The sequence below is a fragment of the Thunnus thynnus genome, chromosome 3 (genome assembly GCF_963924715.1).
Source record: "Thunnus thynnus chromosome 3, fThuThy2.1, whole genome shotgun sequence".
NCBI classification, from domain to species: Eukaryota; Metazoa; Chordata; class Actinopteri; order Scombriformes; family Scombridae; genus Thunnus; species Thunnus thynnus.
The window spans coordinates 30,066,388-30,206,816 of record NC_089519.1 but is presented as its reverse complement, the minus strand read 5'-3'; the positions used below and the strand labels follow the sequence as shown (position 1 = coordinate 30,206,816).

Here is a 140,429-nt window from a genome sequence, read left to right as displayed (position 1 = left end):
AAATAAATTGTCTGAAACACCAAAATTTATGTACATTTCAGAGGAAAGGCAACAAGGAAAGACAAGAGAGGAGAAGCAAGGAAAAGGCAAGGGAATAAATACAATCCGTGGAGTGAGGACGGAATAAAAGGTGCAGTTTTAGAATATGAAGAACTAGTAGAAGCAGGGCAAGTACCCCAGCCACGACTGTTGGCTCATGCATGGAACGACCCAAAAAGTATACTGCAGACGAGGGTGAAGGGTGTAGTTTAAGGATATCAACATGTCTCAGGGAGAAACTCTGTTTTGATGAGGGAAAAGGAAGAGGAACTGGTGACGCTGATTAAGACACTTGCCAAGCAAGGTTTCCCACTGAGGAGGCAAGAAATACAGGCCCCAGTATATCAGTATGCAGAAAAAAAAACATCTGACTGTATTTTCCAAGTTAACTAAGAAGGCTGGGCAGTACTGGTTCAACCATTTCCTAAAAAGGCATCCAGATTTAAGTATGAAAAAAACCAGAAGCCCTTCCTGCTGCCTGGGCAGCTGGGTTAAATCAAACTGTGGTTGAAAAGTGGTTTGACGGCTACGGGAAAGCTTAACAGAACTAGGATTTAAAGATCTTCCATCACATTTGTGGAACTGTGATGAAACAAATCTTCAGGACCACTTTATGTCCCCAAGAGTTGTGACAGAAGTAGGGAGTGTCTGCTATGAGGTCACAGCTGGGGAAACCAGGGGAAACCAGTACAGTTCTTGCCAGCTTCAGTGCAGTAGACTACATGCCTTTGCTTGTCATTTTTGAAGCCGAGAGCTTGAAAGCGGAATGGCTCTACCAGGCACCACCAAACACTCTTGTTAAGGGTTCAGATGGTGGATTAACAGCGAACTGACCCTGGACTGGAGAAGGCTATTTGTGAAAAACCTGTCAAAACAAGACCCAAGGGTACATTTTCTTCTTCTGGATGGACACAATGCCCATGTCTACAACATCAACATTCTAAATTTAACGAAAGAGAACAATGTGCATGTCATGTTATTCAGCACACACAGCACATTGTCAACAGCCTGCAGACAAGTCCCTCTTTAAAAGTTTAAAAACAGCTGGAATGAAGAGGGGAGGAGATTTACTTGGGAAACAGGAGGTTGGAAGTTGAGAAAGACAGAATTCTTCAACCTGTTTTCCTGAGCATGGAAAAATGGCTTCTACTGTGGAGATTGCCCAAAATGAGTTTAGAGGAACTGGGATGTACTCGGTTAATAAAGACACTGTAAATGCTGACGTTTATGAACCAAGTAAAACCACTGAGAAAGTTCAGCAGCCAGCAAAACCAGAGCCTTGGGGACTGCCACCACAGTATGGTGTACAAGTGGCGTCATGGATTGGTGCAAAGGTGGAAGTGAGAAATTTCCAAGACACTGTTCCTCAAAACAGAGAACTCGGCACAGAAAATGGCATTGGAGAGAAAGTAACTTTTTCCTCTTATAGCCATACCAACATCTAATAGAGGGGCAACAAGAAAGACAAGTATAAAACTGGATCTGACTCACCTTCCAGTCTCCTTACAAAACCATGGCTTTACCTACTAAGGTATCCCAATTAGAGAAACAATTTCACATCTAGTTAAAGATGACTTCCATTCAAAAATCCTAACAGTTGGTCTGTTTTAGATGCTGGTCTCCATGTTTCTGTTATAGAAATGAATATACTTCCACAAATCAATTTCATATTTTCTACGCTCCCTCTCTCTCTTCCCCCACACATTTTTTTAAGGATCTTGACTCTATGTGTAGGAATTTTATTTGGAATGGGAAATGTCCCAGGATCAGCTTTTCCACTCTTTCTTGTCCCAAAACATCTGGTGGTTGGACACTTCTTCAGTTACATCATGGCACTCTTTATGCTTGAATCTTTTCCAATCAGGATTTGACTTTCTCTGCCATCAAACAAAAAATGCACAGAATCATGTATTGGTCCTATCATGTCTAACACACTATCCATTCGGCACTGTATAGGAAAACATTTATCTATTGAATGTAAATACCATGAATTATCACCCATTTGCCATATAATAATGCACTCTTGTCTGGGTTTACACCTTTCATTTTTCGACAGCAGTCATTCATGTGTTAGGCAATGTTTTTAAGAAAGTGTCCCATTTTAACAATACTCACCCTAACATTAGTTATAACTTCTTTTAGTATGTGGTTGTGGGCTCTCTAAAGAGGTTATACCTCATTTAACGAGAAGTGAGACTGGCGTGACAGAGGATTGTGCTCCAGGAAGCTGGTTAATCTACTTTTGTGGAGTTTCAGTCAGTACAATTAGACCTGTTGCAAACCCTGTCACCACTGCTAGGTCACTCCAGGTCACTTTAATTAAATTACTTATATAACTAAGAAATTATCGTCATCTACAACTGACAAGTTTTGACTAAAATGTGATATAATTGTTAAAATATGTACTTGTAATAATTGTAGGTCTTACTGTCCCTGCTGGTTTTCCATCTTTTTTTGACTGATATGAAACAGAAAAGGTATTAAAGCTGGAGTGTGAAACTTTTGTCTCCCCCTTCTGGCAGTGAGAGTAATTACAAAAACAGTCGACACACGCTAACGTCACAGGCTCCACTGTTGCCTACTCCATTGCGACTGTTGCGACTGTAAAGCAGTGGATAAATTGTTTTGAGCGTCACACAACCCCCACGAAATGACTCATTTTACTATCAGAATTTGATCCATTTGGTCCAATTACATTTGGTAAGTATAAAAGAGCCGCACGATTAAATTATTTTATCCCCCATTCAAGTTAGCAGAAGGCCAACCAGACATTAGCCGTCTCGGCTGGTGGGAGTCTGCATTCATGCATTCATGCATTCATAAAAACAATGATAAACTGAGGATTACAGAGAGAGGCCAGAATGTCACGGATGTTCATTTGTATGCAAAACTTGCGCACTGCAGGTTTAAGTTACAATCTATGTGGTATTAAAAAGTCATTTGGTGAGTTAAGTAGAGTGTACTCAGCACATTGATATGTGAGGGAGATATTAGATTTGTAAGGCTGATACTGATAGCACTACTGAAAATGTAATAATAATGTATCGTCTGACAGATATAGTGAGTATGTGACAATATGCCTGAGTATAGATATTTTAATGCTGAAAAATAAACCTAGTTATTGCAGATATATGTAGCAGTAAATACATAACTTAATTTCAGTAAACATAACTGAAATTTGAATTATTTTAAGGTGCAGTGTGTAGAATTTAGTTGCATCTAGCAGAACGGACTTGGCAGAAATGGAATATAATAATAAGTATGTTTTCATCAGTGTATAATCACCTGAAAATAAGAATTGTTATGCTTTCATTACCTTAGAATGAGGCCTTTATATAGGGAACAGGTCCTCTACGGAGCCCGCCATGTTTCTACAGTAGGCCACACGTTTGGAAGGGAGGGGGAGGGGGTAATTCAACTGGTTCCAGTGTGCGACCTCACTGCTAGATGCCACTAAATTCTACACACTGGTCCTTTAAGTACTATCAATAAAGAAAAACACATAAATATTGTGCTGTACTGTATATATATGATAAGTGGACTGTGAAAACGTCATGGATATCGATGGAAGAATGTTGTCAATAAACCAAGCGAAAAAAACTTGGAGGTTAGAAAATTATGGTCAAATAAACCAAAAATATTCTTCCAATGAAACATTTATTGCTGCAGTTTCCTGTTTGAGAATTTCTGTTCACACATTAGACAGTGATATGAAACTTACTGAAGCTCTGGAGGCTGCTGCCATGCTGCCAAATGTTTCTATACTCTGACTTCCATATAATACAGAGTGCAACGTTATGACGGATTAATTAAGATTCAACAATCAGATGATCACAGGTAGAATCAGATGTAGGAGTAAAATGTAAATATTTGAAAAGCTGATTGTACTGTATGACTGCACTTGAGAAAAGGAAATAAAATAAGTTCAAAAAAAAAAAGTAGGAGTAAGAGGGATAATAATAGGAAACAAAAAGGAAATAGAAGCCATTTTTGTTGAGTTTGTTGAGTGTTTTCATGAGACAATAAGATACACGCTCTATAAGTGGACCACTGTGCAGGATGTACTTTTACAACAGAGCAACAGAGGATGTTGTGGTTGAGACCAGTTCAAACCAGCCACCCGTCGGAAAGAAGCAGCAAACAGACTGAGACTTCTGCGTTACTGTCTAGAGAACCAAAGCAACTTTAGACATCAACGCTTTGCTTATTAAGATGAGCTCCAAGTATTAGACGCATCATCAGCAGTATCACACATCTGAAACCTTGGCACGTACACTGCTAATAATACTGTACACACACTGTTATTTAAACTGTATCCTAAACTATGTCTCCTGTGGCCTTGAACAGTCTGATAATGCACTTAGTACACTGATAAACCTGCTGTTGTGAGGATCTGTTCTGTTCAACAATTCTTTGTTTTTATACAGCCAGCAGAGAGCTTTTCCTCATTTTTGACTTTCAAATGAATTCCTCTGTGGTTTTGCATAGTATTTGTTAAAATGAAATCCAGGGGGCGTGACAGAAACCTACTGCATTTGCAAACCCCCGCTTAGAGTGGAGGTCAGAGAAACTAAATGTGGGAAAACAGCCAAGCATGACAATGAATTTATCAGGTGAGAGGATGAGAAAATATAAAGATAAGACATGCTGGTGATGCCCAGCACTCTCTTCTTCCTTCTCCAGACAAGAATGGCAAAAATACACTGCAAAAAGAACAGTAAAGGCTGAACATTTGTGACGAACAATAGCAGCAACCTGGAAGTGAGATTCAGAAATGTGACAGGGAAAACAGGATCCGGGAGCATTAGTGGGTTTTTAAATGAAGAAGTGTGCCATGAAACAGACAAAATGACAAGACATGTAAGAGAATAGCAGGAAAGGAATGAGAAACATTAGTTACTACTGCATGTGGCAGATACTAGAGAGCTGTCTCACCGAAGCTGTATGTGTTTGTTCATGCAGCAGTCATGTGATCCTCTCGTAGAAGCAGAGAAGCATGGCTCTTTGCATTCTCGGTGTCCAAACTGCTCAGGTCCAGTTTGTTTTGTGACTTCTACTATTATAGGAGTAACGTAATTTCTTTTGTTGGCACTCGATGTGTTCTGTGAGACTTTTTTTCTCTACATTTTACAGGAAAATGTACTTTTAAATGTACTTTTTACTCCACTGCATTCACAAGGCAGCTGCAGTTACTTTACAAGCGGCAGTCAAACCTTTTTTGCAAATAAACAAGTACATCATTTCTGTTTGCAAAGACCAAACGTGTTGTTTTTAACCGATGGCAGACAGCAATGCACTTCCCGTGCCTAGTCTTCGGGAAATGAAAAGAAGTTTGCAAAGACCTTGGCACACAGGGAAAATCAAAACTCTTCGGCCCAAATGGAAATTAGACAGCATGTTCATGAGAATCCACTACTTCTTCATGTTGTTTCACACTTTAATATGACATGGTTGGCGTTGCTTCCCCTTATCACTAGTTTCATATATCTACTGATTGTGTCCAGTTCTCAAGGATTTCATTGGACAAATGACATGTGTTTTTCTGCACAGATGACAAATAAAGTTGAACTTGAACTTCAACCAAAAAAAAATTATCCAGTAGTATCATTATCCAGTGATTCACAAGACAAAAAGCAAAGATTAGAGAAAAATCTGTGGCAGAAAAGTGTTTTTCATCTGCCTACCTACTCTAATGATTCTGACCCCTCAGATTTATCTTGTAGCCTTTATCTTGTGCTTTACAGGACAACATTTTTAACGCAAGACACTTGCGTGTGTGATGTTTGAGATGCGCTTGAGATGTTTTTGTTTCTTTGAAAGCAACGTTCTCTTTTTCCAAGAAAAGACACATTTATACGTTCACACCAGGAAGCCGCAGCCGCAGTCTGATCTGTTGACTTGTTGAGCAGCTCCAGCAGAGTTGATGGTTAAGAGGCTTGCTCAAGGGCATCTGAGCCACAGTAATGGGGGGAGAGGTGGGTGCTGCTCCGTTACTTTCTCACCCTCCCGGCCGGTTCAGATATCGAACCAGCAAGCGATCACAAGCTTGCTTCTAAAGGCATTATGCCACCTCTGCCCTCACAGTATGATGAACTCATGAAGCAGTGTTGAACCTTTAGCTGTGAGCTGTAAAGCAGTTCAATCAAAGAACGATCTTCCTCTCACGAATTGTTTAATTTGACTGTTCAGATCTTGGGACCTAAGTTGAGACCCCTTGAGGAGGTCCTGATTCCCAGGTTTGAAACCTCAGATTTACAATCTACATCATTTGAATGTTTCTTTGTTGTTTTCATGTGAATAAATGAATAATTCAATTCAGAACTTGTGCTTTTGATAAAATGTTTTACTGCTAATACCTTCGTTCCTTTGTTTAAACCTCACCATTCACTGATTTATTTATGTTTTTGGTCTCGACCAACTTCTGAGGGAAATATCAGGTTCCTCAGCAGATAAACGCTCCACTGTGTTCATCAGATAGTTGCTAACGTCATCTGTTTGCCATTCGGTGCTGGACAGGTAGCATACAGTGTGTTTTAGTCTTAGCTTTTTTACTGAATGATGCTGATGGGACAGTAAAAAACAGTAAATACAAAACAATCAGTGGAAAGATGTTAAAACGGTCAATAAACCTAAGGGGAACTACAGAGTTGGGTGATAATTTTCTGTGGGTTAATGAGTGTTTTTTCCCTGCAGTACTCATATTTTCCAGATCAGTCTTGTCACTTGTACTGAAGTAAATAATTTGATAACATTTCCATCTCTGCTACTATTGATCATTAACAGATAAAGTCAAGTTTATATTGAGACATTTTCTCTCTACAACAGCAAACCAAAGCAGAACCTTCAGCGACACGTGTTTGTCGTTTGCACCCCTGCTCTGACAGGCACAACCACATCAAGTGTCTACTTAGAGTTACATTTCCTGGGAACTGTGATGTCATCTTTAAAGAGGGAAATGTGTGTGCACTTGTGTGCGTGTGGGTGTGGCGGGGATTTACAAATGCACAGTGCCACATACTAGAAGCTTACACCGTACACATATGGCCTTCTCTCTGCACTCAGATTGAGTAAGAACCACTGCAGTCTTCCTGTTAACGACATTAAAAGAAGTGGGGGGTGGAAATTGGTGATGAAGGCAATCACCGGGACATCAAGGCCCTCCCAAAATCGATGCCAGATGACAATAAGCAACTCCATATGTGAAATACTCACACACAAACACATACAGTTACAATTCAAACACATTGCACAAGACTGCACACACTCGCTGACACATTTCTGCTGCTCACACGCAACTTGCTCTCATATTCTGGATCTCGCTGTTTTATGGTGCACATGGTGGCCCGTGGGAGGTGATCTGGCTGTCATTCAGTTGTTGACTGGGCCTTCCCATCTCTCTGCCTCTGTTGTTTCACCACACTGGTCAAAAAAATGATCACGCCCTCCTCAATAAATCACTCTGAAGCACCTCTGCTTTTCCTCCATTGTTGTCTTGGGATCCACACAACCTTTCCTTTTCCTCCTTCCTCTTCCAAAATAGAACTTTCCTTTGTCTGTTTTGGCTTTTTTAGTAACAAAACACTTCTGAAATAACCTGCTCTTGCTTTGATATTTTATTATTACCTTATGAACTCCTTGGTTGCAACAGCTGTTCACACTAGTTATAACATAAGTGTTTAGTGAGCGGAGATTACTAGATTACATCACTAGATTGAACCCGGTTGCACCACACAAATTTATGTAGAAATGAGTTAATACTAAAATATTTACACCTACTAACTTCCAGATGAAAGTGTTGCGTAAATTGGCTGAATGAGCCAACTGCTAACGTTAACCCATTGAAAATGAATAGAGGAGGTCAAATGGAATGTGACACTTTTGACCTAACAAGACATTATACTTAACAGAAAAAAACCCCAAATACCTCAAAGTACAAAACATTACGTGACACTTAAAGACCAAATAAGGTCAGTTACATTAGCATTATCCGATATTTCCCTCTCACAGTCAACTGCATGAATACTACTAATTCTAAAACACATAGTATATTTCCTCAGGTACGCAGATATCTGTATACCTGGGGAAATATACTATGTGTATAAGAAACGTTATGAGGTGAATGTTTTTTGCTGAGCACAGTTTAACATACATAAATGGTCAGTGTAGATAATAAACACATTGATTGATTAAAGTAAAATTGATAAGGCTTTTAGGAGCCAGCTGCTGTTACTATGAGCAATCATGACACATTCAGCTGAAAGTGACTTTCAGGGAAATGCGTCATGGTTGTCATCTCAACGGCAGCTGTTGAAAACACAAATAGAACATGTAGGTGTCCTAAATTATCGTATGTTCAACACAGTATATATTCATCTCGTCCTTTTTGTATTACGTCATGTAAATTTCCTCACTTATTCTTCTGAAATCAATCTTTTTAAATAGTTTGCTCGACATGAAATGCTGGATCTCGTTGCAGTATCCACACGGACGGTCACTGTCACTAGATAGACTGAAAACACCTGTTAACAATCAAAACGTTAAATTAAAATATTAAATTAGAACAGAATCATAGTTGACTTCACATTGATGACATTGGAAAGTGACATTGTTAGAGCTCTGGACCTGGTCCCGCGATTAAAACCAGGAGGAAGGCGTTTTAAAGATAGGAACCTTTTGGTGACGCAGGTGTCCATCACGTAGAAATGCTGTTGTAGGCAACCGAGAAAGTCAGGGAAGGTCTCATTTTTTTAAGTTTACAATCCGTTTCTTCACAATTCTTACTTATTGCACCTTTAATGTTTACTTAGTTGGTTGCTTCTTAGTGGACCGCGCTACAGATGTTTTCTAGCAACAGATATACACATTATTAAAGTGTTTAATGGATAAGACATTTCTTAAGTTTTAATGGTACAAAGTTAAGTTTGAAACTAGTTAGAAGTTACTAATAATTTACAAAAGACTTTACACACAAACTTAGTGATGGATTTACAAACAGCTGGTACAACCCAGTCCCAGTTACATATATAGCACATTATATCTACTGAGCAGTTACTCTTGACCAAGAACATAGGACCTCTCACAAGGTCGAGAAAGATAAATTGAAGGCTTTTGAGTTTGTTAACATCATAGGGAGATGAAAGAAAGAGTTATAGGTATTGAAAGCTCATTCTTTAGCTTTGAAACAGCTGTTGACGAAACAATACTACAAGGTCCGTTTATTAGCTGTTCAGGAGCTTTCGGTTGTATTAAGATTCATATGAAACAATCTGAGAAGAAAAAAATCTTGCAGCTGTTGGAAAACACTAACATAGAGTGCAAATGTACTTAATCATGATTTTTAATGATGGTAAAACACGACAAGTAGCACATGTTTTGTGCTGAGTGAAGTTCTTAATACTGCTGTTGAGACCATGTTAATCCACTCACAAACTCACACCAGTCTTTGCTAATAATTTCACACAGTGTTTGTAGTCTTAACATGTTCAACTCAAAAACATAAACCCAGCTGTATTTCACTTTGCAAGCTGGTTCTAGTTTTACGACAGATGATTCAAATCAATTCCATAGAAGAAGGAAACCGCATGAAGCAATGTGTGACCTACAATCAGGGAAATATGAGATTCTAATGAATGGAGAGTATTCAACCCTTGACTTCTGCTTTTCAAATCGCCCTCTCACAGAGTTGCTTGAAATGTTATCATGTCGTCATGGTGTAGATTTTGTGATAATACTGACTCATCAAAGGTTGGACTTTCCAGATACAGGTGCATTTATAGCATTTATACTTATAGCAACTGAAACTCACTCCATTTAACTAATAATCTGACATCTAAAACTAAACTGCACCAGTGATGATTTAGTTGTGTCCTATTAAAAAGGGGTGAATACTTACGCAAACATGTATTTTATATTTGATACATCATCTTTTTTTGTCTTTTTCTGTTGATCTGTCAAAAACGCCACATTAAATCTACTTTTTTTTTCAATGTTTTAAAACTATAAAACACAAATTTATGTGTACATTTATTATTAAGAAACTGTTTAACCATGAGTACTTTAGTTCAAAGTTGTAACTTTGATCGTTTGATCACCAGAACCTGTCTGTGAAGATTCTTAGTCATCCAGGTCATAGTTATCCGAGGAGGGTTGAATCAAGGGCAAGTGGACTCGGTTGAAGATACTTGAAGACATTTCTTCAGTTCAGTTCTTCTTCAGTTCAGGACTGAAGAAACCCCTTGGATGAAAGATGAAACGTCTTCAAGTATCTTCAACCAAGTCCAGTTGCCCTCATTCAACCCTCCTTGGATCCCAGGAACTCATCCTGGTCCCAGATGTTGTCACCTTTTCCATGTTGCAATCATCTCCGAGTGGATTTCCCCCTTAGTGGGACATTATTAATCATTATTGCCATAATTTAATGCCTGTTGCTGCCAAAGGATATAATTTATGGTGTAATAATAACAAATTTACAACCTTAAATTTAATTTCTAACTGATTTGGCCTGTTGTTAACCCTGGTCTGGTAGGCTCTAGCATGAAGGATGTGTTTGGTCATGTAAAGTCTCATGTAAACAGGTGTGGAAGGCATGGAGGGCAATCAGCATCCTCGCTGCCGTGGCGATGGCGCACTCAGCCTCCAGGCAGCTGTCTGTGACGCTGAGAGGAAATAAGAGAATGGAGAGACTCGTTATGGATAAACTGGAAACTATGACCGCTGGAACACACACGTCGGCTACACACTGGCAACACGCAACGCCACCTAATAAGGAAAACAGATCGTACATGTTGAGCAAACACGCCTGTCACGTCTCTCTCATGCTAACATCCACACACACACTCCGTTCATGTAAACAGGAAAGAGTATCCACTTTTTCCTCGCTCTGTCTTTTCACTCCTGCTCCATCTCTGTCTGTCGTGCAATCTTCCTGTTATTTCCATCTTATCTTCTCCCTTCTTTCTACCCTCATTTTCATTATGATACAGTAGTTTGCTCTTCTGATAAACCTCTGGACTTCCATAAATGTTATTGTAGCAATCTCATGTGCAAACAGCTCATCTTAAGCTACGCGTTCATCCACCGTGTAGGCTGCGGTGTTTTATTCCACTCTTAAACAATGGAAGAAAAGCAACATACTGGCTTCATTTTGTCCCTGCCATGTGTCCCTGTATCATAGTCTGATGTAAAAACAGCCTCTCTGGATTCTGCCCTCTCACTGGCGTGGTGAACCGGGTCGCTTGTGGGCCTCGTGCCCTCCACTTCTGAATAAAAGATGAGCCTGACAGCCCATTGTTGCTGGAGAGTGGTGGTGTTTCTGTGGTTGTCAGTGTCATTATTGTGCTATACTGGTGGCAGCTTGGGTTGTGATTTTGATCAAGATGAGGACAAGGTCAGTAGGCCTGATGAGCAAAAAAGATCTCAGAGTGAAAAAGGTTTCTTAGTTTTTCTGCGCTGTATAGAGTTATTATCATCTGAAGGATTGTGTATTGCCTCTAGAGTAGGTAACGTAACAATATCTATATTATGTGGCTGTAATTCTGTCCCAATTCATGTATTTGGTCACCATTTATATAGTTCCTCACAAAGTAACAGCATTTACTTTCAGCCTAAAAGCTACAGCTTCTCTCCTGGGCTGTTTTAACAAAATGCAACAGTAAAACTAACGTAGTGTCAAATATTGTGCCTCTTTTTGTGATTTTCTGTGTTTCTGTTATTGCTTCTCTTCTTATTTTTATCCTTCCAACTGTACATATTTCCTTTAGTCTGTCCATCAGTCCTTCTTTACCCTCGACAAAACCCCAAACCTGCATATATGAAGTTTCCATGAATTAGAGTAGGCTAAACTGGACTCCTGTTTGCTAGAACTAAACCTTTATTTTAGATACATATTGTACCACTAATTAATGCTCCTTTTAAATTGAGTAAAGATTTGAATGCTGGGCTTGTAATTGAGTTTTTTTCTCTCCCACCAGGCTGTTGCTAGTTTTACTCAAGTGAAGGATTTAAGTGCTTCTTTCTAGGGCCGTAGAAACCATAGAGGAAACTGACGCCATATCCTCTGTATTTTAGGAGATTTTGCAATCAGTCATAGTGTGTTTACATGCACATTTGTATCCCAGTTTTATCCTGGTTGTGACCATATTCCAGGATATGGAATTTACAATTTCCCTGTTTACATGGTTGTAACAGTATCCTGGTTTCCGCCTGCAGGTGTGTTTTTATCTCTTAACGTCTCAGCCACTTATCTCTGCACCCAGCTGAGTTTCCTCAACAACTGAGAATGAACACAGTTTAGTTTCTGGCTGTCTGGACTTCTCCATCTGATCACCAGCAATGCGACCACACATTTCACAATCTACGTTACCTAGGTCAGACTTTCCCTTTCAGTGTGTCAATCATCATTACATCATTTATCTTCATATTTCTTTGTATTGCTGAGTTTATGATGCACCCATGACATGGTAGAAAATGTTCAGGAACCTGGACATGGGTTTACAAACAACAGTATCCTGGTTTCTGGTACCCCAGCTAGCATACCCTGGTTTCTGAAACCAGGATATGCTGGCTGGTTGGATACTTCAAAGACCTGATACCGCCAGGATATAATCAGTGACTACATCAACTTTTATTTTGAAATTTGGGGCTTGGCTCCAATATATCATCTGACTGGGTTGTATACGACCTTATATAACCATAATATAATCATGTCTTTTTCATTTTATTGTTTTATTTCATGACCTCAATATTTCTAAAATCCTGGCTATGGCTTTTGTTTTTCCCCACGCTGATGACGGAGACAACTGACAATTTATTTTATTTATAACTGCACAGAAATAACATCATAAAAGTCTTGCAGTAACGCCTTAATAAGTCAATACAGGATTTTTATGATGTCAGTTGAAATTTATAAATGGGCAAATACTTCCTTATGAAACTATAGCTGTAAGCTAACTCTGGTGCAACACATCAAATGGTAACATTAATGTTTAAAGGGTGGGTTCGCAATTTTTCAAGAACAACAGTCAGGAGCTCATATGAACAGTGAAAGAGGTTGTAATCATTCCTCCTGCTAATACTGACCATTAAAAGATCCCTTTCAAACACACTTACAATGTAAGTGATGGGGGCACCAATATCAGAATCATGATGTGTTTATTAGCCAACTATGCAAGTATACAAAGTATTTGTCTTGGCGCTTGCTATAGTGAAAAGTAGCGGCGCACACAGCTCCAAATCTTGAGCAAAGTATTGGGTGCATGGTTGTAGCAAGGAAATAAGAAGCCTCACGCTGCTTCCTGTCTGTCAGGACGTTAATGATCCATAGACAGAATGAACAGCAAGAATTATTACAGCAAGAAAAACCTGATTCAGTGTTCATTTGGGTACCTGACTATTGTTTTAAGACAGATGTGGAAAATTCTGAGCCTGTCCTTTAATATTGTAAATGGCCTCTTAAAAATAGCATTAAATAAATAAATAAATAATAATGTCTTACCCACCACAGTATACAGGCAAATAACCTTAACCTCCGGCTAACCTTGAGCATCAATAGTTCACTTTCTCTTACAATCAAAAATCACACCAACTAGCCCTTGACTGTCAATCACTCTCGGTTCAGTCTGTCATTGGTTGTTCCGCCTCGCAGTCAGCCAACAGGGGGGCAGTTGGGGGGCGGATACAGAGATCTCAGGTTGGCAGAGGCAACATACCGCCAGAGCTTTCACCCGCTCCTTTGTGAGAGAGAGGCAGCAGCAGCAGCAGCAGCAACAGTGTGCCGCACCCTTCTGCTCCTCCTGGGACTCACAGCGCGGATCACTGCGCACAGGTAACCACAGCTCAAACTCCCGGAAGCGACGGAAAAGTCAACACAGGTGGTGGAGACTTCTGCTATCAACCAAGTTTGTGGGACGAATTAAGAAAAAAAAAAAAGAAAAAGAAAAGCTGGAATGGAGCATCGCTAGAGAGAGAGGAAAAAACATTTTTACTTTTATCTCTGTCGCGTTTTTTCAACTCCCGCTCAGAGCGCGTTGAAAGGTGACCTCAGGTGCGGCCGCGCACTATTTCTCAACTCGACGATTTACTTGATAAACGAGTTCAGGAAACAATAAAAGGTAAGTACAGTTTTTTTTTCTCTCATGTGTTTTAGTTCTTTTTTTGTGTTAAGCCAGTGAGTTTGAAATGTGTGCAGTTGGGATAAAGACAGAGTGGCGGTGGGGTTTTTTGTGTGTTTTTTTTTTTTTGTTCCTCTGCCGGGAGGTGCTAGGGCATCTGCACTGTGTCAGAGTGTCGTGGAGGTAGTCTGGAGTTCATTATAGCCTGAACATCCTCAACACTGTCAGTTGGACCATGCCCTTTCTGAGAAATGTGTAATGCAACCATGCAACTTTTGTCCTGCCTTCTAAGGAGGGTTTTCTTTCAACCATGCAAGATAAAATATACACATTTAATTTCTTGTATCTTCGTTTTGAAGATTACTGTAGAAACGACCCTACATTAGGCAGCACTAAGACGGTATAACAAAGATCATGCATGAGTCCAGTTTTTGAGCAAAACAGGCAGATAACATGATAAGCTGTTATGGTTCTCATTTTACAGTACAGCTGTTGGCAGCTTTAGTAGAACCTGCACAGTACAGCAGCAGCCCTGCAATAAATCCTGTCTTTGTGAAGGTTGTACTGTGCTGTTGGTGTGTTTACTTAACTCTGTCTGGTTTCTGAGGCTGTAAATAGTACTAATGTGGTATTGGATTGCGGTAAATTAAAAGGTGTTGGGGTGCGACGGAGCATTTTTCATTATCGATCAATTTGCCAATTATTCTACTGATTAATAGTTTTGTCTATAAAATGTCTTGTAGTGTAATGTAATGTCTTAGAGCTCAAGGTTGTGTCTACAAATGTCTTGTTTTGTCTCAACAGTTCAAAATCCAAATATATTCAGTTTACTATCATGTATGACACATAAAAGTTTCAAATTCTCACATTTTAGAAGCTTCAACCAGCAAATATTCAGCATTTATCCTTAAAAAAAATCAACTCTAAAACAATCATTCAGTTATTAAAGTAGTTGCTGATTTATCTTTTTTTGATTGGCTAATTAGTAGATTCATTTATTTGAACTTTTAAACATCATTAAATCATGAACCATAGCCAATCACATCCAGAGCCCAAGGTGACCTCTTCAAATTGCTTTTTTTTGTCGGACCAATAGTTTAAAACATGAAGGTATTCAGCAATAGCAGCAAATCTTCACATGTGAGAGGCTGGGACCAGTAAATGTTGAGTTCAACAATTGTGTATATATTATTATATGTTTTATATAATCCAAAATGTGGCAGCAGCACCCATTCACAAACCACCAGTTTCCACATCTTGGCACACGTGTCTGGCAAGGTTGCAGGAAGTAGAGGGTGGCACCAGAAGTAGGGGTTCCCCCACTTATCCCTCCTCCCACATTCTTTTCAAGTGGTAAAACACTCTATCCTCGCAAATGCCCCTATTTTGCATCATTTACGGTAAAAAGATGTGTCAGTCATTCCTAAGACATGACGTAAAATAAAGCAGACAAACATAAAATGAGAATAATATTTAGATCCAATCAAAGAGGACGTTGTCACACATATCTGATGCATACAGTGTACATTGCAACCAATACAAATGCTGTGTGTTGTATTGTTCAAGTCCGTTTATGGTTTATACAGCACATGTCATGTGACGGGGGTAGACTCAATTTGCTTCAAGATAAAAAGCAAAAAAAATAGGTAAAGATCATACATGGCAGAAACATATAAGAAGGTATTACAATAAAAAAGGGAATGAGATAAGAAGGTATTATTATTATTATTATAAAGGGAATAATACTGATTCTAGAATAAAAGTTTTACCTGTTAACCCCGTGCTTTAAACCTAACAAAAAGCTTTCTAAACATATGTTTTTAGTCTGCTTTTAAAAGAAGACACAGTTGTAGCAGACCTTGGTTCATTTGGTAGAGAAAGTTGGATCATAATGACTCAAAGCATCATACAACTGATTCATAATTTATTCTAGATGTAGTGAGATGACCTTTGTTTGATGATCTCAGGGATCTGCCCGGTGACTCAGCTAAGAGCGAAACCATTAGTAGACTTAGAAATACTTCTTCTTGTTTTTAAATCAATTCTCTGTTTTACTGTGAGCCAGTGAAGAGAAGTTAAAACGAGAGTGATGCGTTCAGACCTTCTGGTTTTAGTTAATACCCTGGCTGCATCGTTCTGAACGAGCCTATTTATTTATTTAACACCTGCTTTGTCAGTCAGGCAAAAAGTGCATGACGGTAATCTAGCGGACTGGAAATAAACCAGCCTTTCAGAGTCTGACAGACTGTGACAGGAAGCATCTAACTTCAGATATACTTCAGAGGTGATAAAAGGCAGGAGGTATCTGATACGTGCTCCTGGAAGTTGAGATCAGCATCCAAATTCACAGCCAAGCTTTTTGACGCGCTCATAAGGTTTTACTAACAGGGGAGATAACAAAGAGTGAATCTGGTGCCTCAAAGCTTTTAGACCTACTAAAACAATCTCTGTTTTTGTGCAAAGCGTTTCCTTTTCGAGTGAAGGTGCTCCTGAAGTTTATCTAGGCTGTCGTAGGCTATGAGTGACATTTTCACAACAGCACGGCAGCTTACATCACAAACACAGCGTTAACATTCCTAACGCCTGCTTGCTGTTACTCAGCCGCAGAAGTGTGTGACTGTCCTGTAGACTCATAGTTTTGGGTAATTGAACAAAATAGCTTGTATCCCACAAGCATGAGTTAGCTGCTTTGTATTATTATCATATTATATTAATTATACCACCACCCAGTGGTGCAAGCAAGCTATAGTTACTCCGCAAGAGTTTAGTGAGAGTCTCTGATCTATCTACCGCAACACACACACACACACATATATATATATATATATATATATATATATATATATATATATATTTCTACACACACACTTTTTGGCTCCCACACTTCTGAAATGAATCGGGCGCGCCTGGTGTCTGCTGAGATTTGTAATCTTGTTGACTTCTTCTTTGATGAGATGGTATCTGGTTCTGGGATGTCTGCTTGTGTTTAAACATTGAAAGCTTCTTTGGTTAAATGAACAACTTTTTTTTGTTGTTGTTGTAAAAAACACGTTTATATTCCTCAAAGTAAGATAGAAAAGGAATTATTTTAGTATCGTACTGAGAAATTTTGAAATGATGATCTGAAATCAGCGACTACTACAGCGTCAAAAAGTACCATTCAACTTAATTTTTGCTGACATGGTATCAATAATAACAGAACATTATAAGCGTCTTAAATCGGGCTGTAAGTCACAATTATTTTTGGTATTGATTTGTCTGTATATTTTGTTTTTGAATTTTTTGGTCCATAGTTGCCCAAAACTCGAAGATATTTAATTTTAGATGATATAAAACATATAAAAAGCAGCAAATCGTCTTATTTAAGAAGCTTGAACTGGTGAATGTTTGGGATAATTGACTTCACCAATCCTCAATTTTAAAAAATTGTTGATTAAATCTTACTTAATCGTGTAATTGTTTCGGCACTATTCACAAACATCGCTTTGCCTGTACTGGACGCTGGTGGATGATCTGAGACAGTTAATAACATGTTTCATGTTTTAAACAGTTGGCTGTGCTGTTGATTTATAGCTCATAACGTCAACAGTTGATAAGTTCTGTCAAAAGAGATAGAAAACGTCATTCGGGGGTGAGGGGAAGTATTGATGACATAAAACTGAAACCGTCTTATCAAGTTAACATCAGGTCTGGGCAGCAAACACTGATGGTGTCAATATAAACAGCACTTCAAAAACAGTCTGCTGCAGGGATTTGTTTCTCAGAGATCAGAGATAACTTTTATTTATTTATTTATTTAAATACATAATCCTAAAACACAGACTGCAGCTTCAGAGCTCTTGTAGAATGATATTTAGCCCTTTTTTAATTCATTTCTTCCAGCGTCTCTAAAGGCTTTGATAGGGAGAAATTAATTTAAAATAGTCACTAATTACAGAAATTCAGATGCATAGTAACAAATCATGATTGTGTTATTCATCAAAATGTATTCTTACAGTTTAAGAAAAGATTCCACAGGAAATGTGTAGTTTCCTCTGTAGTTTTTGTGCAATAGGCTGGTGTATCAACCATATTGGTTTTCTTGTGTTATATGGGAGGGAAAGTGCCCATGCAAGTGTCTGTGTGATTAAATGGCTAAAGGTAATCATTATGCAGACGACACCAGGTCAGTCCCAACGTTTACATGTGTGTACTTCACGGCTGGATGGACACGCTTCAAATCAGGCAGTTAATGTGAACAAACACATCCAGAGAGAGAGTGCTCCCGAGGAGGTGAGCAGAATTTCCATTTTTACCTGGATTTAGGCTGTTCAAACAGTACCGAGTGTCTGTCACACACTGCAGCTGCCTCTGTTGCAGTGTGTGTGTGTGTCCGTGTCTGTGTGTGTGTGTGTGTGTGTGTGTGTGTGTGTGTGTGGTGTAAATCTTTCCTATTGCAAAGAAGTGCTGTCTCAAGTTGATGTGCCAAGGCTCTTCCTTCAGTGAGAGAGAGAGAGAGAGAGAGAGAGAGAGAGAGGGGAGGAGGGAGAAGAGACTCGGGTGTGGCTGCTCTGGTAATGACTGGTTTGCCTTCAAACTGGTGTTTACTGATTCAGCCCAGTCACACACAAACACAGATATATCATACATGAACACACAGTCATGCAAATGCCAGTCCCACAGAGACACACAGAGTGGAAGAGTCAGTTAGGAATACTTAGTATCCAGCATCAAAGAAGGCAAAACACACTCATACACATTAAGAGCAAGTTTAGGGATTTGTCCAAAGCTTTAATGAGCTATGCTGGAAATGATGTAATTGGTTAACTCTGATACTGACTTTTCACGTATCTTTTTAAAATCTAAATCTTGTTTTATTGGGAATTCATTATTAGCTCTGCATCATTAAACAAAAACACTAAAAGCCCTTTATAACTGCGGCCCATTTACCAGTCAATGAACCATCCTGAGTAGGTTTAAAGGAATAGTTTGACATTTTGGGTAACGTTAGCTTAGCACAAAGACTGGGAACAGAGAAATAGCTAAACTGGCTTTGTCAAGCAGTAACAAAAAAAAAGGTACCTCCATGGTAAATGGTATCAAAAAAATCTTGTTTGATCCACACAAAAATGGAAGTGTAAAAATGTCAGTGCTCTGCTTTTGCAGGGGTTATGTGCCAGACTCCTTGAAATTAAGTGCTCAAAGCCAAAGTCATTTTTACACTTTGTGTGTATGTGTGTATGTGTGTGTGTGTGTGTGTGTGTGTGTGTGTGTGTGTGTGTTTGTGTTTAATGCATTAAAAAAAAGACAAAACATGTTAATTGGTGAGCTTTAGAGGTGCTGAAAGGCAGATTTTGTTACTTTTGGACAGAGCCAGGCTAGCTGTTTTAAGTCTTTATGCTAAGCTAGCTGGCTGCTGGCTGTGTAGCTTCATCTCATATATGAGAGTGGTATCAATCTTCTCACTTTCCTCTAGAAAGTGATAAGCATATTTCCCATCTTTTTGACCCTATTTAAGTCATGAATAACTTAATATTTAAGAACCAAAACTTTTAGCTTAATGTTTTCAGTGAGACATTTATTAAGTCCTTGGCTAAGACCTACATTAATTAGCCTAAGATAGGTGGATTTTTTATATTTGGACAGAGCCACACTGGCTGTTTCCAGCCTTTATGCTAAGCTAAGGTAACCAGCTGCTGGCTTCAGCTATATTTACTGTGCAAAAAAAACTTATTTCCCAAAATCTTGAAATATCCTGTTAAGCACCATTTTGTCTGGAAACCTTATGATTGTAAGTCCAATATTTCCTCTCCTCTGAGTTCTGTTTTGCTCTCCACTAACACTTGAGAAAAATGTCCACTCAGCCGCTGAATGCTCCACTTTGTGCACTAGCTTTGTCGCTTTGCCTGTGTCCTCTCTGGTGCTGAGCAGGCAGTGTACATTTGGTTTACAGTTGTTTTTTAGCTGAAACCAGCTAACCGCTGCTGCTGAAAACAGGTGTGATGAGAGCAGGTCTTCTATAGCATTTAAGCTGTCAATTTTATTGTGGTAATTCCACATCCTGTTTTGCAGCTGTGTTAACCACAATGTCATTGTCTGGTTTCATCTGTTTCAATCCCGTTCTCCATTGTATCTTTTCACTTTTTGAGCAGCAGTGAACTCATAAAAAATGGCTTCAGTCTTGATCTTTTATATGCACTGAAGTAAGGCAGTTAGGAGTTAGCTGCACTGAGAAAGAGCTTTGTTGTTCTGTGACCTTTAGCACAAACGTTACACAGATTCAAATTCACTTGACTGCTTTGCTTGTCTGTTTGCTACTACACTGCAGAAGACGATCAAAGACTGTGCAGAGTTTCCTATACATTGATTTATTTGCGGCGGCCGCCACGTATTGATTTTCTATTTTTGGAGCTCCCTTCCACTCTGACTGTCTTTCTCTCTCACACAAACATATGACAATGGACCTGTGTGTGAATAGCATGATATTACACACTCTGGTACAATAGGTTGCGGCATGCACCTTTTTTAATGTTGGTTCATAGTCCAACAGTAAAACTGAAGAGGAGGAGAAGGGGTTTATATGTGCTTTTCATTAATCTAACATGTCTCCTCGCTTCCGTCACTCGCGTCTGTTCCTCATGTCTTAGCTCTCAATATGTAGAAATTATAAGTAACAGATTTTAAACTCTAAAGTCTAAACTCAGTTAACAATTTAAACTGTCACTTAATCATTTCTACATAGTGATAGCTGGAAGGAAAACACTGTTTTATTATTTGATTATAGATCTATAGTGGCGTCTGTCTGTCAAAGAATAAGACACGAATAGATAATTTAAATCTGTTAATTACTGAAAGAACAGAACTGACAAAAAAGGAGCAATAAAAACAGCTGTAGCCTGCAGAATATGTTTAAATAAAGTATTGCTTATTTAGTTTGTGGAAGTCTGACGTCCTTTTCAGGTTCAGGATGATTTTATAGGAGACATATTATATGATATTATATCTTCCTGAAGGAGCTGAGACGTACTTGAAATGGAAAAGAGAAAAGAAAAGAATGTGTTTTTTTTGTGATGGATTCATGATGATTCAGTAATTCTTTTTACTACCTTTTAGCCTCCAGACACACCCTGAAACACAAATATTGTACAGTCAACACTTGATTGAGGAAGCACACACTGTTCAACCACAACACACACAAAAGAGAGAGATAAATATCTTTTTCAAAGTTTCTCAATACTAACTGATCCTTACTTTCATGAATATACATGTTTATCATATTGCAAACAAACAGTTTTAACAGAAATAAATTGTTATGTGGACTTGATAAAATCTCTATTTATATCAGGAGCTGTCAGTTGATCCTGACTTTGTCATTGCACGTTTTTCAGGTGGGAAAAAAAGCTCTGGCGTTAACGAATCTGTCATCAAACCTGTTATCTCTCCTCACTCTGTCATTAGAAAAGACCAGTTGAAAACATACAGCAGGCACATAGCAGGCTTCTCATGTTTAATTACGGCAGATTAGATCAGATTTAGCTAATTAACATTAATTCTGTTGAAAAGTTTGGCTGCTTTCTGGTTAATTTGCCATTTTAGGGAGGTATTTTGTGTTAGACTATTTTTTGACTGGTGTTGATGAAGTCCCTGTCGATGTGTTTCACCTTATCTTAACCTGCACCCAACCTAGTCTCAACCTCGACCATTTATCTCTGCTGCACCTAATCACAACCAAGACCTAAGCCTTAACTCCAACTGTGGAGGAGGCGCTACATAAAACACAGTCCTAACAGGAGGAAAACACTATTCGAGGGAGGAACGGACTTCGTCACAAGACCTGGTCTAGTAACTTCCTGGTTGCCTGGCAACTGCTCAGAGCTGTTTTAACACTTTGGCTTTTGTACAAATTAAACAAAAGAGATATAGCTATTGATTAGCTCGCTTTAGAGGAGCTGGGAGGCAGATTTTGCTCAGGAGAGAGACAGGTTAGCTTTTTCCCAGTTTCCAAGATAAACCCACTGCTGGCTCTAGCTAAATATTTACTGTACAAAGGTGAGAGTGGTTTCTTCTCATCTAACTCAAGAAAGCAAATATGCATATTTCCCAAAATGTCAATCTATTCGTTTTAAGCAAAAAAAATCCCAATGAGTCCTATGAGATTTTAGATTTGTGAAAGAGAGTACTGGTACCAGACCAGTACTCACTGTAACTGATGTACTGGTAGAGAAAAGGTATGATTGTGTTTCCCTTTAGTGTGTTGAGATTTGCAGCATGAAGAACTGCAAAGCTGAGGCATAATACTCATGAAAGACAGAAGAAACGTTAGACTTTTTATTTGTGTTCTTAAGCTGTCATTTAAATTCATTTAACCGGAGAAACAGAGATATAAAGATAATTGGAAAAGTGACATAAACTTTAAAGCAGTAAAAAAAAAGAGTTCACAGGTTTTTCCTGATGTAGGAAATAGAGCGACTGTGTGTGCGTGCGGCAGTGGTCTGAAAGATTTAATGTCAGAGGTCGACTGTAGTGGTTGTGCTTGATTGACAGCTTGTGTTTCCGATAGAGACAGGCGTTGAAAAGAAATAGAGAGAAAAAAAGAAAAGGTTTCACTTCCTGGCTGAACAATGTCCGCAAGTTGCCATCTATGTAGTATTCAGACGGTTTCACAAACGCACATTACTGCGTAACACTCCGCCGTACTTCTGTTCAACTTTCCTCGATCGTCTCACATTGTTGCCTGAATCATATCCTTTCTTTTGAGGTGAGTCTCCTCCATCATTTCATTCTCAAGCCTCTAAAGTTCTCACTCTCCCACATTTTTCTGTTTTTGATTTGGCATCGCTCTCCACACACCCTTGGTAGGAGAGTGGGTCACAGAGGCTCCCTCCCTGTGTGTGTGTGTGTGTGTGTGTGTGTGTGTGTGTGTGTGGCGCATGTTTGGATTGAGATTGGGTTACATAGCTGGATTGTGTAATTGTGAGGTGTGTCTCCGCTGTAGGGAGCTGCTCTGCTCTTTCCATTGTTGAGAGAGTTGAACTTGGAGTCGACAGTACAGTGCGCGTCGCCGTGCCGTGCTGGCTTTCACAGGAAAAAGGAGAATGTGTGAGGGCAGCGTTGTTTGACTCAAAACGCGCCATGCAGCATGTACAAGTTTACTGTAAATAGAGGAATCAAGCTCGTTGTTTCCGCGTCTTGAAATGAAAGTTGCTCTGAGTTGCGGTTTGGTCGTGATTATATCTTCACTGTCATAACGCCTCACATGTTCCTGTTTTGACTTGTATGTTTAGGTTAAAGTTGATCATTGGGTTTAGTAGTAGTAGTAGATTGTAGTAATGGCTGCTGTTGCTGCTAACCAAGATTTTCTGGTTTAAGATGGAAATTCTTTAACATGTCAGTTTTGTAAGTTAAATACATTATGTTTCTCTGTTTTGCATACATATTTTTTCAAAAACAACAACAAAAAACTGTAAAAACATCTTCAGCAGGCTGCATTTACTTATATTATTATGTAGTCTTCAGACCATTGAGGTGCGACTGAGTTCACTCAGTTCAGTGTTAAAACAGATGACACATCTTTTCTCAGCAACAACTTACTTTACTGACAATGAAAGAAGTCAGCAGAATGTTTTTCCATTATTGATTAATCTACATATGTTTTCCATATGAATCATTTGGTCAATTAAACACAAAACAGTGAAAAAGTCACAATTTCCCGGATGATCTGATTCAAATGTCTAGTTTTGTCTGACCAAAGATATTCAATTATGATGTAAGATGAGACAAAGCAGCAAGTTCTCCCACTTGAGAAGGAATCATTAAATGTTTGGCATTTTTCTTTGAGAAATAACTTTTGACAATCAATTGAACATCAAAATGTTTAAAGATTAATTTTCTGTCGGCATATTAATCAAATAATTATCAGTTCTAATCAACTTTCAGCAGAATTATGTTGTGATTTAGCAAATTTTACTTATTTTACTTATTTCACATATGAAAAGTAATTTGTTCCTGAAGGCTGGGAAACCGCTCATTGCTTTGATCATTGATTTAGAAAAGAAAAAAAAATTGCATGCATTTTGCTAATCAATATATATCGATCGACATTACCTCTCAGATGGTTTGGTGTTCACTAGTGTCTTTTGTTTTTACTGATGGGACAATAATAGATGAAAGTGACGGCATTTTGCTAGAAACTGAAGTTAGTTGCTCGACATGACATTCATCTGCAGATATTTTGATAATTGATTAATCGTTTGAGTAATTTTGCAAGTCAAAAGGCCAAACATTCTTTGTTTCCAGCCTCTCACATGTGAGGATTTGCTGCTTTTCTTTAGTTATGTGATTAGTAAACTGGATATCTTTGGGTTTTAACTGTTGGGTGGAAAAAAACAAGCAATTTAAAAACGTCACCTTGTGTTCCTGGATATTGTGTTGGGAATTTTTCATATTTATTAATTCATATTCAGAATTTAAAAAATATTTTGCAAATTAATCGATAATAGAAATAATTGTATGTTGCAGCTTGAGACAAATACCGGTCTACTGGTGAACCTTTGCACGCTCACTAAAAGGCTCATGTCTGATACACGTTCGTACTGATTAGTTAATAAGTTTGGTTGTTAAAGATTGTGGACTGTGGTGGCTTAATTGGTTGGTTGAGTGAAATTAATGTCAATTAGTCGATCAGCAGACAATCTGCAATAATGTTTTCTAAATAATCAATTAATTGTTACAGTCATTTATCATGTAAAAATGCCAAACAGTCACTGGTTCTTACTGAAAAAAAAAAGATCAATGTGTAAATCTGTACTGTTGGTTTATAAACTGTTCCTTCAGATTCATAATCTGTGCCCTCAAATTACTAATTAAATTCCAATTTTGAATAGTTCCATATATGAACTGGGCATATATGTGATATATAAGAGGAACACATACGTGTAACAGATGTATATTACATAATTAAAAAATACACACTGTATATGAAAGCATATAAGTAGTAATTTACTGTAAAAATAATCTACTGGTTAATGAATTAAAATTTTAGTCACTGCCATAATTGTTGTAGTTTTAATCAGCTTAAACATATACGATTCACACAATAATGTTCTGAAAATTGCAATTTGCATACATTTATGTCGGTAATATCATAAATTGGATTTAGAGCTGCAAAGATTAGTTGATTAATCGATTGACAGAATATTAGTCCCCAACTATTTTGATACTCAATGAATCATTTTGAGTCTTTTTTTTTTTAAGAGAAAATGTCTAAATTCTCTGATTCCAGCTTCTCAAATGTGAATATTTTCTGGTTATTTAGTCTTTTATGGGTCGTGGACTATAGTTTGGGACAAAAAGACATTTGAGGACGTCACTTTTGATTTTGGTAAACTGTGATTGACATTTTTCACCATTTTCTGACATTTTATAGGCCAAACGGCTAATTGATTAATCGAGAAAATAATGGACAGATTAATCAATAATGAAAATAATTTAGTTGTTTGTTGTTTGTTTTAAACATAACGTTCAACAGGGTATTTTAGAAGGGACAAAACGCCTCAGCACATTGATTCATCATGAATAGTTGTTGTTTGTCGTCTTAAAGTAATAATTAATTTCTCCACAGATAGACGTGAATCCAAAGTCCCACACCGCCTCACAGTAAAGGCCTGAAACTTCTAACTGGATCCTTCCAGTCCTCATCTGTGCAGCTGATGGCATGCCGATCTCCAACCCACCGGAGAGGGCGAGTCTGAATGGCACCCTAGTCCTTCCCGTCATCTTCCTGTCTGAAAGGCCGCTCTCCGCTCCAACTTCACCAACTCTTCTCTGATCCCACATCCACCAGACATCTCAACATGGGTGTACAGACTTACAACCCAGACGCATGCTACGACAACCGGACTGTCAAATTTTTCTATGAGGCGAGTGGCAAGAACATCAGCGACCACTGGCGTCGGCGTGACTATGTGATCGTCACTCTGGGCATGACGGTCTGCTTCATTGTCATCTTTTCCAACCTTTTGGTCATAGGGGCCATTTTAAAAAACAGACGCTTTCACTTTCCCATCTATTACCTGTTGGGTAACCTGGCCTTGGCAGACCTCTTCTCAGGTACCAAGTTTATTAATACTTTTGTCATTTTACTTCATGTGCTTCTAGGTTATTATTGTAGCTACTAGTACTACAAATTATATAAATATACTATCTAGGTTAAAGGGCAAAATCTCACCTCTAACAGATGAACGATACAGGAAATGTCTTCTGACTGCACTGTGAATCTTTATAGTCGTTTCTTTTTAGTCAACTTCCTGTCTTTAGGAACAGGGGCTGTTTACAAGGTTAATAATAAAGGTGAGTAAAGGATAGGTTCACAGTTTTTCAAGTCCGTCCTTAAACAATAGTCAAGTGACCTAATTAACACTGATATATGTTTTTCTTGCTATAATCATTCTTCCTGTTCATACCGGCTATTAAGAGATCCTCTCACACAAGCCTCCTTTTGTGCAAAAATGTATTTAAAAACACATGTCCCTGATTAATTTCAATGGGATCACTGTGTAGAGGGCATGCCAGGCGTTGGCCAATCAAATACCTGCATGCTGACATTTCTCAAAGATTACTTCATAGTATGAATGGAATAATTCTACTGGTTGCCTTGCGATCATTGCAACAGAGAATGCAATTATTGTCTTTTTATTATTGTAAAATGCGGTTTTTATGCTATAGTATTGTAAACTATTGTCTAGTAGTCTAGTGTCTGATGAGCCTTTTAAACTCATTGGTTTATTATTCAACCTGGACTTCCTTGTTTCACTAGTACTAGTTCACTAGTGTTTTTTTTTTTTTTTTTGTGCTATTGTTAGTCTGAAAAACTGACACCTATAGCAGTAATCGGAAACAGTAGGCGGTTTACTGTAGTCAACACTGCCAATGTGTGAACCTGCAAAGAAAAGAAAAGTGGTTGTGTGATTTGAGACTTTTCATAAGCTGCCTTTGCCATAAAGGGGTCAGGACCTGCTTCTCTCAAAATAAGGGAAATACATCTATAATGCTGAGGGTTTAATATGTCAGATTTTTGTGCTGGTTTTTAATAAATATTTTCATAAGTACATACCAAATACCAAAGTGAAATTAGTGACTAAAAGTGACACTAAAAGCACCACAGATTATTTACCTACTCTTCCAGCTGAGCTTGTACTGATCCCATAGACATTCAGGAGCTGTGCTAAAAATGGCAAATCTCCCAATTCATCATATTCACAATGCATTGCATGCAAAGACTTGAAACAGACATGTCTTGATAGGTAGGACAGCAATCTCTAAAACTCAAACTACTCCTTGAAGGCAGCACAATACATAATATGCATAACGCATCCTGTAGCTTGTTTCTTTGTTTCTAATGTTTCTTTGTAATGAAACCCCAACTTTCCTCTTCCCAGGTGTCTCCTACCTCCACTTGATGTTTCATACTGGTCCCTGGACCATTAAACTGTCCATTAAACAGTGGTTTGTGCGACAGGGGCTGATAGACACCAGCCTGACAGCCTCTGTCCTCAACCTCCTGGCGGTGGCTGTGGAGCGTCACCAAACCATCTTCAACATGCAGCTCCATAGTAAGATGAGCACCCGGCGTGTTTTCATCATCATGCTGTTTATCTGGGTGGTGGCAATAATCATGGGCCTGGTTCCCACCATGGGCTGGCACTGCCTGTGCGACCTGGAAAACTGCTCCACCATGGCGCCGATGTACAGCCGCAGCTACCTGGTGTTCTGGGCCGTCCTCAACCTGTTGACCTTCTCCATCATGTTGGCCGTCTACACCAGGATCTTCCTCTACGTGAGGCACAAGAGTAAGCAGATGTCGCAGCACACCACCCAGATGAGACACAGAGAGACGGTGTTCAACCTGATGAAGACTGTCTCCATGATCCTGGGTGAGGCAGCACACTCACTACTGCAATAAACCAAACATTTACCCAAAAACTGACATTACAGATCTCTTACCAAGGTCATCTTGGTACTGAAAATGAATTCCTTCAGACTAGATGTCATTTGTAGCCAACCGCTTCATTGCACTTGAAAGTACAAACAGCCCATCACTGTCAGTCAGTGTGTGCTTTTGTCCTTTTTGTGTGGGTTCATTCATAACGCATAAAGACAATTTGTTGCTCCGCCTAGCAGTTTTAAGTACTATAATTAGCCATAAGTGTAGAGAAAACAACTAAAATATCAAAGAAATTGCAGCTGGTGAAGCAAGTGCAGAGGAGGAACAGCTGGTACAGAAAAAAAAGACCAAACCAACAATGAACTGATCTACTTACGAGTATTGTGTGTGTGTGTGTGTGTGTATCTTAAGTCTGAAACATCTTATTATTTTGTGCCATAGATCTCCGTTGTTGCCCAAAAACTATTGACGTAGTTCCGTTTACAGAGCTTCGCTAGCTTGTTGTGCTACATATCACAACCTCTTGACTTTGTACTGAAGTTCTTTGAGAAATTTACAATGTAGTACAAAGTCAAGAGGTTGTGATATGCAGCGCAACAAGCTAGCGAAGCTCTGTAATCAGACCAGCATCCCAGTGCATGCACAGTGGCGTCCACACTTTACACAGAACTACTCTCTGGAGATTGAAAATGCGATCACTGTTATTAGTCTTTGGAGCCATTTCTAAATAAACTAACAAGCCTGTACTCTTTGTGGTGAAGGAACATGTCACCAAGTGCAACGATGTGGCTCATTTATGTGTTTTTAATAGTTTCTGGACAACAACGGAGCTCTGCGGCACAGAGCAATAAGTTATATCAGGCTTTGGCTTTAGATGCGCACACAATACTAGGAAGTAGAATCATTTCATTGTTGGTTTGGCTCTGTACATGAGGTTTGTTGACAATAAGAAAAATATAGAAAATCACCAGCCTTATCCATTAAAATGAGAGTGGTATTTGTTTCAAACTCCAAAACTCAGCTAAAGAAGCAGATTTGAAAAGTGGTTTTCAGTTATATTGTTGCTCAGCGTACAAGAGATACAGGCAGTTCTCAGGGAAATTCTCGCCTAAATCTCCACAGAGTCACTCAGATCTCTCAAATCTATGCACCCTCATAAGCTGTTATGCAGGCTCTTCTCTTAGCTTGTCTGTACATGTTAAACTAGACGCTACTCCCCCCCCCTCACCCACACCCACACACACACACATCCCCCTCACTCCTCTCCTCCTCCTGCTGATTCCTCTTGTTTTCTGTTGAACTGGCCGCACACTCTCTCTCTCTCTCTCCTCTGCTCTGTTGCCCATCCTCCCCTGCCTCTGCTCTCTCGCATTTTGAACTTTGGATTAAATTCCTCAAGTTTTAAAAACGTTACACGTCTTTCTCCCGTCGCTCAGCAGCCAGTATTCAGCACCTCTGGCATGTGAGGAGGTTCGAGGAAAACCCTGAGCATGCCCTGACAAGGACCTGCATACTTCAGTTACTGTGACAGAAAACAGTCTTCTCTCATGCCCATATGACACACACATGTGTACATGCATGGGTGTGTATTCTTGTACTTTATACTGTGTTTATGAGTTCTTGACCTTGAGAGAGAAGACATTCTGGTTTATACTCATGTCTTCACATAGCTATGTGAGGATTAAGACATGTAGTGTAAACACGTGTGACAGTTAAGGTTATGGTCAGGAGCTAGGGAATGCAATTCATATTGTGTGTGTGTGTGTGTGTGTTACCATGTCATTTTCACATTTACATCTGTAGCTTGTATGTGTGCATATATTAGTGCTGAACGTGCTGTGAATGTGTGTACAAAATGAATTCCTGAGCTGCCTAATCGAGTATTATGATAATGAAATCTGATAATACAGACTAAACCCAGTGCACATACTGACATGTTATGTATCTGTCTGTGTGTGTGTGTGTGTGTGTGTGTGTGTGTGTGTGCGCGCGCATGCATGCGTGCGCATTGTCTAGAGAGGAATTTACAGTACATTCCCTTTATCCCTTAGCTACCCCCTACTTCTTCACATTCTTCACCACTGCCTGTCTGCTCATTTTCTTTCCTCTAGTTCCTCCTTCTTTATCTGCCACTTTCCACACCTTTTTTATATTTTTTATTCTCAACGTTATAGCAAATCTGACCTTATGTACCCTTGATCTCCCTCTCCCTCCCCGCCACCACTCTCTCGATTCCTCCCTCTACAGGCTGTTTTGTGATCTGCTGGACGCCCGGCCTGGTCGTGCTGCTGCTCGACGGTCTGGGCTGCGACAAGTGTAAAGTGCTGCGCTACGAGAAGTACTGCCTGGTGCTGGCCGAGTGCAACTCCCTCGTCAACCCCATCATCTACTCTTTCAGGGACAAAGACATGAGGAGGACCTTCAAAGAGATCCTGTGCTTCCTGTGCCGGCGGGGCGGCGACCCCGAAGGCATCTCTGGAGTTCATTTTAACACCCTGGACCACGAGGTACTGTCCGAGAGCAACGGAGCCCATGACAGCAATCACAAACAAAACAACCACTCATACTAAGGACCGTTAGCAGTACAACCCTGAAACCACACTGACTGTAGACTGATTAAATGGTTTGAAAGCTACGCAGTGACAAACTGACAACTTGGACGACTTAACAGCTTAATGTTACATTTGAATGTGGCTCATTATTTTCAGTTTTACTTATAAAATATAAAAAGTAAAAACATCCAGTTGCAAATTAGATTTAAAAAAAATACCATTTGCAATAAAACCGCTCTGTAACCAGGTCTTTTTTTAAATGAATTTTTCCATATGTAAAGGGAATTTGGTTCATAATCAGAAGCTCTGTTTTCTCTCTGATTTCCTCTTTGGTCTCTATTTTACTTTTTATTTCTATTTTTTAGATTTAAAGTCAACGATGTCTTGCAGAAGGAACTCATCTAAACTCATCTGCTTGTTTTTTTTTTTTGTGTGTGAAAATCCTTAAAAAAAAACGAAAATGATGAGCCTCACAAATGAAAAAAAGGTCCGCACATGTTCGTTATTACCGTGATCTGTCACAAGCAAAACCACCCTTGACATAACAGATTCATCATTAGATACAAATGTGGTGATTCATTATTTGAAAGTTGCCAGTTTGTTTGTGTGGTTTGTGTTCTAATTGCCCGCTTTAACCAAATGTAAACAAAACACGCTTCAGCTTTTTCCGGCCCTCTGTCGGTGCATTAACTCTCAAGTTCAGCAGTATCACTGTGTTTACTGGAGAATATTTAACTGTTAATTAATGTCGCACTTCGTCAGCCTGCAGTCGATACTTGATATTTGACAGCGCTGCGCGGAGGATGTGGCACTCTGTGCTGCCTAGAAAGCGCTCAGTAGGATTTCTGTAAGCGCTGCCCGTTGCAAAAAGCCGCATCCTCTCCTCACACATGTGGCTACAGCGAATGCATCGCATCTGCATCTTCCTCTCTCACACTACTAACCACTTAGACTGTATACGTGCCATTTTAACACAACAGTTGTGTACGTGTGCAACTTTCATATGAAAATTAAAAAAAAAACATTTGAATTTATTTACATCCAGTAAATACAAGAAGCGTTCACACACCGAAAACAAGCCAGAATGATCTTTTTTAACTCTGTAGTTTCAGTGAAGGAGAGAAAACTGCACAGATGTTTAGGTCATGTCTATTTCAGCGCATAATAGTCATTTAACTCCAGCGTTTAGTCTTTTTTTTTTAACCTGTCACCATTAATGAGTGTCATCAATTCATAACCAGCAGGTGTGTCAGACGGCTACCTCTGGATAGATAGATGTCTCACTGATAGGGCCGCTTACCGTTACAACATTAAATCTTGTTACTATTGAAGCTGAACGACTATAACACTATTTACTCTCCTGTCCTGAAAAACTAAACAGAAACAGTTTGGGTGTGCAAACTCTTTTTTTGCTTGCTGAACTTTAACTGTAGTTACACACACCCAAACACTCTGTTTTTGGTTAAGCATGATGTTTTTTTTTTCCCCCTCTTACTTCATATGTGTGGAATTATATTTGTGTCTCTGTCCTGAGCACAGAAACATATTTTTTTTTTGCCCCCACATAAGTTTTTATTTTGTGGAAAAATGATTTAATTAGAGCAAACAAAAAAATCATTTCTGTTTTGGATCAATTTGTTACATACATCCACAATAGTAGTTTCAACCTGACAGTGTTATAATACACCACAGTTTCAGCCAGAAGTTGTAGCGGGTAATTTCTAATCGGCTGTTTTGTCTCCGGTCCAGTGGTTAGTATGAGTATCTGTCTTGCCTGATAATGTTACACAAAGAAGAATTTGTGTGTTCAAAAAAAAAAAAAAAAAATCTCAAACACACTGTTGCATGCTCAGAATCGTGACACAAATATAAGTCCGTACATATGAACATTCATCCAGCCAGGATGTCAAACTTTCCATCCGGCAGACTTTTAGAAAGACATACAGGAATGACCTCGTTTAAACTCTTAAAAACCTCGTAAACCGAGACCTGAACCGTCACGCTGCCTCGTACTATAAACCAGTTTCTTATTTAGAATTACCCAAATGCCTGGAAATAGCGTCGACTTATCCAATAATTATTTAGTTTCTACTAAGCACAACGTTTGTATGTTCTTCGTGCTGTTTGCGCTAATGTGTGTGTGTGTGTGTGTGTGTGTGTGTGTGTGTGTGTGTGTAGAGTCTTAAACCAGTCCAGATGTGTGCTGGTGGTTAGAGTGGGTCATGCTCCCTGCCATGTTTCCTCTGACGTGTTACTCTGGCATGTGTGTATGTTGGAGGCATGCACTCTGTCATTCTCGCACACGCAGCCTAGGTACTCTGTTATTGCTGCTAGCAGGAAGTGCAGTCTTGAGTGTGTACTTTTGTGTGATGTGGTGTGCGTGTGTGTGCACATGCATATGTGAATGTGTATACTGAGCGACTTTTAGATTAGTTAGTAGGCCAGAGGCGAGGGAAGGCAGACATGAGGTAGTGAGGACATATTTGCATTTTTCCCTCACCTTGTGATTTGATAGTAAAATATCCACTGACTCCCACAATTTAAAGTTAAACATTTATGGATAATAGCAAATCATTACTTATAACTACTTTTAACGGGAATGGCAATACAAGGAGCTATTAAAGGGATAACAGCATATTCAGATTATATTCTTTGTCTTCAGATTCTTCATATTATAAGCTTACTGTTGTTATTGTTTTGACAGTGCAAAAACATTATTATATTACTCTGGGTTTATTTTTGTACAAACATTGTTACAACTAAAATAAATAAATGCATAAATCTGCCAACATCTGTGATTTGTTTGGTCATGTCTGTCTGCTTTGTCTGCTTCGCTCGCTGTGATAACTGGTGAAATTTACATTTCTGAAAAACACTGTCAGCGGGATAAACATGATTTTCAGTCTCTCAACTCATTTCACTCCTTTTGATAGTTTGGATATGACTAACCCGTTTTCTCCTTCCTTTCACCTTCTCCTGCCTGAACCTAATCCCCCCTCCCCCCCCTCCCCCATTCCCTCCACCCCCACCCTCCTGATTCTTTACCTCACTTCAACTCTCCCCACATCTTCTCCTCTGTCTCTCCACCTCTGTCTGTAGAACGATAAGTCTCGTATCGCCGACCCCGTAGAGAGGAGCAACGGGACGCTTCTCACCCGAGCAGGCTCGAAAGACATCCTGCCCTCTTCAGAAAAGTGGAATTAACTCAAACAACGATAAACTTTAAACAGTCACTCAATGATGTGCATAAACACACTTCACTCTGCAGTCTGTTGATGTGTGTATGCACCGGTAAACATGCCTTAAGACCCTTTTTTTCCCCTCAGAGAAGGTGGAAATATTTATTCCTTTTAAAATGTTGGATTTTACCTTTTTCTGCAAGCAGACAAGATTCGGCCTGTTGTGTCTCTTAAAGGGATATTTCACATCTTTAGGGAACATGACGGTGGACTTTTCTTCTAAATGGTTAATTTGCGCTCCATCATTGACCTTCAGCAGACGTAAGGAGCCAAACCCCCCATTGCTGGACCAGTTACACAACACTGAGGACATTGGAGGGCGAATTTCCTGTTTATACATAAACGATCTGCCAGTTTCACCCAAACAGACAGAGGTGGAAGAGGCAGCGCTAATGGCTGCTGAACAACTGGAACATGCCGACAACTCATGGAAAAAATGACAATGAAAATGTGCGGACAGTCGCGCAGCAGAATAACAGGCCCTGCCTCGAATGTTTTTTTTTTTTTTTGTAAAATCCTCATGATGGCTTAATGTATGGAATCACTGTAAATGTGATGTGTCCAAGCTAATCTGCACCTAAGACATGAGTTGCACTCAAAGGCCACTAGAGCTCGATACCACTCTGTACTGTATAAAGGGTTATAAGTTGCAACTAATAAACCTGTTAACGCTTTAATAAATCATTTACATTTTTTATTAGCAATATGTTGGTTGCCAGGTTGTGAAAAATGTAATTTAACCTGCTTTGTGTTTTTTTTAATTAGCTCTTTAATTGCTGTAGGAATAATTTGACCACTTACAGAGCTTACATTACTTATTATTCACTGCTGCTGCTTTTTGCTACTCATATGGTCCAACCACCTGTTTTAAGCTCTATTCAGTGATGGTTTTGGCCTCCTGCTTGTGCCATGTAGGTACCTTTTTTGGTTCTAAGTTGTGTTCAATGTTTGGACCCCAATATATCTGCTTGTAGTTCTATTTTTACCCTTTTGTACAACTTACTTTTAATGACTTTTATCATTAGAAGTAAGATTTGTTGGATTATTTGATTTTAAAGTTATTACCAAATTAATAAGCTGCAGACCTAATGGATTATTGAACTGAAAGACACCTTTAATAGAGATTCCCAACATTTGCAACTGCAAATTTAATTGCTTACTGTTAAACTCATGACCTTTTTTATAGGCTCACAGTAAGAGCTGAATGAAAAGACAAAGCACATTGTGCCAGAGGAGGATAAACTCCAACCAAATACATTTGTTACAACCTGACAACTCAAAAGTTGTTCTCATTAATGGCTCGTTACGAATCTAAAAGCTTAAGTAAACAATTTATTAGCATTTATAAAGCCGTAGGTAGAATTTACACACCTAAAGTATTTATTCTCCATTTGTTCGTTGACAACTCTGGTTGGATTGTTACACAAATTTTAAATGTAGGATATTTACAGTTTTTATCCTAATATTTCATAATAATCATAAGTGTATGACACAGGTGTCGGTTAACTCTCTGCCCCATTAAAAACTGAGAGGGACACAAATCTCCAGTCCTGCATGACTCACATTTCCGTCATTGTACTTTTTCTCATGAAACCAAAGAGAATATACTGACGAATAGCTTTATGATCAAGATCCTGTTTGCGTCAGCAGTGTCGGTTAAAAACCCCCCGCTGTGCTTAAAGCTCATTTTTATTTTTAACAGATTTAAGCAGTTTGCTGTGAGCTCCTCCTTAATATTTAATGATTTTTTTTTTTTTTTTTTTTTTTTGCTCACACTGCCTGATGTAAATTGTCTCTATGAAGGAATGAACAAACAATACTCCTTTGTGAATAGTTTGTGATGTAAAGCTTTATTTATTATCACATTGTGACAGTAGATATAATGTACAGTATTTAGTGCAATTAAGTCATAAAGGGAAATAATTTTTCATTAAGTTAATATCCAGAAATTACATTTTTTTTTTTTTTTTTTTAAATGCTACCTTTTTGTTAAGCATGACTGAGCGTACAGGACAAGTGTGAGTTAAAGCCGGAGGATAAATATAGTGCAGCTGATTGGTGTTTTTGTATTTTGTTGAGTAAAACTGACACTGAGATTTTAATAGGAAAGAAAATGTAACTTTCAGTTTCCTGTGTCTTGTTTTCAGCCATGATAATCTGCTCTCAGTAACTGACAATGGCGTCATTAAAAACTTTGAAAACATGTATCTCTCTGACTCAAATGGCCTGTCTGTTGTTCTCTGACATGTTTTCTGCCAAATTCAAGGTTCTTTCTCTCTAAATTGTCCATTTTGACTTGGATCCTGTTGGAGAATCATGAGCGAATGGATCTCATTTCTTTTTTAGACACTTTTGCTCCATTTGTCTCGTCCTCCTTTGTGTGCTACACCTTCACAGAGAGGGACAACCTCTTATTGATCCCTTTCTTATGATCTTGAGAAAGTTTCCTCTTTATCTGCCCTCCTATTTTTCCCAGCCCTCCTCCATCCTTCTTCTTTCCCAGTGAAACACTCCGAACTGACCCCTTCCTTGTGTTACCCAGAGAGAATCTCCTCAGTGATATTGGTTCTTTCTTGTCTGCTGTCAGTGAGAGTTTCCTCTTCTTCTTTCTCCTCATGCTATCCAGGCTCAGTCTATCCAGTGACAGAATATTCTTCTTCTTGCGTTTATTAGGTAGCGCCCCCCTCAGTTGACTCCAGGTTTTGTTCAGAGGTGACTTCTTCTTCTTTTGCCAAAAAAAGGTGCTTTTTGAGGAGGATCCACCCATAGCGAGTTGCCCTGCAGGAGGAAGGGAGGTGTTATTTAGCCAAGCACAGATTGTTCTGGAGGCTAGTTTGATCTGTCGCAACAGAGTTATGTACGGAAGCAAGGAGAGGCCAAATAAAAGAAAAATATTTTGTTGCACAATAAGTCAGTAGAGGTTAAATTTCACAATTAGATATTCAGCTGCTTATAAAATATAAATTATTATGGCTTTTCTTTGCTTCCACACAAAGGCCAAATACTAGATTCTGTTGTAAATTAATATGTAAACATTTCTATAAAATAAAAATAAAAAGATGTCACTCACACTGCTGCTAGGAAAGGTGTTCTCAGCTATTTAATCTGGAAAATATTTCCACACAAAACTACATTGTAATCATGCAAAACTAGCAAGTTGATGTACATACATTAGTTAGATGCCAGTAGCTGGTCAGCATTGGGACTGAACATACTCTTGTTCATAATAAATATGACATTCCATATAAATAGAGGCAATAAAATGTGCTATACAAGAGGTGATGAAAGAAAAAATTGGAGACTCTATAAATCATTTCAACACAAGTACTGCAGATGTAGTTTCAGTCATACTTCTTAATCCAGTATTAAACTCTGCATGCTCTGAATCATGAGGTAAAATCCACATGTGCTCTTGTTTATGCAAACACACAAAAACCTACACAAACATACATGTACATACACACCTTGCGTCTTCTCAGCAGTCAATCAGAGCAGAAGTTTTCATCGCTGGTTCGTGTTCTCCATGCTGAAGTTTAAACAGAGTCTAAAAATAAGTCTGTTCTGACCATCATGGAAAGTAAATGATGGAGCAGATCAAACAGCACCTTTGTTACACCTACACTTATTCTGAGAGATTGATCATCTACAAGAGTCACTTATTCCTCGTTACCACTGTGATCTCGTCACATGCAATCAGCCAGTAAAACAGGAAAAGAACAAACTTGGAAAAACTGGTTTTGTTACATTCTTACTGGTGGAAGCTGCTTTCTGCTGTTTCAAACACACCAAAAATGTTTGACCCTAAAATGTCCCTCCATATGATTATTTCATGTATATGTATAATTTATTTCAAAGACTTCCCTTGTTGACTTGATATAAGCTGTTATTATGTGTGCTCAATGTTTTTAATGTAGCAAATTTAATAGCTTTTTTTCATAGCAGACATTTTGACTTGTCATTGTAGGAAAAGCACAGGTGTTATTATATATATATATATTATTAATGATGGCTCCAGTTTATTCACAAAGACCCTGAAACTTAAGCAGCTAAATGGAAGTTAACTAACATTCATTTTTATTATTTACACCTGTGCTTTTTCTTGCAGAGACATGTCAAAATGTCTTACATGAAAAGTGTCTGTCTTTAAAGTCTCATAGCTGGACATTGGACCTACTAGAAAAGTCTGAAAGTTGTTTGACACGTACTGAAGTATCGTTTGTGAAAACCAAATAAGGGAATATTATATATAATAGCACAATCAGAGTCAGCTTTTGAATGGGAAGGCAAATTTTTGATTTTTTTGATTTTGGGCTTCCTTCACTTGTCTGAAAATCAGCCAAACTGTTGGTACTGGTACGTTGTTGAGTGCTGATAAAACAGTGGATATTTTACTGAACACTATCACAAGTCTCACAGAGTTAAAATAGATACATTCATACAAATGGTCAATTAATAGCTTCTGTGTCACTAGTCTTGCATATGTTTTGGACTGTGCAAGGAAACCAAAGCAGAAATTATCTGTTTTCTACTGTTTCTGTGTGTTTTGTTTTGGGGTTTTTTTTTGCACTTTGACAGATTTGTCTGTACTGCAACTTCTTTCACAGCAACTGGGCACGATATCAATGGCAGGATTTCACTGACAGTTCAGTTTAACAGACAATAAGAGCCTGACTGAGTATAGACCTCATTGAGCTAAAAGGTATAACTCATTCACTCTTCTCTTCATCTTCTGTTTAAGTGCTGTTGACTCAGAAAGGCACCGAAATCACTTTATCAACACATAAACCACCCTCAGACTGTACATATGCTCAGCTAAGTGTTACTGCTAGATATTATCTTTCTTAATAATCCTACATAATCTTTAGAAAAGATAAAATGTTTCTCGGAACTCAGATAACTTCTCCCACAGTGAAGTTCTGTGTGAGGTCTGTTTTAAAGGAAACCATAAACTTCTGGGTAATGAAAAACACCGTGCAGCTATAGAGGGTTTGCTATTTTGATGTGATAAGGTCAGACTAATAATAGTTTTCCTGTTTCAGTGGTTTTTGTGACCTACATACACAGAACATGCAGACACAAAGACTGTGACAACTGTGCTTATGTGTATAGATGTTATTTCTTCACTTAACTAAAACCCTTCACTTATAGCAAAGCATCAATACAACCAATGGTTGAACATTATTTTAACACAGATTTGATATCTTATGGGCGAATATGAATATTAATTATGTCAGGGACACCTTCAAGATGTTTATCAGCACAGCAAGTAAAATACAAACTTTTATTTTGAAATATAGTAAATCATTAGAGGTGGTGTAGGATATATTGTCTTAAAGCAATTCTGCTCTAAGGTCAGTTTTCATTTACACAAATTACAAGTTTGCCTCAAGGCGGCTTTACAATCTGTACAACATCCTCTATCCTTTGACCCTCGACCCTGTTGACTGCTGTCAAACATATTTAAATTGCTTTACTGATCGATTTTATTACGAATTTAATGTTTTAATGTTGATGTAAGTGTAATATTTACTGCAGACTACAGTGAATATGCTTCAAGCAGCTGTATTATGAGGGGAAACTGAACAAAGATACAATAACAAAAAAAGTCTACAGCTAATCTTGTAGATGTTGAGATATTTCACAGGATAAGTCCATCCATGCACCTGCTCTGAGAGAGAAATCCATATGTAGGTTCATGTTTGCTGAGGTCAGGCCTCATGACTATAAATTTACTGAATACCACCAGAGACACTACGGGGATTTGATCAATCCACTCCTGCTAGGAACACTTTGATTTGGGCTCTGTTATCTCTAAAATGTTTACAGTATGTAGAGATAATTTACTCTGCTGTGATTGTTTGTACATTCAGATCAGTTAGTTCACTTCTTCTTCACTATGCAATGCAAACAAAACCTTCCATTGTGTCCGCTGACCGGTTCACCAGGTCAGTCGATGAGGTTGAAGTGGATGCCTTGCTCAAGAGCACCTCCATGTGGAAGAAGGAGACACTGCTGCTGGTTTATTACCCAGTTAGAAACTCTAATATGCGATCACAGACAAGAAATAAACAAATGTAGAAACACCGACATTACTGCTGCTGCTTTAGCTTGTGTGGAAAATATGAAGGATATGAAAAGCATATTTTCTATGACATCCCCACTGGCCGACATGTGACGTGTACGGGGGCGTGGAGCCGAGCTGATGACATAAGTGAGGTATTTATCCTTTATAATTGATTTTAGATTTTGTTAATAATAAAGCTACATGTGTCCAAAGTCTTCTTTCTTGATTAACTTTTTTTTTGCTACCCTGTTATCATTCATTTGTGTCAGTCTGCATCACAAGATCCTCCTCCATCCTTCCTCCTCCTCCTCCTCCTTCTCCTCCATCATCCTTCCTCATCACATTTTCCCAGTGCTGCTGCTGCTGCTGGTGGTGCTGCTGCTGCTGCCTGCCTGCGTGTCCTCCGTGCGGCACAGCGCAGCCATGGTGGACTCTCCCAGCGCGATGAAGAAGACCTTCTCGGTGCCGGAGATTAAACCGCTGGACCAGTACGACTTCAACCGGGCAAAGATCTGCGCCAGCGTCCGGTGGCTGCTGTCGAAATCGTACGGCTCTGCAGGTTAGACCCGCGCTGCCGTTCACATCACCGAGGCGCCGCTTGGGTGGGGCGCTTAATAATTCATCCATCCCGCTATATATGGAGCTCAGAGTTAGATTGGCGTTTGTCGTTTTATTTGGTGTTGAAGCATCCTTCTGCTCAGCATCCATCCTCCAAATAAAAAATAAAAAAACCGCTGCTCTGATGCTTGTTGACCTGCTTTCACCTCCGAGGCTGTGCAGCTTTAATCCCGCAGAGTGTATGTAGGTTACCATGTTGAACAGGATTTTCAGCCAATTACCGATATGAATATGAGGCTTGTCAGACGGAATCTCCTTATTACTGCGTGATGCTTGAAGGAACTGGAGGCTGTCATCGCTGCAGTGCAACAAAGCCTTTTGTCAGTGCCGGGTTACATCAGGCCTTATGGAGGGTTTTTTTTTTACTAATTAACCTGGAGGAAATAAATTGGTGTATAGCCTATAATTTAACAAAAATGCAAAAAGATATCTATATATAGCTTATGTGTGGGCCGGCTGTAAATGGGTCAGGACCGCATAATATTTGTGTCAGTGTTACGCACGCACGTTGTATAGCGCGTGGCAGTATAGCCGGTGAAGGTGACACAGTAGCTTTTATCAGACAATGGGGTGTTTTTGGTGGTAAATGCTGCAGAAGCTTCAATTTCATGAAGCGTCTTAGAGATTATTTCTCAAAAACGTGGCATGTCAGAACTGCAAAAGCATCTCTCTACATGTAAATAGATTTTTTTTTTTTTTTTTTGCATGTCCAGTGTAAGTGTTGTGATACAGATGTGGACACGAGAGCAGAAACATCTGCACCAGTCTAACGTGATCTCGCTGAAGCTGATTTGATGTTAAAGATTTGTTGACACAGTGTCAGAGAGATGCTGGTTCAGCTCCGCTTTGGATGACATCATCTTGTAGTCCATGTTGTAGTTTACCCTGATTATTATGTTAATTACTGATTCATCTGTTATGTTGTTGATTGATTGTTGAATCTTTAAAATGTCACAAAATAATAAATGGACCTTCATCACGTTTCCAGAGCAAAAGGTTAAATCTTCAGTTTGCTTTGACAAACCAACACTCCACCTAAAGCTATATTGGATTAACATTATAAATCCAATATATCTTTGAGAATGTCTGCCTTTTTTTGCCTTTGATAAATGACAAACAACAGATCAATAATCAGAATGATTGTCGATACATTTTCTGTCGACTGACTGATCTTTTCAGCCTGATGTAGGTTCAGGCTCTGCTGACTAACACAATAATGTCAGACTGTAGACGATTACTGCAATAGTAAAGTCTCATATTTATTCTTTATGCAATAATCCATGCTTTTTTTGCTGCAGTAATAGCTTTAGACATGGATTTTCAGATTACATTTGTTGTCCGTCCTACCAGTCAGTGTGACAGGAGGTGAGATGAGCTGAAACCCTCTCAGCGGGGAGGCCTCATTGTTGTCTGTCAACTGGAAAATGCCCACCGGGTGCCTCATAGACTTTTAATGGAAGCCCAGAATAAAATAGCACTAATAAAGGCACACATGGGGCTCACCACACGCTGCTGATTCAGCTGAAATTTATTCTACCAGACACAAAGGATGGTTGCTACACAAAATACTTACAGTATGGAACACATGTCTTTCTTGTTTTCTTGTGTTTTTGTTGTGTTAGATTAGATCACTTTTAAACCCAGAGAGAATAAATGAAACCTTTGTCCCATTGAGATCAATGATGGTATGATTTTGCAAGTATAACGCTCAGTAACCTGCCTTATATACCTTTATTTCAGAGCTGCAACTAAAGATTATTTTCATTATCGATTAATCTGGTGATTATTTTCTCAATTGATCATTTTATCTATAAAATATCAGAAAATAGTGAAAAAGGTCTCATCATAATGTCTTATAGCTCATGGTGGTGACTATAAATATCTTATTTTATCCGACCACAGTCTAAAATTAGAATATGTTCAGTTTATTATCATCTATGACACATAAAAGCTTCAAATCCTCACATTTAAGAAGCTGCAACCAGCGAATACGTGGCATTTTTTCTTTTAAAAAAAGACTAAAACAATCCTTCAATTATCAAAATAGTTGCCAATTAATTTTCTGTTGATCTACTAATCATTGCAGATGTACTTCATTTAATCACAAGTGACCTTACTGGGATTAAAAATGTCCTGGCCAAGATATCGTAGAAGCACACATATAACATATAACATATAACATAGACAGACTTCTAATGAATTGTATTAAGTATGAAAAGAATAAACAAGGGTCACAAAACAATGTAAGACTAATAACGTATGAATATATGAATATATGTCGATTAAAATTCTTAAAAACAAACAAAAAATGGATGAATAAAACCTAAAACAGATAACACTGATTATCTTGTAGAGCTGCAACAATTAGTCTATTATTCAATTGGTCCATTGACAGAAAATTTATCACCAACTATTTTGATAATTCGAATAATAATTTCAGTCACTTTTTAAGCAAAAATGCAAAAAAAATTGCTGGTTGCAGCTTCTCCTATGTGAAGGTTTGATGCCTTTCAGTGTCATACAGTTATTTAGTTGTAGCCTGCCTCTCTGGAGATAAAATTTCATCAGATTGTGTAGTGTTTAGTCAGTCTCTTACTTAAAGGGTTGTTTCACCCAAATTACAAAAACACGTATTGCAGCTGTCAGTAGAGAGTAGTTCTAGTAACAAGGGACTGTTTCTGTAGAGATGTGTAGCTGTTGAATCTTTTAAAATGTCATTTTTCAATGCTTTGAACACCACAAATTCCAATTCATGTCCATTGTGGATTGGATAGATATCTCAAAATGTAGGCAAATAAAACCATAACTATCTGCAAGGCTAGATGCCACGAAGGCTAAAAGAGAAAATACATTTTTTTGTCATTTGGATGAACTGACCCTTTAAATTTCCAAGCTGCGTCAAAAAACAGCTTCGTGTGTCAACGTTTGTTTGTATGTGTTAGGAAAAAAATATCAAACACCATCTTGTCATAACACTGTTGTGCAGTTTTAGTGCAGCAGCCCCGTTTCTGTTTCTTCCAGATTAGATTAGTATTATTCTAAATGGGTTAGCCGGGCCCTACTCTGCAGTCCAGTCTCATTGCTTCTGCTGTGATCGGGACAGAATGGCCGCTTGCCATTTCCACCGTTCCCATAGTGACGGCAGTCCTATTTCCTCTCCCGGTGCTGCAGAGTGTGAAAGGCGAGGGTTTAACCCCAAATACGGTGGATCACTCCAGTGTATGTCACACTGCAGTGGAGTGTGTGGTGACACAGATAGATTTTATAGTCACATTCATTGTAAACTGTGGAAATGGCAATCGGCCCTTCTCTTTCTTCTTCTCTTCTCTTCTCTTCTCTTCTCTTCTCTTCTCTTCTCTTCTCTTCTCTTCTCTTCTTCAGGATGGGAAGAAGGAGTTACAGTTACATAAGAAAGCCATACAACAGTAGGTAACAGGGTCATAGTTAGATGTGTATGGACATATAAGAGGTAAAGGAGTAAAGAAGAGTTAGTAAAATGGCGTAGAGGGAATGCGGATTGACTGTAGAGTAAATGGAAGAGATTTGGACTCTGATATTCCCTTTAGGAAGTCCACTCCAATCTTCAGGATTATCCCGACTCCTTGAGCAGCCTTCCAGAGGCTGCAGAGTCAGAATATGGGTCAGTCAGTGAAGTGTGTGTGTGTTTTTTTGTGTGTCGTCTGTGTGTGTATGTGTCTATGAAATGACCCACTCATAGTGGTCTGAGCTTCTTGTACATCAGAGATTACTTGACATGCACACACACACACTCTCGTCTGGCTAAACTAGCTGAGCTGTTCATGCAGATGATGACATTATCCTCTCTTGCAGGCTCCCCGCAGACACTGTCACGAAGAGTCACCTAATTTCCATTGTGGTGAAACTTCCTCGGTTTTACTCATTATTTATGATTTACATAATTACATTACCAGCCCACGATTTACAGTGTAATGGCAGTGACTCAGCTACCAACAAAATACATACTTCACATATGTAAATAAAGGTAGAGTGGAAGAAAACAAACCCTTTGATGAACAAGGAACAACTGGGTATTTTGGAAGAATGGAGAAGTAAATTATACTTGTTAAGTCCACTATAAATACGTTGCTGTGCTCCATAAACGATTGATGAGTCCTAAACTATTTCAAAATTTGTACCCCTTTTCTTTGAGCTTCCTACATCATTTTAGAAATGTAACCCATCTACAGTATTTTATATAACCCCTCCAGTTTTGACCGATTTTCCCAAATCCCCTTTCATTCCCTCACGGTAGAGTGCTCTATGCATCTGTTGTCAGTTAAGGGTACATCAACTGAGTCTTCGGTCAGAAGGAATACACGGACACTCTCGAGATTAAAGGGGACATGTAGTTACATTCACAGGTCTATGTTTTTGCTGCTGGAATATCTTTGTATGAGATACAGTTCAAAAAACTCCTTATGTATCTCATACTTGACCTTTATGCAGCCCCTCAGTTCAGCCTCTGTCTGAAACAGGCCATTTTAGCTCCTGTCTCTTCAAGGCCACCCGTCCTGATAAGCTCACTCTGTTCTGGTTGGTTAGCTCCCAGCAGCTCTGGAGGCTATGTAAACAAACCATGCAACAAACTATAGTAGTAGGATTTCACTATTTTTTTCTCCTTCTTTACTCGAAATGTCAACTTATTAAAGACATCCGACATGTTCGAGACGAAATTTGATCTGAAATCTGAGAGTGAACAACGCAAACAACACATGGAACAACCTTAGCAACAAAGGCTACGGAACAGACGGCCGTTTATGCACAATAAGCCAACATCAGCTCGTCAGAAAGGTAGAAAAAACCTTTGCAAACGAAGCGTTCAGAGCAGGTTGACACCCTGGCTTTTGACTTTCAGGCAGCATTTCTACATACATTCACCTCAAGTTTTGGAACTTTGACCATGTTTAACATAGATATCCGACATCATAGTAGTATATAAATAACAGAAAGTCACAAAAAGCATAATATGTCCTCTTTAAGTTCAGTCTCCTTAATCACCACCACAGACGGTCAAGGACATGAGCGCTCCAATAAGTTGGTATATTTGGGTTTATGTGTGTGTTTGTGTGTTCACATGGATGCACACAGGAATAAATCTGCATTACCGTGTTGACAGACATGTAGTCTCAATAATTTGCTCACTGAGCTTGCTACTGCTCTCCTGACAGAAGGAGAGCAGCAAGGAGCTGAATAACATAATACACGAGGTAAAGGAAGAGTGCATTCTGTAGTTTTAAAACTACACAGTCTGCTGCAAAGATGATTTAGTCAGGGAGTTAATCAAATTTAGGTTTGTTTCTGAGTACTGTGCCTGTCTATATCCAATACGAAAATACTTAGAGTATAATTTAATATTCCATTCCTCTAAAATGCCCAGTTGTCATTCCCTTGTTCCCTTGGTCTTGTTTTTTCCACAGTACATACCATTAGGTACCAAGAGGAAATGTAAGTATTTAATTGGTACGTAATTTTTACACCTAAATTACACTCTAGATTAGTAAATCATACTGTTTCCTCATCCAGAACAGATAATACAGTGGAGCTGCAGTCTCTTGGTGGAGCCTGCTTGGCCTTTGTGACCTCTGCCACGTGGGACAGCGCAGTATCAAAGCATTCTCTGCATTTAATTTCCCCTCCTCTTCAGAGAACAATGCAGGGAAGCTGACTCAGTTTTCTTCATGCTTCTGCTTCTCCTCACATGCAGCTCAGAGAGTGTGGATGAATGAGCACCTCCGCTTGTAGCTAATGACTGAGTGGACTTTCGACTTCCGCCATCCACTGAAATATTAACTCTGAGCTTTTTTTGAGTTCATTAGCACCGTCATGTCTCCCTCCTTCTATATTTTGAAAAGCTCACTGAGCCGTCCTCTCTCCGTCTGCAGAGAATGTCCCTGTGGAGTTGCGGGAGCCGCTTTACAAGGACCAGTATGAACAGGAGCACCTCAAGCCGGCCGTCTCCAAGCTGCTTCTCTCCCCGGAGATCTACTGCCGAGCTCAGGCCCTTCTGGCCCAGGCGCATGGGGTCTCTCAGCCAGCGTCGCAGGGGTCCCCGGCCGACAACTCTGCCCTTTTGCAGTTCCTCATTAAGAAAGGTTTCGCCCCAAAGATCCAGGATGTAGACGTCACAGAGGAGGACCTCAGCTGCGTTCCCATCAAGACGGTGCGTGTGTGTTGGCGTGATGTGTGAGTGTGTCAAGGTGTGTGTGGTCTAGTGGTGAAAGGAAATACTCTGATCTTTTACTTAAGCAAATACCACTGTTGCGTCTACTTTTGGGGATTTTCATGCTTTTGTTGACGTAAAGAAAAGAGGTAGTAAGGACAGAGGGAACAAAAGAATGACAGAGAAAAGGAGGAAAGGAAGAAGAGAAGGAGAAAAGTAGGAAAGAAGGAGAGACATAAGGGAATAAAGACAGATGAGTTCCAAGAAAGATATTTTCCAAGTCCAGCTCAAGGTGTTTGAAATGTGAAAAAGTAGAAAAAACACTGTCAGAAAAAATATTGTCGAGCAAAAGTATAATATTTCTGTCTGAAATTTAGTGGGAAAAAATAGCGATACTCACCGTATCCTGCGAGAAAGTCATGTGCTTAAATCGTCCCTCTTGCAGAATGCCCACCTCGCCCTGATTGACGCGCTGATGTCACTGGCTGGTAAGGAGACAGTGGGCAGGGTGAAGATGGCGGCGGAGGCGGAGCAGATGGGTGTCGGCACTCCGTGGGAGAACGCTCTGCTCTTCTGGGTCAACAGGGTGAGATCACATTGCCACGGCAACAGCGCCGATGATGTCACTGTCAGTCGTTGCTTTCCTTTTCATTCACAAAATAGAGAAATTTAATTGAAGAACGGATTTGATGTTTTTAATCCCGACCTCATGAAAATGTTGTTTACAATCATTTATAATCATGTGAAATATAACATCACTGAACGCTGTTGTGCTGAAAATCGGAGCCTTCAGAAAGCAGGATGAATCTCATTTTAGGCAACTGGAGGCTTTCCCAGACATGTTTTTAATGGTTTCACCAAAAAACTGTCACAAAACAAGCTCTTCTGTCAGGTTTTACTGACTTCATTCTGAAAAGCTTTCTGTTTATGGCATGTATGTAGAGAGAATTAATCATTAAAACCTGATAGAAAACACCACTGTGATCTATTTTTAATACTAACTATACAGACATATCTGACCGAGCTGTGAACTTCCTGTTTTTTATAAAGGGGAAACGTGCTTCGTTTAGATGTCAATGCTAAATATGGTAAAAATTCCAAAACTTAGGTAACCATTTGCAGTGTCACCTCTACTTCCCCATCAAACTGTAAGATTGTTCACACATGCCCACAAATAGCCGTCCGTTTCGTAAACTTTGATGCTATGGTTGTTTCTGTGGGCTGTTGACGTTGTTCACTCACATATGTCGTATCAGATTTCGGCCTGTTTCAGACAGAGACTGAACTAAGGGGCTGCATGAAAAGCTAGTGTAAGATAAATAAGGCATTTTTGGAACTGTAAATCATGCAAAGATATTTCAGTAGAGCCACAGAATCTAAATATAGAGTTGTAAATGTGCATGATATGTCCCCTTTAAAAAAGAAAGAATCATTATTTTTGAAGAAAACTATTGTCCCATTGCGCTGCACTAAAAAAAAAAACAACTTTCAACTCTTTCAAAGTAAAAACTGTTGGTGAAGTTATTCTATGAAAGATGAGAAACAATGTTTTAAATAGGAAAAATTATAGATGAATGCTACTTGAATCTGACAGTAATTAAACACTATTATTTGTTCTTATATATTCTTAAAAATGTCATTTATTTTATTCCTTTTTTCAGCTCGTTGGAGCTTCTTTCTTATAATTTTTAATTTATACTCCTTTGTATATACTGTATATTCTAATCACTATTATCTTGGTACTATTTTCATTTATTTCATTTAGTACTGCAACTAATGATCATTAAAGATTAATCTGCAGATTATTTTCTCAATAATCGATTAATAGATTTGTCTATAAACTAATAATAATAATAATAATAATGAAAAATGCCTTTTCCAATTGTCTACAGCCTAAGGTTATGTCTTCAGGTGTCTTGTTTTGTCTGATCAACAGTCCAAAATACAAAGTTATTCAGTTTACTATCATGTATGACACAGAAAAGCTTCAAATCATCACATTTGAGAAGCTGCAACCAGCAAATATTTGTGATTTATCCTTAAAAAACAAAAACTCTTTGCGGAGTGGTGCTGCATATTGTTGTACAAATTGTCATGTGTTTGATTGAGGTCTGTGTTTATAGGACAGGCTGTGGTGTGCGGTCAACACATCATATGTAGCCAAGTCAAAAATAGCCTTTTAATACATTGTTCTTTAATGATGCGATGTGCCTTGAATTCATCTCTCACTCTCATGGACAACATTTAAATAAAGTTTGGGCTGATAAACAGTGAACTTGTCCTTTAACTATAGTTGTCTTGTCATTACAGCTGAATCAGAAGTTGAGAGAAAGCACAGAAGACGAAGAGCCTCCCAAGCCGCAGACGTGTACAGACATGCAGCCTGCTCAGGACACGGTACGAATACACACACACACACACACACACACACACACACACACACACACACACACACACACGCTTTGAAGTATGGCTACCTATCAACTGTCCCTCATGAAGCTGTGTTGCTAAAGCTAACATCGACCTTGCTCTGCTTCTCTGTTTTCTCCCCCCTGGTTCGTCTCTGTCATGCCTTGCTCTCTGGCAGTGTCAATCCACCCGTTGGTACTGGAAACTAGTCCCCGTAAGTGTACTCTTCTTCTGTCTATCTTTCTTTCTCTCTCTGAGTCTGTCCATCCGCAACGGCTGACATTATTGTGCCTGCTGGAAATGCCACACGTACCTCTTATCTGTCCCGTCATGAAAAGTGCCTTTAATATCTGCTGACCTTTTTCAAATGACCAATAAGATGCCACTAATATGATTATGTTATTGATTATTATTATTAGCCGGTGATGTTTTGGACACTGAGGTGTTTCTGACTTAACATTCAATCATCAGTTTCATCTCAAACTGCCCAGATTATCAGAGCTGAGGGGGAGAAGGAGATGTTGGAGAGGAGGGAGGGAGGTGAAATTAACTCCTCGCTGATTATTAAATCAACACCCACCTTGTTTGTCCCCTTCCTCTCCTCCTCCTCCTCCTCCTCCTCCTCCTCCCCTGCGGCTCCTCTCTCCCTGAGCAGTACCATGTGACTTTGTGGTGTGGCGGTTCCCATGATGACCGGCCCCCTTGTCATTTATGCTTGTTTCCCTCTCTCTGCCATCCCCCATCCAGCATGCTATCGCTTTTTGTTTGAAGGAGTCGGGGAATAAGCCGCCAGTGGTAACGTATAACACCTCGCTCTTCTCTCACCCTCATCCTCCACGTCTCCCGTAGCAACGCACCCGACTGACTGACCGACAGACCGACCAATCGCCACACCTGTCCCACGCTGTCGATGACTGACTGACTGACTAACTGACAGACTGCAAACTAATCACCACTCCAACCCCGAGGTTGGATGGATCCGTTAAAACTCATTAGCTTTTAACACTATTAATGCATTTTTATTTACTTTATTTACTGCTTTTCTTTGAAGTGTTTGTTACAAAGCCATGTTATAGGAGGCATAATAAGACTGGATGTTACTCTCCGATACTGATCTTTGTCCTCCTGCAACAGGGCCGCGTAACGTCATTCAGCATAAAGTTGATGCACTTAGACATTTAGCATTTTGTTTTGTTTTGGATTCTCCTGGGTGTATTTTATCTCTTGTGCACATTTAAAAAAAAAAAAAGCAATACAGTATGAGCACTTTTGTTTTTGTTGAGTTCACTTTTTCTTCTCTGATTACGTACGTCTTACCTGATCAGAAGCAAAAGCTCACGGTGTTGTCAGTGCCTGTTTCTGCTGCATGGACATCAGAAGGCAAAAGTCCTCATCCTCACTTAAAATCACTGGCATTTTTTCTACCCATGGTTTTCTGTGCATTATTTATTTTTTATTTTTTCAGTTGTTGTATTTTGCGATGCCCTTTTCGAGCTTTGGACTGCACCTTCTGGTCGGTGTATGTGTGTGTTTATGTCTGCAAATGTTCATTAACTGAGGCATTACTGGTCTTGTGCTTTGTTTCTGTGGGATTTCCTCTCTTTGCAATTTCCTTGGAGTTTGGCTGGCTTCACAGTTTGACTCGACTGTGTTATTTCTTTGCTCAGCAGTTTTTGTCAGAGGGAGGGACAAACTTGGCTGGTTTTATATTTCTGTTGCCACTAACTCTTTCAATTCTTACTTATAACTTATACATAACCCCTTAAATCTATCCTCAAATCACTAATTTTTAAAAATCTCTTACGATCCCTCCTCTCTTTCCCTCGCCTGCCCGTGTACTGTTTCTGTTCTTTGCACAACTCTCCCTCTTTCCTCTCTCATTTTCCTCCTCCTCCCCTCTCTCTCTCTTCTCTAGATCCGCTATAGGAAGGACAAAGTGCAGTCTAAGCTGACTCCTACTTTCCCTCTGGTTTCCGCGGTCAAAGATCTGTCTAATGGCTGTGCTATAGCGGCTGTGTTGCACTACTACTGCCCCAGCTTGCTGCCTCTAGAGGGTACACACATGTATTCAGACATAAACACACAAGCATGCACGAACATACTGGATGATAAAATATTTATATTTAGCTGATGCATGCTTCCAGACACCAAACAACTTCATTCAGAGAGAAAACTTAACCTTTTACAACATTTGTACAATCGTTTTGACTCTAAATGAGCCTTGACATGATATTTTGGAATATACAGTACGTGCATTATATGTTCTATTTTGTTGCTGCAATTCAGTGATTTGTCATTTATCAATGCATTTCACAAGTATAAATAGCATTTGTTGTAATGTTTCTATTATTTCATAGCTACAGGCCCATAGATACACAAACATTACACATCTTATCTGCTTCTTCCAGATGTGTGTCTGAAGGACACCATGTCAGTGGCCGACAGTCTCTACAACCTGCAGCTGATCAAAGAGTTTTGTGAGAGCAGTTTACAGAGCTGCTGCCCCCTCCCCGTGGAGGACCTTCTCTATGCTCCACCACTTCTGCATGTAAGCATTATGACCTTTTACGCAAGAAAGATTTTGTAGCCTGGATGTAGTTACTCTTTAAAGTGTTGTCAGTCCACTGTTCATGCAGTGTCCTGGTGCTCTTTGGGATGATGTCATTATTTTCATCTATTCTGACACTGTGAGTTGTCGCTGTTCTTTATAATCTGTCCACATGTGAGTCACCTCCATGGTAACCTAATATGTTTTGGTTTTTTTTCTCCTCAGCTGAACATCATGAGCTTCATAGCTGAGCTGCTAGAATGGTTTGAGGTTAAGAAGCCTGATTTTGTCAAGCCAATACAACCCATCGACCTCACAGGTCTGTGACTTACAGTTTGTTACTAAAAATATCCCTGTTATATTAGTATGTTGGCTGTTTGAGTGTTTGATAAATAAATAATAAATCGATGATCAGCCTCTGTAACTGCAGCGCTTCTGTGTCTTTCAGATGTCTCTGGATTACTGTACTGCACGAGTCCTGTCAGTGGGAACAGCAACAGGTACCAGCATCCCAGTATTACAACCTGCACACACTTAAAATGTTGTCAAGGGGGGAAAACTCTGGCCTAAACCAGTATGAACCTGTACTACTGCAGCACTTAGACAGATAGAATCAAACAGGATCTGATCTACGTACAGAGAATAAAGAAACATTAGAAGTAGAAGTCAGACAGGTGATCCAGACTCAGAATCAAAGCTGTAACACACACTATGCTGCGCAACATTACATTTGCTTTGATAAAGATTTGTGAATGAACAGCATTTTACTGTATTGTCCTGTTTCAGTGGTTCTCCTTCCTTCATCTTCAAACAACCTTTCGTGCCAATCTCCTCCCCAGTGTCACCAGGTGAGAAATGGATATTTGAATGGATTTAACCAAAAACGGACTTTTATAGACTCATTTGTTTCATCTATCTGTCTTTCCAGAAAACAAAAGTTGGACAAAGAAACAAATCAGGTAGTTACACTTAAAGCTGTATGTGATTTCTAACGTAAATGTTGTGTTGCATTCATATTTTATCTTAATTTTTTTAATCCTCTTACTTTGGCTCGTGTGGTTTCTGCTTTTTCACGCTTATCTCACACAACCCATCCATTTCTCCATCCCTCCATCCTAATCCACCTCTCTGCAGTCGTCCTCTGTCAGCAGTGACTTTCAGCATCCCATTTGGGCTGGACAGTGATGTTGATATTGTCATGGGCAACCCAATAGATTCTGTCTTTCGCTCTGTCAGCACTGACAGCCTCACCACCGGCATCCCTGCAGTGAGTTCACCAGTGAAATCAGCAGGGATGACTCGTGTCCCATACAGCCCCCCAGAGGACCTCAGCCACCTCGTCAGTGCTTCTGCGCCATCGCAGCGGGCTTCCTGGGGCCCTTTCTCACACACAGCACCAATGGGGGAGCTGCCGACCATTGAGGAGGCGCTACAGGTGGTTCACACTCCTGGCAGCAAAGACCAAAAGAAGGGAAGGACACCAGAGAAAGGTGGAAGAGGGGCGTTGGGAGGAAGGCCAGAGCCCAGGTTGCGTCCAGAAGGAGCCCCTGCTGGTTTTTTCCTGCACTCCCCAGAGGAAGATAATCCTCAGCTCAGTAGCTCTGCTCCCTGCCGCTCTGGAGTCCTTTACCGACCCGTTGGAGGAGAAGTGGGTGATAATGAAAGGCAAGGAAGAGGAGAGAGGAGGGAAAGATCAGGACGGACCACTGATATGTCACGTGATGACGACTCTGTACTACGAGATGGCAGTGTTGACTCTTCTGAAGCATCGGATGATACACCTAGAAATGCCCCTGGTAATATTCGACCCAGCAACGGTAGCCAGGGTAACCACAGCACCAGCAACAGTCCAGGCATGACAAGCTTTGCTGAACGACGAAACAACAGAAGAAGACACCCCGCTGCTCCTGGGGAAGATTCAGCCTCGGCTCCGACCCCAACAACCCCAGGAACTCCACATACACCCTCCACCCCAGCAGGGGCAGCAGGCCAGCAGGACAGCCCGGGTCTCAGAGGCCCTGAGCCAGGCTCCGAGGCCTGGGAGTTGGGGGCTCGTCTGGAGGAAAAACGCAAAAGCATTGAAGCCCAAAAAAGACGTATTGAAGCCATCTTTGCCAAGCATAGACAGAGGCTTGGAAAAAATGCTTTCCTTCAACTAAAAAGAGAGCAAGGAGAGGGAGGAGGGGAGGCAGCAGCTGAGGATAATCTCACGCTGGAGGAGCGCCTCACTCGCATGGAGGAGCAACTGAAACAGGAGGAGGAAAAAGAAAAGGAGAAAGAAAAAGATGGAGATAAGGAGAAAGAGAAGCCATCTGTTTCCAATCCTCCTCGGTTAGAGAAGCAGGTCACATTCTCTATTGACAGTAAGAAAGGGGCAGAGAAAGGAGCAGAAAAAGAGAAAGGAGGTGAGACTGTCATAGTGGAGTACAATGAAGTGGTGCAGAAACTGAGTGAAGCTCTGCAGTCACTACAGAAGGACATGCAGAAACTTACAGAACAGCAACAGCAGCTCATGAGCAACCAAAGACCCAGAAATACACCCAAAACTACTCCAAAAACAACACTTAGAAGTAACGCAAAAACACCACCCAGAACCCCTCCTCACACCCCAACAAAGACGCCACCTAGAACCCCGACCAAGACTCCTGCCAGGAGCACCAGTAAAGCTTGGGTGATTTCTGCTGGTCCCAAATCTCCATCTGCCTCCTCTCCATCACGCCGTTCTCACATTCTGTCCTCGGCCACCTCCCCAAAAACTGTCATCTCTTCCTCCTGCCCAGCTCCTCGCACTAAGATCCACTCCTCCTCCACTCCCCGCAGCCCAAAACATCACTCACGCACCCAACCTCATCCACGGCCTTCCGAACTCAAGTTCCCCCCTCTCAATCGTGTCTTGACACCAACCCAGAATGTGGACACCCTCCCCCACCTGCGACGTGTGTCCCCCAGCAAGTGTCAAGTTCAGACCTCCTCGACCTTCCGCATTGGTGGGCCTCGAACTCCTCAGGGGTCTCCTCAGCCTACTCAGCAGCCACAGCCTGACGAGAACAACTCAGACACAGGTTCTAGTGAGACCCCCACCCAGTTCAACCTGGAGCTTGAGCAGGAGGACATAGATGTGGTAGGTGGGCTGGCAGGCCTGCCACAGCCCAGACAACTTCATCCTAGGGCCACTGGTGGCAGCAGCTCTGGTGCTCCTTCTGAGTGCTCGTTTGAGAGCGAGACTTTGTCCCTTTCCGCTGCATACAGTGCAGGAGGTGAAGAAGGGAGAGGTGGAGATGCAGGGAAGCGGTGCAGCCTGCTTGAGGTGTCACTGTCATCTCTTGGAGGGCCAGAGGGGGGCAGTGATGAACCAACAGATGAGGGGCAGGAGTTCTCCTCTGATTCTATGAGCGACCACACAGAATCTGCTGTGGAACCTGTTAGAGGACTCGCCGCTGAACCCATAGATCCCATGGAGCAGCTGGATCTGGCCTTACAAACTGTGAATTTGTCAGAACAACAAACTGAATCCAAAGAAGAAGAGGCAAAACAGACTGAAACTTTGGAACCAAGTGAACAGCAGCATGAGCTGGAGGCCAGAGGAGGAATAGGATTCTTCTATCAGGTGAGTGTTTGCAAAAGAACATAGAGGAGGGTATGCAAGCACATGAATCCTGTCATGACAATTGATTGTGTGGTTGTGTGATTTGTAGGAGGAAGTACGTTGTGAGGGGGAGATGGCCCAACGAAAAGCATTGCTTTTGGAAAGACAGCAGAAGAGAAATGAGGAGCTGAAGAAGAGGAGACAATGGCATGAGCAAGAAAGGGAAAACAGGTAAAACAACTGCCAACAACAGTTTTTAGCATCCATGATCAATACTTTGTAATGATTGAATTTGTCATCTCAGAAATCCCCATGTCAAAGTAACCTAATGTCTTCTGTTCTCAGACCAGGATCCTCAGACAAGAGAGTAGCGTCTCCCTCCAATACACCTCCCGCTGGAACCCCTTCCCCCACACCTCCCGCTACTCCAGTTCGTCGTGGAGATTTCACACGAGGGGAGTATGCACGGCGGCAGCAGCTCAGGATCATGGATGACCTGGACAAAGTGCTGCGGCAGAAATCAACCAATCATGGACGATCTTCCGTTAAGAAAACCCATTCCCGGCCTCGCAGCATGACCAGGGAGGAATCACAGCTGTCTCGGAGCCCAGCCAAGCAAACAGCAGGTAAAGAGGTCAACTAATTAAATATGTCAAGTAGATGTTGGTAGATGCTTTCATTAACTAAGCTGCTTATATGTCTTTATGCTGTATGTCTACAGCTTCTAAGCTGACCAAAGTCTACTCTCACTCCTCCCTCAACCTGGCAGCTACAGATGAGCCAGGAAACAGTGGTGGTGACCCCATTAAGAAAACCCACAGGTATACTGCTGTAAAGCCTCTCGTCCTCTCTCTGGTTAATCATTTCTGTGCCTCTTTACTTTCATTTGTACAGTTTTTGGCAACAGTTGTAGCTGGGCTGTAAAGATAGCAATACTGCTTGATCAGTTGTCCTTTTTGTCTTTCAAATTGTTTAGTCCACAGTGAAATATTTTACTAATTATTGGTTTGAATGCCATGAAATCTGATAAAAATATTCATGGTCCCCAAACTGTGAAAGATGATTTTGGTGATACCCTAACTTCTTGACAGAACCACCAAGTCGAAATTTCCACTTGTCCAACACTTAATCAAGTAAGTGTCAGGATACGCTAAAATTAATTGCTTACATAACATGCTAATATGCTAAATGTCATCATAGTACACTCACAAGCTAATCATTAGTCGGATGCTAATGCATATTGTAGTTACTGTGATTACAAGTTTCTGACTTGTAAATAGCGTTCATGTCATCCTCCAAGTTGTAATTAAGACAAGGAAACTTTGAGTTTTCTGAAAGCTCTGATATGTCCAACTTGGCACTTCATTATTCACAAGCTCCTGAAAACCAAGCAAACATGGACTCCACAGGTCAGCCAAAGTCTGTTGTTCATGTTAAACCCAAATTTAACAGACATAATGTAGTTTTATTAATGCACAGTATATTAAACTTTAATACGACCAACTCACTTAACCTACTGGAGTTGTTACGAACGCTCGCAAGTCTTTAACATGGGAATCTTTGCAGTCCTTCCCATCCAGCTGACATAGTGTGAACGCTGTTTCCCCCTGCTTCCAGTGTTCATGCTATGATGTTAGCATTTTAACATTTAGTAATAGTATTCATGTCAACATGTTCACATGTCAGAATAACAAGCTATAATACTCAATTTTTCCAAGTATAACACAAACAAAGGGCTTTGAGATATGAAGAGAAGGCTCATTGGTTCATTGCTTGATTTCTGCCTGACAGCCGTCCTGATTCACCCTCTGGATGTGTGACACCGAGCAGGCTGGCAAATCAGAATGGAGAGAAGGACTGGGAGACTGGTTCCAATGGAACCTCACCTGCCCCAGAATACACAGGTACAGTACAACACAGTGTAGTATCTGTCATTTAATGAGTTCTCATATACATTGCCAAAATGCTTACAATTGTAGACATAGGTTTGCGTAAACAAACCCCTGTTTTTGCCCGTGCAGGTCTAAAGCTCTTCAAAGAACCAAGCTTCAAGTCCAACAAATTCATCATTCACAACGCTCTCTCTCGCTGCTGCCTGGCTGGAAAGGTCAACGAGACACAAAAGAACAAGATAGTTGAGGTATGGCATTAAATTTCTGCATAATCTTTGTGTATTTTAGTATGAGCCACTTTGCTACCACACTTGCAAAATGCATGACATTAATAATTTAGGTCTTGGCATGAATTCTGCTACCTGTGCATTTTTAGGCACCAAACTAGGTTACTTGCATGTTTGAAGATCATAAAAGCAGATGAAAACTAAAACACAGGTTGTTCTTTCTCCAACCGCAGGAGATGGAGAAAAGTCCTGCCAATCACTTCCTCATCCTCTTCCGTGATTCCAGCTGCCAGTTTCGGGGCGTTTACACCATGAACCCAGAGTCCCAGGAGCTTGTACGTTTGGTTGGCATGGGCCCAAGGACAATTAGCTCCACCCAGGTGGAGTCCATCTACAAATACAGTTCAGACAGGAAGCAATTTAGTGCCATCCCCTCGAAAACCGTGGGCATGAGTGTGGACGCCTTCACCATCCCCAGCCACCTTTGGCACGGGGGAGGAGGAGCAGGAGGAGGAGGAAGCAGGAGGGCAAGCATTACTAAGAAGGCTGTCATTTCCAAGTGAGGGACACATCATTAAAGAATCACTCTGTAATTATCAAAAAAAACTAGTAAATCATAAAAAAACTGTTGCATACATACACAGCGTACCTCTCTTGCCCGTGGATTTTTAGTAGAAATACATATTAACATTTACTTGTACTCCCCTTAATGTGCATGAAAATGTTAACAGCACAACTTGCTTTTCCTCAAGAAACAACACTCAAATCCTGTGTACAGAGGAAGGTTTGCACAATGAAAAGTTACTTTTAAAAAGTCTCATTACTTATACTTTCATTGTTTGAAGTAAAAATTCGAAAAATTACTTTTTTTTTCTGTCAGAAGAAAAGGAAACATTAATAAGTTGTTTATTGAAAAACACTGACTTTCATAAGACATATGATTACTGTCTGTTCCCTCTCTGGTTCTGTAGACTGAAGTCCTCCAGTAGAGTACCAGTTTTATACATTAAGCCAAACAGAGAAAATGCCTTCTTGTGTCAGAGTGACTGGCGGGACTTTTATTTTATACAACGTTCAACTTTAATTCTACCAACGACTGTCAGTAGGTGGATTAAAAACACATTTTTTTTTTGCTAAATGAAAGATAGCCATAACGATATGATGCAGAAGTGAACTATAGGACCATGTCAAAGATCTGTAAATGTGTCAGTGGTTTTCAGAGATGATTACCACAGCATGAATGGTCATGTACTGTATGTGGTATAAGCTTATTTCAAAAATAATATCACAGTGAAAACTTGTGGTTTGATGGAACTATGTTGATAATGGGTATACGTATGAGCATCAGATGCCAATTAAAATAACTTTTGTACACTGAACTAATAGCATATTGAGGATGACCTGTGTCATGCCAAGCTACATTTACAAGTACCTTGATTGTCGCGCTCTAGGTGGATTGCACACAGTTAAATTGGTGTGTTTCAGACCAGCATTCATGTATGAAATAACAGACTGGATTAAACTCCGCTGATCAAGCTGTCTCTCTGTTTCAGTCTTGTCTTTTTTCTCACTCTTACAGTATTGTTCAGTTCTTCCTGGTTTCCGCTCACATGGCCTGTTGTTTCTCTCACACTAATTAATCAGATCTTGAGAGTAGTTTATGATTTAGTAATGAGCAGAGCTGGCATGAGGAATGAGCAGGGCCCCGATGGCTGCTTCAGCTACAAGGGGGCCCTTAAATAATTGAAAATGTGAACTGTTTCGGTTCCTCTGTTCAGTCTTTTGGAAGCTGAGACAGATGGGAGGGCATTTAAAAGGTTTTGGGGACAACTATAATGGTTAAGACCCACTCGAGGTGAACAAATCGCACAGCATCGCCTCCGACACTTTTTGCTCATTGCTGTGGGTGTATCAACGCTTGTAAGCTAGCGAATAGTTTGCTCTTTTGCAAACAGTTTAAAAAAGCTCCATTTAACAAGTTATTAGCTTAGCTTAGTCTGTAGTGCCGGAGTGTACAGTGCATTAGAGTCAAGTTATTTAAGTGATAGTCTCTAAGTACAGTATAGCTAACTAGTTAAAGGGGAAATCTGATAAAAGGATCCAAAATGTTTGAGCCAGCCCTGGATGTGTGTCTAGAGAAGGGTTTACAACAGCTGAAAAAAAAATTGTCAGTCTTCTCTGGTGGACAAACTATAAAATGAAAACACTGTTTTAAAACATAGGGGAGAACGGGGTAAATAGAGTCAGTGGGTAAAATGAGCCACCCCCTTTATCTTGGTAACCATAAACAAAAGTAATCATGTGATCACAGAGTGGTCAGCAAAACAGAGCAAAAAAAAAGATTTTGTCATACCAAGTGAATTCATCATGTTACTAAATTCATCAGTCTTGTATATTAATTAAAAAGATAGTTTTTGGACATTACTACATGTTAATTTAAGTCAGTGTAAGCTACAAAACAAGGTCATAAACTTAGCATAACTGTGGATCTGAACCACTGTGTGAAACAGTTTTGTCAAAATGGAGGTTATGGGGTGAAACGTGCCAGTGACATTGGGGCAAGTTGAGTCAAAGGCTCAATTTACCCCCAAAAATATTCTCTGATATTCTAGAGACTAGAGACCCTGTTGATGTTAATGTTTGATCACTGTTACAAGTGCTACAATGTCGATGAATAAATACCTAATTGTTGATTGATGTTAAGTTTAAGCCACACACAAACATGCTGTACATACAGATGGGTGGCACATTAAAGAAAAAGCCGGCATAAAGTGTCTTAGTAAGTAATTTTATATCAGTATTTAATGGTAACACTATTTACTCATTGAGCGCTCATTTTACCCCTAATTTGGGGTAAGTTGTGCCATTGGACTAACTTTTTTTGATGGGTCATTGTTCTAAAACCATAATTAGATAACTTGTTTTAATTTCCATGAGTACACAACAACCTGAGGTATATATAGTTACTATTATTTGAAACAAATACACTTTCATTTTGCAGTAAAATCATCAAATGTAAAAAGTGGCTCATGTTACCCCGTTCTTCCCGATATGTTTTGCATTTCTGTACATCAGTTTCTTGTCATTTATCAGATGACTTATACACGTACACTGTGTCTATAAAGGGTTGATATCGGCCTGGCCAACTTATCAGTCAGACTCACCAAAGTAAGTAATTTTCAAATGTCTACACATATGTAGTAGCAAAAAAATTGAAGGGTGTGCTTTGAAAGTATATTATTCTTTTGGTAAATTGAGTCCAAACCTTTAAATAATACACTGAGCCCAACAAGAGTTTGGGATGGATTTTTAATGCACCTTCCTCAGAACATACAATATGTAGCTCAGAGACGCATAGATAGAGAATGACATGTGCTAACTGATGTAATCATTATTGCATTGGTTGATCAGGCATGATTCTTTGGGATCTTTGAGGCAGTCCAACGACATTTAGACTCTGGGTAGCTTCTGAAATATACTACATGATCACTTGCAAACAGTTAGCAGAACACAAACACACCTAGGCTAAAAAATTAAGCTTAGTAATTGTTTTGGACTGACTATCTAGGTATAGATACACAGAAAAGTGAGTCCAAGTTTTAACATTATGGCAGAACTGAGTTAGGACACTATTTTCTACAGTGTGCAAAAATCTAATTATTTATATCCTTTAAGACCTGAAAAAAATGTTGAGTGTTAAGGGTTTTAAAACTTAAACTGTGAGAATAAACGTCAAACTTCAGCACATTACTGCCTCCAACTGTTAAGACTCTTTACAGTCAGCAGAAATGTGTTCAGATCACTGCTGACCTCACGTCACAGTGTTTGTATCCACCGTGTGCTGCTAGAACACCAGATGCAAACAATACGTTGACGCGCTCAGCATAACATTGTAATATTGCAATCGATATGGCCAATTCGTTTACAGGCACTTTTGAGCATAAAATAGGAGTGGGTTGGTTGGATTTGGGAATTTTGTAAATTATATAGAACTTTACAGTATCAGTACGTAGGTTTAAGGCCACACCACAAAGATCCCAGTGAATAATCACACTTAATTTATAATGAATCACCAATATGCTGCCACATACAGTATATCATGAAAATAAATGACGTGAAGCTAAACAGAGAGCAGAAGCTTGTAGGATGTTATGGCTGGAAAGTAGCAACAGAGAAAGTTTACAGAATCACTGATTAACAGCATCAAACTCCATTTTCAAGAGTAGCTAGAACACAGTAAGATCAAGTTAAGTGTCCTCTGATATAACAGCCCAGTGTAGTTAGCCCCAGTAAACACTTCACTTATTAATTACAGATAGATTTTATTTATAAGTTACTAAGTTAGCTTTTGGGTTAAACTGATGTTAAAGGGCGTCTCTTCTTGCCTTCAGTGTTAGCTAGATGAATCAACACAATTACTCTGAATTCTAATTTTTCTAACTAATACATATATTTTACTTAATTCTATGATGCAACAGTATGATAATCTTAGAACGACAAAGAGGATAGGCATGTGTTTGCTGATACAAGATTGCAGGTGCAAAGCTGTGGTAGAACATATAGTTAAACATTAAGTGCCATAAGAAGGAGTTGGTGTAATACACAGGGAGGGAAGAGAACAGCAAGTTCATCTATCACACACATTCACTCATCTTTTTGCCACAACTCTGCAGTTTCCTTTCTATTTATAGCTTCCATGTTAATATACTTGGAATTGCTGTTTAAATCAAAAGTGCAGGTTTCTAGTGAGCGTCATCTGGCTCGACCATAGGATTACTGTCAGCTTGTGTGTCCAGAGAGCTGTGCGCTGTGCTGTTCCACACGGCAGCGTCACCCTGGGGCTCAAGGGACGGGCTCACAGAGACGGGATCAGAGGAGTTGGTTGTTGGGTCCACCAGGATCTGGGCGGTGGTAGGGGCATGGCTGAACGCAGCCTGGGATGGCAGGTGGGATGAAGGACTAGGAGGGGCATCGGACGGCGGGAGAGAGGGTGTGTCAGAGGGCGTGCCTGAGGAGTTGGATGTTGATGTGTATGAGGACATGTTGGAGGGAGTGACTGAGGGTGAATCAGAGAGTGTGTGTGGGAGAGGGTCAGATGGAGAGCCTGTGGGTGAGTTGGTCAGAGTTGGCCGAGGTGTGTGTGCTGGGGTCGGTTCTCGTGGATCTGTGCAAACTGGCTCCCCCTCGGCAACATACCACACCTCATTGTGTCTGTTCAGAAGCTTCAGGGGACTACACACAAACACACAAACACAAGGAAAGACAAACATGATAGTTAGAAATGCCATCTACCAAAACAAAGAACAGAGAAGCTCGGATAACAACACACACAGGGGGAGTGTGACTTTATTCACTGCTCAGGTCACCATTACTCCACTATATCTTTACACAGCAAATAGTTGGTTGCTGACATCCAGTGAGGCTCAATGTCATTTATTGCATCTTTAAGTAATTTCTGTGAAGAAAAGAACTAAAAGTGATGGTTATTGTTTAAAGTTTATATCACCATTTAGAAAAACAAAGATATAAACTTAAAAAATGTGAGGATGAAGGCACAAACTGTATAACAGAGTCTTCACTCTCTGCTAAACTAGTGTAGCAAGCCAGCTAAATAGCCTAGTGCTGCATCACAAAGGTACACATTTAAAAACGTTAATGGAACATGGGCCAAGCGTCAGGGAGAAGAGAACACTGAATGCTTAAAAAAGAAGCCTATTAAGTATGTATGATAGTTAAAAATAAAATACAAACAGAATTGTGTAAGAAATTTCATTGTCAGTTTTACACAAACGTCCTGCAGGTATTAAGTTCATAATTTAGTTTTATTGTACACTTATTAATTGTTCTGCTCTGTTATTGATATACATTGACTAAAATATAAAATATTATAGTCAATACTAAGATTTGTTTGTGGGGAGGTTTAGTTCACTCAATGATAAAATAGGTCACCCTACATACATAACATGCTAAAAGACTAAGGTTAAAGCCACATGTCCCAGGCAAAAAGTCAGCATCCTCATCGGGTGATGATCCATGTAAAAGACGTAGACATACAGAAACAGTTTGTATTGCAGTGTAGGGTAGAGCTAGGTAGTGTTATATGTGCTAAATATAAGATCACACTGTTCATGTGTTGATCTTCAAAAGTTACAGATCAAACAAGGATGTGTTTGTCTGTTTATTTTAATACCTGTCATATCCGACTCCATAGTGGTAGCTGTGGTTGTAGGAAGCTCGAACTCTCTCCAGTTCTTTAATCAGCAGGTGAGCATGTAGCCTGGAGGTGACTGACAGCATCCAGCCGCCATAACTCCTCACATAGACGTCCATCTCTGGCATCTCAGTGAAATAAAGCTGTGGAGGAGACACAGAGTCAGCGTTAGGGATGCTTACTGCATTAGGGACTTTGCTGTATCACAGTAGAGACTGCAGAGAAGAGAAGCACAGCAGGTGACACAGCACAAAATACTACTCCAAACAGATGTGCAAGCACAACCGTATGCAACGTCTGGACCCCAGACGCATATTAGAAGATGTGAGATCAATTATCAAGATTCAGAATTCTTGTAATTGCAATTCAAGGGATAAGATTGGACTTTTTTAAAAATCATTTGAACACAGCATGATATTTTTGGAGACAGTATCTCACAGTAAAACTGCAGCTCAAGACTTCACCACAAAGCTGTTATGGTTGCAAGTGAGAAAACTGCCAAAACTAGAATTAGGAGGTTTTTACTGATGAGTATAGCACACAGTTGTAAAAACTAAGGAAATATATTGTAAGGTTTTCTATATAAAAATTTAACAGATGGTCTTTGAATTTCCCTTATATAACAAACTCAATCTGTTAAAGAAGATCCAGTATTTTAAACTCAAACTAAGTGCAGCAACAGATGTTTAAATAAATAGTTATTTGAGTCATGTGTGATGAGTTTTAAGTCATTATTTTAATTCAAAATACATTTTGCAGATGGAAAATAAACCCTGAGCTCACAGTAAAGAGCCACCAAACAGCATGAATATTAAAATTAATGTTAACAAATAAACAGAATAAAGATACTGCCTTTGGGATGAGAAAACTATTTCCTTAATGTTTGCAATAGTATATGATGACTTAAAAAGATATATTATAACTTAAACCAGTGTCAGTTGTTGAAGTAAAAGATGAATACGCAACACGTTCTGTATTATTAGCATAATTACTGGATGTAGTTTAATATATTTGGCAATAGCTAATTAAGCTGATGAATGGTTAGTCAGTCACAGCCACTAATGGAAGCACAGTGCTGAAACATGACTGGACAAGAAGGAAGAAATGATTGATTACAATAAAAGAAAAGTTACAGAGTGCAGTCATTGTTGGATATAGACAACTGTAACTGTGAAATTAATTGTCATAAATCATTAAAACATAAAACCCCAGTAGACCTACTGCGAACACTGGACTTAATATATTTAAGTTATTCATTCTGTGGATATTTATAGACCATCTCAAATGAATTAAATAGATCAAGAATGTAGATTTGCTCAGACTTTGAATAATGGAATCATAAATTGATAAACTGAGAACGCTGATACCTTCATGAGCCAGCGATATCTTTCCAAACTGCTGAGAGCAGCAGCGGAGCCAGCTGCACTAAATAGCCTACTTTATATCCATCAATGGTCTTTATTGATCTTGAAACAAAAATCAACGATCAAATTACTCACAGGCACCGGGGAGATAAAAGCATTTGACCTCATGACAGACAAGGGCAGCTAACCAAAAAAATGAAATCGCAACGTCTCTCTGCACCCGTCGGGCTCAGCTCACCTTGTCGTTGGTGGGTGCGGGCGGCTTGTCCTGATAGGCTGCGGGCAGCGGGAAGTTGAGTGTGTAAATAGCTGGCTCCCACATCTTTGTCTCCTCGGGGATCTTGACCAGGACAGGTGCGGTCATCTCCATCTGGACGCCTGCAGAGGACACATACAGACACAGGATAACACACACACACACACACACACACACACACACACACACACACACACACACACACACGTACGATGAAATGAATCTCCACCTCTGTCCCGTCTTTACCTCCTTCATTGGTTCCGGTGATGTACTGGAAAAGTCTCCTGAAGGCCATAGCTGCTCCCACTCCCATGAAATAGGCCTCAGCATCTGTAGATACCCAGCGAGTGGGGCTGTAGTGTCGCACCTAAACACACACACACACACACACACATACACACATTGGGGAAAAGAGAACCAAACAGTGTGAGAAGTAAGAGCTTGATGCGCAGATAAAGTGTGTTTGAGTGCTGGTTTATAGTTCCACTCACCTCATATTCATCTGTTTTGCAGACCAGCTCATACTCAAGACACTCCTTTGACTCAGTGCAAAAGCTGGTGTTGGTACTCGGTCTATAACAGAGTGATTTTTAATTCAGTACATGGCCAAAAGTATGTGGACAGGATTTTTTTTATTTTTTTGGTCTGGGGCAGCTAAGCTAAATAATAAAATATATTTATAGCACTTTTTTAAAACAGAGGTCACAAAGTGCATAAGGGGGCAGAGAGAGACAGAAAAGATAATTTATTAAAATATATATAATAATGTATAACCCCCTAAGTAAAAGAAAAAAGAAGAAAACAAATGGCTTTTAAGATGCTTTTTAGGGATGTGCACTGATTTGGATTCCCTGATACTTAATGCGAGGCTGTTCCAGAGTTCAGAGGCAACAACAAAAGCAAAAGCATGATCACCTTTAGTTTTCAGCCTTGACCTTGGAACAATCAAAAGTCCCTTCTCTGATGACCCGAGGCTCCTCCCAGTGGTCAGCGGGCACAACAACTACCTGACCTGACCACGTGATGCTTTGTATGTCAAAAGTAAAATGTAATATCCGTATCAACTTCACTCATGCTATTGTGGGAGCGGATCCCTGCGGCCAGGCTCCAAAATCTTGTGGAAAGCCTTTCCCAGAAGGGAGGAGGCTGTTATTGCAGGGTAATAATGTGCAGTGTTAATACTTTCGGCCTTGAAGTACATCTATATCCCTCTATTTATGTATCAGAGGTGATCGACTTACCCAACACTTCCTTCAACTGAGACCACTAAGGCCAGCATCGCCAAGACTGGGATGAAAGCCCTGAGGAAGGACACACACACACACACACACACACACACACACACACACACACACACACACACACATATCATGCTTCCTCATTTAAACTACATTTAGGATTGTCAAGTTGTAGCAGGGATAAACACAGCCACAAATATCCAAATGAATAAGAAACAAGAAAATAAATGAGTCTGTGTTCAAGCTATTAGGCAAAGGCAAGTGTTTTGAGACTGTATTCACAAAAAAGAGAGCATATATTTACATAAGAACAATATTTTAGTTAATATTGTGCAGTGAAAAAAGGATTAAAAAAAAATCTTTAATCTTGTTTTACTGGCAGATTTTTAAAAAGCTTTGAGTGTGTATGTGCCAGTATGCGCCTCGGTGTGGTGCATTGCACTGCAGAGATGAAATGGGACACGTTTTCCTGCTCTTTGAGGGGAGAGAGGGAGAGATGTGCTGCATCATGAAGCTCTGTTCTTCACAAAAGCAAAGACGTTTTGAGGTCATGAAACAACAGCGTTCAGTAACTCATCACAACCGCATTATAGTCTTTTGATATTAGAACTTATAAGCAAACACCCGATTTAAGATTCTAAAAGGAAAAAATGAAGGTTAGCCTATTTAAGAATGGGATGAATCACAATCCCTTAAAATGTAGCTATATTTATATTTCTGCATATCTGTTATAGCAGCTTGTAAAAATATTGAGTAAAAAAGCTCAGATTTCCCTGCATGCACGTACAACCGATGGAAAATGACGCCAACACGAACTTTACCTGCCCATGACGCCGCAGAAAAGTCGCTAAAATAAGCAGCAGCTATAATCTAACATTCCTTTTAAAATGTCTAACAATCTACTTCTCTGATATTCATCTAAATAATGATACCCGAGAGCTCATACTCACATTGTCCCGGCTCCGTGTGTATGTGCGTGTGTGTGTGAGTGTGTGTGTGCGTCCTTTCCACCTGCCAGGGGGAGCGCAGGGAGGAGTGTGATGGAGACTGCAGTCTGCTGCACACTGACAGGCGCCGGACTGCAGTGAGCACCAGTGTCCGCCTGCCGCTCGCTGGAGGGCGGGGCTGAGCTGCCACCAGGCTGCAAAACTACTGGACCGATACTGGACAGGTGATACGAGCCTGTTATTGCTGTGAGTTCATCCACAGCGCTGCAGCAGTGAGAAGAAAGTCTGACCGAGAATCCGCCCTCTGTGATGCATCACGCAAATATTAGAGGATGAAGATGAGGAAGTCCCAAATGTATAGACTGCTGCAGTGTTGCTATGAGTTTTTCACATCAAGGACCCCCATATAGTAAGATTTTGCCCCAGGGTTCCCCATCTGATTGTATTTTTCCTTTTATATAACAGAAAATGTATGAAACACATGACCAAAATAGTCACATATTCTGTGTTTGTTTTACTTATAGATGGAATTGCAGTAAAAATAAATGATTCCCCTTTTTATTGGCGACCCCCTTAAGGACCCCAGACCCCACTTTGAGAACTGCTGGCCTACTGCTCCTCTGATATGGGCTGTTTATGGTCTACAGTGGCCTGTGTTAATAAGATAATAGAGTACAGCAATATTGTATTGTCAATGAATTTTTGAATGTTTTGCAGTGTTGCATTATCTTTGTGTAGCCTGGTCATTTAGTTTAGGTTTGGTTGAAGACGTCTGTCCTGCTTCACTTATGTTAATGTCATTGACAAACATTAATGCAGACTTGATGCTCACTGTGATGGATTAACTCGAGCAAGTTTCCAGAATCTGTAAGCATTATTTCATTTTGCATTGAAATGAATAGAGACCAGCTGTTGTCTGCATCAGAACAATACATTCAAATACCTAATGGTTTACTAGTTGTGATGTAAATTAGGGTAAATTTTGGGTTAAAACATGTAACCCAAAGTACTTTTTTTAAAACTGAGTGACCAAATACCCTCTGATACCGAAGCAGTATTTATTATATATGTATAGATAGACAGATAGACAGGAAGATAGATAGATAGATAGATAGATAGATAGATAGATAGATAGATAGATAGATGTGAAAGGTAATTGACCAAAAGGAAGGAAAGGTATGATTCATGGCTTCCTAAGTTGTTGTTTTTCATAAATACCTGATGCACATGAACACATTTTTACTTTGGGGCGGGTATGAAATCAGAGTTATAACTTAAATCTGAGAAAATAACCCCTGATGATGTCATCAGGGTCATCTAGTATTGGGGCTTTAAGAGTAAATTTTTCATGGAAAGTCTGTATAACAAACTGGGAATGTGAATTCTGAAAGAAAATGCAATTTAGCAGGAAGGGATGGTTAAACAAAAATATGCTATAGTTGCATTATGGGAAGTGTAGGGTCCCATTATTTTAGGTCAGAATATATACCGGCCTCTGCTGCATCAATTTTGACCATCTTTTTTAGATGTCTGTTGCGAGTCCTTTATTTATGCAAATGGAAACTGCTTAAATGCTCTTTGAAAGAACTAGTATGACATTTTTGGGAATATGCTGTTGTTTATTTGTCTGTTAAATATGAAGCTACAGCTAGCTGTTAGACTGACATGGAAGGATAGCTTAGCTTAGTTTAGCATTTGTTTAATCTCTTAAACAAATGTAAATTAAGTCTTAAAAACAGCATGTTTTGGTTTTACAGGGGGGGTTATGTGCAGGACTATTTCTTGGCTGGGTGCAGCAACTTTCAGGTCAACAGTCTTTTCATCACTGTGATGTTGCCAAGCAACCAGCAGACTCGCACAAGGAGAGCCAATAAACCCAAAATGCTGGACTATTTCATTACACAAGGCTGAGAAGAAAAAAAAATACTGCAAGATACACCTAGACACACATATACATAACTGCTTCATTTGAGACTTTTCCAGAACACCAGCTTTATTGTGACAGTTCACATAGACATCAAACAGCCCTCTGTAACAAGCAGGAAACCTTCTCCTAACCTTTACTGACTGTTTACTCTCATAAAACACATCAACAGTCTGTAAACACTGTTTTAGCTCTGTCATCCCTGCACAGGAGTGCCTGTAGGTAAATCTCAGTAGTCTTTCTTTGATTCCTCACATTTACTCTCCTCTCCATCTATCAAAAGGAATCAAAAAATCTTTAATTGAAATTGAACTTGTGTCATTATTGTCTGAAACACCGTCTATAAAGCTTCTACACAGTTCTTATGAAAGTGTTATGTGCCTCCCCTCGTAAATTATTTACAAATGGCCATCTACCTGCCCGTCTGCACACGTTTCTGATCTTTCATAACCGATAAGTCGTCAATAATTAATAAAATAAGCTTCACATCAAGAGCAGAAAGGTAAAACCAAAAGCAGACAAATGCAAAAATGATCAGTTAGGTCACTTCTCTGCCCAGATTGGCACAGAATGGCCAAAAAGGGGGAAAAACAAAAAACAAAGGCAGTCTTTGAACACAATTAGGGCCACTGCTCTGGTTATTGGAGAGAATGATCCAAAAACCTGTTTATTCATTTAGAGGTCCACATGTTACCATCTGGGCTGAATTCACAGAGATGGAGTTGACCTCAACCACTAAAGCACTAAATTACAGCAGCGGTCCATGTAATGAACTGGAAGGACCTCTTACACCTCTCCAACATAAACAATAATACTGAAATATAACATATTTCAATATGCAATAAGTAAATATATTGAAATATACAACCTCTAACATCCATATATTTCAATATACAAATCAATTATATCGAAAAAAGTAACATATACTGTTCTGCGCGGTGATGAAGTTGTACTGTATAATGACCGAATGGACATTACTGACCCCTGAATAGTGGGAGAGAGAAACAATGTGTTGCTTAATTTTTTTAAATATACTGATTAGCCTTTTACCTGAGTACGGGCTATCGTCTCCAATAAAGGAAAAAAAAGAGAAACACAATTGTGTCCGAATCTCGTGTTGTCTGACATCCACACACACGTGTACTCACACCACACACAAAAAGGTATACAGCTAATAGGCTCGCAGAAGTACCATTTTTAAATAGCTGATATAAACACACCCAAAAGCAAGTCTTTCTCTAAAATGATAATTATCTTTGGAGAGCAAGAGAGAGAGAGAGAGAGAGAGAGATAGAGAGAGAGAGAGAAAGAGAGAGTGAGTGAGATAAAGAAAAAGAAAGAAATGAAAAACTGTAAAGAACATCGGAGCTCTCTTCCGTTCCTCCACCCTTCCGATGTGGCAGGAGCCCGTCTCATCCTGAAACCTTTCAGAGATTCTGGGTGGATTGTTCCAAGGAAAAATGGAGAGCGTCCAACAAAGTTAGTCTTTTTTTTTTTTTTTTTTTTTTTGCATAGCCAGACAGTGGGCATGACCACTGCAACCACTTTAAGAGTTTCAAAAGGAAAGCTGTCACTGTGGGGGGTGGGAAGCCTTGGTCCATGTGCACCCCCTTTTGTACCAGCTGGGCCTGGGGTGATGTTTAGTGGGTCCCTCCCAAATTATGCAGCCTCTCGCTCACAAGGTGGACTCTTTCTGGCGCTCGCGTCCGTTAGATGTCTTCTTCACTTTGGAAATACCCTCCAGTGCACCTGACTCGGTCACTCTGGACACGGGGAGAAAACACAAGAGTTGAGTGACAGAATCCATGAAAACCAACTCATTACTTTAACTACTCAACAGAAACAGTCTGGTATTCAAAGGTGTGGGCTCACGCAGACTGTGTATGCTTACACTTCATCCATCTCTACGTCCTCCTCGTCCTGGGGAAGCTGGAGGTAGGGGTTATTGGACGCTGGTCTGAACTTGTAGCCCGTCAACACGAAAAAGATCAGAGTAGACACCTCTACCAGAAACTGAAGGAACAGAGAGGAGTGGAGGGGCGATGAGAGAGTGCAAGAGTATCAGACAGGAGGGAAGAAAGATTATTAAGACATTTGAACTAATAGTAAATGTAAAAACTGCTGACAGTTAGCTTGTAGCTCCACAGCTACCAAAAGACGATTAACAACTGAGCAAAACAAACTATTTTCTTCCCGACCAGCGAGCTAATTGTCATTCTACGAGATAAAAGGTCAGTTTATGATCTACAAGCTCAAAATCATTGCTAATAAGCAATTATTGACTACTCCATGAAACGTGAAAGGGTTTCTAGCACTACCAATCCCACTGAGAATCAACCACACACTCTGAACCGTGGGCAGATTCTCCCACCACAGAGGTTGAATCTTTTCTACTTGTCAAGTAAGAGATGGTGGAGAGACAAGCTTCTAATGTAATTCTGACTCCCAGTGCAGTTACTTCATCTTAATGTTCATAGAATATACAAAATATACATGAGTTACACGAGTGGAGCCTCTCTCTAGTAATGCTAATATCTTATCAAACCTCTGAGGTGAAGAATTGTATTTTTATTTGTTGAGTCAGAGAAAGGTACAGGATGCCTTTGACCTTTTATAAACAAGTGTTGTTTCAGTAATGAATCCAGAATGTTTACGTTGTCTTACCTCATAGCACCACTGCCACTGGAAAGGCATGGTGACCTTGAGCAGGATGGCTATGATCCTCGTAAAGTAGATATAACACACAATCTAAAGAGAAAAACAGCAAAAAGAAAAAAAACGTTTGATGCTTGATCGGATAAAGCGTTAAAAGTGAATCTTCCTCTGACCATCTTGTTGCTAACGCTCAGTAAAAAGGGCTTTGTGACCGGCTTTAATGATATGCATTAGCAAAAAGGTCGAACAGTATGTGGGGTTGTTTGCAAGGCTTTTGTTCTGTCTCTGCTGCAGTGACTCGGCTGAATGAGGAGCCTGCTGTGGCCTTGCCAAATGCTGTGACTCAGTATAATTTACTAAAGGAATAACGCTTGATGCCAGATAATAAATACATGTCTCGTTAAAAAAAATATTTAAAGCAATATCAGCAACATCATAATCATCACCTACAACGGTATTCAATGCAATCTGAAGCAATATTTGTTGGGAATATTAATTTCACTGGCCATGTAGTAATGTGTCAGATTGTACAGATGAAGGAATGAAGGGTTGTTGAGCTGAACTCCTTCTTACCATCACATAATAATGCCGGAAGAGCTTGAGCTTCTCCAAGTTCATGGCAGCTGAAGGAGAGATGAACCAAATTAAATGAATAAATTCATAAATTCAACTCATGAAACTTTTTTTTGGCTGCGATTGATCAGGATTCTTACCTTTGCCATCGGTGCTAGAGGCCTCTTGTAGATGACGGATAGACCTGTAAAAGACAGACAATGTTTGAGAAGTGCAAACACATTCGCCTAAACACACCAAAGATATATGTATCATCATGGATGAACTTGCATGCATGGTCCATGTAACATTTTACCAGGTTAAATTTGCAGTAAAATCTAAGCAAAATCTATTATTGAGTCAATTTTATTTTTCTTTTATTAATACATATTTACATTTTTTTGGGTGCATGTCATGCCTTTATTAGATAGCGATAGTTGAGAGGTGACAGGAAGTGAGGTGAGATAGCCTTATGTGGCATGTGTCTTAACCAGTAGGATACCAGTTTGCGCCTAAGTAGAGATTTTTAACTGGAAATTGTTGTTTTCATTACTATTCATGAGATGAGGTGAACTTAAACCACAGGTGGCGCCACTCTCCCAGCCTATCATCACACAACATTGTGCTTTCTTGCATTTATTTTGGTCTCTAGTTAATCATCACTTTCCTACCGCTGCCACTAGGTTAAACCCCCAACACACACACAAAATACACTGAAATTTTTGCCATAAAAATCCTCTTATCTCAACTAACCTCTGCATAAACAGCAAGCTACTTACACACAAGTCTCAAAACTAGTCTTGACTCCACTTTCCAATTTTCCTATTATTGATTTGTTTTAATGGAAACAGACACACAGACACACACTGACCAGACGACAGGGAAAAGGATGGCTCCGCAGCAGATGAGGTCGACCAGAAAGAGGATCTCCTTCCACAGAGCGTATTCACTGGAGCCTTCCTCTGTAGACTCGATGATGATGTAGGCCACATTAGCCAGGACCTGGAGGTGAACAGGTGAGTGAGTGAGTCAACAAAACAAACTCCACGACTATAAATAATCACACACACATACACAACCACTGTTTTATGCACACACACACCTGCAGAGGGATGACAATCATGAAGATCTTCTTTTCCTTGTCAGACAGGATGTATTTAACGAAAGCCCAGCCGGTGCCGATCAGTGCCAGTGTGATGAACAGGAGAGCCCCCTTGAGCCTGGAAAGTATATCAACACAAACTCATTTACACATGAAACATATAATAATATAATCTTAAATAACTTCACATTCCTGAGGAATTGTACTTACAGATGTGTGATATAATACATGACAGCCCAGCCTTCGATAGGATGCCCCTCAGTGTTGATGAAGTGATAGTTGATCTGAGAGAGAATGCAGAAAAAAGACAAGACATCACTATAAAAGCCTAATACAACCATGAACGACTACAGAACAGACTAGTCCATCTGTAGTGATGGTGCACTTACACTATGGAAAACCAGTGAAATGGACTTGGTGAAGGCCAGTGCTGCCATCAGCCAGTGGATCTTAAACACGCTGTACCTGTAGACAAGAACACGGGGAAAATGTTGTAACTGTTTATGTACCGGTGAGTTGGTGCCTTTTAAGATGATGGAGGTAATTACAATGGAAACCGCTTACAGTGATCACAACTGTCTAATTAACATTTCTATATTTATTACATGACTATAAAGTAATGAAACAAGCAGCTTCAGTATTTACTGAATTGTATTGACCGTTTCATAATACAGAGCAGCTGTTTCAAACAAGTGTTGTTTCGCTGCTGTGTCTCGTTGGCTTGTTTTGGGCAGTTTGTTTTAAGCTTTTTCATTGAGAGACTTTCTTTTTCCCATCATGATTTCAATGTGCACGCAGCACCAGCCTCAGGTAGCCAGCCGGAAGCAGACGGGTTGTGCGTTTAGGCTGCGGGGGTGGGGACCGCAGCGGCTTGCAGCGAGAAAGTTAAACCAGAATCAACTTTTGGAGAAACGTGATGTAACTCTGCGGTGGCCAAACATAGCCAGATCAGACTGATTAGAGCTGTAACCCTGCCGTGTAGGAGGACAAAAACATTACTAGGAAGAGAGGATGATATGTCTCTTCTTTTGATCATGTTAAACGTAAAGTTAGGCTATGCTGACGGCTTCCCGACTCATTTTAAAGAAGAGGAGAGAGAGAGAGAGAGAGAGAAGGAGAAGCAGTGGTCGAGTGTCACTGAAACAACAGGAAAATGTGTTCAAATGTGTATAAATCATCTATTAAATGTTTATATACTGCTTATAGATATTGAATAGGGCGGTTAAAGTAAAGTGTTACCAAGTAGATAATTTTTTTTTCTTCCTTCCCAGTTCACGACTGACATTACTGGTATGAGGATGTGTCCGTTGTCTTAGCTAATAAGGGTTTTTAACAGACTTTTCTCTTGTCACTAGTTAAGCTCTGACTTTGGGGGAAGTGGCGTTTCATTTCATTTCACAACAGTTTCACAGGAAATGCACAAAAAACAGTTTGCAAGATACCACACCACACGTTGCATGTGCAAAACCAAAGTGTTTTGGCATCTTTAAATAAGGAAGCAGTAAGAATCAGCAATGATTATGAGCCTGCGTGCATGTGTACCTGTGCTTCATGAGCGTGTACACCCAGATCATGGCAGCGGTGAAGAAGACTCCGGCCATGCAAATGTAAAGGCGAGAGAGGGGAATTTCTGCCGCAGACAAGTAGCCTCCTGGATTCTTCTCTGTCACTTCCACCTGCAGAGGATACGTTCAGGTTAACACATGCACACACCTGGGTACGCATGTACGGCCAGAAGGACGTTCCGCTTACGGTGAACGAGTAGGGCAGGTCGATTCCAGGCACCATGTTCTGACAGTAGTGGAAGTTGAAATTGTACAGACCCTCGGCCAGCAACCCGACCTCCATGTGGAACTGTGGGAGAGGGGCAGAGAAAGTTTCATGCGATGTAATTCAAATTGAACGTTGCTTGAGATCGGGGGGAAAAAAAGAAAAGATGTACTTACTCTGAAGTTGTAGGAGCCGTTGACTTTTTCCAAAGCTAAAGTCAGCTGGTTGGTCTTCCCAAGCTAGAGGCAAATACAGGTTAGAAAGTGATTTTGTTTATAAATCACGTAAGCACAAAAAGATAAACAACTCTTACCTGGAATTCATTTTCCTCCACTTTCTTAGCTTCTACTGCAACCTCTGTCTTTTCTTCTTTTATCTCTGCTTTGTTCTGATCCACACTGCCATTTGGTTTCTCATTTAATTTTTCTTGCCCGGCTGCATCATCTGATGGTTTACTCACTTTTGGTTTCTCAGTAGGCTGCTGAGGATCTACAGTCCTCCTTTTCCTCTGACCTAAAAGGACACAAACAACCAGCTCCCTGTCATGTTCTCTGGCCTCAAGAGAATGGTCGTGAACTTGAGCTATTTTTAAATTCTCACAGGATATACAGCGCAGTGATTAAAAAAAGATTCTGCCATTATTCTAGCACTTAAAAATAACTGGGAAGTAAAATGCTGGAGGGTTTGGTGTCAGTTGTTAAGTGTGAGCGACACTGACCTTTGTCTTTGGAAGGTGGCATCTCTGCCTTCAGTTTTGCTCTCAAGGTGTTGTCTTGGTCACCTAGTGCTCTTACATTGACACTACACAAACACACCACAGTCAGGACAGCATTAACCTTCACATCAGACTGTTAGAGCATAGTCATGCACACTTTTAAACACCGGCGCTGAAAATTACAAACCTGAGGTTGCTGACATCAATAAGAAAAAGAATGAGTGGCTCATTGTTGGTTGACTTTGTGAAAGTGAGCGGGCACGTCTCCGTCTCCTCCGCCTGGACATTTAAAAAAAAACAGAACAAACAGTCATTAAACAATCATATTTACACAGCTCAAAGCAGATTTCACCACTAAACCTACCCTTCATATCAATAATTTGATGACATGTGACAAAGGTTTTCCTTGAAAGCATACTAGTGAGACTAATTTAAACAAGTCTGAAAATAACCCTGCGTAATGGTAGACTGTATATTCATGAACTGATGTACTCACTGTGTAGGACAGGACTCCACTCACACGTGATCTGGAGAGGCTGAAACCAACCTAAAGAGAGTAGTATGAATGTATTATGAAGCACATGACTTCCAGTACGTAGCATATTTTACTCTGTGTGGCCAGTTCACAACTGAATATATCGTACATCCCTCCACGCAACATAACTCTGGCTCCATTTAAGAAACTTTCAATGTTTTCCACTAAGTACCAATGACCGAGTGAAACTACTCATCTCACAAGCTAGAAAGCAAAGTTGTTTTCTGTCTACTAGTTGATGATTTTCTTGTTCAATTGCCATGATATTTCACTGCTGCTGGAAATACTTAATCACCAATCCAATAAATTACCTCATGGGCAGGACCAACGGTAGTGCACTTTAAAAAAACTCAAGACAAAACGGTCTTAATATAAAACGGAAGTTATCTCAAGTTTCAAGATAATGGATTGCAGCACACAGAGAGCAGAGGGGAGGAGAGAAACTAGCGCGACCATAAATGACAGCAAAACGCAGTAGAGACTCTCACATTGAGCTGAAATGAAACAAGTGCACATACATACCATAAATAACATAAACAAACATATTTTGTTTCATTCAGGAAGGGCAGTCTGCCTCTCCAAGGCAATGGTAGGGGAAACGCTGAGCGTATAGTTGTGACATCGCAGGCTTATGAAAGTCCAAATGGCGCGTTTAAAGGCACAATTTCTAAATATAGCCTGCTTGCATTTCTCTGTGGACTGCGCGTTTTGATACTTTCACTTTATTTATATAGCACTTAGACCTGCTTTATAATCAAAAAAGAAATGTAAATCTCCCTGCCTACAATATGTCACCTTTAAACTTTGAACAACCTCCTTTTGTATACAGAGTGTAACTGTTTTTGATGTTTGATGTAAATTTTAATACTGGCGCATCCCTAATTGTAGCTACACCTCACAAGTGATGGCGACTCTTTCAAATACATCTGCACCTGTACAAAGTGTACGACACACACACACACACAACAAACAAACACAAACTTCTTACAGGGTACTTGCTGTAGTTCACCAGCTGTTCTGGGAGGCGCAGAGAAAGCAGGCTGACATCTAGAGTCCCATTAGCATAGAAACCAAAGGTGTTGAGGTGGACGACAAACCGAGTTTCATTCTGGGGAAAAAAGAACAAATTAAAAAGTGCTGAGCTGTTTGTAAAAAAACTGTTCAGATGAGTAACATTTACAACTCAGCTGTTCACATCGTGTTTTCATCTTTTCTTTAAAATAAGTTTTATTTTATCAAAACACACAACACCATGTTTGTTTCATCGTCTGACACTGAGGCTTTTTTTTTTTTTTTTTAAACAGCTTTATTTATACAAGTATACAACAAGTTTACAGCACCTTGTGTATACAACTTATGCATACAAAAACGCCAGGGGGACTAAAGGCTGTAACAAAAGAAAAAGAAATAGTTAAATAATGATTACTGGCATGTTTGTAGACACAAGTTGTATACACAAGGTGCCGTAACCTTGTTATAAACTTGTATCAATAAAGCTGTTTAAAGGATTTAATCAGCTTTAGTGTCAGAGGATGAAACAAACATGGTATTGCGTGTTGTTGTGTAAAACTAATGAAAAGCCAATGTTACACAATGTTAACGGCTGTTAGATAGAATTTTTTTTTTAGGTAACTTATAAAGCTTGTAAAGTTACATGTTTAAAGAGCTATTTTGTTGATACATTCAGATAACCTATAGAGGAAATGTACTGTTTGATATTGACAGTCACCTCTGAAAGGTTTGGCTTTTTGCTTAAGAATTTTTATGTGCGAGTATAACATTTGGTCAAAATAGTAGTAATAGTAATAATAATAATAACAATAATAATAATAACAACAATAAACTTTATTTGTATAGCACTTTTCTTAGTGCTTTACATACAACAAAACCAAGGGAGACAGTGATGTAAAATTACCACAATTAGATAAAAAAGCTTAATAGTACAGAATACAATTAATAGAAGAATAGTAATAGGCTATTACTAAAAACAGGAACAAGAACATACGAGAGCTAAAAACAATTAACAGTAAAGTAAGCACATTAATTAAATAGAACTGCTTACAGAGATTACTGTCATATTCAGTAAGTCCAAACAGTACTCTTTTTAAAGCTATTTTTTTTATATTCTACAGCTAACTAAAACATACAAGCTAGCTAATAAAACGCCGTCAGGGCACCAGCGTACTCTCCATGTTAGCTCCCCAGCTAACACAGCTCTAGTTTGAGACAGTCGCCTTACCTTTAGGGCGAGCTTGTGTATCCTCGCCTTGCATCCAGCCAGCAGAAATAGGAATAAATATCCAGCCACGACACATCCTCTGTGTGCCACAGCCATCCCCAGGCAGTAACCAACCTGCTAACGGCAACTGACTGCTAATGTTAGCGAGCGACAATCTTACCAGATGGCTCAATGGCAAGCTAGCTGGCAGTCTAAACCGTAAACGAGGCGAGTTACAGTGATGCTAATCTTTAAACTCCGTGTATCAGCTCTTTAATTACGTCGTAATATCAAATTATATCCATTTATGTAATGTTTTCCGATTCTTTTGTGCTTTCATCGCGTACGGTAACAGCTAGCTTGTAGATGGCAAGAGCTCGCTTCCTGGTGTTGAACAAGGACCCAAACATTCATCAAGGTACGGACAGAAACGTCATCCGCTGTAGGCTTACATCCGTTAAATTGCCACATTTATGATTCAAGAGGCGATATCGTGCACCAAAAGTTACGAGAGCTGAACAATTGTGATTTATAGACGCTTTCTGTATGAACAACCCCTGGTTGTGTGTTATTTTTCTGTCAAAGAACGGAGTTTTTCACTTCAGAAGTCCTGACTGCACCTTGTACTAATTGTCCTAGCTGGGGTCACGTGGTTCAGCTTTGACAGTGAACTTCCGGCTCAAAGTGTTCACGTGAGTGACCCTCCACGTCGGATGAAACCATGGAGCCTGCCGGTTGCCATGTCTGCAGATATGATGTTTGACATGTTTGACACGTGGAACGGAAGTTATTTTTGGATTAAAGGGCTGTTTTATCTTCCCTGAAAGAAAAATACTGACAGAATTTGTGTTTTTGATTTAAATCTTTATATTTTGCATGCCAAATTTTAAATCAATAAATTAAAAAAAGAAAGAAGTTTTACTTTTGTACACCTTATCCTTTTTACTTTGTTTTGTATTTTTACATTATCAGAGATGTTTTAACATATATAAAAAGAAAAAAGAAAAATAATATGTATTTGATATGGTTTTCCACTAAAAAGTTCTGATACCTAGTTAAAATGACATCTACTCCTCATTTAATAGTTCAGAATCTATGAATATGTTAATAGTCTTCATTCCAAACTGCTGGACACAAGATCTCCAACTTTCACTGAAATTCTGCGTGTTTGTGTACTGGAGGTTTTACATGCACTTCACACTTGTGTAAATTGCATGCTGGACCATGATTGGTGCATTTTTGATGCCACAAATCAGTTTGTAAGTACATGCCATTTATATACAGTCACACGCTGAACTCAGGTTTTAGGTGAGCATAGTGCTGGGAGGTTTGAGTGTTTGAGTTGTCTCAGTACACTCTGGACTTCTAAATGTATTGAGTATTTTGAGTTTTCTAGTACTGGTTGTTGTGCACCTCTCAGGCCACTATAATGCAGGGCACTCTAACCAGATGTGTGTGCATCAAATGGTAGTAAATACATTTTTTTCTTCATTATCCTCCCAAAATATTAGACTGTATGCTAAATACAGCTGGTATTAAACATTATTAAATCAATTTGTTTTTTATTTACTTACAGTGATAATTGTGTTGATGCTACATCTGTATAATTTTTTTTACAGTAAATAAAGAAAAGTACCAACTCCTATTTGTATCATGACAAAATAAGAAATGACCTGGAGAAAATAAAGACATTTCATTAAAAATTCAAAACAATTATTTACAGGCACCAACGTAGTCCAACAATTGTATCAAGCAAACTGCAGCAGAGAGTATCTCCAAAGTCAAAAGGCAGCTAAGTATCCACAGGCTAACAAGCTAACAGGCTAATAAGCACCGAGTCTACTGTCTCCAAGCTAACAGGCTGGCAAATACTGTCTGACTCTGGTACATGAACGAATCTGGCAAGACCCCAAGCCCTTGGTATTCTTCAGCATAGAGGAAGCAGATCAGCATGTATGAGATGTGTCAAGGGCAGCGACTGTACAAGAGCTGCTATCAGCAGTCGAGTCGAGTACAATTTTGAGTACTGAACAGTGTCAGCATAGCAGTGACTCAAGTATACTTGTTTTTAGTGGCTAATGAACGGTATCAGTAACAGGAACAAGACGAAAAACATATTTTTTGACAGGAGGGTGACTTTAAAGCAACAGTTTTATAACTTTTACTGAACAATGTCCACTGTGGCAAAAAGTGACAATTAACTACTGGATAATGGCACAAGATTTTATTGGTCTTTTGTACATCAGACCTTTTGACTTGTCACAGTAGGGAAAGCACATTAACAATAGCTCAGTTTTATTCAAGTGTCCCAGTAAGTCATGACAGTGTGACAGCGAGTCAGCATGCACAACACCTGGACACTGAAACTGAGGTGGCTGAATGGAGTTCAACCATCATTAATTTCATTATTTACAGCTGTGCTTTTAAAAGCCAGCTCCCATGAAGAGTGATGGGCTGTGGGGTGAATGGGGAGAGCCCTGTCAGTCAAGTGACCCTCATCTTACAGGTCGTTGCGGTCATTTGAGAATCTCCAAGGACAAATTTGACAGTGGCCACTGTTGGAATTGCACGTCACCTGACACCTACTACTTTATGTATAGAGTTGCGAAGGTGCGATCCTGTTATTTTTTCCTGTAGACAATGTTACATCACGCACAGTTCGAGCACCTCTACGGCTTGGATCAGCATGAAACTCTCCTGGTTAAATCATCAGTACAAAAGATGAACAACTGTGTTAGAAAATAAATGTCTTTTTGATAAAAGTAATGAACATAAACATTTTGGCACGTTTTGTTTACAACTTCAACAAGCGCTTCGAATTTATTGCCGCTCTGATTTGCCCCGTAGCAGCCAATAAACTGCCAATAAACTGTAATAACTGCCAATAACCTAATAATTATTTTTCCATTGTTAATGTAATAAAAGTTAATAATAATGTATATGCGCATAATGTAATAAATTGTTACATTTTTGGCTGGGTTAAAAAAATCATAAAAAATGTAATAACTGGAGCTGATAATGTAATTATATATTTATATCACTTTATTTAAGTTTTATTTATTGGCTATAAAGTGTCGGACTTCCATGTCATATAATATGAAGTCTATCGCTCTTTGAAGATGCTTTTTCCTCAAATACAAAGACCACCATTTCTTCTCATAAAATATCATCTTGAATTAAAAATATTTAAATTACTTTTTCAAGCAAACTGTTTCAAGCACACTATTATAACTATTCAGCACTCTCTATCTCTATATGTATATATAACAAACCTGACTCCTGCCCTATTTACATCCCTGGTTATTTGAATACAGTCATGACAAGCTGGACAAAGAGTCTAAAACTGAAACAAATGATATTTATAGTTCATTCTTGAAGACGTCTATTTTTTTTGGCAGTCCCCAAAATTGACCACTAGATGGTAGTTGCAAGTTATCCAGTCATGTGACTCTGACATTACACTTTCTTCCTTTGTCTGCAAACTTCTGTCTTCCTTATCACACATGTTGAAAGTTAGGCCTAATTAGTGATTTAATTTAATTTGGTAAGTACAGTTTATTTAGGTGAGATTCATGCACATAGATGAACATTTCTGATATAGTTAGTGCAAGAGGATATACACATTTTGTTATTACAAATTTGTATATTGAACTTGAAAGGTTGAAAGGTCATTCTAATTAATTGAAGATCATTGTGAATTAAAGATTGAGGTTAATTAAAGATGACATTTTTGATAAAAAGAAATGGTGGTCTTTGTATTCGAGTGTGTGTGTGTCTGTGTGTGTGTGTGTGTGGGTGTGGGTGTGTATGTGTGTGTGTGGTCAGGTTTTTGAGCAGCTATTTGAAAGAGGAAACAGTAAGGGTAAGTGTCATGGAAGTATGACACTTTATAGCCAATAAATAAAACTTAAATAAAGTGATATGAGTATATAATTACATTATCGGCTCCAGTTATTACATTTTTTTTTAACCCAGCTTATAATATAATAACTTATTACATTATGCGCAAAAAGTTATTACGTTATTGGTTTGGAAATTTTATTACATTATGGGTAAGTTATTACATTATCGACTTTTATTACTTTAAGAATGGAAATATTATTACGTTATTGGCAGTTACAGCCCCCTCTGACTGGCTTCTTCTCCATAGCAACAGCGGCTGAGGATCATGGGTATTGTAGTATTCTTAGCTGTTCACTATGCCAAAATCAGACAGAACTAGTGGTCATAAAATAAATCTATAAGATCATTACATTATCCTATGTTAAGTAATATTGAGGAAATTGTTCGTAGAACCATAGAATAGTTGATCTCTGACATGTTAAAATACAGTTGAAAAGACCCATGAAGTTAAGATAACTCGTGTTTATTATTGCATATAATTCAACTTGTCATTTGTAAGAGCAAATTTGTGTTACTTTAAGTACAGTTTTTAAAAACGTCTGCAGAAATGAATCAACTTTAACTGTAAAGAAACCCCAGTGGTGATTTAGGCTATACAGCTTTACACAGGCTGTATAGTTTAAAGTAGGCCTAAAGCAACATGGACGATTTGATCAAATTTGAATGCGGTGTAAAACCATTAAAAGTCAACAACAGAGACATTTACTGTGTATTTATGTTCATGTTAATTGATACACCAGCGCTGCTGCCGTCGATATGTGGAGCCACGATAACACTTCCACCCTGGGCACAAACTGAGGAACCGGCAGGAGGAGCCACACCAGACGAAGAGGAGGCTGAGGAGGGAGGTTGCCCAGCTGTTGATCCCCCTGGTGGAGTAATATGGAAAGAAAAGAAAGAGAATAACAATGATCTTTTCTATTTAAAACAAAGCTTGTGCAGAAAGATGGAAGCCTTGACTAGTTGAAGCACTTCCTAACATAGAAACTTGTGATCTACTGCACCTGCATATGCTTTCTTTAACTTCTCTGCTGCATTGTTGTGGTTTATCCTCTTCAGGATTTGGATCGTGATGTTTACAGCTGACTCTTCGCCGTAGCTGTCTATCATCTTACCCATAGTGTCTTGCCGGTCTGCATTCTCTAGGTGGCCCTTACGAAGGGGCTGACATCCGTCCAGCACTGGCTGAGTAAGGTTCCACAGAAACCTTTTGAAATCATTAGCACACAACTCATCCAGAGTGTCTAAGATCAGCTGTGGAACCTGCATTTCTGATCACTGAAAGGAAGGAAAATAAGATTTCAGTTTGCAGATTAACCTGCAATGTTGAGCCACTTTTTATGTTTAGTTGAAAGTTCACCCCTATCCAGCATGAAAGCTCTGAGACTTGGTCTTCCTGAATGTAAAAAATCTGATATTCTTGGATACTTAAGATCAATTTGCAATAAAGATTTCAAAGATTTATTTCTTTAACTACCAACAGTGCTTTGGAGGTAGAGAGACACCACATTTTTAAGATACTCTCCCAATACTGGATTGATCTTTAATTACATATTCATATAAATATAACTTTTCATTAAAAGTTGTCTGTATCACTACTTTCAACTACACTGTCAAAATGCCAAAAATAACTAAACTTACTTTTATGCAACATATGCACATCACTGTGGAACTGAATATTTCTTTTAGCTTGGTGTATTTGATATTTAGCTTCAATAATTCGACAAATCAGAAGGGAAGTTTACCTTTTTAAATATTTATCTCAATATATTATTTTAAAAACACACAAATAGAACATCAGACAGCATCAAACTCAGAGTCAACTACATGTAAGCACAATAATAATAATATAGTAAAGTGTTATATTCAAGCATCCGTGTCATAACTTTGATTTGAAGTCTAGTTGTGACAAATATTTTCTTAAATATCTGAGTAAACTTCTTACCGTGGCAGCACCAGTAATTAGACAGAAGTCCTACACAGAAGACAATCTACTTAAAATGCAGCAGCATTGTGCAGTGATAGACAACTTTTACTTTCAAATTTAGAGCAAAAAATAGGAAGTTCAACAACTGCAAACCACAAGTACATACATATAAGTTCAAGCTCATGTTAGAAAGAGAAAGAAATGCTGAAAAAGAGAAACAAAGTCAAGACAGAGAGACTTAAGTTACTAGTTCTCCTTTGAAAAGTCACGTATGAAAGCGACACAAAGCACAAAGCACGTGTCAAATTTCCCATCATCTGACTCATCTAACCACGAAGGCCACATCAGGGATTTTATTTATGCTTTTGAAGTTATATAAACTTATATACCAGATGCAAATTGCTCATAGAACAGCATATTCTGTGAGTTTTGAGAACTAACAGTCTTGTGGAGTGCAGTTGTTTGATATTTTATATCAAAGATTTGACAAATCAGCAGGTAAAACTTTAGTCTGTTCTGTCTTTTTAAGTATTCATCTCCACAAGGTTCTATAAAGAAACCCACACAAGACAAGTGTAATTCAAAGATCACAAATATGCATTTATTTCACAATCCTCGTCGTTCTGGTCTTGGGTTGGTCCAAACTAAAATGATATACATTCATCTGCATATTCACTGCTTTCCCAGTTATGTAAAATAATCACTGGTTTATTTAGTTTTAAACAATTTAAAGAAAACAAAGCTTTTAAAGAATTACATGGTGTCTAATAAAGGGTCCACTGACTGACAAAACCAAACACATATAATGAACTTAAAATCACAAGAGTGTTTTTGGTTATTAGCCCCTGAGGTTTTGCTGCTGCAGCTCCACCTGCTGACGTGAGGTAGAGATGACAAAGCACCATACTGACATGTTGCAACTATGAAAAGAGCTTGAAATCAAAATCTGTTTAAATCCGAGCAATGACAAACTGGTGTGAATTATAGATAATGAACAGGCCCTTTTCACAGAGAACATGTTGATGTGTCACAACAGGAAAATCACAGGTGTAAATAATAATATTAATAATGGCAGACCTGAGCAATTGTGATGTTATTAGTAACATCTGTGCTTTTCCTTTTATGACAAGTCAAAATGCAAAACACACTGAAGACAGACAAAGGAATGATAAACACATCATATGTTCAAAACACACATACAGAATACTATTGCTAATGCAGTTATAATGCTTAAGATTTTCATATCAAACCCTGATTTTGAAACCAGCTATCTACTGTTGAAATAGTTACAATATTTGTTTTGATATTTTGTAGCAAACCTGTAGAAAAAAATCTGATTAAAAATACTGATAGAGGACATGATGTAACTATAAATATTATGATGACAGCTGTGAAAGGAAATTTATATTCTGCCATACTCAATGTCATATCATTATAATGGTCATGGTCATCATGAAATTTATTCTTTAAGACTTTAAAAACAGGGTCAGATGTGAATGGTTGTCAAGACAACAAGATATGATGTGAAAGATCATAGTGATCAAGAAGTTGTTTTACCTGGATACATTTAGCAAAAGTTAAAAGTGTCACATTTCCAAAAAAACGTAACTATGATTGTTCCCTAACCTTAACCCTGTGGTTATTATTGTAGCCATGACGACGAGGGTGATCATTTGAACCCAAACCATGATCTTTACCTAAACCTAACCAAGTGGTTTTTGTGCCTAAGCCTAACCCGACCGTAACCACAGCGTTGTCACATCATAAAACATAATTATTTTTTAACAGTGGTTTTGGAAAGAACAAACAAATGATGTCCTGCTGACTGCTGCCGATAGGGGCGCCAGATTAGAAAATGCTCCTATATGTCGTTCTGGAGTCACATGGTCAAAAGATGTATTTGGTCGTTTAATTTATATTTGAATTTAAGTTATGAAAGATTCCATCTTTAGGTGTTACCAACTGGGTTACACTGGGTCAAGCATGGGCCTTGAGGTCACAGAGTAAACACCGTTGTGCCGATGGTGACCTGAAGCTCCATGCAACGTGACCTGAACTAACGCGGGTAAAATGCAATTCCTTGTTTAGAAACTAATGAGCCAATAGACTAACTTTGCATACGGTAGATGCATCGAGTTTGACCATTTCTGGGCGTATAGTGCTTATGGTCTGATCTGTAGGGGTTTAAAGACCAAAGTCAGAGCTGAAATCTTCAGAACATTAGAGACGGCATCAATGTACATTCAACTTTGATTGATAAGGGTTTCTGTTCTCCGCTTGGCCAAATGTTCAATAAATATTCTCAGCATAAGACATCAAAGGCTCCTGGACACTTTCTTCACTGATGAGAGCTCCTCCATGACATGAACCACAACCTCATGGTGTATTCCCTTCTAGTCATCCTGGTTTGGTTTGTTGTTTCATGAGTTTATTTGTTGATGGTTATATTCCATGATCCAGAGGTGCCACCGTTGACTATTGGGGCAATGATCACGCTTCCATTCTGAGCAGATATTGCAGCAGGAGCAGCAGGAGGTGCCAAAGCAGAGGAGGAAGTGGAGGATGTAGCTGCTCTTCCCTCTGCAGTAGAAAAAAAACACAGATACAGTTAAACAGTTAGAGACACGTGAAAACAAAGATGCAATTTTGATTCATCAGTGAATTTAACAGTCACCATCTACTGCACCTGCGTATGCTTCCTTTAACTTCTCTGCGGCGTAGTTGTTGTTCATTTTCCTCAGGATCTCAACAGTGATGGTCACAGCCATCTCTTCACCGTAGCGCCGTATCATTTCATCCACAGTTTTCGTCTGGTGTGGATTCTGTAGACGGGACTTGGGAATTGGTTCACAGCCAGCTAAGACGCCAGTACCAAGGTGCCAATTAAATCTGCTGAAATCATCGTCATACAGGTCATCCAGAGTCTTAAGGAGCAGCTGTGGAACCGCCATTTCTTCTCACTGAGGAGGTAGAGGAGGGGGAATTCATTTTCAGTTTTCAGATGAGCTTTCAATGTTAAGGGATTGGTTTGACATTTTGGGAAATAGGCTCATTTGCTTTGTTTAATTTGAGTTTAATGAGAAAATCAATACCACTCCTGTATCTGTCCATACTGTTTTACAGGGGGATATGTGCTTGCTGGCAACAAACACACATGACAGAAAAAGTTGAAATTTTGACACACTAGAGAGAAAACCATCTAATTTTATAGATCAAACAAATCGTCATATTAAAATCGATAATGAAAATAACTGTTAGTTACAGCCCTAATCAAGTCTGTAGCTGTGAATGTTAGTAAGCTGTTAATGAAATGAAAATGCATTCCGGTCCAGATGTAATAATAATAACTTTATTTGTATAGAACTTTTCAAAACAGAGGTACAAAGTGCTTTACAGAATAAGATAAAATACACAGTCATGATAAAAAAAAAAAGCAATAACATAAATAAAAACATAGAACCTGATAAAAGAGAGTATAAAAGGAACAGGAACAACAGATAAGCAACAGATTTACTGTAGAAAAGCCTTTCTGTAATAGCAAGTTTTGAGGATTGATTTAAAACAGGTTACTGAATTTGCTGGCTGAAGTTTGTCAGGTAAGGAATTCCACAGTAGCGGGGAAATAACCGCAAATTCACAGTATCCTTTAGTAATGAGGTGGGCTGTGGCGACAGTAAGGAGGGTTTTATCTGAGGAACGCAGGCAGCAGCTAGGCTCATAGGGTACAAGTAAATCTGTGATGTCAGTGGGAGCAAGTTCATGTGTATTGCAAGTATGGGTATGATATGGTCTAAGGCTGCTGTGGTCTGTGAAAATAGTCACATGGAGGCCTTCAACGTACGGCCTAAAGTGTTCTTAGGCCCAAATAACGGCCAGACACTCTTTCTCTGGAGTTGGGTGTGGTTTTCCAGACTTGTGCAGAGGGTGACTAGCATATGCCACAACAACATCTCTGCTTTCATCATCTCTCTCTCTCGGCTCTGACGCAGCTCTGAGTTCAGCGTTGCATGCGTCTGCATGAATGAAGAAAAAGATGTGTAAAGTCCAGGAATCTCAGGACAGGTGCTGAAGTTATGCAGCTTTTCAGGAGATCAGTCAGGATGAGTTGCCATCGTGAGTTGTTTTTGAAAAGCTCTAATATCAGTTATCTTTTGTATTACTCAGATCAATGATAGCAAACAGGGTTTACATAACCACTATAGCATATAAAATTATAATGTGAAAAGGCATCAAAACATTATACTCCTTAAAATCACTCTTCTCCAGAAGAAAAAACTATATTGCTGGAAACACTTGAAGAAGAATACACATTTGATAATCAAGTGACGTCTTGGAACAACCCCTTGATCGACCATATGCTAACTGTGTCTTTCCTGCATCTGACCTTTTTGATCCTACCTGAATGCAGGGCCCCCTCGTGTTTCTGCCCCTTGATTTCAAGGTTTTCAAAGTTTAGTTGAAAGCGGTGTTTCACCCACAGTAGGCTCTGCAAAGCGTCTGGGCATGCCCGTTCATAACTTCGATCTTAACGACGTGCGCAGCTAAACCAGCGTACAGTTCAACACGGCGAATAAAAAGGGGTGAAAATCACTTCACCTCGTGTAGTTGCACTGGTACCGTTTCGTTAAGGACATGCAGACTCCGGTCGTCAAGAAAAATGTCAAAGGAAAAGGTGTTCGGGCGCCACTTACAATAGTTTGGTCCGTGTTTCTTGGTTGAAGTAGAAGAAGATAAGTCAGAAACTCACAACCACGCAGATATCGGAATTTCCGCAATGCTCGTCGTTTATTACTAACATTCACATCAACCTTACCGAGACCGGTTGAACGGCTACGATTTTATCATACACGAACAAAACAGAGGCGACACGTAACCAAAAGGCTACTCTTGGGTTGAGGGGCAAAAACAAGACAGGCGCTCAATAACACACGTCCTTTCCCAGGATTCGCGCCGTTCTTTCAAAGAGTACAGGGCGCTGTCTGATGACGTTGGTTCTCTCGTAGCTACGCACTATATCTTAAAGGTACGTTTCACAATTTCGACTTTTAACAATGTGTCAGATTTTTTATTCTGTAAATCATGAGAAAATCATCAAAATGCATTAAATTAGTGTTCACAGGGTACATGTGCCAGAATTATAATTCTGTAAATCATGAAAAAAAACACAAAAATGATGAAAAATGTCCCGTCCCACAACGTTAAGAAATGCAGTGACCCTTTTTCATAAGTCACCTTTTGTAAAGGGTTTATAAGTCGTAAATAATGACTTTATTAATTTTTAATGAATCATTTACTAATGTTTTACACATCAGTTTAATAAGAACAACTTTGAGGTTGCCAGGTTTTGGAAAATCCTCCTTCAGCATAACACTTGCTTAATCTTTCTTAGCTAACTATTAACTTAACCAGGAACGCACCTCCTTCTCCAATTGACTCTTCAACCTTTTAAGTTCTGGAAAAGGGCTGCATGAGTAATAAGTTTCACACTTTTTAATGAGACATCAAATTTATAAATGTAAGTAAATCATTAATAAAGGGTTGTGAATTCACCATGTTCAAATAAGTCATCAAGTCGGCAGTTATAAGTGTTAGTAAAGTCATTAATAAAGGTCCCAGGTTTCTCTCTATTACTGCTATAATAAGCAAACATTAATAGGTAATCTACAGATCTAAATATAAATAAATCATAAATTCTTGATCCATCAGTGATTAATCAGTTAATTCATTAGATAATATAAGAATAATTGGCAATTCTGATACATTTTTCAAGCAAAAATGAAAAACATTTGGTAACGCTTTAGAATACAGCCCGCAATGTACAGTGTTATTACTCCGTAGTTACGATGTAATCTTTTGTACTAATGGTGTACCAGTATTGTACGTACCAATACATATATGTAGGTACAGGGGAACAAGATGTGAAGATATGGAATAAGGGTGTAACAATTTAGAAACTTACAAATTACTTATGCTGTAGTTATTTTTTTAACTATTCTATGATTACAGAGTATGTATGACCTACTGAACAATAATCTGGAAATTTGGGAAGAATTTAGAGAGAATTGATACTTAAGTTGGTAACATTTTAAAATACAGCCCTTGTTTTACTGTGTAATTTCCTGGAATTTACGGTGTAACTTCCTCATATAAATCCATACATATAAAATACTTACTGGTTCATACTGGTACTAAAATGTATGTATAACAGAGGAAAACAAGACAATGAGGAACAAGTGTGTAACAATTGGGGATTCTCCTGAAAAAAATTTTTTATAACTACTTGCATACCTTATTATTGTGTAATTAAAGATATACTATGTATATTATTACATTGCTGTATTGTTATTTTTTCATCTTCAGATGACAATACAAGCCTTCCATAGCTGTGCACTTCAGAAAGGTACGTTTGCCCGTTATGCTGCAGTGATGGACCAACATGGCTGCTAGGAGCTGGTCTTGTAGTAGAGACACATTTCTCGAGTTGTTCTTATTCAAATTCATACAGTGAAGTAGAAGACAAGCATAATAAATCCCTGGAGTGTGAGTGAAGCTTGCCTGCCAAACACACATGCATAAAAAATGCATAATGCATAAAAAATGAATGTCATAACTGCCATGGGCAAAGGGCAAAAACATTAGATTTTACTGCACTTCATCCATATAAATATGTACTGATTCATACAAGGAGGTTACACCAGAAGTTCCAGGAGGTTACACTTTAAATCCCCAATTGTTACTCCCTTGTTCCTCGTTGCCTTGTTTTCTTCTGTTGTACCTACATTTTAGTACCAGTAGGAAAGGGTAAGTATTTTATATGTACAGATTCATATGAGGAAGTTACACCATAACTCTGGGAAATTGCACGGTAAGTGAAGGAAAGTTACCATGGATGTATTCCAAGAGCTAGATAGGGCTCCGCCACTTAGCCTTACAGCCAATTTTTCCCAGTGGCCACTCGTTGTGAAAAATCCCCCTGCAGCCCAAAAAGCATTTTCCCCATAAACCACCACTGTAAAAGAGACGTCTGTAAAACTGTTGACAGGACACTTCGAAATGCAAACAAGGTCAACTCTTTTTATTATGAATATTTGATCCATAAGGTTTTATATTTGTAAAACTTTCCTCGAGCCGAGAAAAGCGATTTAAAGATCTGTGACATCATCAAAACGTAAAGTCTATGGGCCAAACGGGAACTCGTGGGTGGGGCCAGCGGGAGAAACACTATTGTGCATATTCAGTGGGCTGTACAATGCGGAAGCAAACCTGGAATCTAGGAACTTTTTTTGCCGTATGCGCCTATGGATGTATAAAGAGAACTGGATACAGCGTCAGAAGCGGGGCCCCGTTCATTCCTATGAAAGTTGCTCGGTGGCACATGAAGCCAAAAAAGTTAAACTTGCTTCCGCATCTGTACGGCCCATAGAGCAAATGCACTAGTGACTTTCTCAGGCCGAGTCGGCTACTTCTGGTTTAGCCCTCCGGCTAACCTGAATGGGGATAAAACAATTCAATCGTGTGGCTCTTCTAGGCTTTTGAAATGTGATCGGACCGAATGGATCAAATTCTGATACTGAGTCACTTCGTGGGGGTTGTGATGCTCAAAAAAATATATCCGCTGATTTACAGATGTCTCTTTCACAATGTAAGTCTGTGAGAAAAAGCCTTTTTGGGCTAGTGTGCATCACGTGACGTTGTAATTACATGGTTTGACCGCTATGACAATGTTCCTGTATCGAGTTCTCTTTATACATCCATGTATGCGCCGGCAAGTGGAAAGGGTTCAGCTGAGGCCTTGCGGACCCTACAAACCAGACTCACATGTACATGACTATGGTGGCTGAGGAAGACAATAGACCATAGCAGATCAAAAATAAACGAGAAAGTTATTAAAGGTAGCAATCTTAGCAACTATTGAGCAAAGAAATGAAGGTAACCTAGTCTATGTGTTTGAGCCACAGCAATATGACTGTCAGTGCAAATAATGTGGTCTAATCAATGAATGAATGCAAATAAAAGGTGGCTTAGGAAAGTATGAATACTAAGTAATATTAAGTATGAATGTAGATATTTTTGCAACTATTAAGCAGAAATAATGATGATAAACTACAAATTGTGTTAGTCTAACTGCTAATTAGCAAGACAAAATTTAATTTTAACCAGATTATGAGAAGTCAGGAGATCAATGTTAGTGCAATTCATCCTCTGAGGATATATTCAATTAAGGACTAAACAGTCAAACTGATGGTGGCGCAAGTGGAAAAGTCAGAGGATCACCAAATCACTATAATGTGTCTTTTTAGGTCTTTAATTATCTGCTGTAAATTTCATGACAAATTAATCCATCTGATAATTGAGATATTTCACTCTGAACCACAACCTCATGGTGTATTCCTTTCTAGTCTTCCTGGTTTGGTTTGTTTCGCGAGTTTATTTGTTGATGGTTATATTCCATGATCTAGAGGTGCCACCCATGATCGTCGGGGCGATGATCACACTTCCATCCCGGGCAGACATTGCAGCAGGAGGAGCAGGAGCAGCAGGAGGTGCCAAAGCAGAGGAGGAGGTGGAGGGTGTAGCTGCTCTTCTCTCTGTAGTTGAAAAAAAATACAGATACAGTTAAACAGTTAGAGACACCTGAAAACAAAGATGTAACTTTGACGCATCGGTGAATTTAACAAAGTCACCATCTACTGCACCTGCGTATGCTTCCTTTAACTTCTCTGCGGCGTAGTTGTTGTTTATTTTCCTCAAGATCTCAACAGTGATGGTCACAGCCATCTCTTCACCGTAGCCCCGTATCATTTCATCCACAGTGTCCGTCCGGGATGCTTTCTCTAGACGGGCCTTAGGAATTCGTTTGCAGCCGTCCAAGACATCATTTGTAAGGTACCAATTAAACGTTTTAAAATCACTATCAGGCAGGTCTTCCAGAGTGTCAAGGAGCAGCTGTGGAACCTGCATTTCTGCTCACTGAAGAGATAAAAGAGGGGAAATTAGTTTTCAGTTTTCAGATGAGCTTTCAATGTTAAGGGACTGGTTTGACATTTTGGGAAATAGGCTCATTTGCTTCGTTGCAGAGAGTTAAATGAGAAAATTGATATGACTTCTGTATCTGTCCATACTGTGTTTCTGTGTTTTACAGGGGGATATGTGCTGGTCTGTTTCTTGTTCAGGAGCAGTGACTTCCTGGAGTCTTGTCATCACAGTAAGGTTGCCATTCCACCAGTAGAGACACCAGGAAGTCATCACGCCTGCTAAAGACGTAGTCTGGCACATAACCTTCTGTACAACCACCACTTGACATTTTTACACCTCAATCATTGTACAAATTAAACAAACAAGAGATAACTTGTTAATTAGTGAGTTTGACTTTGACTGTTTTTGTTACATTTGGCCAGAGCAGGCTAGCAGTAGGTTTTATGCTAAGCTAAGCTAACCATCTGCTAACAGTAGTTATACTGAATGGACGAATATGAGAATCTTATTGATCTTCTCATCTAACTCTGGGCAGCAAAGCAAATCATTCCCTAAAATGTCAAACCACTTTGTGTCTGTGCTCGCTGGCAACAAACACACATGACAGAAAAAGTTGTTTATTAGACTTATTTTCATTACTGATTAATCTTCCAATTTTTTTTTTGATTAATTGAATATTGTTTTTGGTCTATAAAACATCAAAACAAAGAAAAATGTCCATCACACATTCGTAAAGTCCACAGTGACATCATCAAATGTCTTATTTTGTCATATTTTGTAATATTTCGCTCTTTAAATGTTGGCAACAAATACACATATAAATATAAAAACAAAAAAATTTACATAAATCATGTAAATATTTTTTTCAGTCCGCATCTTAATCTGGTTCGGCATTAAATTAGTGATCACAGGGTACATGTGCCACATTTATTCTGTAAATCATGAAAAAAATCACAAAAATGATGAAAAATGTCCCGTTTCACAATGTTAAGACATGTAGTGTCACCTTTTGCAAAGGGGTTACATGTTGGGTTTTACAGATCAATTAACAACTTTGGGGTTGCCATGTTGTGGAAAATCCTCCTTCAGCATAACACTTGCTTAATCTTTTTAGCTAACTGTTTAATTAACCACGAACGCTCCTCCTTCTCTAATTGACTCTTCAACCACTGAAGTTCTGGAAAAGGGCTGCATGAGTCATAAGTTTCACACTTTTTAATGAGAATCTATAAATGTTAGTAAATCATAACATTAGTCATCACATTAGTGCTTTAATGTCATCATGTTTGCCATAAAATATTAGTAAATCATAAATAAAGGGTTGTGAGTTTATCATGTTCAATAAGTCATTAAGTCTGGAGTTATAAGTGTTATTAAAGTCATTAATAAAGGTACCAGGTTTCTCTCTATTACTGCTATAATAAACAAACATTAGTAGTCATAAGTAAAGGGTCTTAATCCATCAACGATCAGTCGATTAATTCACTAGAAGAATAATTGGCAACTTTGTTACATTTTTCAAGCAAAAATGAAAAACATTCCCCAGTTCCAGTTTGTCAATTGTGAGGATTTGCTGCTTTGTTTGGTCTTATGTGAGAGTAAATGAAATATATTTGGCTTTTAGAGTGTTAGTCAGCCAAAACAAGCATTTTGATAGCATCACCCTGGGCTGTAGGAAACTGCGGCTATTGTCTGACATTTTATAGATAAAACAAATCATCATATTAATTGATAATGAAAATAACTGTTAGCCCTAATCAAGTCTGTAGCTGTGAATGTTAATAAACTGTTAATGAAAAGAAAAAGGATTCTGGTCCAGATGTGGTCAAACAGCTCATTACAGCTGACTTCATGATGAATTAAAGAGCTACAACCTGGCAACCCAAATCATATTGACCTACTTTCTATTTACTCATGATTCATTTTTAAAGCTTTAGTCAATTGTTTATTAAAATTAATAAAGGGAATGACTACAGTTTCTAAACTATTACAGAAATCCTTTGAAATACGGATGGATTGCAGAGTGAGGGTCCCTGGCACAACTTCACCTACTTCCAAGGTGCACGGAGAAGGGAAAGAAGTCTAGAGAGATGAGAACTAGTCTGCCAACTAACAGACACACAAATTAACAAATAATCGTCTCTTTCACCCCGGAAATAATGTCATTAAGAAATGGATACTGATTTAAATGAATATTTACAGGATTCTCTCGGTAGGTTTACTGCACGAAGGCACAAAAGTTAAAAATCCAGGAGCGCATCGATCACCAGTCAACTTTTCAAAATGCCAGATGTGTGTGACGGCGCGCTGTGCGTAAAAACACTTTTCATGTACATCTGAAAACAATCACTACTAACAGGCCTCGACAACACGACCAGGGGCCGCCCGGTTCGATGTAAACACACTTCTGTAACTTTACATTTGTATTTTGACCAATAAGTGTTGCACCAGGATGGCTGCACCGTCGCCGAACCAACGTGCCAGAAACTGCGTTTTAATGAGCGTTAGCTATAATTGAAAAGAACTTACCGTGTCAACAACAGCCCACGGACACCAGTTACATATGATAACGCACAGAAAACCATCTAGTTTCGTTTTCAGCAAGTTACAGGAAGTTTTGCGTAAGTTCAGAGCGCAGCAGCAGCAGACAGACGAGACATGAGTTAATGCTTAAGTGGAGAGAAACTAGACTCAGAGTGACGTTTGTTCCTTTGTCTTACAAAAAAGTTACCCATGAACGAACAAAACATCCTAAATGAATGAATGAATGAATGAATGAATGAATGAATGAATGAATGAATGAATAAATACCATGTTATTGGGAAAGACGCCCACCCACTCATCCTGTGCCCACCAGTAACGTTGACAATATTTAGTAAAAGCTTCCATTTGTAAATGTCCATCTTGCTTTCTTTTGTTTTGGAATTTTGCATATTAACAGATTTTAAGGTAAGTTGATCTAATTTTTCCTCACTGGTTTTAAAGGATCTGTGTGTTTTAACAAAGGTAAACACAGAAAAGCGTTTCAGTAACAGTTTGGGGATTCATGTGAGGAACTATTCATTAGTTTGATGCAAAATATAAAATTGATTAAAACTGACATGCACATACAATGTCATGTATGTGCATGTGTTTACACGCTTTCCTTCCATCCATTTGCAATAACACACGTTACAAGTTACTTTCACTGCCTGTTGACAACCTAAGTGACCGTCTACAAAATTAAACAAATGATGCAAGATGCTAAGCGACCACAAACACCACAATTTAATATTAAAGGACCAGTGTGTAAGATTTAGTGGCATCTAGTGGTGAAGTTGCAGATTGCAACCTCCCTTCCAAGTGTGTAGGCGAACCAACAGTGGCAGTGAAAAACATGAAAGACCCTCTCTAGAGCCAGTGTTTGGTTTGTCTGTTCTGGGCTACTGTAGAAACACAGCAGTGCAACATGGCGGGCTCTGTGGAAGAGGACTGGCTCCCTATGTAGATATAAAGGGCTCATTCTAAGGTAATGAAAACACAACAATGCTTATTTTCAGGTGATAATATACTAATTAAAACATACTTATGAATATTATATTCCATTTCTCCCAAGTCTATTCCACTAGATGCCACTAAATTGTACAATCTGGTCCTTAAAAGGCACATACGCTGTACAACATGTTAAGCTCCTTGTCAATTTTCTTCCCCAGTTAATCAAGTTCAGTTCCATTTTTCATATTATTTTTACTAATAGTTATTCACTAAACAACTACAAGGCCCATTCACCTATTATTTATAGATATTTGAGGGTTGTTACGGTTTACTATCACCCACAATTAAATACAATGATCATTCATAGTCCACAATAATAATAATACATCAATAATAAACTATACCAGAATTATGGACTACCCTTAATTGAAGGTGCCAAAGGTGACCTTGTGTTTTTCTGTGCTCTCTACAAAGGTTTTCATCAAAGACTCGAAGTCTAACCTGTTCATAATATCATGATGGACATGCAGCAACTGTTAAATAATAACAGTGTCAGTCTTTTTTACGTCATGGTGCTCCTTAACCACGTTAAATGTGGAGAATGACCTCTCGGAGGAGGTGACAGACGCAGGCAGGCACAGACAAAGTTCCATAAATATTTCAACCTCTCTCAGATGTTCCTGTGTTTGTGGTTGCAGTCCCCCAATAAAATCAACTGTTTAGCTACTGTATTACTGTAAAATCTCTGTTAACTGACCCCGACCCTTACACTTTGACCGGATGTGTAATTCATTAAATTCACACATTTTAACCATCTTTTTTTCATATATTTTCTGACAGGCACCTTGTCATATGCTGTTCAAAATTTAAAACAAATGTGCAGGTAGCCCATAATTTATGGTAAAATAGCCAACTATTTACACATTGTGTTCCACCCTTTGAAAACACGGGGTGCTACAGCACCTTCAACACCCCCCTTCCTGTGCACATGATCCCTAATGGTTTGGCGAAAAATGCTCTGGGGGCATCTTCTCCCTCCCCTGTATTTTTCAATGCACTCTCATTGTTTTGATGTGTAAAATGAAATAAAAGACACAATTAGCATTCAGATAAAAAAATATGATTAGTGAAGAACATAACTACAATCTACAATAATTTACTCATAGACCTGTCTTTAAATCATAGAAATGTTGACAAAATTCAAAAACTATTAGTTATTTCACTTTGTTTAAGGCCTTTAAAGCTACACATCATTAAAATCAACAATTGAAATGAACTTGGCCTTGTTTAACTTGGAGGACTTGTTGAACGTTTACCACGTTCCCCTTGTTGGTTTAGCATGTTAGCATGCTAACATTTACTAATTAGTGAGACAAAATTTCAATTTAACCAGATGATGAGAAGTCAGGAGATCAGTGTTAGTGCAATTCATCCTCTAAAAATCGTGAATGTGTGTAACAAATTTCACAGCAATCCATCCAATAGTTATCAAAATATTTAATAAAAATCTAAACAGTCAACCTCATGGTGGTGATAGAGGAAAAGTAACCAAAGTAACCAAATCATCATAATGTTTTCTCTGAGGACTTTGAATATCTGTTTGAAATTTCATGACAATCCATCAGATCAGCCCCTGAGGTTTTGCTGCTCCAGCCTCACCTGCTGATGTGAGGTAGAGATGACAAAGCACCATACTGACATGTTGAAAGTAAAAGTTTGTTTAAATCCCAGTATCAACAGTTTTCTGGGCAGTGACAAACTGGTGTGAATTATAGATAATGGACAGTCCCTTTTCACAGAGGACATGTTGATGTGTCACAATAGGAAAATCACAGGTGTAAATAATAATATCAATGATGGCAGACCTGAGCCATCGTTAATGTTATTAGTAACATCTGTGCTTTTCCTACTTTGACAAGTCAAAATGCAAAAGACACTGAGGAAAGACAAAGGAATGATAAACACATCATATGTTCAAAACACATATACAGAACATTATTACTACTTTAGAGTTATAATGCTTAAGATTTTCATATCAAACCCCGATTTTGAAACCAGATATCTACTGTTGAAATAGTTACAATGCTTGTTTTGATATTTTGTAGCAAACTTGTAGTGAAATTCCTATTAAAATGTACTGAGAGGGGACATGATGTTACTGTAAATATTATGATGACAGCTGTGAAAGGAAATTTATATTCTGCCATACTTGATGTCATATCATTATAATGGTCATGGTCATCATTAAATTTATTCTTTAAGACTTTAAAAACAGGGCCAGATGTGAATGGTTGTCAAGACAACAAGAATATATGATGTGAAAGATCATAGTGATCAAAAAGTTGTTTTACCTGGATACATTTAGCAAACAGTAAAAGTGTCACATTTCCAAAAAAACGTAACTATGATTGTCCTGTCACCTTAACCCCGTGGTTATTATTGTAGCCATGACGACGATAAATAACTAAATAACTAAATAACTTAAACCCACATGTTTCTCTAACCTTAACAAAGTGATCATTTGAACCCAAACCATGATTTTTACCTAAACCTAACCAAGTGGTCTTTGTGCCTAAGCCTAACCCGACCGTAATCACAGCGTTGTCACATCATAAAACATAATTATTTTTTAACAGTGATGTGTAACGGTTTTGGAAAACACAAACAAATGATGTCCTGCTGACTGCTGCCGAAAGGGGCGCCAGATTAGAAAATGCTCCTATATGTTGTTCTGGAGTCACATGGTCAAAAGATGTATTTGGTCGTTTAATTTGGAGGACTTGTTGAATGTTTACCATATTCACCTTGTTGGTTTTAGCATGTTATCATGCTAACATTTGCTAATTAGCGTGACAAAATTTAATTTTAACCAGATTATGAGAAGTCAGGAGATCAATGTTAGTGCAATTCATCCTCTGAGGATATATTCAATTAAGAACTAAACAGTCAAACTGATGGTGGCACTAGTGGAAAAGTCAGAGGATCACCAAATCATTATAAGGTGTCTTTTTAGGACTTAAATTATCTGCTGTAAATTTCATGACAAATTAATCCATCTGAGAGTTGAGATATTTCACTCTGAACCACAACCTCATGGTGTATTCCCTTCTAGTCTTCCTGGTTTGGTTTGTTTGTTTCATGAGTTTATTTTTTGACATTTATATTCCAGGTTCCAGAGGTGCCACCGATGATCGTCGGGGCGATGATCACACTTCCATCATGAGCAGACATTGCAGCAGGAGCAGCAACAGGAGGTGCCAAAGCAGAGGAGGAGGTGGAGGATGTAGCTGCTGTTCCCTCTGCAGTTGAAAAAAATACAGATACAGTTAAACAGTAGAGACACCTGAAAACAAAGATGTAACTTTGATTCATCAGTGAATTTAACAAAGTCACCATCTACTGCACCTGCGTATGCTTTCTTTAACTTCTCTGAGGCGTTTTTGTTTCCTATACTCTCCAGGATCTTAACAGTGATGTTCACAGCCATCTCTTCACCGTAGTGCTCTATCATTTTATCCACAGTGTCCGTCCGGGTTGGATTCTCTAGGTGGGACCTAGGAATTCGTTTGCAGCCGTCCAAGACATCAGTCTTAAGGTACCAATTAAACGTTTTAAAATCACTATCACGCAGGTCTTCAAGAGTGTCAAGGAGCAACTGTGGAACCGGCATTTCTGCTCACTGAGGAGGTAAAAGAGGGGAAATTAGTTTTCAGACGAGCTTTCAATGTTAAGGGATTGGTTTGACATTTTGGGAAATAGGCTCATTTGCATTGTTGCAGAGAGTTTAATGAGAAAATCGATACCACTCCTGTATCTGTCCATACTGTGTTTCTGTGTTTTACAGGGGGATATGTGCTGGTCTGTTTCTTGGCCAGGAGCAGTGACTTCCTGGAGTCTTGTCATCACAGTAAGGTCGCCATTCAACCAGTAGAGACACCAGGAAGTCATCACGCCTGCTAAAGACGTAGTCTGGCACATAACCTTCTGTACAACCACCACTTGACATTTTTTACACCTAAATTATTGTACAAATTAAACAAACAAGATATAACGTGTTAATTAGTGAGTTTGACTTTGGCTGTTTTTGTTACATTTGGCCAGAGCAGGCTAGCAGTAGGTTTTATCCTAAGTTGGATCTTGTCATCTAACTCTGGGCAGCAAAGCAAATCATTTCCCAAAATTTCAAACCACTTTGTGTCATTTCTTGCTGGCAACAAACACACATGACAGAAAAAGTTTAAATTCTGACACACTAGAAAGGAAACCATCTAATCCTCAGCAAACACAGTATGATGGAAATCAGTGATTCCATGTCAAGGTTATGATTCATTACTGGTGTTATAACAACAAACAGTGACTTATGATTATTTTCATTACTGATTAATCTTCTGGTTATTCTTTTGATTAATCAATTAATTGGTTTGGTCTATAAAACATCAAACAGAGAAAAATTTCCATCACAACTTCCTAGAGTCCACAATGACATCATCAAATGACTTAATATCAAATATCAAGATATTAAATTTTCTGTAATTAAGACAAGGAAAAGCAGCACATTCTCAAATTTGAGAATATGAAACCAAAACATTTTTGGAGCTTACTTTTTTGACTAATTGTTACAGCTCTAAAAAATATTTCGCTCTTTAAATGTTGGTAATAAACACACATGTAAATATAAAAACAAACAAATTAAAATAAATCATGTTAAGATTTTTTTCAGTCTGCATCTTAATCTGGTTCGGCATTAAATTAGTGATCACAGGGTACATGTGCCAGATTTATTCTGTAAATCATGAAAAAAATCACAAAAATGATGAAAAATGTCCCGTTTCACAACGTTAAGAGACGTAGTGACACTTTCATAAGTCATCTTTTGTAAAGGGGTTATATGTTGCAAATAATGGCTTTATTCATGTTTAATGAATCATTTACTGATGTTTTACAGATCAGTTTAATAAGGCCAACTTTGGGGTTGCCAGGTTGTGGAAAATCCTCCTTCAGCACAACACTGATCTTTTTTAGACTGTTGAATTAACCAGGGACACCCCTCCTTCTCCAACTGACTCACTGGAAAGTGACTCACTTAAGTTCTGGAAAAGGACTGCATGAGTCATAAGTTACACACTTTTTTATGAGACATCAAATTTATAAATGTTAGTAAATCACTAATAAAGGATCATGAGTTTAGTGCTTTAATGTAATCATGTTTCCCATAAAGTATAGTTCGTTTATCATGATAAAATAAGTCATAAAGTCTGGAGTTATAAGTGTTATTAAAGTCATTAATAAGGGTACCAGGTTTCTCTCTATCACTTCTATAATAAGCAAACATAGTAGGTTAACTACAGATCTAAATGTATAATTCATCATAAATAAAGGGTTCTTAATCCATCAACAATTAGTCAATTGATTCACTAGAAGAATAATTGATGACTTTGATGCATTTTTCAAGTAAAAATGAAAAACATTCCCCAGTTCCAGTCTGTCATTTGTGAGGATTTTCTGGTTTTCTTGGTCTTATGTGATAGTAAATTAAATATATTTGGCTTTTAGAGTGTTAGTCAGCCAAAACAAGCATTTTGATAGCATCACTCTGGGCTGTAGGACACTGCAGCTATTTTCTGACATTTTATAGATAAAACAAATCATCATATTAATCGATAATGAAAATAACTGTTAGTTGCAGCCCTAATCAAGTCTGTAGCTGTGAATGTTAGCTAATAAACTGTTAATGAAAAGAAAAAGGATACTGGTCCAGATGTGGTCAAACAGCTCATTACAGCTGACTTCATGATGAACCTGGCAACCCAGATCATATTGACCTACTTTTTGTTTACTCATGATTCATTTTTAAAGCTTTAGTCAATTGTTTATTAAAATTAATAAAGCGAATGACTACAGTTTCTAAGCTATTACAGAAATCCTTCAAAACACGAATGGATTCACATCTGGATCTGGATCCACGTTTGGTCCATGGTCTAAACTTCCACATTTCATTAACATCTGTTTACATGTTTGGAGATATTCTGCCAACTAACAGACAGACAAATTAACAAACGAGACCGAAATAATTTCATTTTCACTCCGTAAACAGTTTGATTAAGAAATGAACACTGATTGAAATAAATATATAGCCTACAGGATTCGCTCGGTAGGTTTACTGCACGAAGGCACAACAGTTAAAAATCCAGGAGCGCATCGATCACCAGTAAACTTTTCAAAATGCCAGATGTGTGTGACGGCGCGCTGTGCGTAAAAACACTTTTCACACGATATATCAATACAGTGATGTACATCTGAAAACAACCACTACTAACAGGCCTCGACAACACGACCAGGGGCCGCCCGGTTCGATGTAAACACATTTCTGTAACTTTACATTTGTAATTTGACCAATAAGTGTTGCACCAAGATGGCTGCACCACCGCAGAACCAACGTGCCAGAAACTGCGTTTTAATGAGCGTTAGATATAATTAAAAAGAACTTACCGTGTCAACAACAGCCCACGGACACCAGTTACATACGATAATGCACAGAAAGGGGCGAGACTTTCTAGTTTCGTTTTCAGCAAGTTACAGGAAGTTTTGCGTAAGTTCAGAGCGCAGCAGCAGCAGACAGACGAGACATGAGTTAATGTTCAAGTGGAAAGAAACTAGAGTCAGGGTGACGTTTGTTCCTTTGTCTTACAAAAAAGTTACCTATGAAAGAACAAAACACCCTAAATGAATGAATGAATGAATGAATGAATGAATAAATACCATGTTATTGGGAAAGACGCCCACCCACTCATCCTGTGCCCTCCAGTAACGTTGACAATATTTAGTAAAAGCTTCCATTTGTAAATGTCCATCTTGCTTTCTTTTGTTTTGGAAGTCTGCACATAAACAGATTTTAAGGTAAGTTGATCTAATTTTTCCTCACTGGTCTTAAAGGATCTGTGTGTTTTAACAAAGGTAAACACAGAAAAGCATTTCAGTAACAGTTAGGAAATTCATGTGAGGAACTATTCATTAGTTTGATGTAAAATATAAAATTGATTAAAACTGACATGCACATACAATGTCATGTATGTGCATGTGCTTACACGCTCTCCTTCCATCCATTTGCAATAACACAAGTTACAAGTTACTTTCACTCCCTGTTGACAACCTAAGTGACCGTCAACAAAATGAAACAAATAAGTGACCACAAACACCACACTTTAATATTAAAGGACCAGTGTGTAAGATTTAGTGGCATCTAGTGGTGAAGTTGCAGATTGCAACCAACTGAATGCCCCTCCCTTCCAAGTGTGTAGGAGAACTTACGGTGGCAGTGAAAAACATGAAAGACCCTCTCTAGAGCCAGTGTTTGGTTTGTTTGTTCTGGGCTACTGTAGAAACACAGCGGTGCAACATGGCGGGCTCTGTGGAAGAGGACTGGCTCCCTATGTAGATATAAAGGGCTCATTCTAAGATAATGAAAACACAACAATGCTTATTTTCAGGTGATTATATACTAATTAAAACATACTTATGAATATTATATTCCATTTCTCCCAAGTCTGTTCTGCTAGATGCCACTAAATCTTACACATTGCTCCTTTAAATATCAGCATCCCCTATTTATTAGCATGGTTGCTCATAGGCACATATGCTGTACATACATCCCTGTTATGTCTAGCTCCTCGTCAATTTTCTTCCCCAGTTAATCAAGTTCAGTTCCATTTTTCATATTATTTTTACTAATAGTTACTCACTAAACAACTACAAGGCCCATTCACCTATTATTTATGGATATTTGAAATTTGTTATGGTTTGCTATCACCCACAATTAATTATGGACTACCTTTAATTGAAGGTGCCAAAGGTGATCTTGTGTTTTGCTGTGCTCTCTACAAAGGTTTTCATCAAAGACTTGATGTCAAACCTTTTCATAATGTCATGATGGACATGCAGCAACTGTAAAAAAAAAATAAAGGTGTCAGGCTGTTTTGCATCATATTGCTCCGTTAAATGTGGAGAATGACCTCTCGGAGGAGGTGACAGACGCAGGCAGGCACAGAAAAATATTTCAATCTCTCTCAGAAGTTCCCGTGTTTGTGGTTGCAGTCCCCCAATAAAATCAACTGTTTAGCTACTGTATTACTGCGAAATCTCTGTTAACTGACCCCGACCCTTACGCTTTGACCTGATGTGTAATTCATTAAATTCACACATTTTAACCATCTTTTTTTCATATATTTTCTCACAGGCACCTTGTCATATGCTGTTCAAAATTTAAAACAAATGTGCAGGTAGCCCATAATTTATGGTAAAATAGCCAACTATTTACAAACTGTGTTCCACCCTTTGAAAACACGGGGTGCTACAGCACCTTCAACACCCCCCTTCCTGTGCACATGATCCCTAATGGTTTGGCGAAAAATGATCCAGGGGCATCTTCTCACCCCCCTGTATTTTTCAGTGCAGTCTGAGTTTTTTTAATGTGTTAAATTTCATAAAAGACACAATTAGCATTCAGATAAAAAATATGATTAGTGAAGAACATAACTACAATCTACAATAATTTACTCATAGACCTGTCTTTAAATCATAGAAATGTTGACAAAATTGAAAAACTATTAGATATTTCACTTTGTTTAAGGCCTTTAAAGCTACAAATCATTAAATTGACAATTGAAATGAACTTTCATTGTAAATATTATAATGACAGCTGTGAAAGGAAATTTCTATTCTGCCATACTTGATGTCATATCGGTCATGGTCATTATTAAACTTATTCTTTAAGACTTAAAAAACATCAGATGTGAATGGTTGTCCAGACAACAAGAAGATATGATGTGAAAGATCATAGTAATCAAGAAGTTGTCATACATGGACACATTTAGCAAACATAAAAAAAATTCCAAAAAACATAACTACAATCATCCCCTAACCTTAACCCCATGGTAATTATTGTAGCCATGATGACGAGGGTCACCTAACTTTAAGGAAGAAGTAACTTTATCCCACATGTTTCCTTAACCTTAAAGGGATTGTTCGGATTTTTGAAGTGAGGTTGTATGAAGTACTTATCTGTAGTCAGTGTATTACCTGCAGTAGATTTGGATCAGCACACCCCCAGTTTGGAGAAGTAGGCAGGAGTATCTTTCAGATAGACAGAATCTAAGCTATGTACTGCTGTAGAAAAATGTCAAGTTGTGGTTGTACAGAGGGGCAGCAGCAAAATGTATTTTAGCCGCCTAAAAAAATCAGTATCAGTTTAAGTGTACACTATATTTAAAATATTTTCACCACTTTACCTTGTCATCAGACAGCCCTTTCCTTTGGCACACATTTCTGCTCACTGAAGAGGTAGAAGAGGGGAAATTAGCTTTCAGGTGAGCTTTCAATGTTTAGGGATTGGTTTGACATTTTGGGAAATAGGTACATTTGCTTTGTTGCTGAGAGTTTAATGAGAAAATCGATACAACTTCTGTATATGTCCATACTGTGTTTCTGTGTTTTACAGGGGGATATGTGTTGGTCTGTTTCTTATCCAGGAGCAGTGACTTCCTGGAGTCTTGTCATCACACTGAGGTTGCCATTCAACCAGCAGAGACACCAGGAAGTCACTGCGCCCACTCAAAACGCAGTGTACACAGTGTACTACACAGAAGTGTACTAACAGTTTACTTTCAATACTCAGTACTTTCAATTTTTCCTACATAAGCATGATTTATGCTACCCTAGTCTTTAGTATAGTGGACTTTTTACATAAATTATAACTATCACAAAAATGAATGGCACTTCCATTGTTAAATGTAATCTAGCAGAGATTAATTCATTGTAATTGAGATAGACAATATATGTGAAGGAGTTTTTTTAATGTAATTTTTTACTTTGGTATTGCAATTTGCATTGCACAGTTTTAATTCACTGGCTTATAGTTGCATATTTATAAGATAACATGCATAAAACCAACAACGTGAAGTGATTGACAATGTTGAGAAACAGCCCCGTAGCCAGAACAAATTGAACAGGGGGGCTTTTAGTTTTCACAGGAGTGCTGGACATTAAACATGGTTGGAAATGTACTTTTACAGGGTAAACATGCCAATATCACTGATACCCCCCATATTAAGATAATGCTTAACAACCCATACTTTACAAAAAACACATTACAAATTTGTTAATGACACACTTTTAACAGAAAAAGGGTTCACTTGATGTCTGTGTCAGAGTGCATCACAGCATAGCACAAGCATTTTCTAAAACAAACTTAATGAACAAAAACAAGAATGCTGCTGAAGCAAAAGCTGATTGATTTCACCAAAATGCTACAACATAACAAGCCTGAGTTTAAACGGGTTTGTGATCTGTCCTGAGCAGCGTGAGCATTGCTGGCTTCAGTAGTGAACCATGACTCTTAAACTTTGGCCCTCTGACCCCACTTCCCTCATCTGCACGCTCTGGTGAAGATCTTCCTTTACAGATTAATTCCTTAATCTTGAAAATGGCATGGATAATAAATTTGCAACAATGTCCTCCTCACTAGCAGTAATGTTACTCACAGCTTGTTTATCTGTTTTTCCCCAATGGTGGGTTTAACCTTTAACCCTGCATTCCAAAATAAGGTGAATAGAGGGCCAAAGGATGCTACATGCCAGGGAAGAGATGACAGCTTTCGTTGTGGTTTAAAAACCTGCAGAAAGCCAACAGTTGCTACAAACTAGAGAGAAGAAAGAGACTTCACAAGGGGCAACAGATAAGAACATTTTTGGTTTAACACAATTGATTCGTAATATTGTGAGAACAATGCCTAACAACAGGCAATGGCATCCTTTCAGAGTGACAGGCTGTGGTCTCAGGGGAACAACATGTTGTCTTATCATCTTAGTCCTTGCAATTATTGTCCCAGTTGTATTGTTTAAGGCCGTTGTTAATGCTACACATATTGACTGACATGAATACATTCTTGATCAAGCCCCTGACAAAGTGGGGTTCCCCTATTCCTTGAGTGTTCATTTTTACGGTTAAGAATTATCAAAAGAGAGGGATTGTGAGGGAAATTACACATATTACATATATAATCAAGTCTGAATATATTTATTGCACGTTTGAATACAGTTACTGCACATGTAATCATATTTAATTACCATTATGTTTGATCAGTACTATCAGTGTAACAGAAGGGTTCATGGAATGTGACCAAAGATATCTAAGTCTTTGGGAGTGTGAGCAGAGAATTTGCTAACTGTTAACTGTTTAGAAAGGTTGAGGCTAAAATGGTGCCTCAGAGGGTAGCAAGACTGCCACAGTACCTTAGATGGGAACAAAACCTGATAAGGATGTTTACTGGAAGAAGCAGCCTTGACAAGAGGGAAGAGTTCCAAGGTATAAAAGGTGTAGACAGTTTTCCATCTGTGTGCATACCACAAACTAACTTTGTGCTGTGTACCATTCCCTGAGCATTAATAAAGTATGACAATACTGTAAGAGATTTTTGTCTCGTTCCTCTTTGTCAAAGTGGAAATGCAAATCTGCCATGACACCGTCAACAATAATCTTGTTCTTTTTTGACTCCCCCTCAAGATAGTCAATTTTCCCATCCAGTGATTTCACGTACCGTACCTGTCTCTGTTTGTATATCTGCACTTTGTTGCAATCTTGTCGCTGGTCTTTTTCCGATCATCCACCTGAGTTTGTGTGTAGTCCAGGCTCCGTTTGTATTCCGTGACATCTTACGAGGTTGTCAACTTGCTTGTCTATTTTCTCCATGAATAAGTTGTAGAAACATTTTGAAGTTAGTTTTTTTCTTTCCTGGAGATTAATCATGTCTTTAAAGAAAACTTTTTTCTGTTCTAACATTTCTGTCAGGACATTGACAGTAATGTATTCCTCATCAACAGTGGACTATTTGGGGGCTTTTTCTCAGGCATTTCTCAAAGTTTGTAAGGTAAATCAAGGAGAATGAAACTGTGTAGGCTTCAAGATGGTGACACTTCCATTGATGATCACACTTCCATTGATGATGAACATTCCACTCTGAGCAGAAGTTGCAGCAGGAGCAGCAACAGGAGGTGCCAAAGCAGAGGAGGAAGTGGAGGGTGTAGCTGCTCTTTCCTCTGCAGTTGAGAAAAAAACACAGATACAGTTAAACAGTGAGACATGTGAAAAGATGCAACTTTGACTCATCAGTGAATTTAACAAAGTCATCATCTACTGTACCTGCGTATGTTTCCTTTAACTTCTCTGCAGCATTGTTGTTGTATATTTTCTTCAGGATCTCAACAGTGATGTTCACAGACGACTCATCACTGTAGGTCTGTATCATTTCAGTCACAGTGTCCGTCCAGGATGCTTTCTCTAGACGGGACTTAGGAATTGGTCTGCAGCTGTCCAAGACGTGAGTTGTAAGGTAAAACTTAAACTTTTTGAAATCATCATCACGCAGATCTTCCAGAATCTCAAGGAGCAGCTGTGGAACCGGCATTTCTGCTCACTGAGGAGGTAGAAGAGGGGCAATTAATTTTCAGTTTTCAGACGAACTTTCGATGTTAAGGGATTGGTTTGACATTTTGGGAGATACGCTTAATTCACTAGATGAAGAATAATTGGCAACTTTGATACATTTTTCAAGCAAAAATGAAAAACAATCCATAGTTCCAGCTTGTAATTTGTGAGGATGTGCTGTTTTTCTTGGTCTTATGTGATGGTAAATTAAATATATTTGGATTTTGGAGTGTTAGTCGCTAGGCTTGCCGCGGTGGTCGATGTTACCGGTGTTACACGGTGTTGGGACATACACGGATTACATTAGCCTACTTGCCCACCGCCCATACCGTAGTTTTTTCAATAGATTTGTAAAGTATCAAGCGTGTTATCAATACTAAGTTACTGTCTGCTCCGGGAGCGTCTGCAGCAGCAACAGAGTCACAGCAAAAAGTAGCAGAGTGAGACGTCTGTTCTCCGTCCTGCTGCGGTAATCAAACTTAACGTAACAAGTTGTTGGCGAGCAGCTGCTCTCATGTCTCCCCGGGTCTCGGTGCGTGTTTTCCGCAGCAACTCTCCCGCTCTCGACTTGCTCTCGGTGTGTCTCTCTCCGGATGGCAAGCGAGTTGCTCCGTTTCTGGTTCTAACCCTAACCCTGTGTGCGACGCAGCCCGTCTGTACACGGAGGACGACCCGCTGGCAGCACCCTAAAGCCCGCCGTCACTAACTCTAAAATAAAGGGAAGATCTAATCTAAAAACCTAACGTTAAAGATCAAAGTAAGCGCTCTACGGATTGAGCGTCACTGACTAATACCTTATTTTGTAAAATGTCCGGTGTAACCGGTAATACCGGTGTTGTCATGAGATTATTAGTCGGTGGGGAAATTTCCGCACTTGGCATTAGTTGCCAAAACAAGCAATTTGATCGCATCACCCTGGGCTATACGAAACTGTGGCTATTTCTGACATTTTATGTGTAACACCCACTGCAAGTCGCTAGCATAAGAAATGACAATAAAGGAAGTAAAGTATAAATATTTTTATTACAGTCAGATTTAGATTTTACATTCACCCACCTTAAATTCCTCCCAATTAACTTCCCAGCTAGGCTATCGCTAACAGTGCAGGGGCTGAGTTTTACTAAGACACACCAGTGCACACTGCAATCAATAAGTCCTACACACTAGGTGAGTTAACACACTCCAAATTGGCACACGTGATTATCTTCACTGCAACTGACTAACAATCACAGCACACCTTAAGCCTGCCCTGACTGCCTAACTGGGATTCAACCTGAACAATGTTAATGGTGGGGACAGCAGGCAGACTGATATTAAAACAAACAAAGGAAAATTAGAAAAAAACAAAACTAGTCCGCACCAAGGGTAATATCTATATCTTTTTGCCCGCTACCAGCTCACTTGTCAGGGCGGACTAGACAGAAAAGAATACCCCCAAAAAACATAAACAAATAAATGATACAAATAATCCCACGGCAAGAGCAGCTAGCGGACCACTGATGCTCTGCAGGAAAAAAAAACAATATTAACAATCTTAAAAACACTTTATTGCAAAAATATTAAAATACACAGTAATTAAATGTCAAAAACTACATGACTGAACCTTTAAAATACTTGGTACGTCGATTTATTTTCGCACTGACTACCAGCCGCCTTCAACCCAGCAGGGAAGCATGTTTGAAATATAGCCTATGAAAAACAATAAATGTCACACACACACACACATTCCAACCTGACAGTAGCCTATAACACACACAGAAAACAGCGTTAAGCCTACCAGTCATTCCTGCAACTAACAGGCCTCAACAACACGACCAGGCGCCGCCAGGTTCAATGTCAACACACTTCTGTAACTTTACATTTGTAATAGGACCAGTAGATGTGACAGCAGCGCAGCAGAACCAACGTACCAAAACTGCGTTTTACTGAACATGAGATATAATCCAAAAGAATTTACCGTGTCACCGACAGCAGCAGATCCCAGTGGCATTGAACAGAAAACAGGTAAACTTTCAGCTTCAGCCGGTTTTCATGCAGTTACAGGAAGCAGCAACTGCAGACGGACGAGGGGGAGTTGACGTACAGGTGGAGAGACAGTAACCTTAAGTTACTGTGTATTACATGTTTTTACTTGAATCAATGCTAGCCTCACATCATATTCTATCATCGGCTTAGGGCAACAATGTGATTCTTTTATTATGATATTATATTATGTTATGGTTTTATACTGTAAATCATTTAAGATATGGGTATGTCACTGAATTAGTTGAATACGGAATTGTGACAGATTTCCCTCATACAGCTAAGCAGAGGTTTGTTCTCACGACTCAGTTCAGGGAGGTGTAGGCAAGCTGTGGCTTTTACTCACTCCCCGCCAAACAGGGAGGAGAGGTTTCCAGTGCCATGCACTGTAGTGACTGGACCCACTCGGGATGATAGCCATATTTATGGTCATCTCACCACAGGAGCAGCAGATCCCAGTTTGGAGCTTTGTTGCTCTACGGTATGACTGACTCCATCATTGCAGGTAGAGAAAATATTTTGATGCGACTGTAAAGTCGCAAAGGGGGGAATGTGGTGGAAAACTGCCTTTCCATGAATAGGCCAGTAATTGTGCAAAGATAAGATTTACGCCAATAAGAGATAGTTCCCAAGGGAATACGGAAGGGGAGGATCAGTAATGTCACATTTTAATTTTCTGTGTGTGATGAACGAAGGTCACTAGGTCATGTGTATTGGTAGAAATGCGAAGATGACAAGTACAATTGATACATGTTAGAGAAGTGTGAGACGCCATTGTTTTCTGAGATGAGTCATGTCTGGATTATTACCAAAGTGTTAAGATCAAGCAAGGTGGGGTTTAGCAAATAAGCCCCACATTAGGAGGGGTTGTGAGAGGTATATAATTTAATGTTTTATGATTTTTCATTAGGTTCTTTTTCCCGGGATCAAGGCCTCGGTTTGTTTTGTATTGCTCTTAATGCAGAGTAAACCTATTCACATTGAACTCTACCAGCTTCCAGTGTATTTCTTTGAGTCTTTCTCTAATAGGTTTTGAGTTTAATACTAAGTTGTGGGTGACCTGAAGATTTATTGGCCCATCTGAAGATTTTCCACAACATATAGCGAGCCGTGCCAGGAGAGTGTCGGAGGCTGCTGAGGTCCGGACAGGGCATCTGTTGACCAGAACCAACGGGCCCAGTAAGAGAGGTAAGCAGATTAGTAGTATACCTACACTAGGATGCCACAGGGTTGCTGTGAGAGTCCATTTTCCATATTTAACAGAATTTGCTCCAAGATTTGCAGCACATAATCATTGAAAGCACACTGATACAATGTGTGTTTGCTAATCTGTAGTTCATCAAGAGAACAGTGTGAAAAAGACTCAATAGCAGTGCTAAAAGGACTAGCAGAAGGAGGTCACAAAGTAAGTAACGACAAATTATAGCTTTTGTTGTCAAGATGTAGAATATCTTAGCAGAAGACTAATTGGTGAAGATAGATATATTGCTCCCTGACAAATTGAAGTAATAATTAAAGCACCCAAACCACAAACAGTGACCCAAATGCTTTCCTTTTTGGGCATTGCAGGGTATAGCAGACAGTAGATCTGTGACTATGTATTGAAAACATATGGGAGAAGACAGAAAAGCACAAAGCATGTTTATTTTTTAATATTTGAAGTTTGTTATGGTTTGCTATCACCCACAATTAAATACAACGATCATTCATAGTCCAAAATAATAACAATACATCAACAACAAACTATATGAAAATTATGGACTACCTTTAATTGAAGGTGCCAAAGGTGACCTTGTGTTTTGCTGTGCTCTCTACAAAAGTTTTCATCAAAGACTTGATGTCAAACCTGTTCATAATGTTATGATGGACATGCAGCAACTGTTAAATAATAAGGGTGTCAGTCTTTTTTGCATCATGGTGCTCCTTAACCACGTTAAGTGTGGAGAATGACCTCTCGGAGGTGGCAACAGACGCAGGCAGGCACAGACAAAGTTCCATAGATCTCAACAGTCACATTCACAGCCATTTATTCACCATAGCTTTCTATCATTTTACTCACAGTTATCATCAGTAGCTTTTCAGACAGCCCTTGGCCACCAGTTTACAGCCCGAGAGCAGTTGAACCAACATCTCTGATCACTGAACTGGAGGAAGAGGAGACATGAATTAGGATTAGTTTATCAACAGGACATTTTAAGAGCTGTGATTAATAAAGTTCTGGTGGTTACTGAGCCTTAATCTATTTCATCTCTTACCACCATAAACCTTTTTGAACCAATAGCTAGAGCTTATACAATTCATATTAACCTTTATACCTGAACACATTACTGTGGAGTCTTTTCACAGCTAAAATATTAAATTTCCATACTTATACAGCATTTATGGGTATTAATCTGTACTAACTAGTATATTGTCATGTTCTCACTTTTCCATTATCTTCTATTTTGCCAAGATATAACTCCATAAGACCAAACACATCACAAAATGAACTGAACCCCATACCAGCATTTAACAATAGTCATGGCTTAAGATCCTTTTTCTTGAAATTCACTAGAAATTTGGAATAAAATCCCAGATCACATTAGAAATACTCCCTCCTTTTAACTATTTCAATACAATACTCAGTCTCTTATTCCCCCTTTGCATTTTGAGTAACCTGTCTGTATTAATTAAAATGTTTTAATTTTTCTTGCAATATTCTGCCGATTGTTGTGTACGTAGAATTAACGTAAAGGCAGGAGTATCACTAAAAGTCATTTTAGACATTTTTCTGTAGAGGGTCCTGTCTGATCTTTACAATTCACCCAAACACAGAACCTTCATTAACCTTATTACACCCTGATTTAGCTTCTCTTCACGTTTCTAACATGTTTTCTAAGGTTTCTGATAGACATGCTCCATTCAGAACTTAGTGGCCATATAATCGCCACCTGCATTGCACATATATTTAATCTACCAATCATCACTTGTGAGATTCCTCTGCTTAGATTATTCCACTTCATAAAGGATGTTCCACTGACAACATGAGCAATTATCGTCCAATTTAATCTCACCCCACAATGTAATCTCTGGTTAGAGCTATGCACTTATCTAACGCCTTAAAACTGTACCCTCCAGCTACAGCAGTCAGGATTTAGGCAAGGACATGGTACAATCTCAGCCACTATACTTACACACTGCGCTGCACTATTTGTTGACTTCTTCAAGGCTTTTGATACTGTTAACCACTGCATTTTACTAAACAAGATACGCTGTCTTAGTTTGGATGATTATGCTTAGAAGTGGTTTCATGCATATTTGTCTGACAGAACCCAGATGATCTGTACTGATAATCTAAAAAAAAACCCTCTTTTTTAATAACCATGGGGTGCACCACAAGGTTCTGTGCTTGGCCCATTATTATTTACAGTGTAAATATATTATTACTCCAAGACATACTTTTAAAATAAATTTTTATTCAGATGATGCAATCTTGTATGCACATGGCTCTTCTTCAAGTCAAGCCACATTTAGATTTCAGTCTGCTTTAAACATTTTTCAGACATCATCACAGAACTGCAGAGTTGTGCTGGATGCTGATAAATGGAATATAAATGAATTACAAAGGACATTAAAAATTGAAAGTCTCACCCCAGTGGATGAATTTAAACATTTTTTTCTTTTAAATTTTTAATATTGGACCATTTAATAGATATTGGTCATCATTTCTGATGCTGTTTGTATGTCTTTGTATGTGACTGGCTGTGTTTTGTTGTGTGTCATATCTCTCTTATTATTTCCTCTGATGTACTGAGGTCTCTCTTCCAAAAGAGATCTTGTTCTCAGTGAGACTACCTGATTAAATAAGGGTTATAATGTTAACAAACATAACCATGCAAACTGAAACATTGAGTGTAATAATTTTTGACCACTAGGGGGCAGTGCAACATGCTATAAACACTGACATCACCCTACAAAGATGGTACAGCAAGCACATAGGCAGTCCATGGGCAAACATGTCAACTAACAGTTGCCTACACATCCAGCAGATAGGGAGCAAAATTAACATGAATTTGAAGTTATGTTTGTGTCCACCTGTCCAATGTTCACTCTCCTCTTAGCTCTGTTTTTGGTCTACAGAGCTAAATATCACTATATTCACCAGCAAGTCACTAACTTTGTGTTTGCTTGGCAGGTAGTTTACAGGAGGTTTATTCAATTTTTTTCACTGACCACAGCTGTTTGATGCATCTGAAAATGACACTATTGAGAGATGAGAGACACTGAAGTGCTCTGTAGAGCAGAGAGGAACCGCAGACTTAGGTGATAGTTCAGTGGGTTTGTCACTATGAGAGAGAATATTGATTATAGCAGCTTTAATAATTCTCTTTGAAAACCAAGAACTCTATTTTGGGATCAAAAGGGGCATAAGAGGAATACAAGAATATAAACGCTCGACCTGAACAGTTTCAACTGGCAACAAAGCATTTGCCATTCATTGCAAATTTGAAATGGCTGTAGACTCTTGGTTTTGTTAGATGTTGTTTTGCCCTGAAATGTAGAGGAATTTTCTCAACACATGAAAGAGCATCTAATCCTTCAGTTTATCTTAAAACTCACTAAATCACGACATATGGAGCTACAGTACATGGCTTTAACTGGACACCAATGACACATGAATGTTTTGTAGCAGTATAGTAGAAGTGAGTAACACTGAGAAACATAGACATTTCCACAAATGCTGTCATTATATACATCGTGTGTGTGACTCCTCCCATCCCAATTTCCTACCCATTCCCCAAAACTAGGTGTATCAATCCTTGCTGTTTTGTTTTTGTGTGAAATAGGCTAATAGATAGTTTTAGTTCTAAAATGAAATGTGTGTGTGTGTGTGTGAGAGTCTGTTTAAGGCTACATTTGGGGACAAATTTCAGACTTAGGACCAGTTAATTAGGGACAGCTTGTCCAATTGGGGACAAAAGCCATGTCCCCAGCAAGGAAAAAGCTTATTCAGTGGTTAAGGTTAGTGTAAGGGTAAGGTAAGGGTAAGGATTAGGGTTGGGCAAGTAGTGGTTATGGTTAGGATGAGGGCAAGTCTCCAGGAAATTAATGTAAGTCTATGTAATGTCCCCAAAAGTGACCATGACCTGATATGTATGTGTGTGTGGGTGTGTGTGTGTGGCACACATACACACCCTCAGTTGTACTCGTTCTTGCCCTCTGTGCTGCCGCACTACCCTGCATTATTCTTGACCCTCCCTTCCTTCCTCTTTTGATATGCAAACAGAGAACGCCCATGGTGGGTTTCAGAGGCCAAAGCAAAGGAATCGCCTGATCATCAGCTTCAGACACATATAAGCAGAACTCACACACCCATAAAAACCTGAAGTATCCAGTGTTTTCTCAGAAGTCTCAGACCGTGTCACTGCCAGCATCAGACAGCCAGCGACTGGTGTTTGAGAGAGACGTCATATATCAGCAGCCAGTATTTGGAGCCAGGGAAACTGATGAAGGATGTGTACTTCTGGATGGCCAATCACACTTCTGCTGTTTTGCCTGTTTGACTCAGGTGAGTGACATGACAGCTAGATGAGTGCTCTGGGCAGATACGCTGAGACTCAACACTAACAAACAAATCTGCTTGATGTGGAAACAGTCTCCTAGAAATAACATTCATATACTTCTTATACTACATACTACTTACTACTGGTTATCTAAAGTAGTAAAATGGTATAAGTTTGTGGTCACACTTTTGTCCATCACAGTAAAATGATTATTTTTTTATTTTATAGTCCTTTGTCACAGGTTATGTGTGTCAATAAGTTGTGAGCAGGTCATCCAAAGACTGATTTTTACTTCTTGCATGTTTCAATTAAGAAATAAAACTAACCCACTTTAGGAACCATGAATGTTCTCAAAAGTAAATACAGCACATAAAGGCATTTAATTAATATGTGTGTGTCGTAACTGATAAATAATAACATGGCTGAATCAGAAAAAAAATGGGGCTCATGAAAGTTCGATTTAGATTCATGTGACATCATCATGACATTTAACTTTGATTTTTAACAGATTCATTGTGGTTTGTGTCACCTGCTGTATTAAGCTGTACAGACATAACCTGGCAGTTTGTCTTACATTATATTTACATTTATTCAATTATCCAAAGCAATGAGGCTTTAATTAACATATAAGTGACTAGAAGATTACTTATTTGAAATATTTTTTTTAATTCAATTTATTTTAGAGAGAAAGAGCTAGAGAAGGATTGATGGATAGAGAAAGAGTGTATTAGGTCTTAAAGGATATGGCTGGTGATTTTCTATATTTTTCCTCTTGTCACCAAATCTCATGTGCAGAGCCGAACCAACAATGAATTGATTCTACTTACAAGTATTGTATGTGTATCCAAAGTCTGATATATCTTATTCCTCTGTGCTGTAGACCTCCGTTGTTGTCCAAAAACTATTTAAAACATGTTAGTGAGCCACAATGCTGCACTGAGTGACACGTTCCTTCACCATGAAGATTATGGTTGCGTTAGTTTGTTTAGAAACGGCTCCAAAGACTAATAACAGTGATCATGCTTTCAGTTTCTGGAGAGTAGTTCTTTGTGCTACATTGTAAATTTCTCAGAGAACTTCAGTACAAAGTCAAGAAGTTGTGATATGTAGCACAACAAGCTAGTGAAGCTCTGTAAACGGAACCGCTTTCTCGCACATGTGCAGGGGCGTCTGCCTTACATGGAACTACTCTCCGGAGTCTGAAAACATGATTGCTGTTATTAGTCTTCGGAGCCAAATTAACGTGACCGTAATCTTTGTGGCGAAGGAATAATTTGGACACACACATAATATTTATCAATTCATTGTCAGGAATTGTAGACAATTAGAAAAATGTAAAAAATCGCCAGCCTTTTCCTTTAATGAACTGTGATTTTGCAGAGAAGAATGTGGGAAACATAATGATACATTCTGCCATTCAGCTGATATGCCGAGACAACACACACAGACACATGTGGACACACACACACTAACGAGCTACTGAGAGTGAGATCATCTGATAGGCAGGAGAACAACCTCAGGATTCAGTGGAACAATAGTCATAGAAAAGAGGAGCGAGTTCTTTTGACTTGGGCAGGGTGTCCTTCCTTCCTCAGAGGAACACACTGGGTGTATTCAGTGCGCTATGAAACAATGGTTCACAATAGATCAGCTAAAAACAGTATTATTTCACAAGATAGCAAAATCCAATTGACCCCTGCCTGTATTATGTAAGGACAGAGAAAATGACTCATTAGTTCATACAGCACCAAGATAAACAAATAAAGAGATAAATCATTGTATTTGAGTTACTGAATGTTTTTTTCTTTCCAAGTACAAAACCAAAAGCACAATAACAAAATTATACCCACATATAACTAGTAAAGCTAGAAACTAAGTACCTTGAGAATAAAGCAAATACCTTGTTTTGTTCATTTTTAACTAAATTAAAACATAAATGTACAGATTAAATTATTATTTTATAATTCTCTTTTTTGTGCTTCTTTTTAATAGCATTGTCTCATATGACGCTGGTTTAAACCTGAAGTGCAGGTCTTTTACATAAAAATAAACGTTCGTTACATTCAAGCCCTTGCCAAACGAGTTCACACAATCACAGCCACGTAAATCTCTCTGTATATCACAGTATAAAGAGTTTTTAATCTGGTGTTGGGTTTGACATTCCCGCGCTGGCCAGTTGAATTCATACTACACATGCTTTATGGGCAGAGTATGTGCACTAGAGACTTCCACCAGTTGGGCAGCTAACTTCCAGTTAGCCCTCTTCTAACTTGAAGGAGCATAACATAATTTAATTGTGCGGCTCTTCTAGACTTTCCAGATGTTATCGGACCGACCTGATCAAACGCTGATAATGAAATGAATCATTTCGTGGGGGTTGTGTGATGCTCAAAACAATTGATCCACCGATTTACAGCCAAAACAATAGTGACGGAGTAGGCTACAGTGGAGCCTATGACGTAAGCATGTGTTGACTGTGTTTTTGTAATTACTCTCACTGCCAGAAGGGGGAGACAAAAGTCCTGCACTGCAGCTTTAATGAATAAATCTAACCAGTTTTAAAATTATGCTGCATTTGGACTCCTGTAAAATCACTGACATCAGACCCATACATAGCATATTAATTAATATAATAGAATTGAATCGAAACAATTTAAGATTACAAATACTTTAATATGTACTAGCATACGTTTACCTTTGTGGATTTAGTTCAGCTCTTTTGATTTCCAATAGGGAATATAAAAGAGTTTCAGTTTAAAAAACAAAATGTATGGCTTTTTTATTTTATCATCATATGTGAACTTTTAATCTAAATTAGTTTGTCAGCTTTTTTAATATTAGCATTGCTTGCAATCCTGGAAGGCACAGACAAAAAAAAAACAGCTTCACGATTTACAATGTGTGTATGTAATTATTTAAAATGTACATAATCAAATCAATTTCTGAAGAATGTTTTTGGTCAAAGGGTTTCAGTGTTTATATTTAAAAGATGAAATAGAAGAAAATGTTTTGTTAGAAAATGTGTATTCTTTGAGAAAAATAACGTTTAGTGTCCGTTCTGATCATTATTGTAGTGAAACTCATCTAATGCACAATGATTTCCAGGGACCCTTAAGACCTATTCAGATATATTTGTTTATATGTTTACGTATATAGCATACGTGACTCATTGTGTCTTTTTTCCTCTCCTGCTCCTTGACCACACCTATGACCTCAGCTACCTCATCCTCTGTTTCCATGTACACACCCGCTCCACCTCTTCCATCGCAAATTTTACCTCCCTCTCCCTTTCCAGCAATTATATCATCTCTAAAGTCTCCTTCTCAGAGTACACCACCCGCCTTCCCTCCCTCCAGCAGCAACTCTCCAGAGACAACAGAAAGCAGCAGCTGCTCTCTGACGATATCACCCTCCACCCGTGTGGTCAGGTATGGCAGGAATACTGTAGTTGGAAGGACGTGCTTATTCTTATTATTCCCTCCAAAAAAATGTGATCACTTCAACCGAAGAGTGATGTTAAATTATCCAGTAATTCAAAAGACAAAAGATTAAAGGAATGTCTCAGAAAATAAACAGAATTTGGTGAAACTGGAATATATTTTTTGTGCTTTCTTGTTCTGTCAGTCACCTCATGACGCCTTAGATTTGTATTGTGATCCACTATGAGGGTCTTGACCTCAGGTTGGGAATCACCGCTCCAATGTTGAGCAGTGGGGAAAGGATATCTGAAGTTGCTCAGACATGTTACTTTGAGAACACTGGACTCATTGGCCCATGTTGAGAAGCTACTAGAATATACTTCAGGTTGACCATTTTCCAGCCCCATTTTACCACCTCTCTTCTACTCTGAGAGCTATCTGTGCCTGTTTAGCAGCATATACCAGCTTAAACTAGTGACAAAAAAGAAGGGGAGCCATTAGATGTAGAAAAATTGTATTTGTGCAATTTGTGCACAAATACACTAAAAGGCAAGACAAACAAACAAACAAAAAAAAGGCTACTCTGGTTGAAACCCATCTGATACTCATCCTTCGGTGCTTTTCTCACTTGTCTGCATTGAATGACTTCCATCCTTTTTTCTTTGTGTTACCACCAACCCATTTGGGAAGCTTGTTTTTCTGCTGTGTCTGTGTAAATGACAACTAACGGTGTGTAAACTCTCCTTTCATAGGTTTGGAGATCCGGTCACAGCTAACTGCTCTGTATCAGGAAATGCTATTAGTTTTCTGTCATGGCAACTACCACTGGTAGGTATTAGTGCTCTTCGATATAAGACTTCACACTGGTGGTTTTGAATGAAATGTCACTTTTAGGTGAATTGCTAACTTTGGTGATCCGCTGCCATCATCAGGTCAAACTTTTAACTTGTATTTTACTTACCTACATAACATAATACTTTGCATTAGGACCTAATACCTGCAAAACTAATGACATTCCCATAAGCCTCAGCTGCACTTTGTGTTTAGTGCTACTAGCAAATGTTAGCATGCTAACACACTAAACTAAGATGGAAAACATGATAAACATCAATTTGTCATTGTGAGCATTAGCATGTTGACATTAGCACCCCTGTGCCTGAGGACAGCCTCACAGAGCCGCTAGCATGGCTAGTGTGTTTCAGGAACATACTAATTCAATCCCACTTTAACTTTTCAAGCCAAAGTTATCTGTGGTCAGGTACTGTACTACATTATATTGAGGAGTTTATAATGTTCTCCCATATTTACATATATGAGGGAGATTTAAAAAATAGCTGTAGTGGCGTTTGCAGTGTTGTTTGGGTGTGTGATGTTGTGAAGCCAGAAACAAAAAGAGAAAGCAAACCAAAAGGGTAGTTGGTGGTGATAATGGTGAGAGAAGGAGAGAATAAGAAATCAGCTTAAAGTAGCCTGGGACCAATCAGCCCAGGTATGAGGCATTATGCTGCAGTTATTCCCCTGACATCACTTTTTAACACATGGGGTACCCCTTTAGTGTGTGACAACGCGTTGGTTAAGGTCTGGTTAGGTTTAGGCACAAAAACCACTCAGTTAGGGAAAGATCATGGTTTGCACCAAGCTTCAATATGTGAAGAGTTGGGAGTGAGAACGGGCTGAAATAGCATTCACGTCAACCTCCAAGTTGTAATTACTGACTGGGAGACATCGTGGCTGCGACACTATAGCTTCAGAAATTACCAAGATTAAGCAACATCTCTTTAAAAGTGTCAACAAAAACTTGACATTGTAAACTTAGACATAGATTTGTTGCAGGACTGTTTTGTATTGGATTGCATAATATTGTATAGGTATACATAAACTAGTACCACCCATATACTATCAATTTATTGCAGTCACCAGTTAAATAGCATTTTGAAATTGTGACCTTTTGCAACTCCAGGAACAACCTTTGGTCACTATGAAAACATTTCTGGTTTGGAGTGTGAACAGCACTACTGACTGGAACATCGAGCCTATGTGCTGTGCAATGTCTGAAATGGGACCGGGGTGCCACCTTAATCTCTCTGTGATAGTCTACAGTGAGTTGAAAACTTTTTTTGTTTTGCTGACATGTTAGAAAATGCATCAATCTATTTCTTTATGGTTTATTTGTTGTCCTGTCCACAGAGCCTCCGGACAGTGTGTCCATCAGTATTGCAAATCATATTGGGCCAATGATTGAGGGTCATCAGTACACTCTGGAGTGTATAGTTCTGGATGTTGCTCCTGTTGGAAACGCCACTGTGACCTTCTACAGAGGACAGACAGAACTGGGCAGACTACAGTCCAACAACCCAGAGAAAAAACCAGTGACTGAGATCTTCACTCTGGACATTATCCCCAGTAAAGACGATGATGGAGTCCAGTATTGGTGTGAAGCTAAGCTAGACCTGGGAGCTGAAGGACCACAGCCTCCTCCAGTGGTGACGTCACAAAACATCACTGCAGAGGTCCACTGTGAGTGAAACAATAACATGCTCTTACATTTATTATGTTTAAATGGGACATATTATGCACATTTACAGGTCTATTTTTAATCTGGGGCTCCACTGGAATATATTTGTATGATATAGGGGAGAACGGGGTGACATGAGCCACTTTTTACATTTGATGATTTTACTGCAAAATGAAAGTGTATTTGTTTCAAATAATGGTTAATATATATACCTCAGGTTGTTGTGTACTCATGGAAATTAAAACAAGTTATCTAATTATTATGGTTTTAGAACAATGACCCATCAAAAAAGTTAGTCCTATGGCACAACTTACCCCAAGGTAGGGGTAAAATGAGCATGGGGATGGGGTAAATTGAGCGCTCAATGAGTAAGTAGTGTTACCATTAAATACTGATATAAAAATTACACAAAATCAAACAAATTTTTAACTTTATTAATGCCATCAATTGAACAAAGGCAAAAACTCATACTTTCCAGTAAAATCATATGTTTGTGTCTTGTTGTTCAACATGTCACCTAAACACTTTCAGTAAAGATTAAACTGTGAGATTTGTGTGTTAGCCACAGAAATAATATGTGTGTAAATGTGCTTTTGTGTATACAGACAGGTGACAAATTAAAGGAAAAAACTGGTCCAGGTCTGAACGCTTGACCCCTACAGTGAGGGGATCTGGTGGCTCTGTTATGCTGTAGTGGGCATTTTGCTGGCATGGTTTGGGTCCACTTGTACCCCCAGAGGGAAGGATCACTGCTAATCAATGCAAAGTTGTCCTGAGTGATCACCTTTATCCTATGATCAAACATTTCTACCTTGATGGGAGTTGTTTCTTCCAGGATGACTGTAGTGGAAATTTAAGATGAATTCACAGAGAGCAAGTTGTCTCTCAGAGTTTTATTGCAATATCCAGAATACGTATTTGCAAGTCCAGATCTCCCAGTTTGCTAGGTTGAAGAGATATTGAATGAAGCTCAGGGTTAGTACTTGCATATACAGCCACATGCATCACAATCATCCCATATTCATCACCCTAACAGTTATTTTTAATTAATTCACCGTATCTCAAGGGAGTTTCTTTCGGGCTCTGCTTAGAATTAAGAGTTCAAGGCCAAATCCTTATCTGCCTTTCCTCCCTGGACATTCCCCCTAAAGTTACAGTGACCGAGTCCCATACCTCATCTTTGATAGTACCTGTTAGGAACATTTTTATACGGGAAGCAGATCATAAAGTCTGTGTATATGTTTCCATTTCAATGACAATGCCTGTATTCACAGGGCACGAGGGGTCACTGAATGGTTTGATGAGTATGAAAATGATGTGAATCATATTCTATGGCCTTCACAGTCACCAGATCTCAACCTATTTGAACACCTATGGGAGATTTTGAACCAATGTGTTGGACAGCGTTCTCCACCACCACCATCAAAACACCAAATGAGGGAATATCTTTTGGATTAATGGTGTTCTTCCCTCCAGTAGAGTTCAGAGACTTGTAGAATCAATGCCAAGGTGTATTGATGTTGTTCTGGTGGCTCAACACCTTACTAAGACACTTTATGTCTTATATCTTTTCCTTTAATTTGCCCGTCTGTATGTGCAGCATGTTTGTGTGTGGCTTAAACTTAACATCAATCAACAATTAGGTATTTATTCATCAACATTGTAGCACTTGTAACACTGATCAAACATTAACATGAACAGGGTCTCTAGTCTCTAGAATATCAGAAAATATTTTGGGGGGTAAATTGAGCCATTGACTCAACTTGCCCCAATGTCACTGGCACGTTTTACCCCACAACCTCCATTTTGACAAAACTGTTTCACACAGTGGTTCAGATCCACAGTTATGCTCAGTTTAGGACCTTGTTTTGTAGCTTACACTGACTTAAATTAACATGTAATAATGTCCAAAACTTATCTTTTTTTAATTAAGATACAAGACTGATGATTTTAGTAACATGATGAATTCACTTGGCATGACAAAAATCTTTTTTTTTGCTCTGTTTTGCTGACCTCTCTCTCCATGTGCTTGAGTCCAAGATGGATTGAGTAACGTGAATTATACTTTCTTAATTTGTGATCACATCATTACTTTTGTTTATGGTTACCAAGATAAAGGGGGTGGCTCTATTTACCCAGTTCTCCCCTACAGTTAAAAACTCCTTATTTAAGCCATACTGAGCCTTTATGCAGCCCCTCAGCTCAGCCTCTGTCTGAAGGAGGCTGGTTTAGCTCCTGTCTGTTTAACGCCCCCACTCCTGAGGAGCCCACTATGTTCTGATTGGCCAGCTCTTGGAAGCTGCCCCTCAACAGACTTCCAGTGGTTCTGCAGCAAACTATAGTAGTAGGATTTAAGCACTTTTTCTTCTTCTTTACTCAAAATGTCAACTTCTTAAACACATCTGTACACGTTCGAGCCAGAATTCGATCCGAAATATGTGAGTGGACAATGCAAACAACACATGGAGAAACCTTAGCAACAACCTTAGCAACAACGGCTATGGTACAAACAGTTGTTTATGGGCATCATTGGCAAGGTAGGAAAAAATGTTGCCAAGAAGGTGTTCAGAGCAGGTTGAAGCCCTGGCTTTTGACTTTCAGGGAGCATTTCCACATACGTTAACCTCAAGTTTCGGAACTTTGACCATTAAGCATAGATAACCAACATCATAACAGTATATAAATAACAGAAAATCACAAAAAGCATAATATGTCCCCTTTAAAGGCTAACATTTTTACTTAAGAATTATTATTTTTCAGTCTCTCTCTCTCCTGGACGTATTAAAACATACCAACCTTTCTTCTTCATTAACTGTCTCTTTTTCCTCTCTCTCAGTTGTTCCAGAGCCCCTTTGTCTTCCAAAATTGCAGGTGCAAGAGGGGGAGAGCCTCAGCTGTGAGGTGAGAGGAAACCCTAAACCATCAGTCACTTGGTTCAAAGATGGGCAGGTAGTGTCCCTGCCCACTCACTCAAGCAGACAGCATGCTGGGAATTACACCGTCATGATAGAAGGACTTATTGGACAGAGAAACTTTACATTGGAGGTGGAGGTCCTCACTGGCAGTGGTAGGTTTATATCTGTATTATTATAAAATGAATGTTGTTGGATTTCCACAATGAATTTCATTTTTCATATTGATAATTTTTGATTACAAATGTCTAAACTTGTCATCTTTTAGTGAATCTTCCTTTCCAAGCTTGAGAGAAATGTTGCTGTTTTTTTTATCTGATGTTTCAAGATCCAGTATTGATGAAATTCATTTGTCTCCTCTTTTTCTAGGAACTGCAAACTGCTTTAATAGGCATTTCCTGTTGGCTGTCCTGCTTATTCAGATATTAACTTGCTGTAAAACCTGAAAAATGATTTGTGATTCTTCTCTCGTTGCTGTTTGGATGAACTGTTCCACCTCCTGTGAGGAATGTTTGTCAGGGAAGACTTTTTGCTTTGTGTCTCTCTTCTTGTGTCTAAATGGATCATTTATGCATTATTGTCATTTTGTACATCCTCACTCAACAAAACAATGCAATCTCCACAGAATTATTATTATTAAGCCTTTATTTAACCAGATGACTCCCATTGAGATTACAATATCTCTTTTTTTGAGGGAAGATGAAAAGGCAGATAAAGTACAAGTACATAAAGTTCCATTTTCGAGAGCTTTTGCCCAGGTACATTTTCTTATATACACTATACTGTTGAAATTGTGTCTCCATATAATCTGCTCAAAAGGTAAAAAATCACCAGACTGAAAGCTGCTCTAGAAAGAATTTTACCTGCTGGTCATGTACAATCCAGTAATCCGCATTCCTCATCCTTTTTTTTTTTTTTAAGAATATCTATGAACTGTTTGAACCTTTTGCCCAACAATCGAGGTTAGTTTTCTTTTCTGTGTGAATGTGTTCAACTTTCTGTAATGTCTGCAGAGTGTGCCGTCTACACTTTTAACAATGCAAAGCACTACAAGTCTTGTTCCACTTAGGTTACGTGCTGTCTCCTGTACATAAAATGTCAAACTATCATGTGTCCAAAAGAAATACTTTCTTGCTTAAGACTTTAAACTGCCTTGAAATGTTTTGTACATTTACAGATATGTTCAATATAAACCTCAATCATGTTAAAGTGGCAAATAATTTGATTTGATTTGATTTGAAACCAGTAACTGGTAACAAAGGATGTGACTGAAACCCCCAAATATGCTGGCCAGAGGACACATCCTTGCATTAGCATGTAGCACTTTACTAACAGACTAAAAGGTTTTCAATACTAATTGATGTGTGTGTAACCAACTCCTTAAACTTTTGTTTGACTTTGACTGCACATCACTTTCAATAAATGTACAATACATCAATACTAAAACTTAATGTTCAAATTTGCTAGTGTTGTCCGTTACAGTAAGACAAGTACGCAAAAACAAATTGTTATGCAACATATAATCTTTATTATTTATCAGTTTAAAGTAAATCATTCAAATTTCAAACAAAGCCTTTCAAATACAGAGTCAGAGTTAAAGGGTCATTATCACAGGTGAGTCTTTGAGTACATGTTTCTCATAGGGTTTGGTCAGAAACAGATGAGAGTGATTTGAGGACGTCAACTTCCAGTTCACATCTCTCTTTCACTTTTCCACTGGTAAAAGTGTTACTTCTCCTTTGTCTGAGCTCCCAACATAGGATTAAAGATGACAGACAGACAGAGCACATTTCAACACATTTTCAGCTAAAGACCAACGCTGATGACTGTAGACAAAACATCTGAATAATAATTCATCAACTTTAGCCAGGTAGCTCTTTACCACTGTTGATTTTTTGATAATGTAACTACCACAAGTGTTGGTTAGAATCTTGTCATCTGTCCAGTCCACCTCCAAGGAAACTGCTACAGTCTAGAAAGAGAAGATAAATGTTTTGTTTTGTTTTTCAAATCCCCCACAAGATTACTTTTTTCCTGTTAGTTTGACAAGAGTATTGTCATGGTCACAAGTTGTCATTACCCAGCAAACATTGGTCAGACGGTGATGTGTTCCTGGCCAAAAGTGGTCCTGGTTGGACGGCAAAAAATGCAACATCCACATAGAAACATTAATGTGCATGTATTCGTGTCAGGTAACATTGCGGATGTCGGCACAACTTTCATTTTTGAACCATATGGGACGTCTTGAAGGGACGTTCTAATAACAGTCACTCAACATCTCAATGTTTGCTGGGTAGTGATTGATTGGCTTTCAAATGTCAAGAAGCTGAGTCTTATTCAATATGAAGTAGAGAAGGATTTCTGAGACAACTTCACCCACCTTCAAGGTGCATGGAGAAGAAAAAAAAAAGTCTGAAGAGGTTAAAACTCCACCAATATGTTTAAAATTGTGTTCTTTATATTGCAAGTGTTGCTGGAGTCTTATCCGATATGTGCCTGTCAGAGGGCAGATGCAGATGTAGAGATAGGACTGCACAAGAATGGCGTGCTGCTGAGAGCAAGGAACCTTCTTTTTGAGACTGATTTACACTGAATGAAGTTTTTTTTGGTTCAGTTTCTGTCTGCATCTATTTGTTAATCTAATTGAACTGAAACAAATACTGAGCTCAGTGCACAGTTGGTGACACAAAAGGACCAGAAAGCGAGTCAAGCTTTCTGGGGTTCAGGTTAGGCCTGGATCCTTTTCTTGTTAGCGGCAACCGAAAGGATTCTGTATATGTTGTGACCTGTTAGTAGCCAGTACAGCCATAAGGCTCAGTAGTAATTAAATATCCTGACAAATCATTTTACCAGTGCTACCTGTGCCATGACCTCATCCTGGCTGTATTATTCAATATCTTACAGCTGTGTTATTAGAATTGAACATATCAGAATCTACAATTAATCTTTCAGCACTTGACAACTTCAGCTTTTCATTTATCTGACTATATTCTTATTTTGAGGGCTGAAATAAAAAACATGCACTTACAGTAATGTTCAAATCCTCCAATTAAGTAACTAAACAAAATGAGTGAAAACCAAAAACATATTTTAAGATTGTAAGTTGGAAAAACAGAAAAAAATAGCATTCACTGCTGCATATTGCGCTATTCATACATGCTTTGGTTGTTGTGTTTTGTTATTTTAATAAGTAGTGATTGTAACTTAGTTATTTGGTTGTGTTTTCTTTCAAAAAAAATGTTTTCTGTTAAGATCATCCTAAGTTTTGCTAAAAAAAAAAAAAAAAAAAAAAAAGAACAAACAGAAAAACAGAGACTTACTGCGTGCAAATCTGCGTTGGGAGTTGTCATAGTATGATAACGTCATCGTCATCAGAGATGTGCACCTGGCCAGCATCCCCGTGCCTGGTGAAATCCGGCAGCAGCCGAGGCAAAACAACATGACACACTCCGCTCACTGGGAAGCCGACCGGGCTGGACTGAGGAGGTGGAGGAGGAAAAGGAGGACTTTTGGTGTCCACACTGAAGCTCCACTGCTGAACTGAACGTTTGTATTTTGCAACCGCTGCTGCCAGGAGCTCCTGGGAGACTGAGAGAGGTTGCTCTCGAGCCAGTGCTTGATCAGCAAGGACATCCAGAAATGAATGAACCGGAGCAGAAGAAGTGACATTGACCAGAGGTTTGTTTGTCTCCACAGGTGTAGAAGCACCAGCATCCAATACCACACCTCCTCCTGTTTTACTTTTCACGTTTTTCAAGGAAGCAATTTCCTTCTTCGCAGCACCAAGTGACTTTGAACTAGAGATGTTTGAGCCTTCGATAAAGACGTCGTCTGTTTCTTGGGGGAGTTCTCCTTTCAGTGGTGGAGTTCCCTGGAAAATGCTGCAGCTATCTGATGTGGTTGGAGCCCCAATGATAGATGACTGCTTCTTCTCAGTCCTGGCCTTCTTTACTCTGAACGCACATTAGACAAAGTTACAATGACAGTCGTTGATAATCTGTCAAAACAACTGCGGGGTGAATTTGTATTTGGACATCTTCACAAAATTTGATCTCAACTCATGATGTACTCACGGTAACCCAGTGAAGAGGCTTAACATTTTCTTGCTTTCCCTCATCAGCACCCTGAAAAAACGTATTGAATAAGGGCAATCAGATAAAGAAGTACTTTTAAAGAAGTATGAAATCAGGTTTTTGTGTTGTGCATACCTAGACTGCATCCACCCTTTTGGCCAAAGCGGTTTCACCTCATTGTCTAGCAGCATCTTCAGATACTCCTCCATCTCCTGGCTCCCTTTCCTTTCCCTTTTATATCTATCCATTTTTGCCCTTAACACTTGGCCCAAGCACTCCCTGCATGACAAAAAAAACCCCAAAATTTACACAATGAAAGAATGAAAATTGGCTGATAAAGCAACTTAACTCCAAGTTCCACAAATGCTTTTTCTCAAAGATCAGTGAAGTATGAAACTGTTTAATAATCTATAGATATTTTATATATCCGACCTGATCTCCTCGTTCCATTTGAACAACTTCTTAGGACCTCCTCTCTTTCCACCTTTCTCCTCCACGTTGTCCTCTGGGCCATCATTCACCTTCTGTGTGCCATATGTCCCCTCCTCTGTTTCCCTGCCATGAAACACAAGTTAACAATGGAAAAGAGAAAAAGTATTTCCAATCAGGCCAAATTTGTTCTGTTTATTCAATAACAAATGATCCACAAACATCTTCAGCTATTACCCATCCAAAAATCTTGGTGCGTTCAAGGCATATGAGTAATACTTTTAATAATATTGATTCCACGTACAGGTGCTGGTTGCACAAAAAAAAAAAAAAAAAAGCGAAATTTTCCGTCCAGTGAATTCCTGAGATGCCAAAACAAATCTGAATGTATTGAGAACGAGAAGCGACCATATCCTAATCCTCAAGGTAGTTATAGATTTTAAAAAAGGTATCACTACCTTAAAATCTTTACCTAATTCTTTTTACTCGAGTTTACGCCTGTCGTATGAAATGTGCTATATAAATAGGGTTGATTGAGCTTCCTGTAATTTTCATATAGTCACTGCCTTCATTGCACCAAGTTTCTTAGATCTCATTTCCAGTTGTTTCTGATCACTTTATCATCATGTGTTTATCACTCAGTCAGTATAAAAATATACTTCCAACATTTAGAGCCAAAAGCAAACTTACAGAAAACTGCAACAAAAACTTTTGACCAAAGAGGAAAAATATATTTTCTCTTACACTTACACACACACAGTTGTGTTTCCATCACTTCAGAGGACATTACGCTGACTTAGATTCATTTCCTGGAGACCTATCCTAACCTTAACCACCACATGCCTAACCCTAAACCTTAACCTAACCTTAAAATAACCCTAAACTAACCTTTACTTTAAACCAAGTCCTCAGCCCAAAATTAATGATTTACATTAAGAGGACTTGCTTTTTGTCCCCATAAGGGAGGAGAGTCCCCACAACGTGTGGAATACCTGGACACCCCCCCCCCCCCCCCCCCCCCCCCCCCACCACCACCACACACACACACACACACACACTTACTTTGGAGTCTTGACTTGTTCATATGCTTTACAGTTTTCATAGAAACTCGTAATCTGCTCGGGCATAGCTCTGCCAATGGCCTCCTTAAGTTTCTGCATGGGATCCTCCACATTAGGGGGATCCTCCTGGTCAGTGTCAGTTATAATAAAAAAACAATCACTCGTATGCAAATGCAGTTGCACGTTTCATTTTACTATAAAAATGTCCAACATCAACAAACCTCAAACAATTAAAATACTCACCGCGTGTGTGAGCAACAGTTTCTTTACACGTTTGAGGAGCGTCTCTCTGCTGCAGGGTAGGAAAGAAGACAGGTGTGTGTACACCTTGGAGCGCAACTGGCCACCCTGCTCCCGACACTGAAACTCAATTCTGAATCAGGACAAAGTCAAAAAGCTGAATTATGCCCTAAAATTAATAAATGCACTTTCTTCCAGAGAGTCACATAATAAGATCAATTCCACTCTCATGACTGTTTGGTAAATATGAAACTAGAACCAGGAGATGGTTAGCTTAGCTTAGCATAAAGACTGGAAACAGAGGGAAACTGCTAGCCTGGCTCTTATCCCTCTAGTTTCATACATACAAAAACTGAGGTGTAAAAACGACAACTTATGGTATTAAAAGCAGTTATGTGACTATTTCTCAGCCATGCACAGCACCCCTCTTTTTTTATTATTTTTTTTTAATACATGAAAAGTAAAAAGGCTTAGAGTGTGCTGCTGGCTTAGGACAATAGGTGCCAAACTAAAAAGGTGTATTCGCTATGTCTGTGTTGTTGGATAACTCACTCTAGCAGGATTGAGTTGATTTCTGGAGTGAAGAACTTGAGTTTCGACTCTCCCTCAGAGGTTTTGGCAGCCTGAAAGTTAAACGTATGTCATCTGTGCATCCATCCTGCACTAGTCCATTTAATTCAAAATTGTCAACACATGCACATAGAGACATCTCCACTTCAGCAAATAACATAATTGACCTTACCAGCATGAGTTTTCTAATGCGGTCTTCCAGCTGTGGTTGAAGTCCCTCTGGCAGGGGGGCACACTGATGAGGCGAAGTAGAACTGGCTTCCGATATGAGCTGGATTTGTTCTGGAGGAGGTTTCAGCTGGGAATTAGTCTTTCTATATGGAGGCTGAGCATCAGAGGAAACACTGGACTGAGTCTGATAATCAGTTTTGGGCTGGTGAAGCTGCGTCTCTGTGGCTGGAAACAATTTCAGTGACGAAGTCTCTTCAGTGACATCTAATAAAGAGTCCAAATCAATGTCGAAATCCACTGTGCTGGCTGCTTGGATGAGTGCGTGGTCATTGGTAGAGCCAATTAAACTCAGGAGAGGGTCGGTCAATCCTGAGCCCCCACCGCCGCCTGCATCTGCCGGAAACAGAGGGATTTTGGGTGCACCCATGATTGTAGCCGCCTTCTGATTTGCTTTTTCCATCTTCTGTCGCTCCCGCTCCTTTTCTTTTTGAAACTTTTTCAGCATGCTGGTGACGCTCAATGTACCAACAGCCTTTTTCTTCTTTTTCTTCTTCTTATCACTCAGTACAATTTCAGATAAAGTGCTGCAAGATAAATAAAAAAAAAAAAGAAAAACATGTCACGAGAGATTTTTTTTTAGTCTTAAAATGTCACAAGAGATTCTAGCATCAGTGTCAAACTGGCTCTAAACAAGAGGTAAAACTCCAGTCAGTCTCACCTTGACTTAGCATCCACATTGTTTTTCGTCTCTCCATCTTCTCTGCACAGTTTCTTCTTTTCTTTATCCTGTACTCCATTAAGTTTGCGTTTCTGGAAAAAAAAAAAATCAACGTTTAAGGTTGTTACATCTTATCAGTTATGGTCAAATCACACTACAAGTTTTTTTAGGGATAGGATACAAGGTGCATAAACAGTTTGGCCATTCAAATGTGCAAGTTTCAGTTATGAAACAGCAAGGACAAATGTGTTACTAAACTAAGATCTCAACACACACATCTGAGAAAATATTTCGAGATGCTTCATATAATGTATATCACTTACTTTTGAGGGCTGAAGTGTTTTCTCTTCTGTTGTGAAGTCCTCAGTCTCAGTGTCTGAAGCCTGGCGGAACTGCAGCACGCCCGAATTCACGTAGAATCCACCAAACTTGGTGGTGATGGAGGCCGGCACAAACTCGTCATACTACAGAGACCAGCCAGAGGTGGTAATAATTGTAATTTAATTCAAATAGATTTTATTAATTAGAGAAAGAAGATTAAAATAAAGCCACAGAACGGGTCTAGGCACATTCTAGCTCCAATTTGTGCCTCTCGTGTCTTAGCATTACATTACAGTCACACTGGTAACCATCTGTTTCTCAGAAAGATTTAAAAAGAGGACATTTCCAGGTCTACATTTTTATTCTGGGGCTCTACTGGAATATCGTTGCACTATTTAATCCTTGGTCCTTCATGCAGGCCCTTAGTTCAGCCTCTGTCTGAAACAGGCGTGTTAGCTCCTGCCTCTTTAAGGCCCCCCTCCCGAGGAGCACACTGTAATCTCTTCGGTTGCCTCCTGGAAGCTGCTTCTTGAATGACTTCCACTGGCTCCGGGGGCGACGTGGACAAACTATAGTAGTAGGATTTCACTTCTTTTTCTCACTCTTTACTTATAATATGAACTTCTCAAATACATCTGAACATGTTTGAGCCTGAATCTGATCCGAAATATGCGATTAGACAACTAGAACAACCCGTGGAACAACATTAGCAACAAAGACTACAGAACCAGCGGCTATTTGTGGGCATGTACGAACAATCTGATGTCAGTTTGATGGGGAAGTGGAGGGTAACTTTGCAAACGGAGCGTTCTTAGTGTTAAAGGAAAATGTAAATTCATAAAAGTTTGTCTTAAATATTGTACAAGGGAAATCAAAACATGTAACGTAACGCTGGACTCACAGCCTCAGAGTTGTCGATGAAAGAATCCTCATCATCATAACCATATCCGATATCGATCAAGTCCTGAATGCGGTCCTTCTTTTTCTTAGGTTTGTCACCCTGCAATGAGGATATAAACAATTTATTGTATTATGACATTGATTTGATGGAAGAATTTTTCTCTAAGAAATAGTGTACAAGAACTAAAAATATAGTTAATTCAGGTTTGCAGAGAGCTACTTGCATATTTCTCCTCCAACTTCCTTGCCAGAGCAGCCATCTCTTCATTCTCTTGCTTTTCTTCCATTTCAAATCTGCTCAGTGGGACGTCATCTTTTACCACGTGGCTGATCTACAAAGTCCAAAATCTCATATCGATTATACACAAAAATAACAGTTCTGTGTCCTATAATCACAAATTTATCTTGGTACTACTTTTTTTAAAAAGATGCTTATGAATTTCATGGATCAGTTATCAAAGGACTGACAAAGACGACGAACTGTATACACCCATCAGTGATTCAGGATCCCACATCGTCCTGGTTCGCTTGTTTTTCAGAGGACACTGAAGCATTCGGAGGAAACGGACACTGAAACCTGACATCTTTAGTCTTGTTTGCATCACATCTAAATAAAATAATGGATGACACAGAGGGCTCTTACTTAACCGCCCTGTTAACATTGAACTTTCTGATTGTACTTTTACTTCACGTAAGGTCATTCTGGCCTCATGATATCTTCACTGACAAATTCAATGTACTGTTATCATGAGGAAATTCCTTTCATCACATCAGTGACGTGATATAGAAACCCTTCATGTATCAACTTGTAATATGTAGAGTAACATTATTAATTGCAAAAAGATTTCCTATATTCTCATGCTTAAAAATTCTTAACGTCTTCCTTGTGGCCATGTGGAGGGGGAAAAAGGTACTTTTACTCCCTTTTTCTACTCACGTTTACTCCCATAAAAATCGCTTAAGATAAATAAAAACATACCCAAACAGCAACATTACAGGGACATGAACAAACTAGTAAACAACAGGGTTGCAACTGCATTAGGGGAAGATACGGACATATTTTTTTAAATTTTAATCAGTAAGCTGATTGATAAACTCAAATACTGTAATGACAAATGACTTTTAACGCTTGTGCCTTAAAACATTGCTAATTTAATGTTACATATGGTGAAAAAAGGAGAAAAGTTCATCTTAAATAATATTTTAATGGTTTGGGAAGCTGTTTGATTTAAAAAAAAAAATTAAAAAATGATAAAAGTTCCGCCATGAGCCCTTTCAACACATTTTTTATACAACGAAGTTACAAGTAAAAACGTGGATATTTGTTTTTAAGCTCTCTGGCTGCAGGAGTATAATTTCAAAGTTGAGACCATCTTTGAGCATCAGAGAAAACCTGTTTTCCCCACCTTGTTGTCAACGAGTTGACTGTAGCTGAACTCTGGAAAGTCCCGATCATCAGGCTCAAATAACTTGAGGACGAGCCGGACTGTGTCGGTGTCAGCTGGTCCGTCTGAACCGTTTTCTTTTCCCTGCATGACGCATGATGGAGACTTTTGGGCCGAACCTGGTTTGTCAGAGGATGAAGGTACATCACAGGTCAAAGTGGTGAATTGAACTCTGCGAGATTCAGCCATTACAACCGATAAAACGAGACGACTCCGCGGTTTGGTTTGGACAAGACGTGAAGGGTTTAATTAAGTGGAAATAAGTGCAGGTGTGCGCGCGTCCTGTTGCACGTGCTCAGCTGCATCAGCCAATCCCCTTCTTTTACATTGTTGAAGACTTGTTGAACTATACTTTTTAAAAGCTGTGTTTTTCCTACATCTGTCTTGTTTTTTTCATGTTTTGTGAAACACATTATATCGCATCTTTTGTATGAAATTTGCTATTTAAATAAAGTTTTATTATTATTGTTATTATGATTCTCATTCCACTGAAGTTCAACACCAGCTAATGTCACTGATGTATCACCTCTCCAGTTGCAGCTCAGTGAAATGCAGCAGCCTGACTGTGTCTCTATACAATAACCTGCACTGTGTCCTGCTCACCACAGGGGGGCGCTGGAGACCCATGACATGAGTATGGGAACTTTCCAGCAGATGAATGAGAGGGCTGAGATGTTTTATGGGGGCTTTAACTCACAATCAGCAGTTCTTCAAGTCCTCCTTCATTCAAAAATGCATTTTTCTTCTTGTTCCTCCAGTTGGATGTTTGAACTTCACCGAGCAGAATGATATATGTGCAGAGTTTGTTTTTCACATTCATCAGTTTCTCTGTGCTGACCTTAAATCTGAGTTTAACATGTGTACCTACCAGCAGGATTTGTGACATCACAACTGGTTTGGAGCCAATCCTGGTCCAGTAGGCATCTGACACAAGTGTGATGTGGAAACCTGAAGCCAACAGTGCACAAACACTGAGAATGGATTTAACAGTGAAGGAGGAGACATCTTGTATCTAACTGTTTAATTTGCAATGAAATGCATCTGTATATTCATAGATTCTGAAATTTTAATGAGGTGGAGGGAGTAGATATCATTTTATGGATTTTTAACAAGGTAATTGAACTTTTCTTTTGTGGGAAACCCAAATTATTATTCCAAGCAGAGGATTTTTGTATGTTCATGTCTGGAGGGGGTCTTTAAGAAATCACTGCAGGCCTTTTTAGTAGCTGATTGTTTTGGAATTGCAAAAATATTGGAATGAAATCATATTTACCTGCTTTCACCGGGTGCTACAGGCCTAATTGGTCAACATGTGTTCAGTTAAGATAAGATTTCAACTTAATATATAACTGATAAATAAATAACGTAGAATAAAGTCAAGACCAATCTTCAATTCCAGCCATAATTTAGAAGCAACTGGCTGAGTGTCATCATGATATCTGAGGGAAGTTTTTTTTATTTATTTTTTTTAGGGTCAAAAGACAAATCTAGAAAGTCATGTATATATATATGTAAAAAGCTGGTCTCCTCCGTGCAGCCTGCTGCACTCAGCCTGCAGTGAATTGACTTTGACAATTACAATAACGGGATAATTGCAATCTGTCACCATACATTCCGTGTTAGCATATCACAAAATAACCAATTCACTCCACACATGTCCCTGATCTGCATAACACACACAGCACCCCGCTTTGTAATTATAAATGAATTTCACGGTGCGAGGCTTTTAATGCAAATAATATGGATCTTTTTTTTTCTTTCTTTCTTATTCTCCCCTCTGACCAACAGGAGTGTGTGTATGTGTGTGTATGTGTGTGAGAGAGAGAGAGAGAGAGAGAGAGAGAGAGAGAAAGAGAGAGAGAGAGTGAGAGAGAGAGAGAGAGAGAGAGAGAGGATCAGATTGCGTTTTGTTTGACTAGCCTCCCTTCTCAAGCGAGTTAATGGGATGGAAATTATTTGCCACCCTGAGCTGACGATGCGAGGTTGAACAGCGTTGGATTTTTTTTTTTTTTAAAGGCGACGATAAATGTGCAGGAGACAATGAACTAAAATACACCCGAGCAGGACAAAGACAGACAGATGGAGACGGCAGGGGTAGCCTCGGTCCTCGTGTGTGTGTGTGTGTGTGTGTGTGTGTGTGTGCGTGTGTTGTGGTTTGGCTGGTGACAGGGACCCCATCGGTGCAGGATCAGAGTGGGGAAATTGGAGGACAATGTTGGACGGGAGGTGTAAAGGAAGGGAGGGGGGTAATTTAAACCGATTGGGGAGGCGGTGTCCCAGAGGTGCATAATTCACTCATTCATTAACTAGACCAAACAAGAGCCAATATTAATTAACTCGCTCCTCGTGCCGAGGCCCCCCACCCCACCCCCCGAGAAGCGCGCGCTTTGTTGTCAATTGGCCACAACAGCTCTCGGAAGTGAAGGAGTTAAAATCAGAGCTGTCAGGCCAGAGGGTGAAGGAGTGTGTTCAACCCGGAGTCATTGTGTGCATGAGTGTAGGTTTTATGGTGGCTTTTATAAAACAATAATAAAAAAACCAGAACAATCTTCATCATCACCAGCATCATCATCATCATCATCATCGGTGAAAGTAAATTTACCAGTTAAGTACAATTTTGAGGTTCTTGACTTCAGTAGGCTAATCCCATTTTCTGATACCTTCTACTTCACTATATCTCAGAGGGAAATATTGTTCCACACATTCATCTGACAGCTTTAGTCACTTTGGAAATAAATAAAGATTTTACATTCAAAACATAAGACATGATGATTTACATCAAACTGCCCAACAATGTATAAATTAGTAAAAGTATATTTTAATAGTTCCACCTTGCTGCTCACACATGAATGCATCTGCATTTAATATAACATAACATAACATAACATAACATAACATAACATAACATAACATAACATAACATAACATAACATAACATAACATATGTAATAATATAATACTCAGAAGGAGGCCAATCTGCATAATGAGAAGTTTGGATACATTAAGTATATTTTGCTTTAAGTACAATTCTGAATGCAGGACCTTTTTTTTTACATTGTTGGATTACTTTAGTAAAATATCTCAGTATTTCTTTAACCACTTCTTCTTCTACTACTAAAACTAATAATAATAATCATGGCCATCATCATCATTATCATTTGTGGAAAGTAAGTACGTTTACACATGGACAATTTGAAGTACTTGTAGTCATGGACAGATTAGCAACCGGTAACTGACCTCTAGGGGCCCCTAAAACAACCAGGTTCACTCTGTGGCAACTATTTTTCTGGTAATTTTCTGAATTGTAAGTTTTTTGGGATGCATGGGTTCACATAACTACAAAATCAAAATATCAGCTGATATGATAAAGGCCTTCACATCAGTCCTGCTTTATCACCCGACCCTAAGGGTGTCTGCAAAAGGGGCTCCATATCAACAACAAAACCTCAGTATTTCAGCTGATATTGTGCTTACATGCTGCATAATTCTACATGACTTTATATTTAGTCAAATTACCAAACAACAAACCTGGGGCCACATAATATTTCATGATAGAAATACTGTACACGTTGACCAGAGTGGGAAACAGCAACTCTTTAGTGTTTTTTGCCCCCGGAGCCTCCAAGCAGGTTAATCTGGCCATGTTTGTGCTTTACGTCAATGTTTCCGTTTTATACTACGGAATACTTTTACTCTGCTATATTTCAGAGGTAAGTACTTACTACTGATGTTTTTTGTAGATTCATATTTTTACATACAAAACATATGATTGTCTTATAGGATTTGATGCATTTGTATATATTAAACTTCCCGAAAATATATACAGTGGTTTTAAAGTAGGTCCACCTCAACCAGCTACAGCATTAAAATCTACATGAATGCATTCAGAGTAGTGACTTGGATGGAGGCCAGCCTTCATAAGTAGTACTTTTACTTTTGATACTTTAAGAATATTAACAATACTAATGGGATATTTACTTGTAACCGTGTTTTTACTTTGCAGTATTACTACAGCAAAGGATCTGAGTACTTCTTTTACCACTGATCATAATAATAATCAAAATCAAAATTTTATAAAAGTCAAAAGGATTGTAACCTGTTCTTAGAGTGATTCAAAATACAAACAACAATACAAATACAAACAAATAGTAAACTGATTCATTAACAAATGTCTGGCAATGGAGAAAAAAAAATGTCTTTTGGGAAAACAGACAATGTTTTGAACATATGAAGCCAGTTTTTTTCATTTTTTTGGAAAGAAGTTATCTACTTGTTAATAGTAAAACAGAGCTGATATCAATGGAAAACAACTCCTGGACACATTTCTGATATTATGTTCCCTCAGTGACAATATGAGACACAGAGAACCACAGCTCTGTTTTTGTTAGTTTGTGCTTTTTTTCCAGCTGGAGGTTTATGAACAGATGAAGTCTGTGTTATGTGTTTATTGTATTTGTGTGTA

The 140,429-nt window shown here is 39.0% G+C and overlaps 9 protein-coding genes across 14 annotated transcripts; 3 read left to right on the top strand and 6 right to left on the bottom strand.

Annotated features, from left to right (window-relative positions):
* The first annotated feature begins 13,727 nt into the window (after positions 1–13,727).
* Positions 13,728–36,066, top strand: lpar2b (lysophosphatidic acid receptor 2b). 2 transcript variants are annotated; one of them, XM_067585313.1, is made up of 5 exons: positions 13,728–14,147; positions 25,747–26,234; positions 27,563–28,057; positions 30,316–30,575; positions 33,720–36,066. In XM_067585313.1, the coding sequence occupies exons 2-5, from the start codon at positions 25,979–25,981 to the stop codon at positions 33,822–33,824; spliced, it is 1,116 nt and encodes a 371-aa protein (XP_067441414.1). In that variant the 5' UTR covers positions 13,728–14,147; positions 25,747–25,978; the 3' UTR covers positions 33,825–36,066. The 2 variants fall into 2 exon arrangements, with proteins under 2 accessions (XP_067441414.1, XP_067441415.1); XM_067585314.1 differs by lacking the exon at positions 13,728–14,147 and adding an exon at positions 22,739–22,884.
* A 3,654-nt stretch (positions 36,067–39,720) lies between these two features.
* LOC137180094 (calmodulin-regulated spectrin-associated protein 3-like) lies at positions 39,721–58,925 on the top strand. 3 transcript variants are annotated; one of them, XM_067585309.1, is made up of 19 exons: positions 39,721–40,482; positions 46,445–46,722; positions 47,168–47,308; positions 49,033–49,119; positions 49,310–49,345; positions 49,879–49,926; positions 51,047–51,185; positions 51,540–51,679; positions 51,905–51,998; positions 52,128–52,179; positions 52,466–52,527; positions 52,608–52,638; positions 52,814–55,286; positions 55,375–55,496; positions 55,611–55,891; positions 55,987–56,086; positions 57,057–57,169; positions 57,287–57,405; positions 57,618–58,925. In XM_067585309.1, exons 1-19 carry the CDS (start codon positions 40,125–40,127, stop codon positions 57,945–57,947), a joined length of 5,004 nt encoding a protein of 1,667 aa, XP_067441410.1. In that variant the 5' UTR covers positions 39,721–40,124; the 3' UTR covers positions 57,948–58,925. The 3 variants fall into 3 exon arrangements, with proteins under 3 accessions (XP_067441410.1, XP_067441411.1, XP_067441412.1); XM_067585310.1 differs by lacking the exon at positions 49,879–49,926 and having other exon boundaries at positions 39,722–40,482; XM_067585311.1 differs by lacking the exons at positions 49,310–49,345; positions 49,879–49,926 and having other exon boundaries at positions 39,722–40,482.
* A 1,749-nt stretch (positions 58,926–60,674) lies between these two features.
* Positions 60,675–67,565, bottom strand: soul5l (heme-binding protein soul5, like). Its single transcript, XM_067585312.1, has 7 exons — positions 67,404–67,565; positions 66,457–66,516; positions 65,707–65,788; positions 65,462–65,582; positions 65,198–65,337; positions 63,575–63,738; positions 60,675–62,616 (listed from the first exon to the last, which is right to left on the bottom strand). Coding segments are annotated over exons 1-7 (1,059 nt in total). The 5' UTR covers positions 67,406–67,565; the 3' UTR covers positions 60,675–62,126.
* Positions 67,566–69,367: 1,802 nt separating this feature from the next.
* LOC137180093 (protein GPR108-like) lies at positions 69,368–79,452 on the bottom strand. Its single transcript, XM_067585308.1, has 18 exons — positions 78,893–79,452; positions 77,642–77,761; positions 76,615–76,665; positions 76,306–76,397; positions 76,122–76,204; positions 75,717–75,916; positions 75,580–75,642; positions 75,386–75,487; positions 75,176–75,309; positions 74,023–74,098; positions 73,844–73,917; positions 73,634–73,751; positions 73,403–73,533; positions 72,693–72,736; positions 72,553–72,602; positions 71,989–72,072; positions 71,216–71,337; positions 69,368–71,087 (listed from the first exon to the last, which is right to left on the bottom strand). The coding sequence occupies exons 1-18, from the start codon at positions 78,986–78,988 to the stop codon at positions 71,000–71,002; spliced, it is 1,728 nt and encodes a 575-aa protein (XP_067441409.1). The 5' UTR covers positions 78,989–79,452; the 3' UTR covers positions 69,368–70,999.
* Positions 79,453–83,221: 3,769 nt separating this feature from the next.
* Positions 83,222–96,308, bottom strand: LOC137180089 (caspase b-like). 2 transcript variants are annotated; one of them, XM_067585304.1, is made up of 3 exons: positions 96,207–96,308; positions 83,779–84,052; positions 83,222–83,643 (listed from the first exon to the last, which is right to left on the bottom strand). In XM_067585304.1, exons 2-3 carry the CDS (start codon positions 84,041–84,043, stop codon positions 83,477–83,479), a joined length of 432 nt encoding a protein of 143 aa, XP_067441405.1. In that variant the 5' UTR covers positions 84,044–84,052; positions 96,207–96,308; the 3' UTR covers positions 83,222–83,476. The 2 variants fall into 2 exon arrangements, with proteins under 2 accessions (XP_067441405.1, XP_067441404.1); XM_067585303.1 differs by lacking the exon at positions 96,207–96,308 and adding an exon at positions 84,720–84,874.
* LOC137180092 (caspase b-like) lies at positions 85,389–93,120 on the bottom strand. The gene is made up of 3 exons (XM_067585306.1): positions 89,393–93,120; positions 87,388–87,661; positions 85,389–87,281 (listed from the first exon to the last, which is right to left on the bottom strand). Exons 2-3 carry the CDS (start codon positions 87,650–87,652, stop codon positions 87,130–87,132), a joined length of 417 nt encoding a protein of 138 aa, XP_067441407.1. The 5' UTR covers positions 87,653–87,661; positions 89,393–93,120; the 3' UTR covers positions 85,389–87,129.
* Positions 96,309–98,631: 2,323 nt separating the features above from the next.
* On the bottom strand, positions 98,632–103,756 carry LOC137180091 (caspase b-like). Its single transcript, XM_067585305.1, has 3 exons — positions 103,641–103,756; positions 100,557–100,830; positions 98,632–100,450 (listed from the first exon to the last, which is right to left on the bottom strand). The coding sequence occupies exons 2-3, from the start codon at positions 100,819–100,821 to the stop codon at positions 100,296–100,298; spliced, it is 420 nt and encodes a 139-aa protein (XP_067441406.1). The 5' UTR covers positions 100,822–100,830; positions 103,641–103,756; the 3' UTR covers positions 98,632–100,295.
* Positions 103,757–112,626: 8,870 nt separating this feature from the next.
* On the top strand, positions 112,627–127,490 carry LOC137180088 (vascular cell adhesion protein 1-like). The gene is made up of 8 exons (XM_067585302.1): positions 112,627–112,838; positions 116,917–117,198; positions 120,411–120,621; positions 121,365–121,440; positions 122,573–122,711; positions 122,800–123,129; positions 125,964–126,194; positions 126,409–127,490. The coding sequence occupies exons 2-8, from the start codon at positions 117,144–117,146 to the stop codon at positions 126,483–126,485; spliced, it is 1,119 nt and encodes a 372-aa protein (XP_067441403.1). The 5' UTR covers positions 112,627–112,838; positions 116,917–117,143; the 3' UTR covers positions 126,486–127,490.
* A 54-nt stretch (positions 127,491–127,544) lies between these two features.
* On the bottom strand, positions 127,545–136,231 carry LOC137180087 (ubinuclein-1-like). Of its 2 annotated transcripts, XR_010927912.1 has the most exons (15): positions 135,929–136,231; positions 134,747–134,854; positions 134,524–134,622; positions 133,625–133,765; positions 133,302–133,393; positions 132,585–133,167; positions 132,395–132,465; positions 131,846–131,975; positions 131,604–131,728; positions 130,545–130,667; positions 130,248–130,391; positions 130,113–130,163; positions 129,360–129,992; positions 127,951–128,011; positions 127,545–127,782 (listed from the first exon to the last, which is right to left on the bottom strand). XR_010927912.1 is itself a non-coding variant. In XM_067585301.1 (14 exons), the coding sequence occupies exons 1-13, from the start codon at positions 136,154–136,156 to the stop codon at positions 129,386–129,388; spliced, it is 2,502 nt and encodes an 833-aa protein (XP_067441402.1). In that variant the 5' UTR covers positions 136,157–136,231; the 3' UTR covers positions 127,545–128,011; positions 129,360–129,385. The 2 variants fall into 2 exon arrangements, 1 of the variants encoding a protein (XP_067441402.1); XM_067585301.1 differs by having other exon boundaries at positions 127,545–128,011.
* Between the last annotated feature and the right edge of the window lie 4,198 nt (positions 136,232–140,429).

Excerpts from the sequence above, each read along its gene's own strand:
- lpar2b (XM_067585313.1), top strand. The coding sequence starts at position 25,979 with ATGGGTGTACAGACTTACAACCCAGACGCATGCTACGACAACCGGACT. Across the intron at positions 28,058-30,315 it reads GACTGTCTCCATGATCCTGG|GCTGTTTTGTGATCTGCTGG; the intron begins GTGAGGCAGCAC and ends CTCCCTCTACAG. Across the intron at positions 30,576-33,719 it reads TTAACACCCTGGACCACGAG|AACGATAAGTCTCGTATCGC; the intron begins GTACTGTCCGAG and ends CTCTGTCTGTAG.
- LOC137180091 (XM_067585305.1), bottom strand. The coding sequence starts at position 100,821 with ATGCCGGTTCCACAGTTGCTCCTTGACACTCTTGAAGACCTGCGTGAT. Across the intron at positions 100,451-100,556 it reads GTTAAAGAAAGCATACGCAG|AGGGAACAGCAGCTACATCC; the intron begins GTGCAGTAGATG and ends TTTCAACTGCAG.
- LOC137180092 (XM_067585306.1), bottom strand. The coding sequence starts at position 87,652 with ATGGCGGTTCCACAGCTGCTCCTTAAGACTCTGGATGACCTGTATGAC. Across the intron at positions 87,282-87,387 it reads GTTAAAGGAAGCATACGCAG|AGGGAAGAGCAGCTACATCC; the intron begins GTGCAGTAGATG and ends TTTCTACTGCAG.
- LOC137180089 (XM_067585304.1), bottom strand. The coding sequence starts at position 84,043 with ATGCAGGTTCCACAGCTGATCTTAGACACTCTGGATGAGTTGTGTGCT. Across the intron at positions 83,644-83,778 it reads GTTAAAGAAAGCATATGCAG|GGGGATCAACAGCTGGGCAA; the intron begins GTGCAGTAGATC and ends TTACTCCACCAG.
- LOC137180093 (XM_067585308.1), bottom strand. The coding sequence starts at position 78,988 with ATGGCTGTGGCACACAGAGGATGTGTCGTGGCTGGATATTTATTCCTA. Across the intron at positions 73,752-73,843 it reads ATGTATTATATCACACATCT|GCTCAAGGGGGCTCTCCTGT; the intron begins GTAAGTACAATT and ends TATACTTTCCAG. Across the intron at positions 73,534-73,633 it reads TGATTGTCATCCCTCTGCAG|GTCCTGGCTAATGTGGCCTA; the intron begins GTGTGTGTGTGC and ends GTTCACCTCCAG.
- soul5l (XM_067585312.1), bottom strand. Across the intron at positions 65,789-66,456 it reads TCAGTTGAAGGAAGTGTTGG|ACCGAGTACCAACACCAGCT; the intron begins GTAAGTCGATCA and ends ACTCTGTTATAG. Across the intron at positions 63,739-65,197 it reads CCGCACCCACCAACGACAAG|CTTTATTTCACTGAGATGCC; the intron begins GTGAGCTGAGCC and ends TCTCCTCCACAG.
- LOC137180088 (XM_067585302.1), top strand. The coding sequence starts at position 117,144 with ATGTGTACTTCTGGATGGCCAATCACACTTCTGCTGTTTTGCCTGTTT. Across the intron at positions 117,199-120,410 it reads GTTTTGCCTGTTTGACTCAG|CTACCTCATCCTCTGTTTCC; the intron begins GTGAGTGACATG and ends CTATGACCTCAG. Across the intron at positions 120,622-121,364 it reads CCCTCCACCCGTGTGGTCAG|GTTTGGAGATCCGGTCACAG; the intron begins GTATGGCAGGAA and ends CTCCTTTCATAG.
- LOC137180094 (XM_067585309.1), top strand. The coding sequence starts at position 40,125 with ATGTGTCCAAAGTCTTCTTTCTTGATTAACTTTTTTTTTGCTACCCTG. Across the intron at positions 55,497-55,610 it reads GAGCAAGAAAGGGAAAACAG|ACCAGGATCCTCAGACAAGA; the intron begins GTAAAACAACTG and ends TTCTGTTCTCAG. Across the intron at positions 57,406-57,617 it reads AAAAGAACAAGATAGTTGAG|GAGATGGAGAAAAGTCCTGC; the intron begins GTATGGCATTAA and ends CTCCAACCGCAG.
- LOC137180087 (XM_067585301.1), bottom strand. The coding sequence starts at position 136,156 with ATGGCTGAATCTCGCAGAGTTCAATTCACCACTTTGACCTGTGATGTA. Across the intron at positions 134,623-134,746 it reads GGAAGTTGGAGGAGAAATAT|GGTGACAAACCTAAGAAAAA; the intron begins GCAAGTAGCTCT and ends TCCTCATTGCAG. Across the intron at positions 133,168-133,301 it reads AATGTGGATGCTAAGTCAAG|CACTTTATCTGAAATTGTAC; the intron begins GTGAGACTGACT and ends TTTATCTTGCAG.